The sequence below is a fragment of the Danio rerio genome, chromosome 1, assembly GCF_052040795.2.
Source record: "Danio rerio strain M-AB ecotype USA chromosome 1, GRCz13ab, whole genome shotgun sequence".
In the NCBI taxonomy this organism is placed as follows: domain Eukaryota; kingdom Metazoa; phylum Chordata; class Actinopteri; order Cypriniformes; family Danionidae; genus Danio; species Danio rerio.
Window position 1 is genome coordinate 22176072 of NC_141021.1, and position 143929 is coordinate 22320000.

Sequence of the window (143929 nt, forward strand, 5' to 3'; positions counted from 1 at the left end):
GATGTGCATATGAAAATATACGTTTTCTTCTATGGATATTGTGGTGTTTTCTGAAAAAAAAAGACAATAAAAGAAATGGTCGAACAAGTTTATGATAATCATTTATGGAGGTTGAGGAACCACCTTTATCAGTGTTGTCCAGATGTTGTCATAGAGATAACACTTTTCTTTTGTTGGTTTGTTTGTTTTTTACAGTATCTATATTATTTGCTCAAATAAAGTTACACAGACCAAAACAGTTTTCTTGTTCTCTGTTTCTTTGTATGTATGTGTGTGTGTGTCCTGGTAATACATGCATTATGGCAAAATGTCAATATTGCAAAAGAAATCAAACTGTTAAACATATACTTTTGGAATGCCCTATTTTCAATGTTATCAGACAGCAATTCTTATCTTGAGACACTTTTAAAGGTGCAGTATGTAAGTTTGACACCTAGAGGTTGAACTAGGTATTGCAATCCTGGATTAAAACAAATGCAAGTGCAGGTTGCCAGATGTAGGACCAAGGAGCAAGTCTGACGATCGAGCCTAAAGGCTGATTTAAATTGTTTTCTAAATAAAAGCAATGGCAAGTGATATATTTTCCAAATTTAAAGACGTTTTTGTCCAAACCAACAATTGATATATTAGAAACAGCTCCTATTTCTCACAGGTGAACAACAGAAAACTGACAATGATCACCTCAGGTACACCTCATGTGCTTTATTCAGTGTTAAATGCTTATAATCTGAGTTTAAAAGCCATTTTACATGACATATATTGCCATACTACTGAAAGCAGCAGCAGATAGCTCACCTCAGATCTTAAAAATAAAATAAACTGTTTCAAATGTAACTTTAGAACTATGAGTGATTCAGCGTGTACATTTAACAACGTTAAATAGGTTTAATATGTGTTAATTAGAGTTTAAACCTTACCGTTATGTGGGTGAGTGCATATTCTGTGCTTCTGAATGGCTGTATTTAAATTTCTGTCCCGTTGCGTCTGGTGCAAACAGCCAAATTGATATCACTGAAAATCTCCTCACGTAGCATCTTGTTGGGAAACATGGTTATAATGTAACCTGCTCACCTAATGTTTACGCTCATAATATTTATATTATATACTAATTAATAACCTCATGTGGAACTCTGAATCTGCGTCTCATTTTGGAATATGCCACTGTCCACCAGGGGTCGCATTTCGCCACGGATGCATACTTTGAGAGCCTTTCTGAATGAATGAAATATGCGGTTTTCTAAAAAGGCAACCCGAGGAATAAATATAATTGTCATTGGACAGGTTAAAAAAACCTAAACATCTTTGACTTTAGTATTGTTTTCAGATAAACAAAATGTTCACCTGTTTCGTTAATATCTGCACACATTATGGTGTTTTAGAAGAGTCAAAAACTTACATTTAGCATCTTTAAAGGAAATATTTTATTAATGTGTGAATCCTTCAAAAATGGTAAAAAAAAATTATCAAAAGTAAACTTAAAAAACTTTTAGATTTTTATTGTATTATTTATTGCTGTTGAATGTCTTTTTTTATTGTTATAATTTTATTATAGAAAAATTGTATATTTATGTTATGTTACTCACTGTGATTTTTTTATAAGTTTAAAATTTTTTAAAACAGAGCCTGTTTAATATAATTAAAACAGTAAAATCACTATGTAATTCTAAACCATAGTCACCACAGCCGCATGGTGTCAGTAAACGCTAATATGTGTTTGTGTGTATTGCAAACAGCATTTTTGCGTGACTCATCGTTTCAGAAAGGCTTGAATAAATTGGACCACAAATTCATGAAATAATCTTACTTGGTATTTTTAAGCTGTATTTTAGCTTCATCCCTGTCTGTCTCTATCACTGACTGCTTTTTATCTGATGTAAAGCAAGAAAACAGACATGCACGTGGGAACAGGGACAAGCATCCCATTTGCATTTAAAGGTACATCCTACAAAAACAGCTGCACTGTATTCAGAAACCAAAATGGGCAGTTTCTGGAGGCTATAATAAATTATCTGATGGGTAATGTTGAGTAAACCTTCTAGATTCTTATCTTATATTTGTTATATGCTGTTTAATGTCCTTTTTTCTATTTTTTTATTATAGAAAAGCGATATATTTCTAATATGTTAGTAAATTTGGTTTTGCCATGAAATAGCCAGAGAAGCTGATATGGAAATAAATTCTTAACTCAGTAAATTAAGTTACAAACAAATGACCACTTGTCAATCTCTTTTTCTGCGGGACTCTGGTATGAGTAGGCACACTGATGCGTGTTGTTCTAGTGCCTTTTCCCACAGCTGGTGGAGGAGACGAGAGTTCGGTTGGAGTTCACTGTAGTGCATACATTTTCATTGTTTTTACTGCAAAATCCTCACCGCGTGCGCGGATTTAGGAGACATTTATGCAGAATTCATCTTTGCACCTGAAAACGCCAAACGCAGCACACAGCAACAGATTAATACAGTTATTATGTGAACTTGCTGAAGTAAAAAAGCCCGCAATGCTTGCCCCGCCTTTGTGCTCTTCTTATTGGCTCACTGCTCTAGAACTGAACGCGAATAATTGATTAATTTCAGCTGTCAATCACTTAGTTAATGCCTTCTGCCTTCAGATGATAGGAGCTACAACCGCGAAAATGTGAAGCATTTAGAACTTAGAACTATACACTGTTTCCTGTGAGGGTTGGGTTTAGGGATATGGCAAATCAATATAAAATACAGTTTGTACAAAGTAAAAAAGAGAAAGGTATGTCCCTACTAATCAAAAAAAACTAACCTGTGTGTGTGTGTGTGTGTGTGTGTGTGTGTGTGTGTGTGTGAGAGAGAGAGAAATCGGATGTGTCTGGTCCGGTTAGTGCTGCATAATGTATAAATGCGATTTTAATATTTTATATGCCACAATTTCTCATCTGTATACACACACGCACACCACGTTAACTGGGGCATCTGTGGAGCTGAACACTTGTTTAATCATTAAAACACAATCATGTGTCTGTCAACAGTGTACGTGTTTGCATCTGGATCAAGTTTACACAGTAGTTCTGTTGGATAATTTAATCTCTTGCTGAAATTAAATGTTCATCAAATATTTGGGATGTAACATATTTTACATTGTCCCCAAAGTTTTATCTGACTAAACCAATCATGCCCCAGTTGCACAAAAGAAATGACATTAGCAATTTGACTATTTTTAGTATTTGTTTATGTACACACATACAAAGCGTGAACAGACAGGTGTCGGAAAGCAAAAATATAGTCTTCTTGTGCTGAGATGGATAAATACAGACCTTCTTATTGAAAAAGATTCTTGGTTCATCTTATATTGTCTTAGTTCATGTCATATTGGATCCGTGCTTTAACTTTTAAAGTAACTACAGGTGTTAATAAAACAAAAAAAGATTAAGCTGTTAGGACAGAATTGTTTATAGGTATAGTGTGTCCACTGTCATACTGGAGTGGTATAAACCCAACAAGTCTCTTTTTTTAAATTTCTTAATGTTAAAATAGGACCCAAATCTTAGTGATTTTGAGGCCCACCACATTGTAACATAGAAGTGTGGTTTTCCACACCCTCCAAATTAATTGACAGGCGCCATCTTTCTATGATAACATGTATACACATGTCCAGATTTTTTTGCAACGAAAATTATTAAAATATTTGTTACAACTCTGTGATTTTTATAAATTTAAAGAGCCCCTATTATGCATTAAAAAGGGTCATATTTAGGTTTTGGGGGTCTCCAACAACATTCTAAACCATAAGTATAAGCAGTGACACATTCGTTATTAATCCACACAGTGGCAAAAGCTGAACTATTTTGAAACTCACAACTGCAAGTGTGTAGGAAGAGCTGACGGTGGCCATAGCAACGACAAATGGCAGTGAATCGCGAGCTTACAAACGCATTTAAATCTGTAAGCAAAGGGGCAAGTACAAGAAACAAAACACATTTAAAAACATAAGTTGCAAGCTAGAGAAAACAAGAAGACAACCATTTTAATTTACTTAATTTACTTACACATGTGAAATGAAGGATGAAACAGGTCCATAAACTGTGTACTGTAAAGTTCCTGTCAAGCTTTGACAAAGTCCCATACATGGACAGTCTTTTCAGATTTTTCCTTTAACAAATGGCCAGTGAATGCCCCACTGTAAGCGTGTAGATTGCTGAAGCACTCGTCAGAAAAATGAAAGGAACAACGCACAAGGCTGGGGCTATAATGCTGAGATATTTTTGCTAAAAGAAACTTCATCCTCAGACTCTGCAAAGCCTCATCTTTGGGTAAGGAAAATAACACAAACTTTCCCTCAGACTTCAGAGTACAGCGTCTTCACGACATGATTCAACCGGGATCTGCTACAGTGTTTGTGGGCAGGGCCGGGGGTTTCAATTTTCCCAGGTCTGCATGCTCAACAAATGGGCAGGGTTTGAGTTCCGTATCGACGTCGAACCGACACAGCTAAAGACTAGTTACCTGCATGACTTATTTAAACCACTCTGGGTCAACTCCTTTATAGATGAATCAGTAGTTTTAAACACGGTACACTTTCAGATTTAAGCCTTAGCTGGATATTTCACTTCACTTAGAGCTGTGTTACACACTGCATGAAGGGTCATTATAGGTTCAAAAACCTATAATAGGGGCTCTTTAAATGTTTTTAAAGCAGAGCATGTTTGTAATAGAGTCAAATCGCTATGTAATTCTTAACCGCTATAATTACCACAGCCACATAGTGTCATTAAACGCTAATATGTGTGTGTATTGCAAACGGCACAATACATCAAATAAACTTACTTGGTATTTTTGACTAGTGACCTTATTTCAACTCCATCCGTGTCAGTCTCTATCACTGACTGCTGTTTATCTGAGGTATCGCAGGAAAAGCAGACACACACGTGGGAACGGTGGGTGGGGAGAAGCAGCTCATTTGCATTTAAAGCCACAGGCTACAAAAACAGCTACACTGTATTCAGACATTAAAATGGGCCAATTCTGGAGGCTATATTAAATAATCTGCTGGGTATTATAAGCTGAAATTTTACAAACACATTCTGGAGACACCAAATGTGCATCTTACATCTTGTAAAAGGGGTAAAACAGGTGCACTTTAAATCGAGGCATTTGTTTAATTGGTATTTTTCGTCTGTGTTTTTTACTATTTATACTTTTGATAATTTATTTGTATTTATTATTTATTATTAATTCAGAATTTATATTAGCTAGGATAATTGTTTTAGCTTTGCTATACGTTTTAAGTATGGGAAGCAAAAGTTATGCAGTATTTATCCACTCACTGTCATGTAAATTTAAAAAATGTATCTGAAACTGTAATTGGATGCGAAATTAAATTAAAGCTTAAAGCAAAATAAAACAAGCATTTGCATTTTTAATTTAATTGCAATTTAATTTTTAAACTGCTATGCTGGATCATTTTTGGATATGTGCGAGTTTTGTTTGGTGTGTGTGTGTGTGCGAGTTTTGTTTGGTGTGTGTGTGTGTGTGTGTGTGTGTGTGTGTGTGTGTGTGTGTGTGTGTGTGTGTGTGTGTGTGTGTGTGTGTGTGCGAGAGAGTGTGTGTATTTGTTGGTCCACAGCTCTGCAAAGGAACCAACTGGATAAACAGAAAGTGTTTTCATTCAACAGCTTTTCCTCTTCCTGTCATAGAAAAATCACACAAGTGCAGGCTTTGGATTGAAGTCCCACACACACACACAGGATGCAAACATAGATTTAAATGCAAGGGAGGAGAGCTTTTAAAAAAAAAAATAAAGTAGTATACAGTACAAACACCAGAAGATTGAATTTCTATGAATAGTAATACGATTTGCAAGCAGTTCTTAAAAACAATACACAAACTATTATCACGGTTGATGGTGATCATCAGTTTTATCATGTCAAGATTATCAGATCAGTTTTCCTCATAATCTCACAGAGACGGAGGATTCAGATTGAAATGCTCTTACATAATCTGACAAAATAGAAAGAAATCAGCCTGAAGAAGCTTGAAATAAAACAACAAGATTCAGATGCACATCAGCGTACTGTATATACAGCACTGACCCACAGCCTCTTTAAAAATGAAAAGCAAAGTTTATTCAAGCTTTATGAAAGTTTATTCAAGCTGAATGAAAACCTATTTTAATTTCCCTGGAAACACTGAAGGCCGTGATCTGAATGAATTTTTCATTGCGCTTCTGTTAGATGAGGAGCAACCTAAATTTAGACAACAATAACACTGCATCAAGCCACTGCAGAGCATCTTTAAGACTAGACTAGATATAGGTGTAGTTAAAGATATAGAAAAATATTTTTTGAAAAAAAAATACACCTTTATGTTTTCTCAAAACTTGCATGCTGTTTGCTTTTCTTATGGAACCCATGGTTGGCAGAATTGTTAAAAAAAGTGCAAGTTTAAGCGTTTACAGCTCAACATAATGCATATTTGGTTTACATATTTGAACTTGTTGTACTCATGTTCTTCTCTACTCATATACTATAATGTTAATAGCAGTTAAACTATCACAATATTTTATACTGATAATATTCTGATCATAACTGATAATGTATAGTTATTACTTAGTAAAAATGCTGATTCATCATGTAAATGATGCAGAACTCACATGGTGCATCAGCGATTTTTCTAATTATCAAATATAGATGGTGGACAGGTTGTGAAACAAACAAAATCTCATCATGGGGACATGACATTAAAATAATGCAATAAACATTCATTGGGCAGTACTAATTACAAAAACAATGCAACAAAACACTAATAATAACAAGAATAAGATGAAAGTGGTTCGAGGAAAATATACACAGCAAAAAATGTTTTACTTCCTTAGATTCTTTGCCTTTTTTTAGTTCCAAATATTTAACAATTTTTAAATCAAGAAGAATTTTCTAAAGAAGTAAACAGTCTCATTTAAGAAATATTAGTTTTTCTTGAAACAAGCAAAATAATCTGTCAATATGGTAAGCAAAATATGCTAGAAGGAAAGAGAAGATCATTTTGCTCAACCCATTGGTAGATTGTTTTGCATGTTTTAAGGAAAAACTCGCTTCATTTTTACATATTATTTCTTAAAACAAGATGATCTTTTTACTTGTCTAGAAAATGCTACTTAAATGAAGAATTTTTGAATATTTGGACTAGAAACAAGACAAGAAAATCATTTTTTGCAGTGTTGCCATGTGATGCTGGACACAGAAAGGGTTTTCCACTGTAAAATGTTTAGTAATTATTCATTTTACTCCCACATTTGAGAACATTGCAAAATAACTTTTTTTTTTTTCAGTTTCTTGTTTTCAATTTCGTCATTCAGTTTCTTACAGTATGTATTGTACTGAAGCATTTTTAGTCTTTTTTTAAAAGGCTTGTTCATCTAAAAAAAAAAAAGACATTTAAATGGTTACAAAACAAGAGAAACTAAAATTTGCCAATTAATCAGTTCTCTAATATTATACAATTCTTAAAATATTTCTCGCCCCTCCTCAACGCCTCTTAATCATCTGTGCAAAACTTGAATCAGAAATGATCTGCAAGTACTTTTACTGTAGAAATTTGAAATATCGTAATGACATCTATTATATGCAAAATCCCAGGAATCCAGCAAGAAAGAGAGAAGCCTTGTTTCCAGGGTAATAAAGTGTGTTTTTGGTGTTCTGAGTGCAGACCAAATGCTATTAAATGAACCAGTCGGGTAGAGCGGCTCACAAATGAGCAGCTGAAAGTGAAAAAGGAAGGAGATTTTTTTGGTGCTCAAGTCAACTAAGCCGAAATTAGCTGAATATTGTTAAACTGTTTTAAATGATGTTTTCCACAGTTTCAGTCTATAGTACATCTCATCACAGTAAAGCTGAAAACTTGACAACTTTGCAAATGTATTTTAGAAAAAACTAAAACAATGGCATTGCATGAGCATTCATAACATTTAATAAGGATTTTGAAGTACCTTGGACAACCATTGCAGCCTCAAGTCTTTCTGTGCACTCAAAAAAATATCACTGGACAAAATGAATTTAATTGGACTCAGGATTTCAATTCAATAAATTAGTTTAGTGCCAGCTGAAAAAATGCATTTAACAAAATGAAATACAGTTGAGATTGTGTGTGTGTGTGTGTGTGTGTGTGTGTGTGTGTGTGTGTGTGTGTGTGTGTGTGTGTGTGTGTGTGTGTGTGTGTGCGTGTGTGTGTGTGTGTGTGTGTGTGTGTGTGTGTGTGTGTGTGTATATATATATATACATATATATAAATATATATACATATACCTGTAGTAAATTTTAAACTACAGCTGAACAATTAATTATACATTAAATAAGTAACATTCTAAGTGGATCTCTCTTTTTTTATATGTTGTACTTCTGTATTTATACCACAGAAACTGCTAGTGTTTGCATTGCTCTAGCTTTTCCGCGATTATTGTGAAATCCCAATTAATTACCTGTTTTGTCATCACTTTAGACATTACGGTAGAGAATCATTTAAATACAAGATCTAGACAAGAACTGGCAACAGCTTCTGCTGCTCTGACCTCAGCTGCAGATGTGAATAAGTGGCAGAAGAAAGTAGTTCCTTGTACAAAAGGGTTTTTGAGAGTCTGCGTGTTTGATTATCTTTTTTATACATTAGACAATATTTATCATGCTGCCGAACTATACAGGCCCTGTCAATGGATGTCCATTTTTAGGGTTTTCCAGATGTCTGGCCAATCAGGGATTATTAGTCACTCCTGGATGGTTTTATCTTTGCTTTTTGTTTAGAGGTAATTGTCCTGATGAAAGATGAACTTTCTGCCTAGTCACAGGTTCTAAACATGCAGCATATCTCTGTATTTTGCAGCACTGACTTTTCTTTTATTCTGTATTCACTTCTCCAGTGTAAGGAAAGTATCTACACAGCATGAGAGCTTCACCACCTTGATTCACAATCACTAAGCAATGTTGTGTTTAAAAGGCATCGACTTTAATATGTCCAAACATAGACATCTTGCCTAAAACAAGGCTAAATTTGGGCTGTCCGTGAATATCGAATAACTTCTAAAATAGTCTTAAATAAAAAGAAAAAAATAGACTATCAAAAAGATTAGACAGACTCCACGTTACTCGATTGTTAGACATCTATTAAATTTTCTCTGATAGCCCAAATAAAGCTTTGCTTTAGACGTCTGTGTTTCAGAAGAGAATAATGATGCATTTTGCAGAATGCGATACAGAATTGATTTTTTCAAATGATTTTGCCACAGCTGGATTTTTTTTTTTTTTTTTTTGGCCTTCTGATGATTTGTTAACTTTCAGCAATCTATAGTATTTCAAATGCTTTCTCCCATTCTTATCGATTAGTACAGCCTATTGACAATTTTTGTCTCTCATTGGACATTTATTTAACGTCTTTTATATGCCGAAACATGCTTTCCGGGCATTGGGATAGTATCATTTAGTTAATAATTCTTCTGAGGTTCTTCAGGCCAGAGAATCTTGTTTCTTACAGTCTATTGCTGATGATACACTGAGCAACTTTTAAAGCAATGTTGCTGAGCAACTTTGGGAAATGATGCCATCAAAGTGCAACCGGATCCAGATCCAACTCTGTTGCTTGTTTTCAATAGGAATTTAGCCAGTATTGCTCAGCAACACTGTTCAAAATTCATTTTGCACCATGAATCATCAGCTCAAAAGTACTTTATGCACTTTATTTCCATTTCAAGCATGTTTTTGTGTGTCTTTACTGAGAAGAATTGACTATCTAGCATAACATTCAGATCGCTGGAGTGCTGTGGTGATGTTTATCCTTTTGTAAGTTTCTCCAGTCTTCATAGCTCTCAGCCAGTGTTACCATCAGCTTCTTGGTCACAATTTTAATGTCTTTTCTCCTCCAGTTTTACTAAAAGGTAAGATCTAAGAAAAGGTCTGGCTGTTCCACACTTCATCCATTCAGGATTATGGAGACTACAGGCTTCTGTAAACCTTCAAAGCAGCAGAAATAGTTTTTTAGCCTTCCACAGATCTGTGTCTCAACGTAATCCTGTCTCTCATCTTTTCAGGATGTTCCTTTGAACACTTGGCTTGGTTATTGTGCTGAAGGGCATTTTCAGCTATTAGAATGTATTTGAAGTAAATCACAGATCATGCCCTTGAACTGCAATCACATTGCAAAACAAAAGAAAAACTGGTAAAAGTGAAAATACTTTATCAACTAACGTGCATGCATATGTATGAGGTATTTTTTTTAAATAAAAGGTTTAAAGCTATAAACTCAAACTGTAAAACATTTTAAAATGTTAGATTCTGCTTTTTAAAAAAGAAGCCTCTCCAGCTCAACATGCCTGCATTTATTTGATCCATATAAGTTAATTCATATTAGACAATTTATAAAAAAATATATAAAAAAAAACATTTTACTATTTTAATTAATTATTCATTTATTCATTTTCTTTCTGCTTAGTCCCTTATATATCAGGGGTCACCACAGCGGAATTCCAGCATATGTTTTTAAGCAATTAGCAACCCAGTACTGGGAAACATTATTAGTGGAAAGAGTACTGAAAAATCGGACATCATGTTGACGCCTTGTGCCTGCTGGATGTTTAAGGCCTTTATGGTCATGATACAGTAAACATCTGTTGTCTTCTCATCAGTGACATGTATCTAAACAGTCTCTGAGTTAGTGCGTGTAAAGATTTTGGACATCTTGGACACTTTTAGTGCTTCCAAACACTTTGCTGCAATTATAAATCGGCCATGTCTTGAGGTACTTCATTATGATACAATATGTGCGGCTTGTTTAGACAGGAATCACAAGACTGAATTTTTTGATTCCCACAGACATAAAAAACTAGTAGTGAAGGATAAAGGAAAGTAGTGCAGTTAAAGTACTGATACTGCAATAAAAAATGTACTCAAGGGAAAGTAAAAATACACAATTTAAAAACTACTTAGTAGATTATAATTCTTGAGAAAAACTACTCAATTACTGTAATTTGAGTATTTGTAATTTGTTACTTTACACCACTGGGAAACAACCATACACTCTTACATTCACACATATTCATACACTAAAGCCAATTTAGTTTAATCAATTCACCTATAGCGCATGTCTTTGGACTGAAGGGGGAAACTGGAGGAAACCCACCCGAACACAAGAAGAAAATTAAAACTCCTCACAGAAATGTCAACTGGCCCAGCCCGGACTCAAACTAGCAACCTTCTTGCTGTGAGGCAACTGTGCCAACCACTGAGATTCACCGTGCCATCTTATTCATGCATTCACCCCTTTCTGTACTCGAACCAGCAACCATCTTGCTGTAAGGCGTAAGCGATACCCACAGCACTACAGCGCCACTGTTAATTCTTTAATTTCATTTGAAGTATACGGGGAACTTTAGCAGAAAGGGGCCAATATTCTGACAAACTGCATTAAATAATAGGTGGTAAAAGAGATGCATGAGCAGTATTAATCAAGATATTAGTCTAATATTTAACAAACATAATTGTTGCCAAAGTTCTTTCCTTTTTCTTGATTTTTAATAACGCTTAGCAGTCTGTAGAACTCCAAATGTTTTATTACTACAATTCAGATTGATTAGCGCATCCCAAAACATGACACTTATTGATCTATTTCAGCAGCAGTAATAAGCAAAATAGACAGTTCAGTGCTATTGTTTACGTTCTCTGCCTCTAATATGGCCGATTGTTTATGCATCTCAAAAGCACTCAATTTACATCAAATACTAAAGTAACATGTTGTGTTACCCAGTATAAGCCAGAGTTGTGACTGAGCACTGTTGCTGCTGGACAGTTTATCTTCATCTGTCATTTCCACAGCAGGATTAGAAGAGGAAGGAACATTTCCCCCCCCTCCCCGCACTCTCTGACTCTTTGTCTCTGTCCTTTCCTCCGATTTAATGTGAAAATCATTAGCTTCGATCAATGACTGTTCCACCTCCCTTATCTTGTGTGCAGCAAGCTAGCGGATTTTTTCTGCCCATATCAGCGTTTAAGAAGCCCATTAAAAATGAAGTGGTCACATGGCCAACACAACTCTTCCCCGTTGCTCATCGATTCACAGTTTCATTTACTATTGCGGTATGCAGTTATCAAAATGCTTTTAAAAAGAACTTTTCAGCCCAGTTTTTACTGTAAATGCAAAATACTGTCCCTTGCAGAACCATCCTTAGGGGTCATATTGATCTATTTGTGTGTGTGTGTGTGTGTGTGTGTGTGTTCGTGTCTGCAGCTCCCAGTAGAAAAGTGATGGAGGTGGAATTGCACTGGGTAATAAACTATTTCCAGCATCGCTTAGCAACCAGAGCAAATAGAAGAGCGAGGAGAGTTACAGTTCGCAGCTACTTGATGGCACACTTAAAGCAAATGACACTGTTCAATTCTGAGTCTGTAAAGAGACACGCGTGCCTCACTGATACTACCTGACCTTACCACAAATACCATGTGAACTAGGGCTGCATGATATTGGAAAAAAATAACATTGTGATACCTTTTTTTTCACTGCAATACAAATTGTGATACGGAGTACATTTTCAGATGACTGGAATAGCTCTATTTGGGGAATAAAAATCATAATTTTAGACTGATTGTGATGATTTTATAGTGGAGTACATCTGCATAGAACATAATAAATCAAACACAAGTATTGATAAATACAGTAAAGAAAAAATGCAAGCAATATTACATTTTTTTGCAATATTCCCACGAATTAAATAATCAAATGTGCAGTATAACACAACTGCAATTAATATTTTTTTATAGTTACAACCAATATAATTTCTTGTGCCTGAATGATTTATCTGGCTTGAAATGTTCATCCAGTCACAAGCCCTAAAACAATTGCAAATGACAAACGTTCCAGTAGCTATACAATTTCATGAGTATTTTCAACTGTGGCCCCTGATCAACTAGAATGTCGATTCGACTGCATATCTTGCAATGTGACTATAGCAGATACAATCATTGCAATATCGATGCTGAAATTATGTATTGTGCAGCCCTAATGTGAACATTTGAAGGAAAGGAAGCAGTATTAATCGTTAAACATAATCGGTCTGTCACAGACAATTAAGAAGGCCTTTTAAATGTTATTATTATGAAATTATATAATTTTTTATTAAGTTCGCACACTAGTGTAGTTTCAGTTTTCACACTGAATTATCTATAAACATTTTAAACACATAAATGAGAACACTAAAAATCTGGACTTCAGCTGCTGACAAAATCTCCATTATTTATGAGAAGTTTATTACTCAAAACAATGATCAGGATCCAGAATGATTGGCTTATTTTGTGTGATTGATACTTGATAATGTACTTTGTTTTTCTGTTAACTTCTATTCAGTGGATACTCCAGTTTAAAGAAGCCGCAGGGTGTCGGTGCCAATGGCATAGTGGTACTGTGTGCTGACATATAGCAACGGCGTGCTCACGGCAACCCGAGTTCGATTCCCAGCTTGAGGTCCTTTGCTGATCCTTCTGCTCCCAATGCTTTTCTGTCTGAAATGTCTACTGTACTTACATAATAAAGGTGGAAAAAAAATAACTAAAAATTATTATTTAAAAAATTGACCGCAGGGAACAGGGGGTGGGGGTACTTGAATTGATATATTTCATTATATTGTTTTTCAGCCTGTATGCTCTGTTAACAATAAAAAATAGAATTTTTGCTTCACACTGATTATGACAGAACTTTTGGTAAGAATCGATAAACATCCATTTTAGACAAAATTGTTAGCCCCTATAAATATATGTGTGTGTGTGTGTGTGTGTGTGTGTGTGTGTGTGTGTGTGTGTGTGTGGTATTTCCAGGAACATTAGTTAAAGCAATAAGTTTGTAAACAGTTTTTCTTTTTCATTGATTCATTAAATTTAGATCTTTTTATCAAGCTACTGTTTATTAATTTTATTGACAAAAAATTAATAACCCAACTTCTGGTTTCAATTTATTTAGCACTCTTTAGAAATGCTCATAGACATCTATTCAATTTCATACTAGGCATGGCCCGGTATAAGTTTTTGACAATATGATAACCTTGGATACAAATAAAACAGTTTCACGGTATTGTAATTATTGCTGTAAAATAAATGTTTTTCAATGTCTGGGTAAAAAACAACGACTTTTTTTTCCCAATTAAACACAATATACTGTATTTTATTTTAGGAAACATTTTGTATATTCTTTATTTTTATAGCTATTGGATACAAAAACACAGATTACTTTACAACACGTTAAAAAAACGTTTCATATTCTTTAGGAACGGTATTACAGAAAATTTTGCCGGTTTTAAAACCTTGACTTTTCCAAACCACGGTAAACCTCAAAACCAAAATTTCATGTTGCTATTGATATTTTCAATTAGGACTGCACAATACTGCAAAAATCCGACATTGTAATATTTTGTTTTGTTGCGATATGAATTCAGTTTCACCAGTTGACTTCTTTTTGTGAAAACAAAACAAAGTGTTGATTTGGTAAGGGTGTGAATCATGCATAAAAAAATAAAACAGTCAAACAGTATTTAGCAGTGGTGGAAAGAGTACTGAAAAATCATACTTGGGTAAAAGTACCATTACTTGCCTAAAAATGTAGTGCAAGTAGAGTAAAAGTATCTGTTGTAAATATTACCCAAAGTATGATTGAGCTTGATTAGCTAGCCCAGGTGTGTCTGGTGGGGTTGCAACTTAACTTTGCAGGACACTGGCCCTCCAGGACCATGTTTGGACACCCCTGGTGTAAACGTAACATTCTGTAGTGCATCTAGGTATTGCCAAGCAGGCACACAACATCATAAGATGTTAATATTAGCTTAGATAGCTAATCTATTAGCTAATCTTACAACTGGGATCGACGACAAGACTTTTGTCAGGTAGTGTATTTTTAACAAATGCAAGCCCTCCGGTAATTTCTTTTCCTGTGGTTCTAATTCATGTAAATAATACTGTGTTGTAGACACCTCCAATCCATGTTGGAACCACCAACACATTTGCCTCCTGTATCATTATCTGTAATAATCTCAAACACTCTCATGTATGACAGAGCGGCCCAGAATTTAATTTTTTTGATTATTTAGTGATGATCACAAACACAAACTGACAGGTTTTCCATTTCTGTTTCAAGTCAGACAGACTGATCTATTAATTGAGAGAGTAAACAGAATTAGACATGCAGTAAAATAACATAAGAGCTAAACCTCCGACAAAAGGTGAGTGCAGAGAGTCAGTGTGTGTGTTTCCTGGAATTACTGCGTACGATTGCGAGGGAATAATGGGGCTTTCCAGTTATCTGAGAGGACGGTGATAAAAGGCTTTTACTGGCAGACAAAAAGAGTGTAATCATCATCATGATTAAAAAGAGGAAGGTGTTCAGAGCGGGTGGGGTGGTGAAGGAGGAGCAGAGATAGAGAAAGCAGAGAGCTTGCTTTCCTCTCAAACTGTGTTGCTTATAGAGGTGACTTGCGTGTGTGTGTGTGTGTGTTGCACAGATCAATGCAACTCATCCACTTAAATCTCCTGATCCATTCATCAATACAAACTAATGAAACAACCAGACACAGACCGACACAAATAGAGAGATGGGATAGAAAAGAAAAATAAGGAAAAAAGACTAATGTGAAGATAAGAAATTGTTTCATACTGCCAATTTCATATATTTCAATTTCATTCAGCTTTAGAACAAAGATATGTGGCATTATTTAGAGATACCCCAGCACTGAATGTGAAAAACACCACACTGTTAAAGCGATATCAAATGTAAATTTCTAATAAGAAACAATTCAGAAAGATTACATTTCAGTTGCTATTCAGGTCTGCATCTATATTGTAAACAATTATATATTTATTATATAATTCATAATGTATTTATTAATAATTAGTTTATAAATAAAATAACATATTAATTAATATATTTATTTCATACTTTTGGATTAACCATGCTAACCAATAATTAAACTATCTTAGTATTGTCAACTGTGACTATAGAACAAACACACACCGTGAGACTAAAATAGTCTTTTGGCTCTAATCAAACTATCAAAAGAGACATGTAGAGAGAAACCTTAAATTTACAATGTTGTCTCTGAGCAATCTACAAGAACGACAGTGAAAGAGAAAATAATACTCAAACCTGCGACAACAAACCCAAACAATCAATACAGTTGAAAAAAATAGCATAGCTATGAAAATACACAAGCAAGAAAGCCTAATTCACTTACTTATGATTATTGATCATTTACCTTTTGTGATAGTAAATTAAAATTCCACACTCACCTGATTTTTTTAAGGCACAAAGACGTTTGTTTAGAAAAATCCATCTGTCTTATCAGTCTCATAAAGTACATTTTAGCCACGTGTTAATCTTATTAAAGCGAATGCTTCCATCTGGTGGTTGTTTGTTGATATGAGCGGACATTTTGACAGAGGCCTCGTCTTTTATTTTGTAATGTAGCCAGTGGCGTAGCGGACGGGGGACCTTAACTACGTCGTCTGTGATGAGTGAGTGACACCTTCTTTCGCCATAAGGATCCACTTTAGTTTCTCAATACTTAAAGGGATAGCTTACCAAAAATGAAAATATACTCAATATTTACACATCCTCCTGGTTCCAATCCAAACCTGTTTGACTTTCCCTCTACTGTTAAACACAGATTATATTTCTTGTAATCTTTGATGTAGTATTTGTTTGTCCTACTATGGAAGCTTACAGGTTTTCAGTTTTCTTTAAAGTATCTTCTTAAGCATAAAATTCATTCATTCATTTTCTTTTCGGCATAGTCCCTTTTAATCAGGGGTCGCCACAGTGGAATGAACCACCAACTTATCCAGCATATGTTTTATGTTTTTACCCTTCCAGCCATAATCCAGCACTGGGAAACATCCTTTTACATTCACACACATCTACTATGGCCAATTTAGCTTATTCAATTCACCTATATCGCACGTGTTTGGACTGTGAGGGAAACCGGAGCACCCAAAGGAAACCCACACCAAAGCGGGGAGAACATGCTAACTCCACACAGAAACTCTAACTGACACAGCCGGGGCTTGAACCAGCGACCTTCTTGCTGTGAAGCGATCATACTACCCACTGTGCCTCTGTGCTGCCCCTCTTAAGCATAACAGAAGAAAGCAATTCAAACAGGTAAGGAAAAGAAACCATGAGGGCACTTTTGAGTGAACTATATTGAAGGTTTAATGCTCTTTCACAAACACAAACAAAACTGTATTTATTTATTCAGATTTATTCTTCTTATTATTTACACCTTTAGAATTGGATGGAAAATGGAAATAATTTTTTTTTTCTTGCAAGCCAAACTGTTAGTTCATATCATGAGCCAGATATTGAGATTTTTCAAATAAAATTAAAATTTTTGAAGCTTAAAAATAAAATTGTGACAAACCTAAAATTACTTAATTACACCAAAGTCACGTGACTTCAACAACATGGTCCCTGTTTCTTGGAACAATTTTAAATGTGCAATATATCAATACATGTATTAAATAGTGAGTAGATTAATTTCCCTGTTCAGTATGATACCTTGCACCCAGTTCAAAAACAAATTCTAAATCAGAATCTGAACTGAAAAAGTAAGTGCTGCTGGACAATAACAGACACTTGTTTAAGTTGAATTGTGTCGGGATGTGTATTTTATTATTTCAAATATTTTTAGCTAATCTTCATTAAATTAGATGTCAAATCAAATTGCCAATGGCATTGGGGGGGGGGGGGTGGTTTCCATGTGGCAATTCAATAAAAAAAAACGTACATGAGACATGTTTAAAGGGACAGTGAAGATGGTACAACAGGGTGTAAACTTTTCAATCATACAGTAAAAAACACTCACCAGGCATTCAATAGGTATCTTGATAGAAGCAGATTAGATCCATTTCTTCTGCCTTAATTGTTCATAGCTTTGACTTGTCAATGTGCTCGAAACATTCCTCAGGCATTCTGCTGTACATCATGATGCAAATCCCCAAATCAAGCACGCAATAAAACTCTTGCTCTCCAAGTTTGGCCTGTCTGAACTGTAGCCTGGTAGCTAGTTCTTTCAGTAACTGGCACCTATTGGGTTCTTCTGCTGCTGTAGCTCATCTGCTTCTAGTTTGACATTATGTGGTTAGAGATGTTTGTTTTGACACCTCAATAGTGTTAAAATAGTGGCTATTTGAGTTACAGGTAACATAGTGGCTTAGTGGTTAACACTGTCACCTCACAGCAAGAAGATCGTTGGTTCGAGTGCCAGCTGGGCCAGTTCAAGTGTATCTTTCTGCAGACTGCAAGACGGGGATGTAACATGAAAAGGCGTAAATTGTAGTAAGTTAGAGAGGTGTAACTTGGGAGTTGTCAAGATCCCAATGAACCATGCAAGATGTCACAATGAAATGTTGTTGGTGAGATGGCAGAAATATAACAGAGAACATTTACACCAAATGTTTTCATGAGTTTCCTCCAAATTTATCTACAACCGATTCATTTGATATATTATTATATTCATTCATTTAGCAACTGGCTGACTTCTTCATCCATTTTGTCATGACAGTTGGTCAACTCAGTGTCGCCCCCTGTGGTTGCAAATAATAAGTTGGGGAAAGTAATAATGATGATGGTTGGATTTAGGGTTGGGCAAGGTGTTGACCAGGGGTCACCAACCCTGTTCCTAGAGAGCTACCTTCCTGCAGAATTAAGTCCCAACACTGATCAAACACACCTGAACCAATTAATTGTACCTAAAGCAGCACTTTATAATTACAAACAGGTGTGTTTGGTCAGGGTTACAACTGAAATGTGCAGGAAGGTAGCTCTCCAGGAACAGGGTTGGTGAGCCCTGGTGTAGACATTAATAATAATGATGGTTGGGGAAAATGTAGACATTAATAACGATGATGGTTGGATTTAGGGTTGGGATAGGTGTAGACTTTAATAATGATGATGGTTGGGTTTAGGATTGGGGATGATATACACCAAGGGTCACCAATCTCAGTCCTAGAGGGCCAGTGTTCCTGCAAGGTTTAGCTCCAACTTGCCTTAACACACCTGACTGGATGTTTCAAGCATACCTAGTAAGACCTTGATTAGGGTTGAAACTAAAATCTGCAGGACACCAGCCCTCCAGGAACAAGTTTGATGACCCCTGGTGTAGACGTTAATAACTATGATAGTTGGGTTTAGGCTAGGGGACGATGTAGACGTTAATAACTATGATGGTTGGGTTAAGGGTTGGGGAAGGTGTAGATGTTAATAACCATTATAGTTGGGTTAAGGGTGGGGGAAGGTGTAGACGTTAATAAATGTGATGGTTAGATTAAGGGTTGGGGTAGGTGTAGACATTAACAACTATGATGGTTGGGTTTAGGTTTAGGGAAGGTGTAGACGTTAATGATGATGATGGTTCCCCTTCGGGGGGAACTTCAGCACTATAAGTGGATTTGATTGTAAAATCCACGCATTGGGAGGTTCGGTTCAGAAGCTACTCGTCTGAAAGAGTATTGAACGGGCCAATTAAGAATGAATTGGCAGCGTAAGCCTGTGCAGGTGAGCGGCATAAGCAATCAACTGAGTATATAAGCTCACCTGGCGCCAGCAGACGCTATCCTTTTCGCTTCAGAGACTTTCTGATCGAGTCGATGAGGGTTCCTCCTGCTGTGACCAGCGATTCTGAGCGAACGAGAGCATTCTCCCGGTCCAGAGTGTGTACATGCAGTGGCAGACGGTCGAGCTGGGTTTTTCCCTTGCCTGGCGTTCTTTGGGTCCGGTCCTCCAGAGCGGTGCGTATAAAGTTGCAAACTTCACAGAAAGAGCAACACAGTCGTGCAGCACGTCCTTATCAGGACGGCGCTCCGACTGTGCGTTTCTGGATGCGGTGGTTTCCTGTCCTCGGATGATGGACGCGGGCACTGCGTTGCATGTCTGGGGGTCCAGCATGTTAATGCGCTGCTCGCGGACAGTTCATGTCGTCATTGCGATGCCATGACTGTTGCGCAAGATCGCGGTTAGCCTTTGCAAAAGGGTGAACCACCCCAGTTGTCCCCTGCTCTGCAGCGGGCACTCGGGCAGATCTGAGGGTTTCAGCGAGAGATAATCCGTCGCCCACGGGCCCGCGGACCTCCCGCTCCTCTAAGCGCTCTATCCAAGCTTCGGGCGGGGGAAGCGATCCGTCTAACAGATGGTAGCCCTTACGCCCGATGACACCGGAGACCAGATGTCCACCGCGGCATCGGAGGGTGGGCTTTCATTGTCCGATGATGATCCAGACCCGCTCGCCCCCTTCGGGCTGGTGAGCGCTGTCACTACGGATCCTGAAACAGACATGTTAGCCGTGCTTTCCCGGGCTGCTTCGGCCGTGGGTTGGAGATGGTTTATCCCCCAGCTCCGCGGCCGGACCGACTAGAGGGGCGTTCCCTTCTTCCCGGAGGTGCACAGTAGGCTCACGCGGTCTTGTAAAGCACTTTTTTCTGCTCGTGCTGCGTGTTCCTCCACCCTAACCACTCTTGACGGTGAAACAGCCAGGGGGTATGTGGCGATTCCTCAGGTTGAGTGCGCGATGGCGGTAAATCCGCGCGGCGCCTCTTCTTGGCGGGGTCCGCCTCGTCTCCCATCCAAAGCCTGTAAGTTATCTACCTCCCTCGGAGCTAGAGCTTACATAGCTGCGGGCCAGGCTGCTTCCGCCTTGCATGCGATAGCCACCTACCAGCGCTACCAAGCGCAGGCGCTGGCCGAGCTGCACGAGGGTGGGTCCAACCCAGGCTTACGAGCTTCGCACCGCCGCCGACTTAGCTCTTCGGACTACTGAGTCCGCTGCGTGTGCGTTGGGGAGGACGATGTCCACATTAGTGGTCCAGGAGCGCCACCCCTGGCTGATATGCGCAAAGTCGACAAAGTCCGCTTTCTTGACTTCCCCATATCCCCAGCCAGGTTCGGCGACACTGTCTGTGAATTCACCCAGGAATTCAAGGCGGTGAGAGAGCAGTTGGTGGGTGATGTCTTATCGGCGGTCCGTAGCCCGCTCCGCCCGCCGTGCCATTCATACCTGCTCCTCGCCGAAGGCGCCCGCCTACGAGGGCTGCTCCGCCCCCGCACACGCCTCCGGCGAAGTGAGCGCGTCGGGCACCTCGGAAGCAGGCAGCCCCCCTGCCCAGAACGCCGCTAAGTCCGGCAACGGACCGCGAAGCGCCCCTGGGACAGGCCATCTGGAGAAGAGGGAACTTGCTCTTTCCCCGCTGGAGGGCGGGGCCCCATTTCCAACGGCACCTTTTACTGCCATGAAAACATTATGAAAGGGCACTTTTCACTTCCCCAGATGTGACAGCCCGAAATCTGCCAGTCTGGGACGCTATGCTTTCTAGCTTGCAGATTCGGTGCGTTTCGCCAGTGGCTCACGAGCGCTGGGAGGACGGTCTCCTTTCTCCCACCCCTCAAGCCTCCCCTCCGGAGCTCGGGTTTGGAGTGAGAGCAAATATCTCACCTCCAGCTTTTCCGTGGGACCCGCGAGCTTCCCGGATCAGCACACCCACTCCGCGCTGCCCCACTGCTGGTACGTCAGCGATTGTAGCGATGAGTCCATTAGCGAGAGCTCTGCCTGCCTGGTTAGCGCGGGCCAGCTCTTCGCGGTGGCTCATACGCACAATCAGACTCGGCTATGCGATTCAGTTCGCGAAACGGCCCCCCAAGTCACGGGTGTGTATTCACCAGGGTCAGCCCCCTGTCCGCCCCTGTCTTGCGAGAGGAGATTGCTGTCCTCCTGGCGAAGGATGCAATCGAGCCGCTCCCTCCAGCCGAGATGGAGAGCGGGTTTTACAGCCCACGCTTCATCGTGCCCAAAAAGAGCGGTGGGTCACGGCCAATCCTAGATCTGCGCGTTTTGAACCGCTGCCTGCACAAGCTGCCGTTCAGAATGCTCACGCAGAAGCGCATCCTCCGGTGCGTTCGTCCTCTGGGTTGGTCTGCAGCATTAGACCTGATGGACGCGTATTTCCATGTCTCCACTCTTCCTCGCCACCGACAGTTTCTGCGGTTTGCGTTTGAAGGTCGAGCTTGGCAATACAAAGCCCTCCCCTTCGGGCTCTCTCTGTCTCCGCGGGTCCTCACCAAGCCCGCGGAGGGTGCCTCAGCGCCCCTTCGGCTCGCGGGCATCTGCATACTCAATTTCTTTACGACTGGCTGATTTTGCCCTCTCTCGGAGCAGTTGATTATGCACAGAGACAAAGTGCTCTGGCACTTCCACCTGTGGGGGTTTCAGGTCAACCGAGAAAAGAGCAAACTCGCCCCCGTGCAGAGGATCTCTTCTCTCGGGCTGGAGCTGGACTCGGTCACCATGGCAGCGCGCCTCTCCGGAGAGCGCGCTCAGCTGATGCTGTACTGTCTGAGAGAGCTCGACAGTAAAATAGTGGTCCCACTGAAACTATTTCAGAGGCTCCTGGGGCATATGGCATCCGCAGCCGCTTCATGCCGCTCGGATTATTCTATATGAGACCACTTCAGCACTGGCTTCACGATCGAGTCCCCAGACGCGCATGGCACGCGCGCGCACACCGAGTCTCTGTTACTGCGCTGTGTCGCCGCGCCCTCAGCCCTTGGAGCGACCCCTCGTTCCTACAGGCCTGGGTGTCTCTAGAACAGGCGTCCAGTCTTGTTGTCGTTTCAGCAGACACTTCCAACACGGGCTGGGGGGCTGTGCGTTGCGGGCATGCGGCTGCGGACCTGTGGAAAGGTACCCAGTTGCATTGGCATATCGCCTGGAGCTGTTGGCAGTGTTCCTCGCTCTCCACCGTTTTTTTCCGGTGCTGGAGCGGCAACACGTGCTGGTCAGGACGGACAGTACGGCGGCGGTGGCGTATATCAGCCGTATAGGGGGTATGCGCTCTCGCCGCATGTCTCAGCTCGCCCGCTGTCTGCTCCTCTGGAGTCATCCGCGGCTGAAATCGCTGCACGCCATTCATATTCAGGCAAGCTCAACCGTGCAGCCGATGCGCTCTCACGGCAGCCTTGCGTCCTGGAGAATGGAGACTCCACCCCGAGTCTGTTCAGCTGATATGGGCGCGATTCGGGGAAGCCCAGATCGATCTGTTGCTTCCCCCGAGATCGCTCATTGCCAGTTGTTCTTTCCCTGACCGAGTGCTCTCGGCACGGATGCACTGGCTTACAGCTGGCCTCGGGGCACGCGCAAATACGCGTTTCCCCCAGTGAGCTTGCTCGCGCAGTTACTGTGCAAGGTCAGGGAGGATGAGGAACAGGTTGCTGGTTGCGCCCCTCTGGCTCAACCGGACCTGGATGTCAGAGCTCTCCCTCGCGATAGCCCTCCCCTGGCAGTCCCTTCGAGAGAGCACCTACTCTCTCAGGGACAGGGCACCACCTGGCACCCTCGCCGATCTTTGAAGAGATTTTTAGACGCGAGGAAGACTTAGGTAACCTCCGATTGCGGTGGCTAATACCGTCACTCGGGCTAGAGCCCCCTCCCCGAGCGCGCCTATGCCCTGACGTGGAGTCTATTCACTGAATGGTGTGTCTCTCGCTGAGAAGACCCCCGTAATTTGCCAGATCAGCGTTGTGCTTTCTTTACGCCGAGAGAAGTTGGAGAGCAGGCTGTCGCCCTCCACACTCAAGGTTACGTGGCTGCCATCTCCGCTCTCATAACGCGGTGGCTGGCAGCACCGTGGGAACGCATAACCTCATCATCCGGTTCCTCAGGGGCGTTAAGCGAATTAATCCACCCCGCCCCCTCTCATGCCCTCTTAGGATCTCGCCCTCGCTACACAAGCCGCGTCAGATCCCTTCGATCCTCGACTCAGTATCTTTCTGTCCCTGAAGACAGCTCTGCTGGTCGCGTTGATATCGATTAGAGGGTCGGGGACCCGGAGGCATTTTTCGGTCAGTGACTCGTGCCTGTAATTGGGCTGGCTTCTCTCACGTCCTGAGACCCCGCCCGCGATATGTGCCCAAGGTTCCTACCACTCCGTTTTAATACGAGGTAGTGAGCCTGCAAGCGCTGCCCTCGGAGGAGGCAGACCCAGCCCTTCTTATTGTCCAGTTCGCGTTTTGCGTATTATCCGGACCGCACTCAGAGTTTAGATCATCTGAGCAGCTCTTCGTCTGTTATAGCGGTCGGCAGCAGGGAAGTGCCGTACCGAAATAAGTTCCCACTAGATTGTGGATGCCTTTCTTTCACTATCAGAGCCGAGATGAGCCGCGTCCCCCGAGAGCGCGTGCGCACTCCACTCGGAGCTTCGCATCCTCTCGAGCGCGCGCACGCGGCGCCCCTCTAACAGACATCTGTAGAGCTGCGGGCTGGGTGACACCCAACACATTTGCAAGGTTTTACAATCTGCGAGTGGAGCCGGTTTCCTCAAGGGTATTAGGTAACCCTTGGTGATTGAGGAAACAATTCGGTAGGGTGTTGAAACACGCTTGCTGCGCCATTTTCCCTAACACGGAGATACGTGCGCCTTTTTATCTGTCAGTAAAGTTCCCCGTCAGGTGAGCCCTGCAGATTCCTCCGTGGCCCCCAGCACTGACTCAGCGGAGGAGTCACTTGCTGGCCCACTACGTTGTAGGTCTGCCCGCTGGTCAGCCCGCGTTTTGGGTAAAGGTGCCTGCTATGCGTGATCCCCACTAGGCGATCCCATATGCTTATTCCGCCACGGTTAAGTCCCCCCCTTGGGCGGACCCGTGTCTTCCCTCCCCGCTAACCACTCTTTTGCTATGCGTACTCCCCCTTTTTAGGGCTAGTCCATATGTAAATTCTGCCATCTATCCCCCCTTGGGTAACGGATGGCCTCCGCAGCGTCCTCCCTATCAGGATTGCATGCTTCCCAACGTACTGTCGTATTTTCCTAGAATTATCTAGATGCTCACGACTTCCCAAAATATATATAAATCCGTAAAACTTCTGTTGAAGTAGGATAAATTAGGGCCAGGGACACGTTGGAGGACCGCGCCCCCCATGATGTGAGTGCGTCACGCTTGCTTGACTATCTCCTCATCGGGGGTGTTGGTAAGGTGCAGTCATTATGGCGCTTTCAATGGGCTCCCAATGCGTGGATTTTACAATCAAATCCACTTATAGTGCTGAAGTTCCCCCCGAAGGGGAACGTTCGAGGTTACTAAAGTAACCCTTCGTTCCCCGAGGAGGGGAACGGAAGCACTATACTCCGTCGCCATAATGACTGTCCCTTAGCTGTTGAAAGTCTCTTCAGCTTAAAAAGGATAGCGTCTGCTGGCGCCAGGTGAGCTTATATACTCAGTTGATTGCTTATGCCGCTCACCTGCGCAGGCTTACGCTGCCAATTCATTCTTAATTGGCCCGTTCAATACTCTTTCAGACGAGTAGCTTCTGAACCGAACCTCCCAATGCGTGGATTTTACAATCAAATCCACTTATAGTGCTTCCGTTCCCCTCCTCGGGGAACGAAGGGTTACTTTAGTAACCTCGAACGTTAAGAGTAGTGTAGACCAGGCCTGTCTAGTTTAGCTCCATCTTCCTTTAACACACCTCACTGGACATTTATTGTACCCAGAGGAGCTTGATTAGCTTGTTCAGGTGTGTTTAAATGGGGTTGAAACTAAAATATGCAGGACACCGGCCCTCCAGGACTGAGTTTGGACACCCCTGGTGTAGACAACGAATGTACTGTGCCATCTTGCAGACAAAATATTTTTTTATATGTGGGTCTTCAAGTTACATCTGTAACATACTACAAGTTACACCCCTGTCTTGCAGTCCGCAGATACCATGCTCAGCCAGTTGACATTTCTGTGTGGAGTTTGCATGTTCTCCCCGTGTTCACATGGGTTTCGTCTGGGTGCTCCGGTTTCCTCCACAGTCCAAAGAAATGCTGTATACTAAATTGGGTAAACAAATTGGCCATAGTTCATGAGTGTGAATTTGACAGTGTATGGGTGTTTCCCAATATTAGGATGCGACTGGAATGGCATTCGCTCTGCAAAACATGCCGGAATAGTTGGTGGTTCATTCCCCTGTGGTGACCCCTGATAAATAAGGGACCTCTCTTTGACCTCTGGCATCAACAAGGTTTTTTTCCCCCTACAATATACCTGCTTACTGGATATTTCCTCTTATTTTGGACCATGCTGTGTTAACCTTGAATATGTTAAATTAGCAATTTCTGAAATACTGACACTAAGATGTTCTGTCCCTAATATAACCTTCCTTCCCCATTCTGTTGTTCGGCTTGACCATGTTGCTGTCGTTTGATTGGCAGGTTTAGATATCTGAAACAGAACTGGTGTATCAGGTGTCCAGCAAGTGTCTATTATTGGGCCTTGAGAAAAAAACAAAACATATCCACTCCATAGAAAAGAGCAAAGAAGACAGTAAAGTGTCTAATGAGCAACAAGAAAAAAACGAATGACAGCACATATTTAATTGACCTGCCATGAGTTTAATCACTGTTTGAGAATAAAGAGTCCTTCTTCATCATTGGGATAATGATGAAACAGTTGAATAAATCATGTTTCACATTTTCATACATCATAATTCATCTAGAGTGGAATCAACAGGAGCTTGGCACATACAGAAATACTCAGTCACATGACCTGTGACCAACAGATGCACACATACATCACAGTCTCACTGAATTTAAAGCATTAAAACATATCTGTGTGTGTGTGTGTGTATGTGTGTGTGGCAGAAGGGGACGGTTTCAGGTCGGTCCATTTAAAGTTCTTTTTTCAAACATAAAAGGTTCAAGTTCTTTAAACTTAATATCAAATAAAATATAATAATAATAATTTGAAAACAAAAACATCATTATCTACAGAAACATCACCATGTGCAAGAATGTACATTTTGGTTCTAAGGCAATAATTGTTCCTCCACAACACTAGTGCTGTCAATGCTGTGAGAATGTGTTTGTCAGTGTTTTAGATGAGCGACGTCGTCCTCTCGACGTTGCCTCTCCACTGCACCAACGCATTCACTGAATGGCTGGAGCATTGCTTCATGGGATCTGTTGTTTGCTTCGAGACACCGAATAGCACCGTAGGATTTCCCTTCAACAGCGACTTCTTTCCAAGCTGGGAAAACTCGTCATTGGGAATATAGCAACAATATAGCAACAAAGAACGTTCCCTTGGGATGAGTCTGTATCCATCGTGTTTGTCTGAGCTCTTGTCAGCTTGTCATCCTCGTTGGTATTTGCATGATTGGAGAGCACACAGTCTTTCTGTGTTAAGTGCATATAAAGCGCACAGGGTTAAGGTGGTTGTAGTCACTTGTCACAGCTGTAACAGACATATTACGCAAGGCTTTATGACATCATTTCCTGTTCATTTCTTCATGAGGCTTTACTGGAAAATTGAGAAAACCACTGATTTCTTCAACAGACAAATTAGATCATTTTCTCTGTCACACAAAAACAATTCAAAATCAAGCAAATTCACATGCTTTGTGGAAGTCAGGAACAGGCGCAGATGGAATCTGGGTATTAAATTGTGAAATAGCATTACACTTTTATAGCATGATCAATCTATGCATTCAATTTTTGGTGCCTGATAAGTGTACTCACAAGGTGTTGTGAATGGCAACAGCTTCTAGATTCCCTGTGGGCCTCTTCATGACCGACACACAAGATACTGGGTCTCATTCACTAAAATTCACTTTGCACATTTTTTAATGAAACTTCCAATAAAATGGACTAATTGTGATGTTAATGACTTTGGAGTTCAGACATTTGCATAAGACACCCAAACCATCTTTATATAAAACCATTCAATCAGCCTTTCAAAACTATGAGCAAACAAATGACTCAAGAGAAGCGAGATCTCAGCTCAAACTCCATTAACGCAGACCTAGATTACAGACCTCTCACTAGATAACTGTACAATATATTAGGCCGGTGTTTCTCAACTGGTGAGTCGCAGAGGGTTTTTGTATGTTTTTATTTTGAAAGGTGTTGGTGAAAGCTGTTGATAGCTCCTTTTAGATGGTTTCTATGTGCAAAAAATAAAAAATAAATTCTCCAAAAGGCCATTTGAGACACAAAACAGCAGACGTGAGTGTCTATTTTCAATAGTGTAAATGCAGAAAGTGGCCAGACAAGAGCAGCAACCAGTGCTCGATTGCCAACAGTAAAATCCAGCTGCATACACAAAATTGCCAGGGAAAATGTCAAATATATGGGCTAAGCATAGTGTGTGTAATCCCTGCAGGCACAAGATGTCAACATGACGTCATATTGGCGTTGTACCCCAACGTCATGGGGACATTAGATTTTGTTTGGAAATTAAAATCTGGTTGACATCAGAACCCAACGTCAATGTCCAACCTAAAATCAACCAATTATCAATGTCTAATCATGTTACACCTTGATGTCACCACTATGACATCTATCAGACGTCGGATTTTGGTCATTTTCCAACACAACCTAAAATCAACCAAATATCAAGGTAATTTGACGTCGTTATTGGACGTCAAAATAATGTTGTCCTTAGATGCTGGCTAGATATTAAATTTTGGTCACCTGACGTCATAACCTAAATCTAACCTAATCTTATGATGTTGTGTGCCTGCTGATCTGTCTTACTTGAAAATCTTGTTAGTCGTGTTAATACTAAAAGTAACAGAAGAATAATGTTTTTGTTATTTGTTAAGAAATAAAATATATTCTTATTAGCTGTCTAAGCTGTCAGCTGTTACTGTGTTTACAGTACTCTTTAACAGCATGCAAAATTATAGTAGTTCATCACAAGAGCAAAAATAAAGCCATGTAACTTGCTTTTAAACAACCACTTCTCATTTTGTTGAATCAATAAACACTAGTTTGGGACTACTTGTTAATGTTTCTTCATCAGGAGTATTACTAAGGCTACATTCACACTGCTCAAATGATTTTTTCTGATTTTTATTTTCAGATCAGATTTTTTTGAATAGCTGTTCACACTGTTATTATAAATGTGGCCAATATCATATTTCCAGAGTAAACGAATCATGGTCCTTAACTGACCCGCATGCGCAAAGGTACACCTACCCACAGCACAAAAGGTCTAATTATGCAATGTGTGTACTCTATGAAGTGAATAATGCACGTTGTCAGACTGTGTTTTTTATGAACTATAAATGGTTGGTTTTCTAGTGCTAATGTGCATTTCAAACCTAAAATAGGTGTTTTGTGATTATTTTGATTATTTGTTATTAACCACTGCTGTGTAGTGAATCACTGGTGTGTAGTGAACTCATCAAGGGTTAATGAGCAGCTTCAGATTGAACTGTAAAGGCAGAGCTCAAGTCGGGTGTTAAAAATTATATGGACCCTTTCCACAAGACTGTTATGACGCCTTTAACGGTCATCATAATCTTAAATCCTTGAAAGGTTTTAATATTTTTATTTTAAAAAAAGTTTGAACATTTATATGCATTTATGAATGAATCATCTTTGCATCAAATAAAACAAAAAACAAAAACAAATTTGTGCTCGTGCAAGGCATTTCTAATGCAGCGTCTATGGGGCTGAGAGTAAATTTGATGTTATTCTCTCCTCTAGCTGCTGTCATCAGTCTCACACTATTTTTTTCCCTTTTTCTGAAAGTCTTGATAACACCATTGTGGAGTTTTTCTTTTATTATTTCAGCGAATAAGGTTGAAAAAAAATTATATTTGTTGTACTCTCTGATTCACTGCGCTCTAAGTTTAATCATCTATGATGACTTCCGCTACTGAGAAACCCAGAAATGTGAAAAGGGTCCATTGTTTGGACTTTGCAGAGTCTGATAACCTAGCCTACAGTTGATTCATTTTAATTTGTTATAAACAGCATAGGCTGTATCCGGTACAAACTCATCAAAGTGAAACGGAAACGTATAACGTTTGATAAGGATTTTGTCCTTAACAACAAAAAAGGTTTACAAGTAGCATTAAACTTGTTGCATTTGCTGTTGTTAATGTATTATTAAAGTGAAACAGCCATTTCATGCAGGCCTATGTATTTTATTTCTTTAATCTATGCAATTATGGTGGTATTTTAAATATAACTGAACCATTATTTTTTTGTTACAGATTAATGGGTAATGTTTATTTACAAGCGCCAGTTGTCATTCAATAAATATTCAAAATAAACAACCTTAATTTTTGGTAAAGTATTTGCCCTGTGTGTTATTCCACTAAGCCACTGGGGAGTAGCGTGTTTGCAGCACAAACCAGTACAGAATAATGACACGCGCCGATCGAAATGATTTAAAATTTACATGAATTCTTACACAGCTGTTTACTCTGCGAAATTTCAAAACATCAGATCTGTATCTGATTTAATAGCACATATAAAAGTGGCACAGACAGAATTGAAAAGATTCCATACGGTTTAGGCTGGTCACACTCTCATGACAAATCAAATGGACAAAAAAAAAATTAGATGTGGGCCACTTTGCCTGCAGTGTGAACGTCGCCTAATATTCTTTCAATCTGTGTGTATGTTAATTAAAGTGGGTTTGTGCTTATGTTCATATGGGGGAAAAAATGTGTCATAGTTTAATGAAAAGGGAAACTGATGGGTGTCCCAGAGCCATACCAGTGTCTTAAGCTGTAATGCAGTTTTGCACAGTATGATGAAATATATTTAAGATTTAATACTGATGTATAAGATTTGATCTTACAATCATAAGGCCACCCAGAGCATGTGACTGTTGTGGACGTGTGGTTTCAGTCATTCCTTTTTGGAATTCAGAATAAATTTTAGCACAGAACACAGTACAGGTGACTTGTGAAATTTCCAACATAGACTCATTCTGAAAACGTAGCCTTATATAAATATATATATATATATATATATTTCAAGTGATCAAGAATTATTTAGCCAGAAGTACGTATGACTGCTTTTCATTTTTAAAATTGACCGATACAGGGCGGTTTAATGAGAGTCCGGTGAGGAATTCCAGAAAGCAAATAAGACAAAAACAGAATCCAAAAAATAAAATAAACAAGTAAATAACAGGGGAGAATGTGATAAAATTAAGTAAAAAAAATCAGGAGAGGGCTTTTCTTTTTCTGAATTGCTTTTTAAATTTGTCGGTTGGGTTTAGGGAAGTGGGTGGGCAGGTCAATCTGTGCTTTTTAAAATACTATTGGTTAGGTTTAGGAAAGGAGGAGGGTGGGTCAAGTTGATTGGTCAGCCAGAAAGTCAGTCAACAGCGGGCTCTGGTGGATTTACAAGAGAACAGCAGGTGTGAATGGCAATTGTGAGAGAAATTTAAGATCTCAAAAAGCATACACAGCAGCCTCTGGAGGATTCGCAAAAACAAAAACTGACAAAAACGTAGCTCCTGGGACGTATTTGGCGCTCTCCAGAAATGTATATAAAGGTACATTTTCAGAATGGGTTGGAAATTTCCCTCACCGGTTGATGCATGCAGATACTTAGTGAATGAGACCCTCCAGCTTAATTGTTAGATTCACTGACAAATGATGTCTGTCTCCGCTGACATAAACAATGGGCTACATACATGTAAGGAAGCTTATTGTTAAATAGGGCTACATATTTACTTTTGCACTTTTGATGGAGAGAAAATGGGTTTTGCCGTAAAGCTAACAGAACAATAACAGAAGAATTGTACAACCACAATAAAAAAAAAACATTTGAATGAGTTCAGGCTGGTATTTGAAGGCCTCTCTCTCTCTCTCTTTCTGTTTTTCTCTCAAACACACACATCCAAATACACACACACATTTTTAGCTGAGGTACAGTGTGGTGTGGCGTCAGCAGCCAAACTGTCCATGCTGTCCGGAGCAACACACACACATACACACACACACGTTCAATAGCAGTTACTTAAATGTCTTATTATCAGTGTCTCTTAGTTTCAGTGAGCAACTCTATGTCTGAAGAATGGAGAGCCAACAAGAAAGTTTTGTGTGTGATTGTGTGTGTGTGTTTTCACTGCACTGCTCCAGTCAGAGAGCGCAAGACACCACTCCAGTGGGCGGAGCAATCCCACACATAAGAGCAGCTGATTGGTGTTTAGGGTCAATATGACAGCACTTCCATAGTGGCTGAACATAGAGGCAAATCCAATGCAGGAAACACATAACGGCAGGGTCTTTGATTGAAATGAATCAATTGCAATAGTTTGCTGGAGTCTTTTTCTCCTCATTTTATCCCTGTCTTCAGTCTCTCAAATGTTACTTGCGTGTGTGTAGCGCCTCCTGAAACTTTGTGCTAGTGTAGCGGATGTGAAAGCCTTTCTTACTGATGGTGTCGTCAGAGTGAAAATGGATCAACACAGCATCGCCAGCAGAGTAAAGCTCCTCACGAGGCTAAACAAAGGGAGAGAGAGTCGTCAGTGGGAGAAATACAAGAAGCTATATGACATATGAACATCCTAAATTCACCACAAACACACATGATGAGAGATAATCTTGTTAATTCTAGTTCAGTGGTCAAAAAAGCATTCAATTCTTGCTTATGAATATCTATATGTTTCTAAGACGAGGACAATTTAGGGCTGTTCAATATGATGACTTACACTCACTGGGCACTTTATTAGGTACACCTGTCCAACTGCTCTTTAACACCAATTTCGAATAAGCCAATCACATGGCAGCAACTCAATGCATTTAGGCATGTAGACATGGTCAAGAAAATCTGCTGCAGTTCAAACTGAGCACCAGAAAGGAGAAGAAAAGTGAGTTAAATTACTTTAAACTGATCTACTGGTTTTTTTGTTACACACACAACCATCTCTACGGTTTACAGAGAATGGTCTGAAAAAAAAAGGAAATATCTAGTGAGCGGCAGTTCTGTGGGAACAAATGCCTTGTTGATGCCAGAGGTCAGAGAAAAATGCTGAAAAAAAGCAACAGTAACTCAAATAACCACTCGTTACAACCGAGATATGCAAAAGAGCATCTCTGAACGCACAACACGTCCACCCTTGTGGCGGATAGGTTATAAGAGCAGAAGACCACACCGGGTGCCACTCCAGAACATCAAACTGAGGCTACAATTCACAGAGGCTCACCAAAATTGAACAATAGAAGATTAGAAAAACGTTGGCTGGTCTGATGAGTCTCAATTTCTGCTGTGACATTCGGATGGTTGGGTCAGAATTTGCCATCAACAACATGAAAGCATGGATCCATCTATATTTTCTTGGCACACTTTGGGCACATTAGTACCAATTAACCATCGTGTCAATGCCACAGCCTAACTGACAATTGTTGCTGACCATGTCCATCCCTTTATGACCACAGTGTACCCATCTTCTGATGGCTACTTTCAGAAGGATAACACACCATGTTATAAAGCGTGAATCATCTCAGATTGGTTTCTTGAACATGACAATGAGTTCACTGCATCCAAATGGCCTCCACAGTCACGAGCTCTCAATCCAATAGAGCACCTTTGGGACGTGATGAAACGGGAAATTCGCATCATGGATGTGCAGCTGACAAATCTCTAGGAACTGCATGATGCTACCATGTCAATATAGACCAAAATCTCTGAGGAATATTTCCTGTACCTTGTTGAATCTATGCCACAAATGATTAAGGCAGTTCTGAAGGTAAAAGAGGGTCCAAGAAGGTACTAGTAAGGTGTACCTAATAAAGTGGCCTGTAACTGTATACCGTATGGACAATTAACTCAATCACTTCATTTTTTGCTCTATCAATTATTTTGTGGTGTCACAAAATACATTGTTTATGGTAATAATATTTACTTTAAATATCACACTATTATGGAGATGCAGACAAAATCATAAATAACAGCATCAGGAGAATTTACAATCTTCAAAGTACTTTTTTTTTTACAATGTTTGCATTTTACTTAGCTTTTTTATCTATATGTTGGACCTGTAAGCATTCATTTTTTTGGAAAGTTTTATATTTGAATAATATTTTATATAGTTCTAAATAAAGTGATAAATACAATCAGATTTGATTGATTATATTGTCTGAGTATACACTTAAACACACTAACACTGAAACACACTAACACACATTCACATAATGTTCATACCCCAGATCCACAGAAGCGTCCGATTTTGTGCGCTCCAGTGTCGTAGCCATCGTAAAGTTCGATGTAGTCGTACCCACAGTCTGCCTCTTCTTCTACCTCAAAGGTGGTGAAGGTGAGTTCGATGCCATAACCCGACTCTGCCACTATGAGCCACTCGCAGTCGGTGTGTCCGGGGTAGTTATTATCTCCAAACTGAGCATGAGAATACAGGTTCTTCTGTCGTGCTTCTGCTTTCAGCCTTCCGCCACATTCTACAAACAGACATATATGAGTAATTGACAAATAGTGGTGTTTGAAATAATTGTTTTATGTTGTGTATTTATTTGGTTTGAAGTCTGATATTTGAGAAAATAAAAGGGGTCACAATTCTTTTTACTGAACGGTACTGTACAAATGTCCAATGGTGTGACAGCAAAAATTAGGAAAAACAAGTTTTAATAATATACAAACAGAGTGTGAGAGATTTATCTTAATTTTTGCACACTTAACTTCATATAGTGCTATTTATTTTATATGAAATTATGAGTAATACTTGAATAACTTGTTAAACATTTTTATCATACAAGGATGTTTTCTGTGCAGAAATTGTACCGCATGTCAGAATTTGATAACGCTAAGGTAAAAATATAGCAATAAAAAGCACGTATTACCTGCTCTTCTCGTAATGTGATCTACATGTTAAAATATCTGTGCCAAAAGATATACAGTTGAAGTCAGAATTATTAGCCGCACTTTTAATTTTTTATTCTATTCTTTTTATATTTCCCAAATAATGTTTAACAGAGCAAGGGAATTTCAATTTTCACAGTATGTCTGATAATATTTTTTCTTTATAAGAAATTCTTATTTGTTTTATTTCGGTTAGAATAAAAGCAGTTTTTATTTTTTTATACACCATTTTAAGGATAAAATTATTAGCCCCTTTAAGCTATTTTTTGTAGCTTACTGTTCACAGAATAAACCATGGTAAATAACCTAATTAACCTAGTTGAGCCTTGAAAAATATCTAGTAAAATATTATTTACTGTCATGGCAAAGATAAAATAAACCAGTTATTAGAAATGAATTATTAAAGCTATTATGTTCAGAAATGTGTTGTAAAAATCTGCTCTTCCTTAAACAGAAATTGGAGAAACAAATAAACAGGGGGGCTAAAAGTACTGACTTCAACTGTATATAGGGAAGTCATCACGTCAGTTGAAGTTGCGAATTAGTGAATATAAATCAAGTATTCGATGACAAGATATAACTTCGGCAGTAGCAAGACATTTTATAGATTTCGGACATGACGTTAAACATCTAGAATGTATAGAAATCAAAGAAGTATGAGTCACATAGAGCAAGTTTTCTGAATAAAAGATTATTAAAAAAAGAAGCGTTCTGGATTCAGAAATTAAAATCACTTCCACCAAGAGGAATAAATGAAGAATTATAGCTTTCTGTGTTTCTTTAACGGTTTGTTGTTTAGCTATAATGTTATGAATGATGGATTTTGAAGATGTAATGATACAAAGAATGAGATGAAAATATATTTTCTAATGTTTTGGACTGTCGGATTTTCATTGTATCGATGTAGACACGAATAAGTGAATGATGATAATTGGTATGCTTTTTTCCTGTGAAAAAATGTTTTTGAAGTTGAAGGTAAATATTTTTTGTGTGGTTATTTATGGTATATTGAACTAAAATGAGATTGTTTTTAATCATCGAGTGGCCGTTTAATCATGCAGTGTGATTGATTGTGGTACAAAAAGGGTGGAGTCAAAGGACTGTGTCACACACTGAGAAGGGCATTATGCCAAAACGTTTGTGTTTTGTATCACCCGAAGAATGTAAAATAAAAACTGTACAAAGCAATTATTTAATGAGTGCAAATCTTTTGAACAATGAAAAGAAATGTTAACTATATGGAAAAATCTGAGACAAAAATTTTACAGCTGCACATAATGGGCTTCACACGGGGCTTCGGTCAAATGATTCTGAATGGGGTCCTTCAATAATTGAAAGTTTTTTTATGAAGCTACACAATTTAAATCTAGCATATACCTGTAGTGTCACACCAGAAGACATGGTTTTCAGTGACAAAATGTATCAGGTTCATATGTTTTTAGAAATATATGAATGAAATGAAAATATTGCTATTAACTAAAACTATATGCCTGAAGTCTTTATTAATTATTGAAAAAAATCTGTTTATTATATAAAAGAGTTGTAATTTAATAAACTATGGTTGAGGCAAACGCACCGTCTAAAATGTTCTGAGTTTTAGCTTTAAAATTGTGCAAGATTTAGTGACTGACACTTCAGGCAATCTTTTAGACTGTGATCAACATGCGATGCAGAAAATGTCCACTAGATGGCTCTGTTAAACTGCAAGCATGAATTGAGCTTTACTAGTATGAAGTTGAATCATATCTAATCTAAGTGGATTGCTTGTAAAGAATAATGGAAATTCATTCATTCATTCATTTACTTTTCAGCTTATTCCCTTTATTAATCTGGGGTTGCCACAGCGGGATGAACCACCAACTCATCCAGCATGTTTTTATGCATCGGATACCCTTCCAGCTGCAACCCATCACTGGGAAACACCCATACATTCTCATTCACACACATACACTATGGACAATTTAGCTTACCCAATTCACCTGTACCGCATGTCTTTGGATATGTGGGGCAAACCGGAGCACCCGGAGGAAACCCATGCGAACACGGGGAGAACATGCAAACTCCACACAGAAATGCCAACTGACCCAGAAGAGGCTCAAACCTTTTTGCTGTGAGGCGACAGCACTACCTACTGCGCCACCTTGTCACCCTTAACGGAAATTCAAGTAAATGAAAAACATGTTGGTTACCGGTGGAATGAGTGGCCTGAAAGCCTTTCCGTTGAACTGAGGCATCGGAGATGAAACGCAGATACATCTTGTTGCCAGTGGAAATGAGTGGTTCGGGAATCTTATTGCCACACAGGCGACTCAGTATAGGAGTCTTGTCTGAATCGCCGTCAAAGGCCTCCAGGTGATCATATGCGCATTCCTGGTGCTGCTCAATCTCAAATTCATTAAAAGACTAGAAAGAGAAAAAGGCAGAGAAAAAATAATCAGCAGGTGAGAAATGATCACTCACATAAATTCTAAACAAACAATAAGAAAATATTTCTCTTGTTTAATCTCTTTAGCTGAAAACTCATTCATAAAATACAATCACATGTTTTATAATGGCATTCTGTTTTTCTACTAATTGCTCACGCATGTAAGAAGGACCTCACAGAAAAACTGTTCAACTGATACACAACATCTCAAAAGGGAGCTAAGGAGGAGATTGTATTCAGTAAAGATGCGTTTAAGTGATCAAGTCACAGTAAAGATATACATTTCAAATAAATAATTTTATATTCATCAAACAATTTATCAGAGATTCCACAAAATATTAAGCAGTGCAATTGCTTTCAATAATAAGATCAATAAAATAAAAAAATCAAGCACCATATTAGTATGAATCACATGATCCCAGTGACTGAAATAATGAGAGCTGAAAATTCAACTTTGCATCAATATACAAATACAGTGGGGGAAATAAGTATTAAACACGTCACCATTTTTCTCAGAAAACATATTTCTAAAGGAGCTGTTGACTTTCACCAGATGCTAGTTACAGCCAAGAAAAAAAAAACATATATCAGTGTATACTCAGAGAATAAAATGTAATATCTTTTAAGACCTTTTTTTAAGACTCTTTCCAAACATTTTAAGACCTTATAACCATGTTAGGTTTGCCACTGGTTTTAGTTTACAGTATATTTACTAAATATTAATGTAAGAAACTAATCCAAAACTAAACCACTATTCATTTACTAAATAAAAATATATTAAATCTAGCTAATTCAGCAGGTTGGCGCCTATAGAACTGCAGAAATAATGCTGTTGGCTTGGTTTCTGCAGTAAACAAAGCAGCATAATGTCAAACCTAGCAGGATTTCATCCTAATATTCACAGATTTATTTTAGCCAAACTTTAGCATACAACCATACATTGCATAAGCAAAAATTATATAAAAATTGAATACCTTGCAAAATAGCATTTAAGACTTTTTAATACTTTTTAAGGGCCTTAAATTTCTCTACATTGATTTTTTAACTTTTAATACCTTTTAAGACCCCGCAGACACCCTGATATATGTAAAGAAAACAATATTAAGTAGTTTACAAATTAAGTTATGTGTGAAAAATGAAATTCCACAGGTAAAATGTATTGAACACATAAAGAAAGGGAGATGCAGAAAGGCAGTGAAAGCCCAGACAGCAGCTGATAGCTCTCAGTAGTTATTCAGCAACTCTCTGCCTTTCGTCATTGTAAATTATTAGTCAGCCAATCTACATTATCAGGATGATGAAGATAAAACCAGGGTGGACATTTCAGCAAGACAAGGATTCAAAACTCAGCCAAGGAAACTCTCAACTGGTTTCAGAGAAAGAAAATCAAACTGTAGAACATCTGACTTATAAAAATACAACTTAAAGATCAGATTTGATAGACGAATAAATTTCACTACTTTAGAACTTTGTTCTTGTTTCATTCCGTTGTAATTACACATAACTCGCTTTTCAGATTTGTTTGATAGGTTATAATTTTATGTTTGTATTGTTTGGGTTTTTACCAAAATCTTGCCCAACTCCATGACAGCAGCTCCTTTAGAATATTTTTCCCAGAAAAAAAAAACATGACGTGTTGAATACTCACACTGTATATTACTGTATATACAACTGTTTTACTTTATTTTAATAATTAAATACATGTAATAAAGTTTTTTTTATAAAAACTTTATTACATGTATTTAATTATTATCAATCATTTAATTATTATCAATCATTATCAATCATTATCATATCAATTCAATGAAATATGCATGTCACTAAAATGTAAAAAAAAAAAAAAAAAAAAAGTAAAAAGATTTTGGTTTAAAAATGTCAAGCTGTTTAATTCACAAACATGGGAGGGTGAGGATGTGCTAAAAATAAAAATAGGTGTTTCGATTCTAGAAACAACTGTGGAAGGTACATTGAAAATCAATACTTTGTGGGCCTTGCCAAGACGGCCAGAGTTAGTGAACTGGCTTGCAGCAAAGAAAACTTTAAACTAGGCTGTGTTGGATCGTTCACAAATCCCTGAACCACTGCATGAGCTTCAATTACATGTATTAAACTCATTGTGCTCACAACATCAGCATTACGTAAAAAGCCAGCTGTCACTGAGCGACCGTGCTGATAAAGTTACTCTAAAAATTTATCATGAAAACTTCAAACGTTAATGTCAGAATGATATATTCACTCTAATGGACCTTAAAACAAGCAATCCCCAAAACACTTCCACCTCACTCACTCAAACAAACAATAAAAGTCTCCTTCAGTGACTTCCCTTGCTTTCTGTGAGAAGAAGGCTCATTTAGAATCATTTCACATGTAATCAGATGACTCAGAAGTCAGGTCCAGAAACAGCGGGATAAACTGAAGTCACTCTAAAAAAAACCTGCCTTAACGGTCATGCTTTTATACTAATATGCTAAAATGGTGAAACACTGAATGAGCAAGGGGACACTTGCTCAAGCCTTCATTTATTAGATGTCATGTGGTGCTTTTATCTTATGTGTGTTTGTGGAAGCATTTAAATGTGCATGTAATATAGAGGCGGACAGGTCATGATGCATGTGTGAGTGTTTGTGCATCCACGTGTTTGTCTGAGAGGAGATTATACGTGCACGCCTGTTTATGTGAGTGGGAATGTGTGTGATGTGAGATTATTTGTCTTTAAACGTGAGAGGACCACAATAGGATTACATGTATGTTTATGTGTCTGCTCGGGTCACTGACGCCAGAGGTTTGTGTGCTTGTTTTCTGAGCGTGTCTCATGTAGAGGTTTATTTTACCAAATGCAATTGTACAGCGCAGGTGTATATAAAAACTCACAATTTTGACCCGGTGACCAGGGGTTGCGGTGATGTCCCACGTGCACTCCTTTCTGCTGGGGTATTTGTCAGGCCAGTTTGGACTGCTGATGGTTCCAGTCGTGCTGTGGATTTTGTGCTCACACTCAGCTGATGAACACATATGGAGAAAACAGGGTAAAGATTATTAGTAATGAAGGACAATAACAGCGTGTGAGTAAAAGTACAGATAGTACAAAGTACAGAAGACAGGTTTTCATGTACCTATCTATTTTTTTATCTTACTTTTCCTTCACTGTAAAACACAAAATAAAATAAGTTTGTTTAACTTATCATTTTTAAAAAAGTTACTTTGACTAAATGAAAAGAGTTAAGGTGACTCATAAAATGATTATATGAAGCAGAAATCAAACCGAATGAGTTACGAATTAATTAATTTAAATTATTTTGTGTTAAATGAACTCTAATGCTAGAAGCAATGCCAAACCATTTGAGTAGCTACAGTATATAGTTGTTTGGACTCAATTAATTCTAATAACTGAACTCATACCAGTTTGATAACTGAACTTATAATTTCAATGTTTAATGATATAAACACAAATAATATTTGTGTATATGACTCGATATACACTCACTTTATTAGGTACACCTGTCCAACTGCTCATTAACACAACTCAATACATTTAGGCATGTAGACATGGTCAAGACCATGTGCTGCAGTTCAAACAAACCATCAGAATGGGGGAAAAAAGATTATTTAAGTGACTTTGAACATGGCAAGGTTGCTGGTGCCAGACAGGCGTTCTGAGTATTTCAGAAACTGCTGATCTACTGGGATTTTCATGCACAACCATCTCTAGGGTTTACAGAAAATGGTCCGAAAAAGAGAAAATATCCAGTGAGCGGCAGTTCTGTGGGTGCGAATGTCTTGTTGATGTCAGAGGAGATTGGCCAGACTGGTTTGAGCTTTAAAAATGCAACAGTAACTCAAAAAACTACTCGTTACAACCAAAGTATGCAGAAGAGCATTTCCGAATGCACAACACGTCCAACCTTGATGCAGATGGGCTACAGTAGCAGAAGACCACACCGGGTATCACTCCTGTCAGATAAGATAAGCAAACTGAGGCTAAAATTCACACAGGCTCACCAAAATTGGACCATGTAAAATTGTAAAAACATTGCCTGGTCTGATGAATCTTGATTTCTGCTGCGAAATTTAGATGGTTGGGTCAGAAGTTAGCATCAGCAACATGAAAGCATGGAACCATCCTGCCTTGTATAAACGGTTCAGGCTGGTGGTGGTGTAATGCTGTGGGGAATATTTTCTTGCCACACTTAGTCCAGCTAAGTCCCATTATTACCAATCATTATGTCAATGCCACAGGCTACCTGAATATTGTTGCTAACCATGTTCATTCCTTTATGACCACAGTGTACCCATCTTCTGATTGCTACTTTCAGCAGGATAACGCGCCATGTCATAAAGCACAAATCATCTCAGACTGGTTTCTTAAAGATGACAATGAGTTCACTGTACTCAAATGGCCACCACAGTCACCAGATCTCAATTCAATAGAGCACCTTTGGGATGTGGTGGAATGAGAGATTTGCATCATGGATGTGCAGACCAGTGAGTGTGTATATATACAATATAAGATTACAGTACTTAAACCATATGGTTTCAAAATTTAAATGGTTTGCCGCAATCGGTTTCCACAAACAGTTTTAATTCATTCAACTTATCTGATTTTACAGTGTACACCATTATTCAAAGCATGTCGGATCCTTTTCGCATCTGCAAGCTTTTCAGAAGTGGAAGTCTGGGTAAATGTCTATAGTGGTAAATGGAAACTACAACAATTGTGAGTTTTGCATTCTCATTTTCTCCAACAGCACAGTCAATAATCAACTACCAATGCTTATAGTCTAGAAGTGTTATTTTCAGTATAATGTGAATGTTGGTATCTGATGTCAGACTTAAGAAGTGGCTATACTCTAGGATTTCAATGTCTTTCCAAAACATGAATCATTTTTAAGAGTTTGACTGAACCAGTCAAAAGAGTGAAAAAGACAGATGTGCCATCGCTCTTTTATTATATTAGAAACAGCAACCTTAGCTGGCTTTACTTTCACATGCCAAATATATCATAAAAATACCCTAATCAAAACATAGAACACAGGGTGCTTAATTCTCAGTTTCTCTGGAATTACTGAGTTTATTACTTTTGTGTTTGCATAAAATATTATTATTAAATATTAATATTAATACTTAAAGGTCACATTGAATTAAATATTTACTTTTGTGTTTAGTTTGGGTTCTGCTATGTTTGCTAGATCAGACAAGTTGAAAAAATATGTAGCTATTGTTTATTAACTATCAGAGTGTGTTTATTTGTCATAATTGACCTGTTTTAATTCTGTGCCAATTTAAATGTAACTAGCTAGTTAACTGCTAGATGTAACTGGCATCCTCCGAGCAAACTATGAACTTGTCCCTCTACCCACCCATTTAATTAAATGAATAGCAAAGGTTTCTGTGTTTTGGTTTGTAATTTCATAGGCTCACAAGTTCCCTCACACAGAATACCCGCATCAGAAGCAGCAAAAGTTTAATTTACTGAAAACTTGCTGGTGTGTGCAAAAAAAAAAAATTGCTGGTCTACAAACTCATGCCATATGAAGCTGGACTTAAATAAAAATTGCATATAAAGGATGTACAGTAGCTGTACATAAAATTTGTCTGAAGGATGCAAGTCATTTTTATATTGGTATGTTGTGGTTTCACACTAACTAGCTCAGAGACTGCAACTAAGCATATAGGAGTCTCATTTTTCATTTGTAAATGTTTGTTTGAATTCATTTTACATTCATAATGGAGAGTTGCAATGTCATTCGATACTAAATTGTATGCGGTGTAGACATTTTATGAATCTTATATTTTGTTGTTTGAAGGTAGAAACAGCTTCAAATACTCCATGTCAGTCATACAGACACAAGTCTGCAGAAGCTTGAGACGTGGTTGAGAGATGTGTGTGTGTGTGTTCATTGGTATTCTGTTGCCTACAGATTAATATGAACCTATTGCATTTCTGATGACATTTTTATATAAAACTTACAAGAGATGTCATCAGTAGTTGACAGAATAAATCAGAACTTCAGAAATGTCTCCTTATTTATTCAATAGCTGTACATCAACAGATAAATGTATTATGTTAACAACTGTGAGTCCATTGTAAGTCAAAACAAAGTTATGTCACATATGGATTAGGTCAACTGAGCAGTAGATAAACAAACTTTCAACTCTGCCCTGGTTGGGAGGTGTTCAAATCACAGAAGGACTATTAAAGAATGCTTAACCTTTAGTACTTTTACCTGAGACTAAGCTACAGAAGATCTCTCTTACAAGAAACTAGACTTCTTTAAACTATCCTTATTTACTTGAGAATATTCAACATCCTTTGGCAAAATCCTATGTGTGTAAATGTGGGAATAAGTGTGTATGCACACGGACAAATGATTAAAGCTAGATCCATGCTGTCAGTTTACCTGCTGTGACCCTGAGGAACCAGGTCAGACAAACAGTTTCACCAAAACCCTGCAGAGCGTGCGTTAGAGGGTTTGTGCACCTCCACCTTCACTAAGTGTTTTCTAATGTAAATGACTGAGAAAAATCTCACATACTCTGTCTCCACAAAAAGAGGGGTCTGGAAGTCTAGAGCACTAGTTGAAACGATGAACACGATTTTATTAGATTTAGCACTGTTTCTGTGCTACTTACTACACGCAGTTCAATTTAAGCCTTTTTTTAACATTTGAAAAGCCTTTTTGTTTGCTGTCTTTCATTAACTTTAAAAATGTATTTCAAAGTAAAAAAATTTGGATTACCACAATACATGAAATGTGCTTTATAAATAATCTTGGCTTTTTTACTTCTGCTTCAATTACAGAACCACACAAATTGCAGGAACTTTATAAGTTTGTAAAAAATCTGCTGATATTCGTATTCAACATGATTCAGAAATCTTAAAATCTTGTGCTTAAATGGAAGCCACACATTTTTTAACAACCTTTTGTGCAAATTATTTCACATGACAATAATGACTTTATTTGATTAGTGACCTAGAACGCTTTTTTTATTTCATTTTATATCATAACTGTTCTCACGTTGTATTTTACTTTTTTTTTACTTTATTACTTTTTTACTATCTTTTTTTTCTCATTTACCCTAACCCTATAAATCCAACCATCACTGGAAACCTGTGCCAAATTTTGAATATTAAAAGACCCTGTTAAGCAAGATTTAAAAGGTCACAAAATACCGAAACACATTTTTTGAGATGCTGAGTCATACATCCCACGTTGCTAAAACGTTATTAGGACACATATATTTAGCTAACAAGTGACAATTGGTTGCTTTTGCATTGTTTAGAGTGTAAATTATGTAAATTCCAGCGTAGAGATTGGTTATCTGTACCGGCCTGTACAAAGTGACGTCATTAAGTTTTCAGCACTAATTCATGAGAAAGACTTGGTTCGAACCAATCAGTGTGCTCTATTGTGAACGAGATGCAATTCATTAATATGCATGATATAGCTTAGAAGATTCCTTTAACCTGTTACAGTGTTCAGAGAGACGCCATGTTGTGTTGCCAACCGTAATTCAAACAAGTAGTAGAAGAATTGTTTGGAGACCTGTGGTCGTCAGTGTTGTGTTTATAAATGTGCTGCAATGAAGGTTCTATTTCTATTTCTCCATGATGAGAGCACAGCTTGCAAGTGAACCCACATGTGTGGATTACAGTGGTCTGCTAACATGCGAAAAAAATAATGTTTGTAAGAAACATTTTTTTACCAGAAAGCTCCTAGAATCTGGAAATGGTGAAACCCGGATTGGCCACTCGTGTTCTTTTAAGAAAAGATGCGACTGGAGTTTGTGTTAATTGTCCTGTCTCTACAGATTTGGTAAGTATGTAATCAATGTTGCTTGTTTATGTTTATTCAAATGGAAAAGTTAGTTGATATCGTCAGCGGTACTCTTTCAGTTTAAAAGAAAAACCTTAGTCAAAATGATTTAGTTACTAAATTTACAGTAATATCACGACAATATTATGGACTGAAAATCCTTCTCTTTCACACAGATCCGCTGTAAATGCTGCTCTTCAAGTTACTGTCTATCTCCCCTGCGTCTGTGATTGTGTTGCTGGTATGAAAATCTGCTGTAATGCACATACTGAAACTCCCCTTTTCATGCAAACTCTTCCCTCTTTAGCCACTCGACACTCCCACCTAAACAAAGCTGGACTCACCCAGTTTCCTGACTTTTTTTAAACTAGAGGTGCGAAAACACCCTGCTGAGACAGAGGGGGTTTTATGGCCCTTTAAAAGGACACATGGCTTGTCCTCATAAACCACCTCCATACTGTATTACCTAAGTCATACCAAGACTTACGCGAAATCTGCGCGTGCAGATATCTGCAGATAAATTTATTTTTATTCAGTTTTTAAATTAATTTCACTAATATTATTGTGATATAATAATAGTTATATTAAATGTTTATCCGAGTTATTTACAATACAGTAATATTTTCTGTTTTTTAGTACATATATTATACAAAAGACTTGCTTTGTTTGCCAAATAAGTGGATCTAGTTGGTAATTAAAATTTGTTTTGTTTTTTTGGTTTCATATATTAAGTTTTTAGTTATGATACTCCTAAAATAATTCCGCATAAATCCGCAGATTTTTTTTTTTTTTTACAAAATTCTGCGCAGAAATAGCAAAAAATGTCCTCATATTCCATCTGGCACTAGTCATACCCAAGTCAGTGTACAAACTGTCCTTGTTAACCACATAAACCAGTACAGACACGCACACACAAGAGCACTAAGTCTGGTTAAGCTTCTATTCTTCCCTATCAAATTCAGGTCAGTGTGCATTAGTGAACAAAGTTTTTTCAACATACTGTTGTTCACACACACATGCACACATGCTTTTCAAACACCGATGCATCAGCTTAAAATTATGTTTACTTGCATGTATGCATGTGTATTTGAATGTAAACATACAGTACGGTGAGTTAATCATGTGTGTGTGTTTCTAGGTCATACTCTATATCCTCTAAGTAAGTTATATGAGCCTACAGGCAATCTGTGCAGCGCTGTCTCTCTTAGACTAAACGTGACTTCACAAATAACAAACTTCAACAGACTCATCAGATAGCACAGAGCCCTCTTGACTTTGTTATGCTGATGTTCTTGGGCAAATGCACTAATAAGCAACTAGTAAAGCTTGTACTGAGAGTCTTTTAAAAGATACACATCTTACGGACACACATGCACAAAGGAAAATGAAAACAGAAGCAGAATTAAGACTTTGAAGCTTTGTGAAACTCCAGATGTTTAAAATCAGAGTCAATGAGCAAGCCCTGAAGAGACAGTAAAGACTGAGCGCATGTGTGTGTGTGTGTGTGTGTATCCCAGGATGCCGCTGGTTTAACTTCTTGACCCTGACTCTAGAGCTTAAATGGTAATATCTCTATCCTCCTCTCCTCAGGTCTAGCTGTTTTTCTTTTCAAAGAGACACACACATACACACACATACACACGCTGCTTTAAACGTTCCAAAGCCCACAAAAATGTTAAAAGGCCTGCAGGGCAGAGCTGCAGTGGAAGCTGACAGTGCTCGTATGAAAGGCGAGGTTCAGTGGGAGACACTGTTTGACTATAACAGACCATCTAAATGCTTCAACATGTGCAGAGATCTGGAAGACAACTGTGTCAAAGTTTACTTTAACACTTTCATGTTTCATTCACACAATTGTGTTTATAAAGCGGCTCCAACTATCAATAGCTTAAATACACAGTTTTGCCATAACATCGTTAGATTAAATGGTTTTAAAGATCTGACCCATTTCTGATTCTATAAAAAGGGTTGTTGTGCTTCTGTGCCTTTAAGACCTCATGTGAATGGCCTCTTCACATGAGAATAATCAAGCATGTTTTGTTATTGGCTTCAGAGAATTTTTTATTTACACACGCTTCATTCTTCATAACCACGTTTCTTTAATGCCTCCATTATTATTATTATGACAGGTGGGTAAAACATTTCATTGTGAAATGGAAATTGTCATGGTCAGATTTAAAATTATATCAGATTTCTTCTTCTGTGACAAAAACAAATATATATCTCAGTGAGAGCATTCACAAAATACGTGGATAACTATCACAAATTTGATTATTTCAGAAACTGCTTTTTAAGTGTAATTAGTAAAGCGGCTATGCAAAAAAATAAGTTTTCATGAGATTCTAAAGATTTTTCATGAGATTTTTTTAATTTATTTTTAAAAATCTTTTTTAGGGGGTTTTCACCTTTGATTGGGATAGGATAGTGGAGGTTTCAGACAGGAAAGTACTGGGAGCAGAGAGAAGGGAAGAGTCGGCAAAGGACATCAAGCCAAGAATCGAACTCGGGTCACCGTGAGCACCATGGTGCTATATGTCGATGGACTTAACCTTTAGGCTATTGGCGCAGATGACTTTTTTAGTTTTGACAATTCTGAATCAACTGTATGAACTGACAACATGATTTTGTGCTTTTTTTATGGCGACAATAAACAAATAAGACCAGTTACACACTGGGGCTAAGCAGGGCTGAGCTTGGTCAGTAGCTGGATGGGAGGTCACAGGGGAAAGCTAGATTGCTGTTGAAACTGGTGTTAGTGAGCAGGAGGCGATCAACCTGTGGTCTGTGTGAATCCTAATGCCCCAGTATAGGGAAGGGGACATTATACTGTCAGTGAGCACTGTCTTTCAGATGAGACTCTAAACTGACTCTCTGTGGTCATTAAAAATCCCATGGCACTTCTCGTAAAGAGTAGGGGTGTAACCCAGTGTCCTGGCTAAATTTCCGTCCTTATCCATCCTGGCCTCCCAATCATCTCCATCCACTGAATTGGCTCTATCACTTTCTCTCCACTCCACTGATAGCCATTGATGTTTCCTACTATTACTTCCATGTTTGATGCGTACCTCGCATGCACAATCAGCGATGCACACATAAATAAACCCCTAGAACACTGACAAATGCATTTACATGCAACACGAAGCTGGGCATTGGGCAAAAAACTACCTGTTTTGATCAGATTTTGTTTTTAAAGCTTTAACTAATAAAAGGTAACATGTTTACATGACATTACAGTGTCCCTTGTTAGTCGCAGGAGTTATGTTTTAAAAATGTTTGCGCAATAGGAGAAATCCACAAAGTAGTCAAAAGCTTTACTTTTTACAATTATTATAGATGTTTTAAGGCTGTAAAACCCTTCACTACACTGTTGTCTCACATAGGCATTAACATTTTCACACCTGTCTCCTTCTAGTTAAACACGCGTGTAACTTCTACCTTCCTTTAGCATGTCTACAAGTCCAACAGTTTGAGCGATGGTTAGCATCTTCCTCTGCCTTTTGGGTGCTACCGTGGATGCCCTTGTTGGCGCAGAATGTTTTGTCAACATTATGGGGTTTGTTGGGGTGAAAACTTGCAAACATACAGTACAGCACTTCAGAGTTTGACTGACAATGGCCAATCAGGATGCAGAACACAATGCGCTGTTTAAAAAAAGCATGTCAAATTGCCCTAAAAAAATCAGCAAAACTGCAAGACTGCCAAAGGGGAACCCCATTATGGTGAGGGACCACTGTACACATATCAGCTTATTAAGCAGTAATTGGCTGCAAATGAGCATGTACAGTATGTGTAAATGCATTCACAAGAGCGCCCACACACATCTAACCAGTGTTGGTTCTGGATGTTTTTGTCCCATTCTTTTTTCCATTGGGATTTTGTTAATAGTGTAATTAGCCATGAACCAAAGCAAGCAGTTATATGGAGAATCACAACATTACAGCCATTCAATTAAAGCAAGGATATTTGTAAAAATCTGACAAATAGACAAAGATACAAGACTACGTAAAGGCTTGAATGAGGGAAAGGACTACAATCCAAAAATCATTGTGAATGACACAGTGAATTATTAAAATTACAGGGAAATATAAAACTACATAAAGGTTTAAGACACCCTGGAGTAGTTTGAGATTTTAACAGATCTGTGTGTTTGCGCATTAGTTAAGACACCTGTCAGCTTAAATTGTGGGGAAAACTGGATAATTGTGAGCTTTTGTCAACTAATTTCAGCTTCCGGGTTTAAAATAGTTCTTGTGACAGTATCAAAATTGGCAACGTAGCGCGATGCTGTCAGGCCTGATACAGCAAAGCTGTTTGTGTTTGAGAGCTGTACGAGAATTGGAGAATGGCGGATTTTATCTTTTATCGCCTATACCCGTGCTGCTCTGTTTGCCTTTGTTTAAAATTCTCTAAATAACCAGCAGGGCTAATGGTTGAAATAGACAGGGCAAGAGACCTGCTACACTGCTATCCACTGTTTCTGCATTCAGACCCGGGGATTAAGGAGGAGAGAAGTCCTTCTCATTTAGTGTTTACATAAATATGATTATCTTTATAATGATATAAATTGTGGTTATGTCTATATGAAATTATGAAATACAAATGTAGCACAGCATTAAATTACTGTTTATTTCTTTGCATTTTAACTTTGCAAACTATAAAATCATGCGTCTCACAGTTTGTGTTTACAGTCTTTGAGCCAACTGACAACAGTTATTCGCTACCCTCTTTCTCCCCCTGCCCACTCCTCCCTATGGTCGCATCCATTATTATGCATGTTTTGAAAAAATTCTGAAGTAGACTTAAACTGAAAAAGGGGGGTTTCATGACCCTTTAAGAGTGCACTGTTAAATATCTCTTGCTCAAAGCAAAGCTCTGATTGGTGGAATCACATCATGTATAATATGATTTGAGTTAACTCAGTTATGAGACACAATGGCTTTCAAATTAAACCCTATTTTAAAGAACTTCTGTGCACACAAGTCTTATCTTTAAAGAACCATCAATTATTTTTGTAAAAAAATGTATTAAAAAATTTCATTTCTTTTTCATTTTAAAAACCCTGACTGCTGCACTGTATGGTATTTGTAAAACCAAAACGAAGACAAAAAGAAAGATACCTGGCACAAAAATGACATTACTCTGCATCTTAAATGCTGAGAAGAAAGTCACAGGGTTTTTTCTTCCCGTGTTTGTGCGTTTTTGCTCATCCTCAGCAGAATATGGTATAAATCAACATGCTTACACATGCTATATCCGCCACTGCCAGATGAATACCCCCACTTATCTTGTCCTAGCCACTATTATTCTTTTGCGAATGCCTGTACATACCTTCCTTGCAGTCATGTTTGTTCTCATGTAGGATGAAGCCGTTGCGGCACTGGCACACATAGCTGCCAATAGTGTTGATGCACTCATGCTGGCATCCACCGTTATCCTTTGAACATTCGTCTTTATCTGTAACAGAAAGAGAAGAGTGTGATGAACAGTCAATTCCCGAGGAGGCCAATCTGATCCTTCTGATTTCTTAACTTATTTTTATATCCTTTGAATGAGACGTCTGAGTGAGAGATGATGACCTGTGATTGCTGAGAGAACTATAACAATGTGCTTTTCAGTGTAATAATAATAAATTCTGACATCTGGAAGCTGATTTTGTTATTAAATTGTATTGAAAGAGCAATTACAGTGTGTGATTGAGGTTAAATGCCTATATCACTTTACTAACCATGTAAGATGTCTAAAAACAACAGAGAGAAGACAAAATCAGCATTAGTTGAATGCAAAAAAATGTGTATCACAGACAACTTAATTTAACTGAATTTAACTTGCATTTTATGATAAATTCTATACAAATAAAGCCTATCCATATGTAAATAAGTCTATTAATTCAGCACAATCAGACCATTGTTACATGCAAATTATGTTCATTATAAATGCATATATTTAGGGCTGCAACTACTAATTGATAAAAATAAATAATTATTGAAAATGAATTTCATTGTCAACAACATTATCGATTAGTTGGGCTGCTCACATGACAGAAGGCAGGGAAGAATTTGACATTGAATGCTTCTAAGGGGACTGTAACCTGCCTACTTTACAAAACTGATCTTCATTGTGTCAAAATGGTATAGCTTGAGTGTTTTTTACTTAGAACTGTTTACTAACTTCAAGACATTCTCGCTAGTTCAGTTTAGTTGCGACTCGAGAGCATCACATTGCATACTCACCTCATGAGCTTTTATGATGGTTAATTAAATGGTGCTACTTTTGAAAAGCTTAAACATAGCAAATAGAGAATATAGAGAGACCACATATTTAAAGGGCACCTATTTTAGGCCTTTTTTAACATTTAAAATAAGTATTTTGTGTCTACAGAGTGTGTCTGTAAAGTTTCAGCTCAAAAAAAACAATCAGATTATCTATTATACCTTTTAGAATATTGATTTTCTGCTTTGAAAACTATGTTGCTGTTTTTGTTGTCTGTGCCTTTAATTCTAGTTCTCCCCGCCCACCGTTTTCATATGCCTGTCAAAGTGTGCCTCAATCTCTGGCTGCGTCAGATAAAAAGCACAGTGACAGACATGAATAAAGCAGATCTCACATAACGTTTGTGAGAAATACCACAGTAAAAACTTTCCCAATGATTATTTGATGTATTTGTTGTGGAGTTAATTCAAGCTGAGTTAATTCAACAATGAGTCACACACAATGTCGTTACAAAGTTTGTGCACACACACAGACACACACACACATCATGCGCATCATGTTTAACTTTGCACTGTTTTTGCACGGCAAATGTGACAGGATACACATTATTATCCACTGCTGTGTGGATATCCGTTATGTTAATGTTCAAAATAAAGGTCCACAAACTGGGATTTAATGCCACAAACCGGGATTGAAGCGTCTTCTTTTATAACTGTACTGACATGTGGCTGTGGTGATGAATTACATAGATTTTACCATATTTACTTTATTACAAACATGCACTGTTTAATAAATGTACAAATAAACTTGTAAAACTCATTCACATTTGATGATGATTGATGATCACAGAGAGCTAAACAGATCTTTTAATGCCAGTTGTTTTGCGCTTGTCCTGTCTTGTTAATATGATTATACGTGTTACTGTGGAAATATGTTAATACGTGGCTCCTACGCTCCTACATCACGCTGCGATGGGTCTCAAAATTGGAGGGATTTGGATCCTATTTTAACGTCAGGAAATTTATAAAAAGAGACTTTATACTTTTTATCACTCCAATATGACTGTGGACACACTATACCTGCACACAGTCCTGTCCAAACAACTTAAAAAAGATGATTTTCATTATTGGTGCTCTTTAAAACCAGCAAGCAACAGTAGCAGAAGAAAATTACTATTGGTCAATGTTGTCGTTTACAGCGAATGCTAATTATGTTACATGTGTGCACTGAGAGGTGAAAGTTTACATGTTCTTCTGATTTTTACCTTGGTTTCAAAAACAAATGTTTGTTGTTGATTTATTATTTATTTATTTAAGTTCTGCTTCTTAATGTCTTATTGTCAGCATAAGTATGTCTTAATTTCATAATGTGGATATAATATTAGTACAACAATTGCTTTGTGTTTATTTATATTTTGGATATTCAGCGAAGTTTTAATGTTCAAAAACAAATTAGTTTTTCATTTAAAATGTCAAAAGTAAATATTGTTAAACTCGATATGCGGCTTGTGCATTTTTAAGTATACTTTCATGCATAGATAATACTCAGATTTATGGTTTACATAGTTATAATCAGCAAAACATCAAATTGAAAAAGTATTTTGTTTTTATCTGATTAAATGAAAAAATAATATCATCAAAATAATCTTAGTTGCAACCCTATATATACTATAGGTGTAGCTTAATCAGATTTGCATACTTCTATAGTTAATTGGACAAAAAATAAACAATATACTTGCAAATAATCTGAGATATACTTGGGCGACCCTTTTCCCTGATTAAAAACATGCAGGACAGGAGAGAGTCATACTGTTTTTGCATACTGTATGAGAAAAGTGTAAAGCTATTACGAAAAAGCAATGGCTTATGTAGAATGTGAGTGTTATAAGTGTAAACTAAATGAGCCACTTAATGGTTGCATGTTGTGAAACAGTCAAAATGTCTTTTTCCTTCGATTGCACATCTACACACTCAAGCATCCCTTGAGTCAGAAGCCCCACGAAAACAGTTTTTACCATGGAAGTCGCAGGTTTGGCGAATTATCACACTTCAACCGCTGCTCAAAACCACCAGCATATTCATCATTCAAACCCAAAGCATGACAGAAGGAGAGATAGATAAGAGACCCAAGCCTTTGTGGGTTACCGCACATTTTTCATAATTAATGCTATTTTCAAAGCATGTACTATGTCTTTAATGATTTCCTGCTGTTTTACTGTGTGAGACAGTATTCTTTTAATGTTTGATCAGAAAATACCAGAGCCAAAGACATGAGAGGAATTATGTATTGTACCTTAAAAAAACATTGTACAGGTCCAGCGTATAAGAATTATGCTTTTCTGCGCATTTACAATGAATGAATCATTTCTTTCAGTGTTTCCAGTTCGTTGCTCTCATTTGGCTCAGCAGACACTCATTCAGATTAGGAGTGTGTGGGAGAGCTTTGGGACCTCCCTAAGTCTGTCGGCTCTGAGCCAGCAAAAATCCAACTTCTAAGATTTTGTGCAGTTGGTGGAAGACAAAAGTTAGAAATAGATTGTCACATGTAGCAAGTTAAACTGTATTTCTATGATATAATAATCAGCCTAGTAAATATTTAAAAAAAAAAAACACCAGTGTAGAAGCCATTTGACAAGCAGCGACAAATGTTAAATTAAGTTTAGTTTTTTTCAGTTAAATGATGTAATAATAATAATAATAATCAGAACATCTTTGTCTCTTTGTTCCTTCACCAAACAGTTTGAGTCTTCTGGATCTAATGGGTGTGAGATGATGAAACAGGGATTCTGAACTAGATTCAGAACTATTACACACTACCAACATATACTTATTTGTACTCTGATTTTCTGATAACTGATTTTCTTTGCTATTCTTTCGTTTCACGAGTTCACACTTTTCAAGAGTTTACACATGTTTGGCATGCTGTTCTGGGAGAGAGCCCTGAGCTCATAAGATCCTCTAGCCCAGGGCTCCCTCCCGTTTGCAGGGCGAGAGCGGAGTTTGAGAGCTCCCTTGCTGTAGTAGCTAATGAACAGATAGTTATTGTTCTTAAGAGATAACTACTTTCTAGGAGCATGTCTATGGTGCTGATTTGGATTAGTTAAGTCGAAGGATAATAAATAAATGAATGTTTAGCAAAAAATAAAAAGCATTAACAACAATAGAAGTGTAATATAAAACTATAATGACATTTTTATCATTTATTCATTTTCTTTTTGGCTTGGTCTTTTTATTAATCGGGGGTCGCCACAGCCGAATTAAACATCAACTTATCCAGCATATGTTTTACACAGTGAATGGCCTTCCAGCTGCAACCCATCACTGGGAAACATCCATCCACACTCATTCACACACATACACTACAGACAATTTAGCCTACCCAATTCACCTGTACCGCAAGTCTTTGAACTGTGGGGGAAACTGGAGCACCCGGAGGAAACCCACGCAAACACGGGGAGAACATGCAAACTCCACACAGAAACGCCAACTGACCCAGTCGAGGCTCAAACCAGTGACTTACTTGCTGTGAAAAAAAGTTTTTTAATATATACAGTTGAAGTCAGAATTATTAGCCCCCTTCGATTTTTTTCTTCTTTTTTAAATATTTTCCAAATGATGTTTAACAGAGCAAGGACATTTTCACAGTATGTCTGATAATATTTTTTCTTCTGAAGAAAGTCTTATTTGTTTTATTTTGGCTAGAATAAAAGCAGTTTTGAATTATTTATAAACCATTTTAGGGACAAAATGATTAGACCCTTTAAGCTATATTTTTTTCTCGATAATCTACAGAACAAACCACTGTTAAACAATAACTTGCCTAATTCCCCTAACCTGCCTAGTTAACTTAATTAACCTAGTTAAGCCTTTAAATGTCACTTTAAGCTGTATAGATGTGTCTTTAATAGTAAAATATTATTTACAGACATGATGGTAAAGATAAAATAAATCAGTTATTAAAATTATTATGTTTAGAAATGTGTTGGAAAAATCTTCTCTAGGTTAAACAGAAATTGGGGAAAAAATAAACAAGCGGTCTAATAATTTAGGGGGGCTAATAATTTGACTTCAACTGTATATATTATAATGTTATATTACCTATTTACTTAATAGGTACAGGTACATTAAACATATATTTTTTTTACCTAAATATTTCTGACACTTTGATTTTACCCCAACAGAGACACTACTTAATTTAATATGCTTTATACATGTCTAAAAATCACTTTAGTAAATTAATTGATTGTGAAAGTGACGCATTTCATCTAGGAACCTATTTATTACCTGACTTTTATTTTTTATCAGTTTGTTCCCAGGTAGAACTAAATATAAAAAAGAATGATGCCAAGAGAAAAATATTAATAGTTACCAATAATGTTTCAAAATTTGTTCAAGGTAACAGAAAAGCTTTTTTTCATGCAAAAAGTTCAACAAATGCTGCTGACCCAAAAGCCTGACACATTTGTTGCCTCAAAGACAGAGCCCAGTTTCCAAGAGGATGAATGGATTTTTAAAGGCACCTCAAAAGTGAGGGCAAATCCATTTCCAAAAAAACAGTCAGGGGAGAGAAGGCTGTACCTGAAACACGCCTTGACATGACCTGCTGGCCAATCAAAGCTGGCACATCAATATCAACCTCCTGGCAAGACAAAAATATAAAGAGTCGCTCTTTGCAACGAGCTGGCCTGTCTGTGGAAGAGAACGCCCTGATTCACACACTTTTAAAGTTGCAGTTTACATCTTCAACACACATTAAAATTCCAGATCTTAATTACTCCAAAACATCTATATTTCACTATCAATTATGCATCCAAATGGGTTACAAAACACAATAAAAATTAAGATTCCAGAGTTTGGATTAAGCTGTTCCACAATGTATTCCAACAACCAAAGTTTCAAACCAAACCCACAGAACTTCTTACGGTGCATTATTGTGAGGGAGAGAGGAGAGCCTTGTTCCTTGTTCAGAATTTACATTATAAAATTCATATATACACAAGAGCCAGGGTGGAGGTGTCAAAACACAGCTAAAGCACTTCCAAATCTCCATTTCAAATGAAAAGAACTGACACGGTGGTCTTACCGGAGAAGAAATGAGCTTTGAAGCCTTTCTTGGAGACTGTGTTGTCTGATTTGAACTCGATTCGCATGTTGTTGTACTGGGAGGTGATGACCTCAGGAACTTCCGTACCGCAGTATTTCCCATGAAGTTTTGAGTCAGATGACAAGCCGCTCCGCACCTCGACATAGTCATACTTGCACACCTGCACAGATAAAATATACAAATAATACACTGATAAACATCCATCCATCTTCCTGTCTGACTGTTTGTCTATCTGCCTACGCAAACAATTACCACACTGGCACAAACACACACACACACACACACACACACACAAACACAGTTAGAGGGTGTGTGATCTCACCTCATTTCCCTCCAGCTCAAATGCTTCAAACTGCATGGATATACGGTACTGAGTCGGGGCCACTACTTGCCACACACAGTTTTTGTTGGGAGGGTATTCCTTAGGCCAGCCTGGGGTGGTAATTGTGCCATTCAACTTAGTCAACAAACCGCCACACGCCGCTGAAAGAGAAAAAGAGTGAGAAGAAAGTCTATGAAAACACAGAGAATTAAAGATTCTTTTTCAGTTATTTGCCAGTGTACAGATTAATGCCAGGTTTAGGGGGCGATCATATCGAAAGCTTTTTGCGTTGAGAGGTGCATATTTTAAATGGTTTACTAACGGGTGCAAGCGTTTTGTGCGCTGCTTATGAGCCCTACCTCCCTCGCATTTTAACTGCCTGCTGAACCTATCGTTTTTGCCGTTGCGCACTGTCTGCTTGCAGTTAAAAAATATTCAACTCACATCTTTTTCATTCTCCAATCAAATGAAAGCAAAGGCGGGGTTTCCGTTGAGTTGACAGCAGTGTTTGTGTTGTCAAGATGACTAAGGAGACTTTTAAAAATGGAGGAGAGAATAGTAATCGCTGTTTCAAGTAATCCAGAGCTGTATAACTTTACAAATCCTGCTCCTTCCCCACCCCCTAATGCCCAGCTTTTACAGGAAACTATTTCTGGTCAACACATTGTAGACTTGTTCTTTCTGTATATAAGATTGCACTAGTGTTGTTGTTTTTTTTATTTATTTATCTATTTGATTTTATTATTATTATTTGCTTAAAATACTCTTCAGTGTATTTGCTTATTGTTACATGTTTATGTCTTTGAATATTTTTGTAATGTTTCACAATGTATAAATAAAACATAAAAAAACAAATCTTGAATATCAAAATATTCTTAAATATTACAATTATAACAATATCAACAGCAACAATCGCGCACAATACGCAGCTGATTCAGTTGTTGCCTAGTGACATGAAAAAGCACACTGCGCTTCTTTTTTTCTTGTCTGCTCACAGTTGAACAAAGTCACTTCTTAGCGGAAAAAGTATGTTACGTTAGTCGCGTCTTTTTCTTTCTCCAATCAAATGAAAGCAGAGGTGGGGTTTCCGTTGAGGTAACAGCAGTGTTTGTGTTGTCAAGAGGACTACGGAGATTTTTAATGACGGAGGAGAGAGTGGTAATCGCTATCTCAATTTATCCAGAGCTGTATGACTTTACAAATCTTCAATATCACAATATTACAAAATATTACAATTATAACAATATAAACAGCAACATTTGAGCTCAATACGCATCTAATTCAGTTGTTGCCTAGTGACATGAAAAAGCACACTGCGCTTCTTTTTTTCTTGTCAACAAAAAAGGCGGTTGTGCTGCGCTTCGCGTTTTTGCTGTTGTGAGGTGTCTGCTCACAGTTGAGCAAAGTCACTTCTTAGCGAAAAAAGTATGTTACGTTAGTCGAGTCTTTATCATTCTCCAATCAACTGTAAGCAGAGGTGGGGTTTCCGTTGAGGTAACAGCATTGTTTGTGTTGTCAAGAGAACTACAGAGATTTTTAATGACGGAGGAGAGAATAGTAATCACTATCTCAATTTATCCAGAGCTGTATGACTTTACAAATCTTCAATATCACAATATTATTAAATATTACAATTATAACAATATTAACAGCAACACTCAAGCACAATACGCATCTAATTCAGTTGTTGCCTAGTGACAAAAAAAGCACACTGCACTTCTTTTTCGTGTCAACAAAAAAGGCGGTTGTGGTGCGTCTTGTGTTTTTGCCATTGCGTGCCGTGCGCTCGTAGTTGAAAAAAGTCACGTCTGAGCAAATAAAGCATGTTACTTCAGTCACGTCTTTTTCATTCTTCAAATCAAATGAAAGCAAAGGCAGGGTTTTTGCTGAAGTGACAGCAGTGTCTGTGTTATCAAGACGATTATGGAGACTTTTATAGATGGAGGAGAGGATAGTGGTCGCTGTTTCAAGTTATTTAGAGCTGTATGACTTTACAAATCTTGAATATCACAATATTATTAAATATTACTATTATAACAACATCAACAGCAACACTCGTGCACAATACGCAGCTGAATCAGCCGTTGCTTAATGACATAAAAAAGGCAGTGTGGTGCGCCTCATGATGTGGTGTCAGTTGCTAGTTCTGTCTTCTCAAAGACATTGCACACTTCTTACAAGACAGCAAGCAATAATTAGTGCAATGTGTCATTTGTATGTTTCTTGTCTACACCATGCAGAAGACTAATTCTTTTCCTCTCCATATGTACCAGGCACTTTCTTATGAACACTACATTTTTGAAGGCAAACATATATATGTACAGTATGCACAGAGAGGTGAGTTTGCAGCCCACTCACCTGCGTAGTTTAAATTCAGAATTTGCTCAATGTATGTTTATCTATGTATGAGTATGTATGTACACTTCCTTGACAAAACTCTTGTCGCCTATCTAAGTTTTAGGAACAACAAATAATAACTTAGCTTTGCTTAGACAAAAGTTTTGTCACTTAACAGAAATAATGTACAGTATGGAATATAAAGTCATGGTGCAGTGGACAAAGAATGAATATTGTGTATGACTCCCATGATCTTGGAGGACTGCATCCATAGTCGCATCTCTGCAATGACTCAAATAACTTCAATCAATAAAGTCGTCTGGAATGGCAAAAAGGCGTTCTTGCAAGACTCCCAGAGTTCATCTAGATCTTTGGATTTATCTTCAATACCTCCTCCTTCATCTTACCCCAGACATGGTCAATAATGTTCATATCTGGTACCTGGGCTGGCCAATCCTGGGGCACCTTGACCTTCTTTGCTTTCAGGAACTTTGATGTGGAGGCTGAAGTATGAGAAGATGCGCTATCCTGCTGAAGATTTTGCCCTCTCCTGTGGTTTGTAACGTAATGGGCAGCACAAATGTCTTAATACCTCAGGCTGTTGATGTTGCCATCCACTCTGCAGATCTCTCGCACGCCCCCATACTGAATGTAACCCCAAACCATGATTTTTCCTTCACCAAACTTAACTGACATCTGTAAGAATCTTGGGTCCATGTAGGTTTCAATAGGTCTTCTGCAGTATTTGTAATGATTGGGATGCAGTTCAACAGATGATTCATCAGAAAAATCTGTCTTCTTTTCCAAACGATCAACTAGTTATTATATATATAACTATATTATAGTTAATGATCAAGTTATTATTTGTTGCTCTTAAAACTGGGATTGATGACAAAACTTTTGTCAGGTAGTATATGTATCTGTGTTTGTATGCATTTATAAACTGCTAATCTAGCTTAGACTTATCATAGCATCTATATATTGCTGCACTTTGGGGACTTGAAGTGCTTCTTGTCTCTCATTTGTACTCACTTTGGATAAAAGCCTCTGTTAAATGAATAAATATAAATGAAGGTGCTAAAATCTCATAATCTAAAAAATCATCAATCATAACAGACAAAAATAATGTGTAGCCTGAACCTGCTGTGATTTTTTGTTTGTGTGTTACAACAACACACTGTGTTTTGTTGATGACGTGACAAAACTCCTGTTTTTTCAGAGCATGGTATGGTCCAAGTGCTGTTCTTGTTGTTTTCCTGTTGACTGCGGATGTTTTCCTGAAACATTCAGTTTAGCCTAAGCATCCGCATGTTTGAGTCAGGCAGTCGGATGCACCTGTGTGCACGCACACACACTCTTACCTTCACAGCTCTTCTTGTCAGGAGCCAGTTCATATCCAGGATCACATGCACACTTGAAGCTTCCTAATGTGTTCACACATCTCTGTTCACAGCCTCCATTATCTGGCTTCAGACACTCGTCTTCCTCTGTTTTAATGACACAGACACAGAGTTACATCAGATGAATGGATGAGAGCCAACACATCTGCACAATGTGTGCGTGTGTGTGAGCGTGTACCTTTGAAGAAGTTTGCAGCAAAGCCTGCTTTATTGACAGTCCCATCAGAGACAAATTTCATCCAGAGGTTGTTAGAGGTAGAACGAATATCTTCAGGTTTATCATAGCCGCAGAATCGACCAATCAGAGGGCTGTTCTCTGACAATCCATCTCTAACCTCCAAATAGTCGTATGCACAGCTGTCATGCCTTTCGATCTGCACAAACAAAGGCATAATACACTAAGTGTTAATGGCATTAGCATGTCTTTGGCACCTTAGGTGTCAGTGCTAGGAAACAATCCAAAGAAAACAGGATCTCAGGCGTCTCTTATAGTATAAGGGCCTACTCACACTATGCCATCCGTACCGTGCCCAGGCCCGTTTCCCGGATCGTTTGAGAAGTGTGAGTGCGCTGAATCGGGCTCAAGCACGGTTCACTTGGCCGGCCCTGGCCCGGTTGGAAGAGGTGTGCCTGAGCGCGGTACACTTGGGCTTTGGCGCGGTACGCTTGTGTGTGAGCGCGAAACGCGCCAAAGCCCGAAACCGAAAGCGAGACGTGACTTTTAATGGACTGTTTGATATGGATTTATTAATCATTCTTACTGTTCAGTGATCGAAAACTGCCGTAGTTTATTAAAGACGAGAACTCCTCACAGCACGCCAGCTGCGCGCCTTCAGCAGATCTCCTCATTCTTGCAGCACGAGAGCTTAATGATTGTTTATGAGCGCCAAAAGTGGCGGATCTGTTCGGTAAAATATCTGACTGTGTGTCCCCGCATCCCTAAGGACTGTTTGGCGAAATATTTGACTGCATGTCACTGCATAACAAACGACTGAAACGATATAACTAGAGAAATCTCCACTGTGCTGCTAAATGAGAGCGTATGGCAAGCCGTTTTAACATTTAAACCTTGTTCTGACTATCCATAAATATATTTAGAGATATAATTATATCTTTTGACAAGTCATTATTATAATTCGACTTGTCAGAATTACAATTAGAGATATCTGCAATTACAATTGTACTAGTACGAAATCAGATTGGAGATATCTGCAAATATATTATGACTAGTCATATTCCTCCATTGACTTCCATTGAAAAATATTTGCAGATATCTCTGAGTTTTGACTCGTCAAAAATCCAATTCAAGATATCTACAACTGTAATTCGACTATTAGTAAATTAATTAGAGATATCTTCAAATATATTTGTAAATATCTCTAAATATTACGAATTAAAGACATCTGTATGACTAGTAAAAACTTAGTTAGAGATATCTTTAATTACAATTGTGACGGGTCAAAACTCATTTAGAGATTTCTGCAAATATTTTTCAATGGAAGTCAATGGAGGAATATGACTAGTCATAATATATTTGCAGATATCTCCAATCTGATTTCGTACTAGTACATTTGCAATTGTAGATATCTCTAATTGTTATTCTGACTAGTCGAATTATAATTATGACTAGTCAAAATATAATTAGAGATATCTCTAAATATATTTATGGAGTCAGAACAAAGATTTAAATGCTAAAAAGGCTTGCCATAGAGAGCGCTTCTGAACAGCGCAGCAGCGATGACGTAAGCGTGCCGTGGCCCGGTATGGTGTGAGCGCGGGCCGTCGGGGGAGACGGGAGGGGGGACAAGCGTGCTTTGGCCCGGTTCGAGGCAACTGTACCTAGTGTGAGTACGGCCTAAGCCAGGCTCTTAGGTCTGCTACACGTCCTGCTCTTTATAGATTATATGCGTGCAAAAGAAAGTGTGATTGTGTGTATGCAAAGGCAGAGAGTGTGTTTTCATTTCCTCTGAACAATTCGACACCTTTGACCCACTGACACACACAATGGTGTGCATACATAGTTATGACTTGTAACGACATTCTGACGTTTAAATGTAAATAATCAAACGTGACTGTCTTGTGGTCTCACGTACCTGCAGGCTCATGGAAAATGGGGTTGACATGCATCTATAAGTGTGTATATACCATAAGAATAAACATAAATCTGACTTTAAACAGCACACATGTAAATAGTGACGTCTCGTTTTTGAAAAGGCTATAGTGAAACAGAACATGACAGGTATTATAAAAAGAGTACTCATGCAGAAACTTCACCTCAAAAACCTGAAAGCTTAAGCCCACGCTGTAGCCCTCAGACACTGTGATCCTCCACACACACTCCTTAGATGGGCGATAGTCATCTGGATAGTTTGGAGACTGAATCTGTCCAGAGTCCTTGCTGATCTCCCCTCCACATATTGCTAGAAGATACAAGGAGAAGATAAAACACTTTGTTTTGTTTGATTTTTCATTAGTAAAAAATGGTCTTATTTGTGTATCTAAACATAAAACTATTTGTCAAAATTAGGATGTTAAGATTTTAAATATTTAAACATTTTTTGTTAAGCCCTGCTCATTTCTTCCATGATTTGGTTGTCTAAGACATTTTTGCCAAATCCTAAAATATTCCTTAATTCCTAAGCTAAAATCTATCATCTTTGATAGTTGGTTTGACATGTTTACTAAGTGCTTCTTAATGGCCATTGTGATCAGATTTCAGACACTTTCTGTCACGGTTGTGGATTCATCTGCTCCTTATTTGAAGTGTCTGCGTTGTGTGACAGTTCATTATTATGATACGTGTTTCTAAGTATGTGTGCCTTTCTCTCTCTGTGTTTGTGTGGGTGTCGCGTGGCTGTCAGTGGGTGTTTGTTTTCATGTCATCAGCTGAGCGGTCACATGATCTTTGTTACCGGAACTGTTCAGTGCCTCCAGCCACTCACCAATTTTCTGTCTATTTGTGAGAACTATATTAAAAGACTTTGTTTTTCTTGCAATTGGGTTCCTCCTCTTTTATGTCACGTGACACTTTCAATGTGATTTCAGCTACAAGGAGAATCAAACTAATAACCAATAGAAGCGCTGAAACTGATGACACAATCAGCATGCCAACTTTAGATGGATGAAACCAAACTTCAGGAGAGTTTTTTCTGTCTGTGTTTGGTGCATCTTCATTGTCATTCAATCCAACATTTCTTGCAGTCTGACGTGAAGATCTGTGCAGACTGACAAGCTTCAATCATTTCATCCCTGATTTGGTCATCTAAGACAAATTTGGAAAATCCTAATAAATTTCTGAAATCCTAAGCTAAAATTTGTTATCTTTGATAGTTGGTTTGACATGTTCAAGGACAGCTTCTTAATGGCCTTTCAATATGGTTTCATCTATAAGAAGCATCAAATTAATAACCAATAAAACCGCTGAATCTGATTGCATCAATCAGCATGACAACTTCAGATGGATGATACCAAACTCTGGGTGAGTTTTCTTCAGTCTGTGTTTGGCACACCTTCATTGTTGTCCAGGGGTTTGTTTCCCAAACAATGACATAACTCGCGGCTGAACTATTATAGTAAGATGCAGTGGTTTCACAGATCCATCGTTTGAACCTCGTCAGGTATAAAAAAAAAAAAATCCAATATTAGCTTTGGTAAAAACATGCACTCGTTTTCCACATTAATTTAAATATTTGTAATCGACACATACAGGAGTTATATATGCTTCCTTTACAAATATTGTTGAGTATATTCCATACAAAATCACTTAGCTAACACATATACTAATATCATATATAATTTGTTAATGGTTGTAGGCCTAATTTACAGTAGGCTATTTATTACGAAATGAAAAAAAATCCTACCTAATAATAATATTTTATTATTATTATTATTATTATTATTATTATTATTATTATTAATATTAAGTAGGTTTTTTTTTTTTAAAAGACTACTTTGACACATTTAAACCACTGCAGATGTGTATATATATATGCGTGTATATATTTGTTTGCTTGTTTTCACAAGCTTTGGAGCGGTAACATAGCCTAAATTCCACTTTTAAATAACAGGTCACCTATAGCTTTTATCCTGAGTCACAGCTGTGTTCAAAATGGCATAAATGTTTTCAAAGTGCACTACGAAGGGAGCGCAATTGTCAATATGAAGATCGCTAAAACTTATCTGTAAAAAAATACTTTTCTTTTTTTTTTTGCAAATTACACCTAAGAAAGATGACTTTAATGTTTTTTATTATTATTATTCCAAGTTTAAATGTTGGAACATTCAAAAGGAATAGGACATGGGGGATAACGGGGAATAAAACACAACCAGAAACTATGTTGGTTGGTTAACGAGGGTTTTCGGAAACGCACTTCAGTTTGACATTTCTTACAGTCTGACCTAGGGATTCAATCTGTGCAGTCTGACAAGTTCCAATTATTTAGGATAATTAAAAATTGTACAGTGAAGACTTCCTTTTATATTAGTTTTAAAAAGATCTGAAGTTAAAGTTGTTACTTGTTTTATGGCCAGTAAAATGCACATAATCTGATAGTGTGTCTTGATGCTGATTTCCACCCGTTATTAAAAACAAAAGAAAGAGAAATAGTTTTGGCCAAGTTTTCTGGTTGCGTAGGTAAAAATCTGATGTGAAAACACACACCTTCATAGACTGCTGCAAATCCCTTTCCAACCCAGTTGCTGCTGCTTCGAAACTCAATCCACATCCGACTGTCTGTAGAGACCAGAACTTCTGGAATTTTATCACCGCAGAACCGGCCTGCACAGATATGCACATATGCACATGTACACAATAAAATGTAAATGATTTTGCCCCATAAGCATGCTTTGCACTTGTCATACATGTAATTGCTTAATATATTCCAGCAGTTATATACCCAGCAATGGCGCTTTTCTCCAGTATCCGTCACGAACCTCAATGTAGTCATACCAGCACAGGCTGCTCTTGTAGAGGTCCATAGTGGTGAAGTTTAACACTATCTGAAATAGGCAACACATACACTTCAGAACACACATACTGGATCAGCATTTTTATCATCTACAACCTTGTAGTGAAGACAATTACAGGAAATAATGGGTTGAAGATTGCAGATACAGATGAATGCAGAACGGCTCAGTGCCTCTAGAAATGTAATATTTAATACAGACAGTCTTACCTTCTCCCCAGGTGTGACAGAGATCCTCCATACACAGTGTGTATATGATGGGTATCCATTAGGATATCCTGGAGATGAGAAATTCCCCACTGAGTCCTGTAGTGTTTCGCCACATGCTTGAGAACAAGAGCAAGAGACCAACACAATAACAAGAATAATATGAATAATGAGTGTACATACAAAAAAAAACATTCAAAAATATTAGTAATTCCATTTATAATATAACGACTTCACATGTCAGAAAAAATAAGTAATTTCAGATTCACTTCAGATTCAGTGAATGACTTATTAGTGCAAATTAACTACTTATGATTAGGGCCAGACAGAAACTGCAGACAGCGAATATTGTAGATAATCTGCAGATTTATGCAGAATGATTTTAGGATTATCATAACTAAAACTTAATATTTAAAATAAAAAAATACAATTTTAACTTTTATTTAATGTTCACAAAGCAAATCCAATTAGATCCACTTGTGAGGTAAACAAAGCAAGTCTCTCATATAATATATCTACTAAAAGGCTATAATATTACTGAAATTAATTAAAAAAATAAATAAATATAAATTTAAACACGATTACACAAGTAAACAAATACACTCAATTATGGGCTAAAAATCTGTGGATTTCGTGTCGGCCTACTTATGAATCTTTTGACCAATTGACAAAAATAACAGACATCAAAAGAGGGATCCATTAATGGGACTACAATGTATGTGCTGTATGTTCTTCTTTATCTGTGTAGTCTGAAAGACAGCACAACAGAAAGATGTCACAATTTGGCTATAAGTGCTTGCGCCATAGTACCATGTGCTCAACAATGGCGAAGCTCCACCACTAAATAGCAATGCAAGAAACCGATACACACACACACGCAATAAAGTAACAAAGACCTATTGACTGTCCTAATGAGATCTCAGGAGCAAAACAGTGCAGGATCGGAGAGCATATTCTCTGTTCAAGACAAGCCAAATCTTCTGCTAACATTGGCCAAATGTTCCTCCCAATTAGCAATGTAGCGGTTGGCCAAACATTCGCCTGAGAGGCCTCTGTTTTCAGTCAGAGCTCATTTAACAGTGGTTGCATATGGAAGTGCTTTTGGGTGTCAATTTCTAGGAAATCTGAATATAAAGTCATAAGTCACGCATTAAAGCTGTTACCTTTAGCTTTGATGAAGAAGTAATTGTACAAGTAACTGTACTGTGGTGTTAGTAACTGTAATATGGACAGGGTTTCAGGCGGCCGCTGGGATCAGATACAATATCAAAGACCCGGTGGTGTTACAGATTGTAACAAAAAGCTGAGGACCGGGGGCAGGGTGAAACTATAGGAGTTTTCTAGGATAAATAACAAAACGGGAGGGTGGCGGGACATGGGTCTAAAATACATAAGCCTCCCAGGTAAAACGGGAATGTTGACAGCTATGCTGATAACCTGTATGTAACAGCAGAAATATGAACTTTGGATTTAGAACAGTGTTCACTTTCCTCAAATAAAACAAAAGCAGATTTGAAGTGGAATGTCCTAGCAGCTCTTTTTTCCATAAAAAACGATCAATGAACATTTATAAAGTCAAGAATGAAAAATAATTAAATAAATAAATATAATTAAGAGAACTGGGTAAGATAAATTATGTACATTCATGGGACTTTTATTGTGTTGTTTGTCTTTTTTGTTACCTTTCTCTTCACTTACAATAAAGCAAATAATCTAATATATCTTCTCATTTTGCACATGCCCTTTTTAGTATTGGATAGAAAGTGCCCTTCCAAAATGATAAAAAGTGCCCCCGTGTCACGACACACCCTCCGTCCCGCCCTTCAGTAGGCGCACGACAACACTGCTCTTGAGTACGCGCGCTCAATCCCCCTCCCCCGCTTTACAGTACGCGCGCGACAACACAGCTGATCAGAACGCGCGCGACAACACCGCTCTTCAGTACGCGCGCGAGAACACCCCCCCCCCCCCTCCCGCTCTTCAAAAAGTTTATCCTGTGCGATTAATTGAAATCGAATCGCAATCGAAATTTGAAACATTGAGATTAGTTAATCGCAAGAGGCAGCGACATGAAATATTGTTTCATTTCCCCACCCAGAGCAAATTAGTGACTTTCGTCTTTGTGTGACAGTCTTACTAGCCAATTAAGTGAGCTCATGTTCGTTTTGCCCAATCAGAATTGCACAGCTGAACTATGTGAAACGCCCACAATAAAAAAAAGAAAACAAACAGGAAAGCACAGGCAAGTGGCATAATGGCGTATGCTGCTTCAGAAGCATTAATAGACAAATGAATATCAAAGAAAAACAACATTGGTAATTTGGGAATATTTTGGTTTCAAAGTCAAAGACACCGAACAAAAACAGGTCATTTTTAATAGCTGTTGCAGAATTGTCGTCATTGACAAAAATTAAAATTAAATCGCAAATCAAATCACAATATTTGTCAAAATAATAAGAATAAAATAAATAAATACATTTTTTAAAAATCGCAGTTAGATATTTTCCCCAAATCGCACAGCCCTACTGGACATACTTTCCTGAACAATGAAAGTGGTCATTTAGTTCACCAATTTTGTCACAGACAGTGAATATGGTGGAAAGAGGAGAGCTTTGTCTTTGTATGTGAAGTAGGCCATGCGTCACGCTTTTACACACACACACACACACACACACACACACACACACACACACACACACACAAATATGAGTGCATGAACTCAAAACAATACAACAGTGAAGAAACACACTCATATGCCATTTGCATGGACACACACACAGACACACACACACACACACACACACACACACACACACACACACACACACACACAATCAGTAGAGCAAGAGGGTGCTATCATGCTCTTTGTCCCCAAAATGTCAGGGTGGCCCTCCTCTTTGCAGGGTAAAAAGGACATCCTTACACCCATTTGCCAAATAACTTGTTCTATGTATGGTTGCAATTTAGAGCTTTTAAATGGTGGAGAAAACACCAGAATGGAGAGAAAATAGAAACTCCAACAGAGATTTGAATGGCTCAGCCAGGACATAAACCAGAGAGCTTCTAGCTGTGGTGCAACAGTGTTACCCACAGATCCGCCGCAAAAAAGCACATGTGTATCATAAAACTGACAAAAAGCAAATTATGTCATGCAAGCTAACAGACATGCATGCATAATATTATCAGGAGACACTACTATGCTCATTAAGTGTAGTCTTCCTCCTGTCGTTTGCACCTTTTCTCTGCCTTAAATTAAACTTTCTCCCTCATATAAACACATGCTGTAGGCCTACCTGGGCATCTGTACAGCTTCTTGGCTTGCGATATATCCCCTTTACTGAGCCTGGTTCTCTGACCAATAGCAGGCCTGACGCCATTCTCGTCACGAGAGGGAAGAATCGTGTCCAAAAACATTCCTCTGCGGAAAAGAAAGACAAAAGGGAGCGTGCTTAAAAGAAAGTTCTGAATTAAATTACTGAGTGTGAAATTCCGTGTGTGTGACAGAAGTCTCACCTGGAGAAAGTGTTTCTGGCATAATGCATGATGCTGTCAAAATCATACGGCTCACCAAGAGAGTTGACATCCCCTGGTTCCATCTTGATGAAGTTATACTCCTGACCTGAGCGCACACAGATACACTCGCATTTAAACAGATGGGCTACACTCACAAAGCCAGCGCTTAGGATTGAATTCTGACTCTTGAAAAGTCATTTTTATGCCACAATTGCTTAAATACTGTCTGTGTGAGAAAATAACTGAAGTTAAGTATCTTTTTTATTCTTCTGATAACCATGAATAGTGCCTGAAACCACTGTGACACTAACTAAAATAAATACAGAGGACAGTAATTCCAATAACACTGAAAATTCTTAACATAACTGACACAATGTTATTCATGTCCAAAGCGGAAACTCAAATGTTAATTTCAAGAGTTCACACTTGGATATGCTTGACACTAATAGCAGGTTTGGCATGCTGTCCCGGGAGAGAACCCTAAGCTCGGAGATAATTAAGCCCAAGGCTCCTGCCTGGTCAATAAGCATGTAAAGGAGTCCAAGATCAGGTAGGTCCTGAGAGTCCCTCCTGGTAAAAGGAGTAAAAGGAGGAGATGGGGTGGAAGGAGGGATTATTCCAAAATGATGATAATGTAGTAGGGCGATTTTGGTCTGATTGGATTATTGCTGATTACAGATAAAAGGCCAGCTGCGATCAATCATTTCATGTGCTCCTCTCAAAATTAGATTATAAAACTTCACTTAATGGCATGGTTTGTGCTGGCTTGAGTGGTGAGAAACGACCAGAAATCTTGTTCACTATATTTAATAAACATATGTACATGTATTGATCTATGTGTGAATACAAGCCTATATTACAAACTAAATAGTTTTTATTTTTATTTTAGGTGACTGAATAAACTACTTGATTTATACAGCTCTTTTGAAAAATGTTAATAATTGTAACAGAAACCGATAACAAAAAAATTAAATATTAGAGGAATATGAAATATACTGTAATAAATATAACAGATGTATTTATGAAAATATAAGTTAAATTTCAAAAGTTAATATACTGATGTATTGATGATACTATTGTCAACTGAATGACTCACAGCTGATTTTATATGTGTGTAAAAGTTGTTTATAAATCCTTTGTTTATCCTCTGTAATTAAATTTCCCACAGTTTTTTTTATCAGCAGCAGGGTGTATTATTAATGGACTCCTCACCGGCTTTTGCAAAAAGACAGTCAGACAGTTGCAGCTCATCCAGAACGCTGCTGTCAAGATTCTGACCAAATCCAGGAAATCAGAGCACATTACACCTGTCCTCAGGTCTTTACACTGGCTCCCAGTTACATTCAGAATAGATTTTAAAAGTATTACTACTTGTATATAAATCACTAAATGGACTAGGACCTCAATACATTACAGATATGCTGACTGAATACAACCCTAAGAGATCACTCAGATCACTAGGATCAAGTAAACTAGAAATTGCAAGAGTTCAGTCAAAGCAGGGTGAATCGGCTTTCAGCTACTACGCCCCCTACTGCTGGTATCAGCTTCCAGAAATGATCAGATGTGCTCCAACATTAGGCACTTTCAAGTCAAAACTGTAAACGCATCTGTTTAGCTGTGCCTTTACTGAATGAGCACTGTGCTCTGTCTGACAGATCGCACCATTATGTCTTTTCTTTTTCATTCCTTTTCATTCCAACCCGTTTTTAACACATTTTATTTTGTTTTTATTCCTTGCTGTTTTTATTTTCTTTTATTCCTGTTTACCTAAAGCACTTTGAATTACCATTGTGTATGAAATGTGCTATATAAATAAACTTGCCTTGCCTTGCCTATTCATTTTTTAATACTCCAGGTTCTGCACATTAGTCATTTTTTAGCATCTATTACAAATCTGAGCCCTTACCAATGATGACTGTATGATTTTGGGTTGCATATTTTCACACTGAATACAACTGAGGATCTTGTACAAAACTATTAAAAAGGGTGAAAACATTCACCAATGCTCAAGAAGACAATATAATGCATTAGGAGCCAGGGGAGTATCAACGGAAGCAAATGGTCAGACTTTGACGGAAGACTTTTAGTAGTATGTCCAAATTCATAGAAATTGAAAAACAGTATGTGAGAAGTACCCGGATGCATACTTTAGAAACTTGTCGGAAGTAGTAGGTCATCCGGGTACTTCTCACATACTGTTTTTCAATTTCTATGAATTTGGACACTTCGCTTTCCCATAATGCGTCATGGGAGAATTTATAAATAGGAGTGAATCGACGTAACTGATGCGTGTAGGTCATGTGATGATGACAAAATGGCAGATGTAGTCCATCCGAGTTCCATTCATACTACTGACGTTCATATGATTTCGGACAGCCATGGACTTTAAATTGGTTTAAGCTTAAATAAATTTTTGAGCTACCTGGATTATATAATGTCTTTAACAACAATGAAAATTTTTAATATGAACCAAGACTGGAATCCATGTGAAACACAGCTGTATTTAACTAGAAGCTCCTCTGTAGGATGCAGACTTGAAGACTTCAGTCATGCATTACCTGGCTGGATGTTGTCCCGGATGATGGTCACATGATCGTCACGGTCAGGTCGCGTGTGTTCATGCCAAAAGCCGATCACATGCCCAAGTTCATGAACCACAATGCCAAACTTGTCACAGTTTTTCCCTATAGATATTGCCTGGGGACCATTTCCACGGCGGCCGACATAAGAGCAACACCTGCAAAATCCCAAAAATAAATAAATAAATGAATAAAATAAAAAAGGTTAAATCTCAGGCCTAAAAAGTGATCTCAATGAAAAGTTAACTTTTTTTTTTTTGGTTCCCTCCACTCTCGAATAACTGTGGTTATGTCACAGAAGTGCCGTGATGACTGTCTGTAATAAGGGGGTGATGGGAGGTGAACTGGGCAAATGTTCCGTTGTTTGGGATGTTGTAGTTTACTGCAGGGTGAGCAGCGGATTGAGTGAAATGATGAGAGCTGATTAACGCTGATTAGGGTGAGTTAGGGTTAGCATTCAGATCCTTGCTGTGTTGTTTCCTTAACAACAAATAACCAAGCATTCTTCACCTTTGACCGAGTGCCACAGCAATGAATCGCAGGACAAAGAAAGAGGGAAAAAATGAAAACAGGTGGGTTCAAGATTGAGTTCCAAAAACAGTGTTTTACACCTCAGTGTAATGCTGATTAAATTGTGCTGTACTGTGTGAATGGTGAATAAATTTGGCACATTATGGGGAATTGTTTCCGTTACTGTATTTACATAAGCCTGCAAATCTGATTATTGTTAACAACAATATTGCAAGCAGCCTCACAACCCTGCAAGGTTTGTGCTCTAGCTATGCTTTCATATGTCACCGGTTAATGCAGTTTATTTCATGCTGTAGATTTATTTATAAGCCATATGGGATTGACTGTGCTCAGTGTGGCAATGCGGTAATTGACAATGCTGTAATATGATTTGCCTTCAAGTGAATGTGGAAGAATTGTAATTATGAAATTGTGAAAGGTAGAGTGACACTCTTTTTTTATTATTATAAGAAATTCTGGATGGCGCACGAGTTGGGAGTGTTGAAAAGGGCATGTCTATTTGAAACATGATGAAATCCCTTATTTATAAAACAAACTAGATAGACAGATAGATAGACAGATAGATAAACAGATAGATAGACAGATAGATAGACAGAGATTGACAGAGATTGACAGAGATAGACAGACAGACAGACAGACAGACAGGTAGGTAGGTAGATAGATAGATAGATAGATAGATAGATAGATAGATAGATAGATAGATAGATAGATAGATAGATAGATAGATAGATAGATAGATAGATAGATAGATAGATAGATAGATAGATAGATAGATAGATAGATAGATAGATAGATAGATAGATAGATAGATAGATAGATAGATAGATAGATAGATAGATAGATAGATAGATTAAACATGAAACATTTTAACGACTACTAATTACAATCATACATTTTCAGCCAGCATAGACTTAATCAATCCCTTTTCTGTGCACACTGAAAAAAAATGATTCATTGGATTCATGAGGTAAGTTTTTGTAAACAATTTATACAGGCTGAATTTAAACAAACAAATAAAATTTTGTGATGTTCAACTTGATTTGTTTGTTTAAATTCAGCTTATATAAATTATTTGCAACAATTTGCAATGAAATATTTTATTTCAGTGCGTGAGCCTCAGAACAGACTTGGTTGTGTGACTCACAAGTTGAAAACTACCGATCTAAAGTCCTATTGCAAGCACTATCGTTGAAAAGAATGCCAAGATATAGAGTATGTTTTTGTCAACACTGCTCTATTTAATCCATGCGTGTATTGTATGCATGTGCTGAGTTAAGCAGGTGAGAATATTTGGCACATTAAGTTAAACTGTTTTACTTGCTGTGTTTGTACTAGCCTGCAAATCCGATTATTATTAACAGCAATATTTCCAGCAGCCTCACAACCCCGCTGGCTGTTATTATCAAGCATTATTTGCGATATGTTCATAAAGTTGTCAGCATTAAAATAAAGTGAATGAACACTAATGCAATTTTAATACCAGGTGGAAACATGGCCAAGGAAAGAACAAATGTGCAAAGAATTCGTGGAGTGCAGACTGAATAGTATACAATTAAGCATGTCTCAGACCAGTGTTCATTTCATGCTGAAAAATTTTCGTCAAGATTTGTGATAAACAAGTTTCTATCGATGAAAACAAATTCAAAATTAAGTGATGACGACGATGACTATAATAAAAATATACTGCCATTTTCGTTGACTAATAAAAACAAGACAAGAATGTGATTGAGGGAAAATATCTAAACAGAATTAATATTAGTGTGTGTCGCGTGTGGAAATAGCTGATAAAAACAACAAATCTAAAGCGACATCAGCATGCCAGAAAATCAGGTAAACTCAGATCTTTTTTTTATTTAACCATGTGTGTGCGTTTGGTTAACTGAAACGGTGTAGCCTCTTGCTGACCTTTAGAGAATTTGCTCCCTTAGATTGTATATTAAAAGTTACTACATCGGTCAGTCTTAAATTCATATAAGCATGGCATTCTGGTGAGGAGTTGTTTCCTCGTACTGTATGTTTCATTTTAGCTGCGGCTACAGTTTCAAGAGTTCACACTTAGCTGATGATTAATTATAAGCAAGTTTGGCATGCTGTCCCGGGAGAGAGCCCTGAGCTCGAAGGTTCTTGAGCCCTGGGCTCCCTCCCGTTTGGAGGAAGAGAGGGGAGCCTCGAGCTCAGGTAGATCTCGACAACTCCCCCTTTTATAATAGCTAAAGATTAAGATTGAAGGCTATTAAAAGATATGCTGCATTATTAGATTACCTGTATTGAAATTTAGATTTAACGATTAACTTGTTGTACATGTTTTTGGAATGTGGGAGGAAACCGGAGAACCCGGGGAAAACCCACGCAAGCACGAGAAGAACATGCAAACTACACACAGAAACGACCACCGGCCTGTTAAGGAACTAGAACCGGTGACGTTCTTGCTGTGAGGCGACAGTGCTAGTCACTGAGCGACCGTGCTGCCCTATGGAGGGAAAGGTGAAAAGGTAGGGGTGGAAGGGGGGATTCTTCAAATCGAAGATAACTGTAGTGAGAAAACCCTGGCTCTTTATAGTGGTTAGGAATGGCCTGATTGGTGGATCAAGCATGCTAATGCAGAACCAGCCATGTTCAATCATAATCACGTGCTCCTCTCGAAATTAGTTTATGAATAAACTTCACTTAGCAAACCTCTAACTCGCGCTAGGTTCACGCGCTGTCTGCATCTGCCTCGATTGTCATGACAACAGCTATTTACAGTGTATCTTTACCACAAACAAAAACTGCTTTAGAGAACTGCTTTATCACTTTATTTAAGTGATTATTTCTTTTGTTTGTAAGGATGTAATGATACTGTTGTGCTATAAGCTCTACTTATCAGGGAGTTGCATACAACATACAAGATAACTAAACTGCCTTGAAGTGAAGCACACTTTAATTTTGACGTACATTTTCGCTTTATATTTCTTCTATGTGAGTAAACAGAGCCATGGGACTGAGTGCACATTTTACAACATAACACATTATCATTTGCCAGGCATATGTGAGACCAGACAGAATCTGCAGACATTTTTTGCTATTTCTGCACATAATTTTGTAAAAAAAAAATCTGCAGATTTACATTAATAATGTTTGGGAATATCATAACAAAAAACGTAATTTATGAAATAAAAAACAATATATTTTTACTTTTATTTAATGTTTACAATGCAAATCCAATAAGATCCACTTATTTAGTAAATAAAGCAAGTCTCTCATATATCTACTAAAAGACTGAAAATATTACTTACTTTATTTAAAATACACACTGTATTGTAAATAAATCACATGAACACTTTCATATTAGTCAATAATATTATTGAAATTAATTTGAAAGCTGAACAAACAAATTTACACACATTTACATAAGTAAATGAATAGACTCGATGCTAAAAATCTGTGCAAATCTGCGGATTTCTGCATGTGCAGATTCTGTGTGGGCCTAGTCATATGTCATTATTGTAACACAAACTACGACAGTAAAGCTTGCTATAAACTGACATTGCAAAGAGGACTTTAACTATTTTAAGCCCTTTCAAAGATTTAATGGCTTAAAACTGTTCAACAGATTGGTTAAAAAGACATGTAGTTCACCACATTAAAATAAAAGAGTTTGCTAAATGATTGCACTATTCGGCATGGCTATTGCAGACTTACATGTGAACTTATTGCCAATACATAATTTAACATATTACTTATGATAAAAATAAACAATGCAATTCTAATTTGTGGTCTTCTTTGCTATATTCCATATTTTAATAAAACTGTTTTATTTAATTTTAAGTCATAATATTAAGTTTAAATAAATGTATACAATATTTAATTAAATTACGATAAATTAAACCAAATATATATATTTAGTAAACTAAATCTAGGGTAGATTTAGTCGACTAAAATCTTATGAAATTTAGTTGACTAAAACTAGACTAAAACTAAAAAAAAATGGAAAAATGTATGTATTTTAGTCAAAAGACTAAGACTAAAACTAAATTAAAATTTGCTGTCACAATTAACATGGTCTCAGACACACACTCAATCAAAGCAGTAATCTCTATTCTAGTCAGTCACTATTTATAACTTGGATTAGAACACCTTAATCCCTCATTTCATAGCCATTGATAGTGTGGAGTAGACACACACAGAAAGTGCATAAATAAACCAAAGCAGACTCAAAATAAAACACATTCATTAATCTACATCATAACAGGAGAATTCAATATTTAACCAGAAATACAATTAGAATGTAATTTCTTTTTCTCGAATGCTGATTTGAATGCATTTGTATTGCAAAAAATTGAACTAAATAAAACTGAGTTGAAATCAAATGATCTGAAATTGTCTAACTAGTGTTTTAAATGCAACCAATGCACATAAGCAAATACAAATAGCTAATATAAACATTCCATTTTATGCATAATTGTGTCACATATCCAAGCCTGTCAACACCTTCTCAATGTACAAACATACAGACATATGCTTAAAAAACCACATACAGATATGCAGAAAGTGAGCGCTCGGTGCTAGTGATGGTCTGTCAGCAGATTTTAGCTGAATGACGTCTGCTGATTATAACTGATATGACCGCAGTGAGATGGATAATATTATGTAATGCTCTCATTACCTCTCTCCCCTCTGCTTTAATCTATCCTTGTCCTTCTGCCAGTGGTCGTTCTGTCTATTTCTCTGTAATCTGTCTGGATCTGCCTCATTATTTCATCTCACTTTTCATCAGCATCATTCCCACACAAATTACTGTATATTTCAAATACAGTAGTTGGGTATAATATCATGTTTTACAGCATAAAGATGAGCTGTTTCTGTATAATTTAGCATGTATCAATTTATTGTATAGGCTAACCTTGATTCCAAAATGACTACTAACTATAATCTTAATACAAGATAGAAAAGGGCTAGTCTGAGCTGCGTATTTCCTTTTAGATTTTAACATTTTAAACAATTGTAATGACATAATGTGATCCATTTTTGGGCAGTATAGACTAGAGTAGTTTATTTATCTCCTTTTTAACATTTATAGACTTCTACTTTTGCTTAAAAACCTTCTTATTGGCTGACGTATCAAATTAAATATTTTCCATGTGATCAAATACTCAATTAAAAAAAAAAATTTATACATACAAACGATCACCAACAATATGTTTATCTAGACTTCTGCGATTTCCGTCTTCCCTTCTCTTTCCTTCTCTCTTCCTTGTTAACACACTGTTAGGATTCCATTCCTAAGTGGAACAATGGGTGGTTTGCTCACCATGTAACTGAAAAGGAAGGAAAGCTAGGCCGACCGTAGTCATCTCAGTCGACTCTCACTCTGTCGTTCTCACAAACACACACATACCTTAGTTTCAAACACGCTTTACAGGATACACTCATAACAATGAGTGTGCTGCTTGATGACCCCCAATATGTTTCACTAAACCACTTGTGCACCCAGTCCATGTAAATTACAGAGTAAAAATCTGATTTGTGAACTGCATTTTCTGTACCTACAAAACTGTTAGCCACTCTTGATGCTTCATGCATTTCCACTGAGCACAATGCTAGTCTCTAAAACCTGCTAGTTTCAAATCAGTAACTGTGAAGTTGACATGAATTTACCTAATCTATTTACCAAAATAAAAATCAACCTTAAATCAAAAAACCAAAGTCTTTGCACTACATTTATGTTCGATCATCAGTTTTTTCTTGGATATATGTCACAATATTTACATTTAGTAATTTAACAGACAATTTTATCCAAAGCGACTAACAAATTAAATAAAATAAACGATATGACATATATTTTCTATATAAAAATAATAGAAACAATCTGTTGCTACTTACAATACATAAAAATTCAGGTTATACAACGACTTAGAAAGTTGCAAAAATTCTACAACTGTTAGTTCTTATTAGTGTAAAATCCTATAAGTGTAAAAATTTAGCGATGTCCAGATCCGATAGGAATCGGACGTTACCACCCGATCAGGACTCAAATATACTGTATATGTATATATATATAGTCATTATCTTTTAACACATCTATAGTTATGCGGTGGCAAAGAGTTAGACCTATTGCTTGACTTCACACAGGAATAGCAACGTATGCGGCATGACATCCCTATGTTGCAGAGATGCAATTGGTTAAATGCTGACAAAGTAGACCACGGAAGCAGCTTGAATTGGACAACGGTATTATAAAGTTGATGATGACAACTTTGCCATAGCAAACTGTGAGATATGTAAACTTGGGATTGCCTGCCGGGTATTTTAAGTTGAGGTGTTATTTGTTTTTATTAGTTTTTTTTTGTTTACTGTTGCATTAAAGTCTAAAGGTGAAGAATATTGATGTTAATTATTACTTGATTGCTCAGACTACCTCACAGAAGTGCTCTGTTTGTTATCAGTTGTTGAATATTAAAGGGGTGGTCCAAAATGTAATTTTAAGGCTTGGTTGTGTTTATAAGATGCAGGGCAATGTGTGCTCATGGTTCACTTGAAGGGAATCACGTTATTTTTTAAACCTCACTTTGATTATGTACAGCTACTCAGCTAACATGAAAACAACTGATATATTTCCTAGTTCCTCTGAAAGACCCGGCTTCAAGTGACTCTGATAGGTCATCTGTCATAATGTGCTGCGATTCCCAGATCGGCTCCACGTCACGCCCGTACAAGCATGCGCTTTTCTGCTGTGTAAACAGTACAGTGTAAACCTCATGCCCGCTTTCAAAAATAACATCTGACAACAATCAACAATCTGTAACGAGTAAAAATGGGGTGCAGCTCCTTTAAGAGAGATCGCCATTGTGTGTGTGTGTGTGTGTGTGTGTGTGTGTGTGTGTGTGTGTGTGTGTGTGTATGTGTGTGTGTGTCTGTGTGTGAGAGTGTATGTGTGCGTGAACTGTCTGTAGACGTGTGTAACACGAGAAATGCATGTGTGTGGGACCTACGTTTATTTTTATTTTTCTCTAATGCTCAGACTAAGTTATTATTCTGTAATATATCTAATTATGTAGACAGAAGAATGAAGCACAAGATGTGGGATGTGACCTGTTTGAGTCTTGACTGATTTTTTCTGCTGCTACATGAGTTAGGCAAGCTCTCCTGTATTTTTTTAACTCAACGCATTACACGACGTCTTTTGCATATATTTGGAATATGCATGTGCAAGTAATATGAATCGTTCACATATTTTTTGCGAGTTCATTATCTGAGATGTAAAACGCATGAAAAAGCTGCCTATAGAGAGACACACACGTGCTGGTGAATTGTGTGAGTGTATGTGTGTGTGTGTTTACAGCTGTTTGACTGGTAAATATGAATTTGTAGCTAAATCATTAGTGGTGCCAAACAGCATTTCCTGTTGTTTAAATCTTTGCTACAACATACCGTTAAGGTTAAACACTGTACAAGTCATGATCAATTTTAACAAATAAAAACTTACAGGCTACAGCTTCTGCTTGTTGAAGCTGCTCCTTCTTTGAGGAGATTTTAACTGAATCCAGCACTGAACTGGGAGAGATTCTGGAAGCTGTGTTTTGTCAAATCATGCTTGCTATGTATTTTATAATTCTCTGGAACATAATTAATGTAGAACTGTAAGCACTTCTGTCTTTGTGTTGTGTCATTTAGAAGCCCAAATACAGAAACAGACGAATCTCTGTGGAAATAGCAGTGTTTGGACGGCATTTTAGCTCTCTCTGCTGTAACATTAAAGCGCCTCTGGCCACACTCCTTAGCTGCGCAGTGTGTGCTCGGTAAAAGTACGTTTGTGATCTCACAAGGCCCGGAAGTATATTTTTGTAGTCCCCAAAATGTGCTCATTGTAGGCTTTGCTAAGCTAACTCTGTAAAAACCAAGGTCTCTATTTGCATTGAACTTTGAGCGTCTTACATTTAGAGATGCTTATTATGTTCACACTGCTACATTACACATCAACTAAAGTTTAAAATATGATATCGTAGTGGACCACCCCTTTAAAATAAGGTGAATTAAATAAAAATATGGAGCATACTGGATCTGTTTCTTCACTCTTCTTTATTTTTTCTAATGTATTATAGAAGTATCGGATCGGGTTTCGGTATCGGTAGGTTCTCAAAATCAAATAACTCGGACTCAGACTTGAGGGCAAAAAAACCTGATCGGGACATTCCTAGTCAAATTTATTATGGAGTCTAACCTGACTAGAATCTATAACTCATAATGTGTGTACAATTTATAGAATGTTTACTTGCTCAATCTCTATTCTTCAGCGTAGTTCCTAATATATCAGGGGTTAAATATTAAATGTCATTGGATATAGATTATTCAGAATGTAAAAAGGTTATTCTCGTCCAGTGTGTGTGTTACAATCACCAACGATCTAGCAGTTACAAATCAAGCAGAACTATAAATCTGTCACAGAACTGGACTTCAAATCCTATCATGCACCTCACACACACACACACACACACACACACACATACACACACACACACACACACACACACACACACACACACACACACACACACACACACACACACACACACACACACACACACACAAACACACACACACACCAGTTTCAGTTCTCTCCCTGATTGCTTACACACAGCTATAAACGAATCATAGACTGATTACATGGTCTATATATTCACCTCACACACACACACACTTATTGCTGAGTCTTGTTGTACTGTATGTTTACCTGTAACATTGCAAAGTGTTTTTTGTCAAAACTTATTGTTCCATCAGATATTTGCCTTGTTTCTTTGTTTATCTTGTTTACCACCTGCACCGACCTCTGCCTGTGACCCTTTAATGAGCAATCTGATTGATACTAACAATACAAAACAAAAAGCATCTCAGTTGTTTAATTCCATAATAGTATATCAGACTAATAAAATGTATTTAAGCCATTTAAAATCAGAATTTCTTTTTGCAAAATCTTTAAATGCCTCCAGTAAACAAAGCAAATCATGACGCCAAACCCCTTTTGTGGAAGAAGAACACCATCACCATCACTTATCAGGGTCTTTATACCCTATACCCTATATAAAAGGGTGTTTACCTCACGTTTTACCCTATACAAAACAATGTTTACATCTCAGTCAGACAGCCACTATGATCAATGTCTAGGAGTCTAGGTTGTCTACTATCAAACTGAAGATATGCATACGCAATTAATTTGGCTCTAAAGTCAATGGAAAATGAAAGGTGACACTAGCCAATTATCAACAGAACATCCAGCAAAGTTTTGTGATGTAGAACACAGTTAAAAAAAGTACATTACTATCATGAAGCATAACATAATCATAATAACCAAAGAAACACTAACCCGCAAGGTCTGTACGTGAAGACAATGTAGCTCTCCTCATCAGTCTTCTCAATGAAAGTCACGCACGTCTGTTTCTCCCAGTGTCTCATTGCTTGCTTTAACATGGCCCTCTGACTTCCTGAAAAACACACACACAAATATCATTATGTGTAAATCACACACATTGATGCTGAAAAGGCAAACACTTAGTCCTCTTACCGGTGAAGTTGCCTCCTATGACGTAAGGGATGACTCCTCCAGGCCAGATCTTCTCAGCTCGGGATGTAGCAGCACGTGGGACTCGAGACTTTACATTTCTGGCGCTGTTTACTCTCCTTATTCCAGTCTTTATGCTTGACACATCTTTACTGCTGTTTACTGGCCACGACTCTACAACACAAAGAGAAAAAAAATGGAGATATCTTACATTTACCATCAAAACTTACACGACTGCACTTTTATTTCATTTGCAATTTTTTTTTTCACTCAAACTGCCAATATTACTTATTTCACATCAAATACCCAACCCAGTAATGAGAGATGAGCTACATTTATTACCTGAATATACTGTAAAATTGGCTAAATCAATTAGGGAACATTAAAAAAAGGTGCATACCTGTCAACCCTCACTTTTTGCCAGTATTCTCCAATATTTTACTATTCATTACCATTTAAATATTTTCCTTTATTTTTAAGCTCTCTATGAAAAGTGAAAGTAGCATCAAAACGCCAATGTCTTTAGACCTTATCATACACCTGGCACAATAAGGCGCAAGATGCGTATGGCACAATTTGTTGCTATTTTCAGATCAGCGCAACAATAATTTTTATGTTCTGCGCCACATTGTTTAACTAGCAAATCCATTTGCACCACTATTTGGACTCATGGTGTTTTAGTCTATAAAGGAGGTGTGTTAAGGAGCATTGAAACTAAAATAGGCCGCGCCATTGACCAACTAAAACTAGTCTAAAGTCTAGTGCAGAGTGCGTTAGTTATATGCCTATGCAGTCCAAAATGCGTACACATTGCTTAATACACAAATATCTTTACATATGAAAAAACTTAAAGGATTAAAATGTTACCAAAAATGATTTTCTACATAAATATAGAAAGCATACCACCATGCCTTCTTCATGTTTAGATTTGTCTACCTGTCAGGTTTTGGAGATGTATTTATTAGCTGAATTTAGAAAAAGTTTTGAAACAAATCTTGCGCTTAACAAACAAAATTAAATATGTAGTCTAATGGATGTCTTCATTGGAGTGAGTTTTTACTGTTTCCTTATCCACAAAAGTAAAGGAGTAAAAGTAAAGATTAAATGTAAAGAGGAAGTAAAGAGGCCGACTAGAGGAGGCTCATTCTTTATCCTCGTGCTGCAGATGGTCTGTTCTGTTCTCGCCAGTGAAGCGTTCAGTTTTTCTACATGTCAATAGCAAATGCACCATGTCAAAACGCAACTGACTCTGAAAGGGAATTGGAGACTCTGACTGGTTTAATGCACATTATGCTCGAAACACACCCATAACTCATTAAGAAAATAAGCACAACCCTGTTAGACCATGTGCCGGGGTGCAGAGCGTATTTTTCTATCGTTAAAATGGCTAAAGTGGATTTGGACATGCCCTTAATGCTTTTGCACCATGCGCTTTAGACTTTGCGCCTAGATCATTAAAATAGAGCCTTTTGTGTAAAAAAAAATGCTTAATGGTTTTAATGATTTAATAACAAAAAACAGCTTTCATTTCTACTATAAATATTACCCCGCAATGCTTTCCTCGACTCTGAGTTGTTCTGATTGGTTTACTGCCTTGAAATAGTCAATTAGTGTCAATTAGTGGCAAAATATTTAAGATGTGGTGCTTACTGTGTGGCTCTGCAAAAGACATAAGTTTCATACACATGTCAAGCTTGTATTTACAAATTTGGAAAAACAATGATAAAGTAGCACAAAAGCCTGTTCTATGTGAATGGCCCCTTAGTCTTTCATGATATTTTTGCTCTAAGTCTAAATGTTAAGCATACATGTACAAGCTCTTATTGAAATAAATCCATATACTTTATATCATATGTTATTATATATTCTATTATAGTATATACTATATATTAGTGTAGTTTACTGGATAGAGACAGATGTGAATGTGAGCTAGAAGATTTAAGAAGAAGAGTAAAAAACGATGAGCTCCAAAAATAAATTAAAACAAACTAATTGAATTGATATATGCATCTGTCATAAAACTAAATCAATGAGATGCATTTAATGCACATTATGCTCAAAACACACCCATAACTCATTAAGAAAATAAGCACAACCCTGTTAGACCATGTGCCGGGGTGCAGAGCGTATTTTTCTATCGTTAAAATGGCTAAAGTGGATTTGGACATGCCCTTAATGCTTTTGCACCATGCGCTTTAGACTTTGCGCCTAGATCATTAAAATAGAGCCTTAATAGAGAATACAAGGAATATAATAGAGAATACAAGGTAAAACTTTAGCGCTAATGCTAAAAGTAAAAGATGAGGGCTATGTGAGTTTCTTTCAGATTGTGCTGTGGAGTATGTTAGACATTAAAGTTAAGAAATATTTTCAGCATATGTGTAAAGTGTGAACTTACCAAAACCTAACCGTCGTATTCTGTCTAGCAGCAGATATAAGGAACCCCTCTTCTTAGTGGGCACATGTTCTCCTAGACCTCCTGAAATAAAGCAAGAAAGATGCAAGAAAGTTAAAAGATTACTACACTTTAGTCAACATAATCTAGTCAAATATGCATATAGCTCAACAGATTTGTTACAAGATCAGATGTATGTCTGTTTAGCAGAAGTTTTCACAAATCAGGTAGCTGTCTAATCAGAGAACATACATGAACTTACCACTGGCTCTTTAAATGCACTTTATATAGGCCATTATTATATTATACACTGAATGAACATTGTCAGTGGGCTGAGAAACGTCCATCACAGTCTCTCTGCCATTATCACACTAATTTTAGCCGACTGTCCTCAACTCTCCTCATCCCCAATTGACTTTAACTCCCAGGGTTCTCACTGAACATCTCTATTCACACGTCTCTTACTCTGCTCTCTTCCCTTTGCATTTACTCTCTCTCTCTCTCTCTCTCTCTCTCTCTCTCTCTTTCTCTCTCTGTCTGTCTCTCTGGAATTTCTCTGATGCGGACAGGAAAGTGAGGAACAAACAAAACTCTGAATCCAAGACACAGGAAAAGACTGAGCTTTGGGATCAATGTGAGTACAGTCTCGCATGCACAACACTAGAAGGTATACAAGTGCCTTGCTCTTGTCCTCAAAACAGCGTCCTGAAATTTCTGGAAATATCCAAGGAGGACCTGTCCTGACTGGTTTGAACATGCATCAGTTCTCCTGCTTTTCCTGGTCCTGATGCAGTTTGCCCTTCTGCCCCGGTGGCACATCCTGTAACAACCCCAGTCAGAACGGAAAAGCAAAGTCTTTGTGCTGCCAAAGGCTCAGGCAATGATAAAGGTAAGGTTTGCTGACTATGCCACTACCCAGCAACTACTCTTACTTGACGGATAGTTTGCCAGCAGTCATTCCTAGGCCCAACCGGAATCTGCACACATGAACATCAGCAGATTTCCATAGATTTATTTAGCCATTATTCAAGTCTATTTATTTACTTTTTATATTAATTTCAGTAATATTATTGAATTATATGCAAATGTTTATACAGGGTATATGCAGGAATCCTAAAAGTAATTTCAATACCTTATTAAGACTTTTTAAAGACCTTCTCAGAATATTTTAAGACCTCATCACCACTTCAAGCTCTAATCAGTATCAAACCTTTAACTTAATAAACAGTTGTTAATAAACAGTTGTAGTTAAATAAATTAATGGAGCACAACCATGCAACAGAACCCAGATAAGCTCGGAAGAAATAAAGCTTGATAGAATAAATTACGCGATTGTCTTCAGCGACAGGCTTCAGCCAATGTTTAAACTCGTCTTTCTCCAATGAGGAGTACGCAAACTTACATTTTCCCATTTTACTGTCTGTTTGGTTCTATGGTTTCACTACATGTGGAGCGCGTCAAATCGACTTTCCGCGTTTGTCACAAATTATGTGACATCACCCGCACGGAGGAGCCTGGCCGGATGTGCCCCGGCACGAACGAATCAAATGGATTGAGCACATTGTTATTAATATTCAGAGGAAAATAAATATATTTATGCTTTTTTGGAGTCAAACAATTTGGACAATGCTTGACAAAAATGAAGACCTCGTAAAATGTGATTAAGACTTTTTAATACATTTTAAGGGCCTTCATTTTCTCATAATTAATTTATCAACTTTTAATACGTAAGACCCCGCGGACACCCTGATATACGATTCAAGTGCAACGCAGCTTGTAAAGTAATATTTTCAGTTATTTAACAGATATATTATATGAAAGACTTGTTTTGTTTCCCAAACAAGTTTTGTTTTGTTTCCCAAACAAGTGGATGTACTTGGATTTGCAGTGTAAACATTAATTGCATGGTTTTCGCTACATTCAGTCATTGTTGTTGTTGTTGTTGTTTTTAAAGCGGGTTATAATCGCACCAAAATGCATTAAAGGTAAGTGAATTATAACAGTGCGAACATTTCATTAATCTAAGTAGTGCTGTGCGTTATTTGTTTAACCCTTTAGGGTGACATGCTGGCTGACTGACAGGTGCATGATGCCTGAGGCCAGCAACCATGACATAGCATTCAATTAAGATGAACACAGTTTCCATAATTATACTTTATAGATAAAGGTCTATGGCTCTGCATACAATGACTCTATCTTGCAAGAGTTTATGGCCATTTCACTTTACTTCAGGACGCATTAATGCCACTCTGTAGGTGTATTGGAGAAATTGATAAATATTCCAAGCAAATCTTATATATGTTGGAGACATACTTGTTACATAAACGCACTAAATCGCACTTCAGCAGTGTTTATTTGAGAGCGCACAAGAAGATCTGCAGCATATATTTGAGAGGGCGTGCACAAAGTTTTAGAGATTTGAATGCTCGTATTGCGATTCCGACTTGTAATACTGAGCTCACGAAATTTCTCCATTTGTCATCGAAATAACGCCATTGGTAGTTGGTAAATTTGTGTAAAAGGCCTGCCGCCACAACTGGAAAACACTAAATTGTAAATGTTAAAAAAGTTATTACATATTTTAAGTTTTTATTTACTTTATTAATTTTCTTTTCAGCATAAGGTCCGTTCACACCAGGACGCATTTTTCGGGATGTTTTTCCAGACGCATGTTCCGTCGATGTTTCATGCCTTGTGACTAAATAAAGGGCGCCAATGTGATCGTGCACACCTACACGCAAAACGTCAGGCATAAAAGCATAATTTTTAAAGAAACGCCTCATGCTCGTTTTTTTGTTTTGACGATTCACATTACAAGTGGGTGTCAGACGCTTAAATTTGTGTAGCGCCATCTAACATCAAGAAATAATTTTGCATACTCTTCTGCTCGACGGTAGTGAAAATCGCTTCGGTTTGAATGCAGAAAAATGTCTCAAAAATGCTGATGATAAATGCAAACGAAAAGCATCCAGGTGTGTACAAGAATTTAGTCCAGCTATTAATTTGGGGTCACCACAGAGGAATGAACCGACAACATGTTCAGCATATGTTTTATGCAGCGGATGCCCTTTTAGCTGCAACCCATACACACACTCATTTACACAAATACACTAAGAACAATTTAGCTTACCCAATTCGCCCACACCACATATCTTTAGACTGTGGGGGAAACTGGAGCACCCACGCAAACACAGGGAGAACATGCAAACTCATCACAGAAATGCCAACTCACCGAGCCAGGGGCTTGAACCCACTGCACCACCGTGACGCCAGTTTTTATTTACTAAACTCCCAAAATCATTCCTACAAAATTCTGCTCAGAAATAGCAAAAAAATACCCCCAGATTCTGTCTGGTCCAAGTCACTACACATACCAGTGTTTGTATCCTGTTTAATGCACTGGAAGTTTGCCCTAACAATGTGCTACTGGGAAAGACACATACAAACACACAAGTTTTGAGTTTGGTCAGTTTAGATATCAGCAAGGAAGGATTTTGTTAACAGTGTTTACTCTAACTAGCAAAGAAACAAACATTTGCAAGCACACACACTTTTTCTCTTTTCCCATTACATAAGGAGTAAAAGAAACCTTGTGATGCACACAGACACACACACACACACACAGTTGTTTGCTGATGGTGCAGTGGAGTAGAGACAGGAACATTTATCAAGCCTAATCACCTGAAGCTATAAAGTCCCAATATCCCCACACATTCTTCAGCTTCAATATGACTTTAATAACTTGAAATCCCCCACAGCCCACAACATAATCATGGACATCTATTCTATCCCTATGACAGATCAAACTCATAGAGAGATTATCCTTAATACACAATTCACTGTGGCTAGTGTATGTATCTGTGTGTCAGCATGCAGTTGAAACTGTGCAGATGACAGAGATTCAGAAGTCCTGGAGGAAGATCTGACTTCAAACATGACAACATCAGGACAAGAAAAAAAAAAAACACATGGGCGGCTTCAAGGACAAAGTCAAACAGAAGCTCAATCCCTGAACCTTACTGTAGAAAAAGCCATTGTTTTTCCTGCACCAGAAGCAGCTCACAACCCTCAGCAGCTGTGAGGGTCAGCTTTAACCTCATCTACTGTACATCTGCTGCTGATCTCAGCTAAAAAAAAACATGCACATTAGAATCTCAGGCAAAACTACAGTCCTTTCATGTTTTTCGATTCAGAGTATGACAAATGTGAAAACCTCTAATCGCCCACCTGTCATTCCAAACACATAAAAAAAATCCATTCATCTTCACAACACAATTGAAGGTATTGTTAATACAATTAATTACATGGCTGTCTGGAATACTTGATTCTGATTGGGCAATCACAACATTTAAAGTATGTTATTCCGCATAACTAATAAGGCTCATCTGTTAACTATGAATCATCCAGACATTTGGAGAATATATATATATATATATATATATATATATATATATATGGCCTAAAGTTAACATTCACCAAGCTCCAAATGCAAATAATCTTAGCAATGTAGGGTATTCATAGCAGACTCAGTTGCCAGTTGGTGGGTAAAACTTTTTAATGAAATATATGGGGTTTAGTGAGAAATACAGCTATTTTTTAAGAAATTCGCTTGATGTTGCTGTGCGTTTTATATATATTTGTCAGTCCCCTGTTCTTGATTTTGGTGCCATCATGCAACTGAATATTATTAATAATCAGTCAGGAATGTATAAGCTCAACTGCATCAAACCATTTATTAAGATTTCTTTATTCTTTCTGCAAGCTTTATGTTTATTTTTTACAAAGATAGTAAACTATTACAGCTCAGATCAATGTTTTGTGCCTAATTGTTTACTTTTTTGGCAAGTAGCCACAGAATAAGTGAGATTAATTCCAGCAGGTTGTTTTGGCAGAGTAAAGCATGCCATTCTTATACAGCAGCCCTCCTCTCCATGTCAGGCTGCCGATAAGCTTGTCAGGCTTTATTCTGTGATAACCACTAGCTGAATGTACATTATGCCTTACATGAGAGATTTCTGTTGCTAGATTTAAAGTTTATTCACCAAAAAATCTTAAATGTACTCTTTATAGAGAATTGAATTGACAGGCGATCTGATTAACATAAACTACTTACACTGATATTATATGCCACTGCTCTAAAAGTTAATTATGTCCAACAAACAAACCAAAGCTCATTGCTGGAGTTGAACTTAAAAAATTGTGAAAAGTGATGATAAGGGACTTATAACAACAAGTTAGACTTATGAAACAAACAAGTCATATAAATTTGTTTCAGAAAAAAGCTGTAAACATAAAACTTTTATTCACTATATGACTTGTTAGATGTCAAATTACAGAATAAAGATGCTTTTTCAAATGAGAATATTCTAATTTATTTCCTACAATATTCAACCTATTTTTCAATAGGTTGTTTTGAACACTGATATATATTTAAAATACATATATACATACATATAAAAAGCCCTAGTCAGTCTTATGCTGTTCACACTGCATGATTTTCACAGCAGTTTTCAAACTGCATGACTATCTGGGGTAGCACTGAATTGCTGTACAATTGATCTGCGACTTACACACTTATGGCTTTATTAATTTATTTATTCATTTTCTTTTTGGCTTAGTCCCTTTATTAATCCGGGGTCGCCACAGCGGAATGAACCGCCAACTCATTCAGCACAGGTTTAACGCAGCGGATGCCCTTCCAGCTGCAACCTATCTCTAGGAAACATCCATACACACTCATTCGCACTCATTCATTATGGACAATTTAGCTTACCCAATAAACTTGTACCGCATGTCTTTGGACTGTGGGGGGAAACTGGAGCATGCAGAGGAAACCCAGAGAACATGCAAACTCCACACAGAAACACCAACTGTCCCAGCTGAGGCTTGAACCAGCGATCCTTTTGCTGTGAGGCGACAGCACTACCTACTGCGCCACTACATCGTATTATAAATAATACAAGATTCAAAATTTCCTACATTTCTTGGGTCCAAAAGAGTTCATGTTCATGTTTATAACTCCTACCTAAACACCCCACTGCCTTGTTTCTTGCTCTTTCACAGGCTGCAAGTCATCGCCAATGTATTTTTCAGGCAGTTTTCAACAGTTTTTAGATAGATTTTGAACTGCTGAAAGGTCAAAATAGTTAGCATGTTAAATACACTAGCTGACAAAAGTCTTGTTGCCCATTGAAGTTTTAGGAACAGCAAATAATAACTTGCCTTCTAGTCGATCATTTGGTATCAGAAGTGGCTTATATGAAAGGTAAAGGCCTCTAGATTAGGCCTATTTCACTAAAATAAAATATGATCATGCCTTGATTTTTTATTATTTAATCAAGACAGTAAGGTCTAATAGAATATAAGCCATGGTGCAGTGGAAAAAGAATGAATATTGTGTATGACTCCCATGAGCTTGGACGACTGCATCCATACATCTCTGCAATGACTCAAATAACTTATTAATAAAGTCATCTGGAATGGCAAAGACAGCGTTCTTGCAGGACACCCAGAGTTCATCAAGATTCTTTGGATTCATTTTCAATGCCTCCTCTTTCTTCTTACTCTAGACATGCTCAATAATGTTCTTGTCTGGTGACTGGGCTGGCCAATCCTGGAGGACCTTGACCTTGTTTGCTGTTAGGAACTTTGATGTGGAGGCTGAAGTGTGAGAAGATGCGCTATCCTGCTGAAGAATTTGCCCTCTCCTGTGGTTTGTAATGTAATGGGCAGCACAAATGTCTTGATACATCAGGCTGTTGATGCTGTGTGTCTCACACACCCCATAATGAATGTATTAAATGATTAAACAATGATTTTTCTTTCACCAAACAGGGTCCAATAGAAGTCGAGCTATTATTTGTTGCTCTTACAACTGGGATTGAAGACAAGATTTTTGTCAGGTAGTGTATTTTACAAATATTGGCAATGGTTCTCTCTGAGTGCATTTTCGGTAATTTACACTTTGTTACGGTCACTAATGAATAAGATTTTTAATTTGCCTCTGATTTCGGACATTTGTTTGTGATTTGTCTGTCAGTGACTGAAAATCAGGGCTAAAATCGTACAGTTTGAACTCGGAATTAGTGACTTCTCAGTATGATTAACTAAGGGAATCTGATTTAAACTGCAAGACTACAGGTGAATTTAACAAAACACAAAAAAATACTGGTTCATAAGAGTCTTTCAATTGCTAATTACGGTCAATAGCTGTAATCTGGAGGCCTGTGATATCTGATGCGTCTTACCAGATGTGTGTCCTTGCCTCCCATGTGTTTGTTGCTTAAGGTCTATCGTCCCATCGATGTGAAACATTTTCAAGTCCTCATCATCCAAGGCAATGTCTCCCCAAAATACAGCTGGAAACAGAGAAGCGTATTATTAGAGCACACAAACACACACTTTTCAGCAGCATCACAGATTGATGGTCTAAATGCTGGCAGACGCATCTGAGACTCAAATCAGCGTAGCCTGAACTATTGACTGATGCTAATTTAAGGTTTGCAGCATATGCAATCGATTGACATGTTAACATGGGAGGAAACATCTTTATCTGTCAATTTGCTGACTCTCAAGTGCTAATTAAAAATGAACAAGCAGATATATACATCCGGCTATAATCTCAACCACCCTGTTCACATAATGTCCATATTGGATTTATCACAACATTCAGTTCAATCACTGTGATGACATCATCCATCCTTAAATTAGCATGTCGCCAAGGAGGTCATAGAGATGGCCATGCAAAAGGAGATAACATTGGGAACTTTGCCATTTGTGTGTGCAAGTAGTTTTGGCAGACCATTCAACCTTGATATAAAACAATACACAATGAGGACTGTGCTTTAAACTATCTTGATTGTTCTATATTGAAATAAACTCTGCCCTTGTGCTCGCATGTGTGCGCACGTGTGCATACGTACACGTAATAGTGGACGGCACTTTCAGGCCGCCACTATTGTTTTGAGTGTATATGCACATGTGTATACAACCATCCATCTCTTCCACAATCAATTCCTTAGACATTGTTCAGCCCAAACCTGTGATTGTGCTCTATATCACTTTCATAATAAGCTGGAGTCTCCTGTGGATCACACCCTTCATAAAGAACTAATATTAGCACTGATTTAAAGGGTCACGAAACACTAAAACACATTTTTTTGAGTTGTTGACAGTCGTATATGTGTCCCACACTGCTAAAAACACTATTAGGACACCTATATTTCACTAAAAAGTATAAATTGGTTGTTTTTGCGTTATTTCGAGCAAATTTGTACTTCCAGTTTGAAACGAATTTTTGAAGCTGCGTCACGGCCATGACATAATAGCGTTGTATTCCAGCGTGCAGACTGGGCGTCTGTGCCAGAGTGTGTCTTATTACGTCTTACAGTGTGATGCATTAATGCATGAGTAAGGCTTGGTTTAAACCAATCAGCGCGCTCTATTGTGCAACTTCATTAATATTCATTACTATCACCGTGTTTACACGACAGAGACGCCACGTTGTGTTGGCAAAACAAGCGTGACGTGTTGCTTTTATAGTTTGCTGCAGTTAAGTTTTGTTTTCATTTACTCTCTGTGAGAGCGCAGCTGGAGTCACGTGTGGATTAACAGTGTATGCGACACTCGACAACAATAACTTACGTGTCTAAAGAGGATTATTGTTTACCTGAGAGCTGTTCTCATCTGCAAACGCTGAGATCCGGATTCGCTTTAGTCTCCTCTTAATAAAGACGCGGCTCTAGTTGCTGGTGATTGTCCTGTCTCTACAGATTTGGTAAGTGAGCGACCAGTGCTCTTTGTTTATTCAGTTTGTTCGTATTGAACTAAGTTAACTATTGCACAGAGTGTAAACATGTTAGCACTACAACCAAACTTTAACCTCCTGTAGGATTTTCACCGCATTTAGTAACCGGAATAACACACGCAACTTTCTGACGCTACCTGCCGAGTGCATCTAAGTTTCCGGGAAATGCTGAGTTTTTTTTTCTCTCATTCGCCGTGCGGTATCAAACATTGCATGAAAAATACATGCTTAGAGCAGTTCCTTGAATCAAATATCTCGTTTGTCGCGAGGGACATGAATGAATTCCCTGAATGAAAGAGCCAAACTGCAGTTAAAGTCCACCATTTAATAATTTGGCAAATAATTTGACTACAGATGTCCATGTAAACACAGTCACTTTGTCCCCTCTGTGTGTGTGTGTTTTGACTCTGAAAGTCAGCTCACCCAAATAGACACTCCCACACCATCCCTCTTTTCTTCCTCCGACACTCCCCCCTAAACAAAGCTGGACACGCCCACTTTTCTGACTTTTTCCAAAGTAGAGGTGTGAAAACACCTTGCTGAAACGAGGGGGTTTCATGGCCCTTTAAGCCCACTCCATTTATCTATCTCTATGCTACGTTCACTGTTATACTATTTAACATGGAGTACATTTACATGGACACCAGTACTCTGATTTTAATACAATTAAGACAATACTCTGATTAAGAGTCTACAATGAAAACAGCGATTTTTGTTGAGATTAATCTGACGACTACAGCAAAGTCATAATCGAACTAACAGAAATCGAATTAAGATGTGGAGTATTATTAAAGTCGCATTATTGAAGTGACAGAAAATTGAGGGTGGCTTCAGGCAAGATAGCACATTTTTGGAGCTTGCAAAAAATGATGTCTATGCTGAGAATTCTGGAAGAAATTAAGAGTTTAGATGCAAGAACCGAAAGGATATCTGAAATAGTCTCCTAAAATGAGCATTTTTTTCAGCCTCATATGTTTATGTTCAGTTATTTCACTTTAAAGGCAATGGAAATAACTTATTTGTCACTATAAAAGTAAAATTGCTGAGCCTACACACAGGAGTCTGAGAACGCAAATTTTAGAAAAAAAATATCAAATGGCATTTAGATTAATTTGCATCTAAACTCTTCAAATGGACATTATGAAGTGACTTGACTTATAAGTGAGTTTGTCGCGGAGTCATGAAAGATAAGTTAGTGAACAAAATAAGAGGTAGCCTGCTTAAGAATTTGTATCTGCCGCCATTTGTTTGCACATAGTGTGAGAAAATAACTGTAGTTATGAAGTATGAGTAATTATAAAACAAAACCACATATGGTGCAATGATGAACATGAACTGTTGTTCGTAAATGCCAGTGTAAACTAGCATTTAATGGTGACGCAATGACCCTAATCAAACTATGTGCTACAACATGTAAAAAAGGGACATGAAAGTAACATTCAAAAAGCAACTCATGTAAACACCTTAATCACATTATCCTATGCAGATTAAGGCAAATAATTAGACTACTCCTGTCCATGTAAAAGGAGTCAATTGTACGTAGTATTATCCTATAACAACTATATTAGCATGCTATTACATTCACATATATCATTTTAGGATTACTTTCTTTATTTACTTCATGTTAAAAAATACTTTAAACATACGCTAGCTGACAAAAGTCTTGTCACCAATCCAAGTTTTAGGAACAACAAATAATAACTTGACTTCTAGTTTTATCATTTGGTATCAAAAATGGCTTATATGAAAGGCAAAGGCCTCTAGATTAACCGTATTTTACCAATATAAAATATGATCATGCCTTGATTTTTAATTATTTAATTAGGACAGTAAGATCTGACAAAAGTTTAGTCACTTAACAGAAATAATGTACAGTAAAAGTCAGGGAGCAGTGAAAAAAGAAAGAATATTGTGTATGACTCCCATGAGCTTGAAGGATTGCATCCATACATCTCTGCAATGACTCAAATAACTTATTTATAAAGTCATCTGGAATGACAAATAAAGAGTTCTTGCAGGACACCCAGAGTTCATCAAGATTGTTTGGATTCATCTTAAATGCCTCTTCCATCCTTCCCCAGACACGCTCAATAATGTTCATTTCTGGTTACTGGGCTGGCCAATCCTGGAGCACCTTGTCCTTCTTTGCTTTCAGGAACTTTGATGTGGAGGATGAAGTATGAGTAGCGCTATCCTGCTGAAGAATTTGCCCTCTCCTGTGGTTTGTAATGTAATGGGCAGCACAAATGTCTTAATACCTCAGGCTGTTAATGTTGCCATCCACTCTGCAGATCTCTTGCATGCCCCCATACTGTCTACCATTTTTTTTAACAAATACTAAGATTAGTTCCAAAAAATGTGCAATAATAGCTAGAAACGAAAGTTTATATCAGGGGTGGCCAACCCTGTTCCTGGAGAGCCACCTTCGTGCAGATTTCAGTTGCTACCCATACCAAACACACCTGAACCAATTAATTAGGACCGGAACACCACGTGATAATTACAGGCAGGTGTGTTTGATATAGGTTGCAACTGAAATCTGCAGGAAGGTGGCTCTCCAGGAACAGGGTTGGCCACCCCTGGTTTATATGCTATTAAAGTATACAGGTCTATCCCACAGAGAGCTATGCATATTTTCTGCTGAATTATATTATATCTATAAGCTCCCAGGTCTCTTACAGCCCTCAAAGAGAGACAAGAAGGCATAAACAAGGTAAACAAGGCTGAAAGTGCTTCTGACTTGACCGCAGAGGAAAAGGCTTTGTGTTGAATTTGTCCATTGATTTGGGAAGTCTGGGAGTGAAGCCCAGTAATGCCTCAGCAATCACGAATTCGCTTAACATCAACTTAAGGTCTTTGACTGCATATCTTAACTTAGCAGGAGTCAATAAATTCAGCCGTGATGATCGATACACACAGAGCTGAGGTTGTGCTGAATCAATCATCAACTGTAGGGGGGGAATCAAATAGGCTGGAGACTAATACAGTATGTGACCACTGGAGTGACAAGGAATTGTTAACTTTGTTGTGTCTTATTCTGAATGAAACTCATAGTATAGCAGTTTTACTTTTGTGTAGCTGGAAACAAACAATGGTCTGCAGACAGTGGCATCTGGATGGGAATAAAAATAGTTTGGGCAAATATGAAATGTAATCTCAGCTCCAAGGTTATCGTGGCGTGGTTGGATCTGTGATTTAATCTGAGTGCAGTGATATCTGCAGAGAAACGTGTGTATTAAAATGAGAGATTATCCTGGAGGTCACACAACAGTTCCAAATGAGTCTCTCCATGTTATCCTGATAACATCCAAGGCAACTAAGAGTTGATGTAGGGTTTGGCTGAATTCAACTTGTCTCAGCAAGTACTGTACATAGAGACTCTGGGTAATACTTTTTGCAATGCAAATTTCACTATTCGGTTACCACTTCAGATTCTAGTTTCTCAGATAAAAGCTCTATTCCAAAATCTGCCAAGCATTTTTGAGCATTATAAGCAGTACCTGATTTATGCATAGGCATTCTAGGTATGTTCCAATATGCTTGCATGTCTGGGGATGAAAAGAACTAATGTTCTACAGTCTACCTACAATAGTAAAAGAAACAAACCCCCAGTGACGAAGCAATTAAATATAACACACAACAGAAAAATAATACATTTCCATGTTTTTCCATGTTTTATAGGTGACACGGTGGCTCAGTAGTTAGCACTGTGGCCTCACAGCAAGAAGGTCATTGGTTTGAGTCTAAGCTAGGGACGTTGGCATTTCTCTGATGTTTGCATGTTCTCCTTGTGGTGGCGTGGGTTTCCACGGGGTGCTCCAGAGTGTGTGGGTGTGTGTGTGAATGAGTGTGTATGGGTGTTTCCTAGTTCTAGGTTGCAGTTGGAAGGGCATCCGCTGCGTAAAACATATGCTAAAATAATTGACGGGTCATTCTGCTGTGGCGACCTCTGAAATAGAGATGAAGTCGAAGGAAAATGAATGATGATGTATTATCTGTGAAGTGCATACTTTCTTTTCTGACATAAACACACACATAAACTACAGGCAGGCCCTTGTGCACACACACACACACAGAAATGTGTTGTCAATCCTTAAGGTATAACGTGACTATTCTTGAAGCAGTTAAAGTTGATAGATCAATGGACTCAAATTCAATTCCTAGAGGGCCGCAGCTCTGCATAGTTTAGCACCAACAACCTCCAAATCACACCTGCTTTAAGATCTATAAGAGTCTTGAACACCTTGATTGGTTGAATCAGCTGTGTTTGATTAAAGTTGGAGCAAAACTGTGCAGAGCTGCGGCCCTCCAGGAATCGAGTTTCAGACCTATGTAATAGATGCAAAGACTCAGGAAATTCACTAATACTTCATTTCTCTCTCTCTTATCATTAGACCAGGCATACACTGTGTGATTATAGTCTGATTTTGAGCTGAATTCTGACTCATCTTTCTATTGGGCTGAATTTCAGTTTTCTTCTGCATCATGTGTCATGTGTACAAGGGAAATAAAGAGACTTGATTGGAAGATTTCAGAATTGAAATTTTGGTAAGCCCTCATGACTGCAGCATAACTTTCAACCCAATATTATGGATAAAACCTAAGGAAGGTTGATTATAAATACTTAGGCCTTACATGAAATTGTTTAAAGGGCACCTATGATGAAAATCATCTTTGTAAGCTGTTTGGACAGAACTGTGTGCAGGTATAGTGTTTCCACAGTCATATTATGATGAAACTTATTTTCTGACGTTAAAATAGGATCCAAATCCCTTCCATTTTGAGGCTCACCACAATGTGACATAGGAGTGCAGTTTCCCCACCCACTAAATTGATTGACAGCCACGTATTAACATGTCTCTGTAGTAATTTCTATGAGCAGCTGGTTAAGGATATGTTTAGCTCTCTGTGATCGTCAATCATCATCAAATGTGATCAAGAGTGAGTTTTACAAGTTTTAAACATTTTTAAAACAGAATGTTTGTAATGAATCACAGCGATTTTACCGTCTTCATCACCACAGTCGCATGTCCATACAAGTATAAGAGAAGACGCTTCAATCCCGGTTTGTGGACAATAAATCAGGTTTATCTTATCTGTACATTAACACTACGGATATCCATATAGCAGTGCATATTAACATGTATCTTGTCACATTTGCCTTGCAATAACACTTGTAACGCCCTCACTTTGTGTGTCCACTGTATGTGAGTGTGAACTTTGTAACAACATTGTGTGTGACTCATTGTTGCAGAAAGGCTTGAATTAACTCTACAACAAATACATCAAATAATAATCATTGTGAAAGGTTTTACTCACAAACGTAACGTGAGATCTGCTTCCTTTATATCTGTCACTGTGCTGTGTGAGGCCCTGTTTACACTAATATGTTTTAGTTTTAAATGAGCATTTTAGAATGAAAATGATCCATGTCCACACTGGCGTTTCACCCAGTGTTTCTGAACAACTCTTCATCTGCACTACCCTGCTGAAAACGCACATCACAAGACCACACATACAATCTGGCATGCACTGCAGCAATGAGAGCTGTGCACGTTGGACTGCTCATCGAGGATGTACCGCAGGATCTAATCTCACTATATTTGTGATATTTCATTTATCTTGTCTCTATCTAACGAAATATTCCCCGACTTTGGTCTTTTGAATCCATTACTTGTTCACAGGTAACGTATTTTGGCTGAGTACAAAGATAAGTTAATATATTAATTAAGGTAACTGCATACACTGGTGCTGCACAATTGACTGACTGCTTGCCTTTATTTCCTATATTGTATAAACATATTGTACATTATACTTTTAAAATGGCAATTATTGATTATTAAAACTGATATTCAGCAAAACAGAGGAAATGTTTCATATTTCAAAGAAAATGAAAGGAGGCAGATATGTTATAGGCTCCATTTTGTTATAAATATGCATACAATGAAGATGACGGTCATATAAATATGAAGTTACATGACACCTCAACATTTTTGGTGTCTGTTAAACGGCTAATATCAAAGTGAAAATAGGCACTTCCGTATATCATGTTTTTATTTTATTGTTAAGATAGTGAAACAACATAGCCAAGGTGATGTGAATGAGGTTATAAAGTACACTGTTCCCTTTGAAGATTTACCCGACGTGTCCTCGGGAGTTTGTTTTCTTTATCAAACTTGCCAAGTCTGAACTGTGTGTAGGCTACTTAATATTGAGGAAAAAGACACAAAAGTTACTCTAGACACAAAAGACATCATAAATCTTGAAAAAGGGGTAAAATAGGTGCCCTTTAAACCAATTATTCAATACAAATTATTATCATAGCGACGTGATTAAGTAGCTAAATCATTATTAGCATTAATGCAAAAATGCATCTGTATGAATTTCTCTCTAAAAGAAAGCTGTAAATGATAGTTCATTAGGCTCTGGAACAGAGCTGAAAACTGTACACGTGAATGAAGAGCGACCACTTGATCATGTCGTCTTGTAGTCAACTCCTTTACTTTTACTGACAGACTGTTATAAGTACAGCAGATGTTGTGGAGAATCCTGAAGGGAGTCACTGATCAACACACACACACACAGCAGACTCAGAAAGTCTGACCATATGTTGATGCTTCATTACCGTGATGTCAGTTTAATACCGAGAATCCCTTCCTCATTAAACCCACAGAAAACACGCAGCTGAGTTTGATGAATGACTGTCATGGGAGCTGAAGGATGAGCGGGGTGTTTCTGTTTGTCAGTGACATGCGTAACTAAAGACATCTGCGCCACATGTCAGAGAGACATGACGCAAAGCATTTTGGGTGACAGCCCAAATAACATTCCTGTAAGCTTGATCAGAAGAAGAATCTGGGACAAACAGACACTCAAACAAAAACACAAATATATCTAAACTAAGCTGCTAAAAACTGCTTGATGTCACCTTTGCATCCTGACATTGTTTATAACTGACGCCTTGTTTATTTAGACAGTATTATTTACAGCAGTGAGCATTTCAATGCATAATTGAATGAAAAAGCATTGTTCATAAAGATATTTTCATTGGCCCTGAGATTAAACTAAAACCAAAATGTATCCGTTTCTCACTGCTTCAGGGAGTCAGACTGAGATACAAGCATTATTTCCCCTCACATTAAAATCTGTGTGAATCTATGATGACAATCCCTGGTCAGCTGAGACACACCGCTGTTTACACCTGGAAGCAATGTGTATGTCAAATGTGTCTCCTGTGACCACTTGTGGGAATGGTCTTGGACTATATCAGTGTTGCAGCATGTGTATTATATGCAAAAAAGATATATAAAGCCACAAAATTTCACCCACTTGATACTTTATACATACACAGTCCACAATTTAACAGCAAAAGAAACATCTGTACAAATGCCCCGTTTCCACTAAGTGGTACAGTACGGGTCGGTACGGGTCATCTTTATCAGGCTTGTGTTTCCCACTGCTAAAAGGGTACCAATGGTAATCTTTTGGTGGGCGTAGTGCACGACAAAAAGTTTCAGTCAACGTCATTTTCGCATGAGAAAATGTCTACAGTAAAGCTGTACGGGTCGTTCACATATCATATGACAAGCACTTCTCATAAAACAGATGCTTTATACACATAGGGTGCTTTCACATCTGTAGTTCGCTTCATTTGGTCAGGACCAAGGGTAATAAATGATACATTGTTGCATCTTCTGCCGTCTTTGGGTCGTTTTCACACCACATTGCTGGCTTTGGTCCGAACCAGTTGAAACGAACCAAAATGCAGTCATCTGACAAAATCTACATCTCTCATTGGCCAGATGTTGTTGAACATATTTCCTAAACTGCTTATTGATTGGTCAGAATTCACGTGCGGGAAAATGCCAGTGAACTCCCGCAGGTAAACAAAACCTTTTACTCTGGAGGGACGACTGCACTGGCTGATTGTATCCCTGCTTTAGACAAACTATACATTACGAAAATGAAGCGCGGCTGCGGCTGGAAAACAGTGTTTCATGCATCGCTCGTCACTTCAGGAGCAGACGTGAATTAATTTAGCTAAACTGCGACATGGTCATCTTGCGTAAATATTACCAACAATCCATCAGGTAATGTTTTCCCCTGTCTCTCTCTCTCTGTTGGTAAAGCGCTGTCAACAAATATTTTTCCTCTATATCCCATAATGCACAGCGCATTGGCCTACGGCAGCTGAATTAGTCCAAAACGTGCAGTACTTTTTGCGGTTGGACCTGTTTTAGTACGGATCATATTCTCACCACAAACGAACCGCTCCAGGGTTCGTTTGAAAGCGTACCGAGACCACCTCTTCAAGCAGGTCTGGGTACGCTTATTCGGTGCGCTTTTGGTGCGCACTCGAGTACGATTGCTGCATTCTCACCTGCCCAAACGAACCGTACCAAAAGGGGAAACGAACTCTAGTGCGATTCAATCGAACTAAATAAGGCAGGTGTGAAAGCACCCATAAATACTGGTGTATAAATGTTCATTACTAACTTTTCTGTGAACATAGTTTGATTATAACTGCAGATCAATGACAGTGCGAAATAGCCTACTGTAATGTCTGCAATTACATAAAATAATTAAATGCAAAAAATATGAACACATACTGTACAGACCCTTACAATCTCCGATATGTTACCAATTGCAGATAAACTACACACAGCATACATTTAGTCCTCATTTAGGTTCAAAAACAGCACGAAATATAGCCCACAGTCAGTGCAAACCTTTCATCTGTGTCTTTAATCTTCAGCAGCACATGTAGCTTCTTGTTAGAAAGTATTTTCATCCTTCTGAGTTCATAATAGTCCAAAAAGTGATGATAATAGTTAAAAATTGCAGTTTGGTTACGTTTGCTGAAAAATAATTTGCTCCTTTTTTATTTTTTCCGGCTTCTCCTTTGTTTTTTCGAGCGTCACTCTCACGTTTGTCAGTTTCTGAAAGAACTGCACGTTAATAATCAAGCGCACATTATTATCATCAGCTCAAGAAGTTTGTTATTTCAAATATAGATGTGCACGAAAGCGTGAACAAGACAGTGAAACTGTGAGCGCTTTAGACTGGCTCGTAAAAAACTACAGGGCACAGAAAGAATCTGCTCTCCTTCTTGGCTTTGTGGCTGTTTATGAAGACGACAAGGTTTGTGCTCAGGTCGACCATTGCTCATTATTATATGTATATATTATTATGATGTAATGTCTCGGCTGTGTATATAACATGGCGGTTCCTTTGTTTTCATTCTGGCTTGTTGCGCAAGCGAATGACGTATCTCTGTAAACCAATAGTGTTCAGCTGCACGTCTAGTTCTGCCTCTTTGTACCTTTGGTACCCTTTGCAAAGAGTGACCAAAAGGTGGTAGAATTCGGTTCACTTTTAGGTACCCTTTGACAGTGGAAATGGCCATAAAAAGCGTACCGAACCGTACTGTACAGTACCGTACCACTCAGTGGAAACGTGCCAAAAGAAGTTTGGTGCTTTAAATGTGATGAATTTAAAAATACAAATTCCATGAAGTGCATTATGTCTTTTTCAGTTTCGTTCAGTGAACATATCTGACCTTACCAAAGTGATTATTTAACCATGGCCACCCCTTTTTTAAAGGGTAGATAGATACTCAAAATTCATTCATTCATTTATCATGGGTCACCACAGCAAAATAAACCGCTAGCTTATCCAGCATATGTTTTACAAAGCTGATACCATTCCACCAGCAAGCCAGTACTGGGAAACACCCATACACTCTAACATTCATTAACATATACTCTGACAATTTAGTTTATTCAATGCACCTTTAGTGTTTGTCTTTGGACTGAGGGGGAAACCGGAACACCCGGAAAGAACCCGGCGTGAACATGCAAACTCCACACAGAAATGCCAACTGATACAGCTGGGACTTGAACCAGCAACCTTCTTGCTGTGAGGCGACAGTGCTAACTACTGAGCCACCATGTCACCACACTCATAAAGAGCATAAAGTACTTCAAATGCAGTTAATCGTCATTAATTCATTCATTCATTCATATTCATTCAGCTTAGCTTTATTTATCAGGCGTCGCCACAATGGAAGGAACCATCAACTATTCCAGCATATGTTTTACGCAGTGGATGCCCTTCCAGTCGTAACCCATTTTTGGGAAAAACCCATACACTCTTGCATACACTACATCCATTTTAGTTAATCCAATTCACTCATAGAGCATGAGTTTGGACTGTGGGAAAAACAAGAGCACCCTGAGAAAACAAAAACACAGGGAGAACATGCAAACTCCAACCAGCTGGGAAGGCTGGTAAAATTTGTGTCAGGTTACACTGAAATTCTGAATAAATCTGAAAAAAGTTTCAAGAATGTGAAAAATGTATTATAAATTATAAACAGTGATTAGTTACTTTACTTAAAAAGTGAGTAAATTAATTGTAACTGTTGTAATTGTTAATGTATTTAATTTTAAGGCAACGTTCACTTACTTTTTAAAAGTTAGCAGTGCAAGTAAACTAAGTGCTTTTTACAGTGAAAAAAATGTGCAACAGATGCAATAGGCTCAATTGTGGTTCTAGTTCATTTTAGCTGCATCTATATAGTCTTTGTATTTAATGGAGAAATCACACGAGTAAAAGGAGAAACATAAAAAACAAGCAGCATTTAAATCTATTACTCTCAACTAACTATTATTCTGAATCTGACATTTTGCTGTTATTCGCCTGAATTAATTCATCCATTCATTCATTTTGTTTTCGGCTTAGTCCCTTTATTAATCTGGGGTAGCCGCAGCGGAATGAACCGCCAACTTATCCAGCATATGTTTTACACAGCGGATGCCTTTCCAGCCGCAACCTATAACAGGAAAACACCCATACACACTTATTTACACACACACTAAGGTCAATTTTAGCATCCCCAATTCACCTGTACCACATGGACTGTGGGGGAAACCGGAGCACCAGGAGGAAACCCACACAACACGGGGAGAAGATGCAAACTACACACAGAAATGCCAACTAACCCTGCCGAGGTTCGACCAAGCGACCTTCTTGCTGTGAAGCAAACGTGCTACTCACTGCGCCACCGTGTCACCCCCTGATTTAATTATAAGGTATAAATACTACATTTTAGTGAAATTTTAAGAACAAATTTAAGCTGAAATATTTGGTTGGATGATTATTATGTTGGATTAAATTTCCTACCATTGTCAAATTGCTTACCATACTTTTTTTTACTATTTTAAGTGTTTATTTACAAATGTGCATTTAAACAAAATTTTATATTACAGTTTTATAGATAATGAAACTTTAGAATAAAGAAATATGAAAAGATTAATTTTAAAATACAATTTTATTATTATCTATCATTACATTTTTATTTTTTTTTTAGAAATCTGGTAAAACTTGTTTTAAATAAAAAAAAAACTGGCCAGTACATTCAAGTTTGGCCATTTGAATGATAAGAAAAATTAAAACATAATAATAATAATACAACTTTAGGTTTTTCGAACCACTCGAAGCCCCCGTGGCTACTGGCCTGACTATTTAATTTAACTTATTATATTTTAAGAAGAGAGGATTAATTAACAAAATAAATTTTAGCAGCACATAAATATATGGGGAGGGTTTGGGGTTGAGGTTGTTTGATTCACCCGTCCCCACCAATGTCAAGTGCAAACCTACACCTTTGGTCACTTCCCATACAACCTGATAGAGCTTGAGAGGTAATGCGAAGAGGAATGGGCAAAAATTCACAAAAGACAGGTGTGCCAAGCTAGTGGCATCATATTCAAAAAGACTTGAGATAAACATTTTTCTTTTGGACAATCATTGAAATATTGGAAATTTACTTCAGCAAACAGAATTGCTGAAAATCCATTCACTAGCATGCTTGAATGCCATCATAATTCAATCATAATTCACTTTTCACATAAATGTTATGAATATGCCGAAAACTATTTTATATAGGGTTTTAATAACAAAGGCAGTTAAAGTCTGATTTGAAATGTGTTGAATCACAAAAAAAATTTTTGGCTATCTGGACTGTTAATGTGTTTAAGTTCAAATGATAAAGTTGAAAACTGTCGTTTCACTTCAATTAAAGACTGTTCTGGGACCTCTTAAACAAACAGCACACACACTCATCAGACTCACAGCAACAATCTGAGTGAGAAACAGACAGAAAGACTTCAGTTGGTGCCATTGTCGGAGCATCAAAGTACCTATTCACACGTCAGGATGTGTAAAGCCATAATTGTTTAATTAGCGAAACGCATTCTAGGAGGAAGTGTGCGGATCGCTGACTCATGTTTCTCTGCTCCAAAACAAACAATCCATGGCGTAGCAGAGTGCTGACACTGGAATATTTGGGAAATTTCGGAAGCTGGCTGTCAGGCCCAAGTGCTCCTGGAAAATCCTCTTTTATTAAACACGACTTCAGTGAACATTGCTTTTTTTTCGCACACATACAACACATCTCCTCTGATTAGGACCAGCCAACATCAGAGAAAAGTACAAGCAAACCTAGTCAAAGAGCCAAGAGCCATCTGATGAGCTCTTGAAAGCTTTGAATTTTAATGCGAGTGTGTCTAGACATGTAAAGGCAGGCTGATGTCTTGTGCGATGTGCTTAACATTCAAGTAAATCCGTCAGGATGTAATCAAATTGTCCATTTGTCTGCAAAACTCTCCACATAAACACTGATATAGCAAACACTCACAATATAACTGCAAGTGAAAGTTCTTTTTTTTTCCTTTTCACTCACTCAGTCTGTGTTTTTTGCTGTGTGCACAGTTTTATGACAAAACCCCCCTTTTGTAAAGGGCATGAATGAAGGTGCGTGTGTGTGTGTGTGTGTGTATGTGTGAGAGAGAGAGGCAGAGAGAGAGAGGTTCTTCTCAAGCTAAGTGGCAGGATGCAGGCTACCAGGAAGAGATAAGTGCCTGAATGAAGTGGGCTCCCACATTGGTCACACACACGCGCACATACACACACATAGAGAGGGAAATCAGTGTACAAAGAGATGGAAATGTGTTTAGTGCACTCTAATGGCATGAGATAAGCACACGGCCAAATATTCACATTCTGTTTTCCCAAGAACAACAGTAGCAAGATGATCAACCGCACAGAGTCATTTCCACCGTACATACACACACTGACAAGGTCATAAGCGATATGTAAACAGACGGCCATGGATCTGACATGTGTGTAGAGGTGAATTCCTCATCCAGTTGCAGCATGTAATACGATATAAACAAAATTACCCCAACTCGAAGATGAATAAAAGAGGAGAATTCTGAATAAATAAGATAGAGCAAAGATAAAAGTGAAATAAGATAATGAAGAAATAAAAAAATTTGAAATAAAATATTCAGGTTCAGTAACACGATACGATATTATTATGAAATTTTGCTCCCGATAATGATAGATCACCATGTCAGCGATATATCACAAGAAAGCCATCCATAATATATCACAATATTTATAAACGGAGAGGGAAAATGCATCAAAAGTTGTATTTCTTTTATTAAAAGCACATATATTTCGTAGAATTGCAACACTAGCTAACAGCAAGATGCACATCAATTTTGAAAATGCACATAAAAAACATGCGCATTTCTGAGGAGGATAAACTATTTATGCTATAAGAAAAGATGTGCGTAAGCTACGATGGAAACACTTTTACTGAACAAATTCCAGTATGCGTGTTAAAAAAAGGTCATATGATTTTGTTATGAAAGATCATGTGATAACAAAAATTCATGTGAAAGGATAAAATAGCAGACTGAGCACATTGTAAAACATCTGAAATGTTGTTTTGGTCATTCAAAAACACCTTAACCATTTCTGTATTAGTGTTATTATATTGTTAATGACCTCCAGAATCCTCTGTGCTCCGCGTCTCACGCTTCAAAAGCCGCACCTCGCATTCACTGCGTGTCAGGATTGCCTTCTGCAGGTCATTTATTAAATGAAGAAAATATTTACGCAGCTTCTCTTATCGCAGCAAATTCAGTATTTACTGTTGATATTTGGCGAAAGATAATCAGGAAGTGATGATTTTGTTTGATTTGACTCGTTGGATGAAAACGCTGCTTCATTCGCACATCTTTTATGCGATATTCAAGTTTTGCACAAAGTCAATTCGGATATTTTAATGGAAACATAGCTATTGATATATGTTCGAATATGTAAACAGACGGCCATGGATCTGACATGTATGTAGAGGTGAATTCCTCATCCAGTTGCAGCATGTAATACAATATAAACAAAATTACTCCAACTTAAGTGCAGAATTCCAGCAGATCTAGTATTAAAATGTTTGTATGTAGAGCTTAAAATACAGATAAAAAGTTTGCTTTTTAAAATAAAAATCAGGCTACTCAAAGCACTCAGTAATTTTCATATGGGGCCATTTTTGCATCATCTGCAGTGTAAAAAATATCTGTTAATTAACAGTTCCCGTATTTTGTGATTTACAAGTGTTTTCTGTTTATATATGGTTGTGAATTGCATTATGGGACCTTACAACACAATCTCACGGCAATTCGTAACTTTATGATTCAGTGGCTTAATTCGTATAAATTCTAATGATCTCATTAGTACAATTTAGTACGATTTGCTCATCCCCCAATGACGGTTGGGTTAAGACCACGCCTCCTTTTTAATAACGTACATTTTTGTACTACTGAAATCATACAAATACTAATACGAATTAGCCACTAAACTGACAAAACGTCAAAAAAGTTACATTTCCTCATGAAATTAGGCTGGACCTTGATCTTTGCTCTGTCGACTTTTAATGTTGAAGATTCAACTCTATCATTTAAGAAAGTGACTTTTATTGACATTTTAGTAGCCTTAAATAATATAACGTTGAACAAATAATATATAGAGAAATAAATCTGTAAAATAACAGAACATTTACTGGCAGCCACAACACAGACAATATATCACTCTAAACTATTACATTTGTTAATAAATGTCACTTTTTCAAACGTTTTACGATTAATCTTTGTTGGGAAAAAATATCAAGGTCTCATTATGAATTGCAAAACATAAATAAATGGTGGAAAATAAAAACATGATTAATGGAAAACTGCTAATTTACAGACATTTTTTATGGTGTGGTTTACTTAATTGGTCTTAAAGTCACTTAAAATTAATATTATGTCTTTGCAAATTAAGATATTCTAGGTAAAATCTGGGAGCTTCCTCATCCTCCACAGATATCAGGGTCCAGACACATTCAAAGTCCATTAAAATACCACAAAAAAATCTATTTTTAACAGACCATCTGCCTTCGATGGATCAATCAGAATATTATCAAGCAATAAGAATATTTTCATGCATGTATAAAACAAAAATAATGACTTAATCTACACTCAAAAAAATGACATTTGTTGTTAGTTCAAACTACCTATTTAAAATGAGCTGAGACAACACATATTTTGAGTTTTTTTCTTCATTTCCAACTTAATGTGTCATGTTCAATCCACTTAAATTTGCAAAAACTAAAACCATAATTTCTTTATGTTGTCCTAACACCATTAGAATTATGTGTTTTTTTACAGTGTATGGAGGGTCAGAGAGCTCTTAGATTTCACTTAAATATTTGTGCTCCAAAAGGGGTTGGGAATGACATAAGGGTGAGTAATTAATCACATCATTTTCATTTTTGGAGTGAACTAATTCTTTAACTTTCAGAAAAACATCAACAAGACTACATTAACAGAATTAACATAGATGAGAATTAAGTTTGAACTGAATGAACTAGATAATTGCACTATCATCTTCATTAAAGCGGTAACACTTTACAATAAGGTTCATTAGTTATTGAATTTACTAACATGAACTAATCATGAACAACACATGTACAGCATTTATTAATCATAATTGAACATTTACTAATGCATTATTAACATTTACGTCCATGCTTGTTAACATTAGTTAATGCACCATGAGTTAACATGAACTAACAATGAACTACTGTATTTTCATTAACTAACATTTACTAACATGAATAAATACAGTAGTAAATGTATTGTTCATTGTTCATGTTAGTAAATGCATTCATTAACATTAACTAATGAACCTTATTGTAAAGTGTGAACATTAAAGCTGCTTCATAGTTTAATTAAACTGAATTGAATTTACACTACCGGTCAAAAGTTTGCAGTCAGTATATGTAAAAATCTTTAAGATATTTTTACTTTAGTCGTTATTGCTTTTATTACTATTACCATTAATATTAATAATAATAATTAATATTAGAGTGATTTCTAAAGGATCGTGTGACCGAAGACAGGAGTAATAAAGCTGAAAATATTCTTTAAAATCACTGGAATAAATTATGAAATGAAATGATAAACTACTTTTGAAAATAAATGTTATAGTGCAATAACTTTTCACAATTTTACAATGTGTACTATATTTTTGCTGAAATTAATGCAGCCTTGGTGAGCAGGAAAAGCTTATTTTAAAACATTTAAAAATCCTTCAAAAAGACTCCAAAGTTTTGACCGGTAGTGCATACTTATTTTACTCATATCTATTGATCAATATCTATTGATATTGCTGCCTTTTGTAAATTTGCTTACGTCAATTACTTGTTTTAGTTAAATAATCTGTGCATCTGTCTTTTTATTCTAAACCAACAGTAAATTTCTGACCTGAACCTAATGGTGACATTGTCTTTAGGGATATAAATATCTATAGCAGAACCTGAATAGTTGACATAGTTACATTTCTTTAATTGAGTCTGCCATTTTCCTGATAATATCTTTGGCGATGTCTGTATTGGATAAAGCACTATAAAAATACACAAGACTTGCAAATAAACAAAACGTAATAGATAAATGTGGTCTTCAAAAAATGTGGTCATCAGCTAATGATGAACAAAGAACTGTCAAAACTACTTTGAGTCACTAAACTATTGTATTCAAAGCAAAATTACTTCACCACATTTTTTGTGAGAAGTGCAGCAAAAAATGTGCAAGTACACTATGACTAAACGAATAAATAAAACTGAATGTGCAAGCAATAAATGAGGAAAGTAAGACATTTACTGCAGAAAATATCTGATAGAAACTGCACAAGTGAATAAAAAGAGGAAAAATTAAGTGGTAATAATATAATTTCAGTGTCGTTGAGAGTTGTGCATGTATAACTTTACTGGATGATGTTACTACAACTATATATTTTCCAATATCATATCTTATATGAAATTTCAAACCGAATCAATACTGCTTTTATTATTTTATTTTACCTTTAGATTTCTTTTGTATCTAAAAGTATCTTATTTTTTCTTTACTGTACAGTTTAGCAAAATTTTAAATGCTGATAATCATGCTAATAAAGCTTTGTCGACTCTGAGAAAAATACAAAAACCTGCGTCAGCTATCTTTTCTGCGATTTTGCCCCTATATAAGCAAAGCCTGCCGCATACACTCCCAGTAAACTCCCTCGGGTTTGTTTGTGTTTCTCTTGCCTAAACAAGGAGGCGTGGGTTAAATTTGCATAATCCGAAAAGATTGGTTATTCTGTGGCAACAGTGTCGTTAGATTGACAATGTCTTAAGATAACAGAAACAGATAACATCACTTAATGACTGTATAATGTAACTAGCCCCTTAGTGACCTATTGAAACCAATAGAGCTCCCGGTTTCTGTAAACAAGAACAGAGGTCCTAAACAATGCACTCACCTCATTAATGGAGCTAATAGGCTTCTGTTGTGTCGACCAAAACAAGCCATTAATAGAAGCTCATGAAGGTGGTGGGTCTTCAACATACAGAAGTAAATGTGCATGTGTTTCAGGTTTTGCAAGCTTTGGGGTGAGATTTCGAAAATTGTACAATGGACAACGATATTTATTGAAACCAACTTGCCCCACAAAAGCTCACTGTAGCCTGTAGTTAACAAACTGAGTGAATAATGACCTACTTATATGCTAAAACATGTAATGGTACACTGTAAAACCCAACAGTCAACTTTATCAAATGAAATGAGTGAAGTTAGCTCAAAAATTACTGTTAAGGTAATTCTACTCAATTGAAAAGAGTTTTGAACTCCGTGTTGAAGGTAATGAAGTAATTGAATATCTCATTTCTTCAGCTTAAATGGAGTAAGTTCACAGTACTCATATAGATTAGTTTTTCTAAAATGGTTTTTAACAATCAGTTTCCTCAAACGGTTTGAGTTGCCTTAACTTGTTAGATTTTACAGTAACTAGTTGATTTGAGTTCTTTTCATTTATTGGGTTTTACTGTGCTCAAATTGCTTCGTTTACTCAAATGAAGTTCACAGTACTTATTATGACTGATTTTTGAACTTAAATGGTTTGTTGCAATTGATTCCCTTAAATGGTTTAAGTTATCTTAACTTTTTGGGGTTTACAGTGTATGATAACACTAATCTATAATAATTTAAAAAAAGGTTCTCAAATGTTCTTATTTATTGACAACTTTTCTTTTTTTTTACGTTGTGAGCATTCTGGGACTTTTTATTTAGAACATTTGGTCCCATTGCCACATTCTCAGTACGTCAAAGCCAATCAGAATACTGATAGAACCTTACACTGTAAATGATTTTAGTTAATTACACATCATTTAACTGTAATATGAACTGTGTTTTACAGTAGGACGGATCTGCAGTATGCCAGGCTTCTGTTGTGCCGACCACAACAAGCCATTAATAGGAGCTCATGAAGATAGTGGGTTTTCAACATACAGAATGTGCATGTGTTTCAGGTTTTGCAAGCTTTGGAGTGAGATTTCTAAAAATGGACAATGGACAACTATATTTATTGAAACCAATTTACCCACCAACAGCTCTAGCAGGTCATTAACAAATCGACTGAATAATGACCTGTTTATATGCTAAAGCATGTTATGGTATGATAACACTAATCTACAATAATCAAAAAGGTTTTCACATATTCTTTTTAATGACAACTTTTCTTTTACGTTGTGAGCATTCTAGAACTTTTTATTTAGAAAATGTGATCCCTGTTGACACATTCTCAATATCTCAAAGCCAATCAGAATACAGATAGAACCTTACACTGATCATTATTTTTGTAAATTACACAGCATTTATTGGTAATATGAACTGTATTTTACTGTAAGACAACTGTGCAGTGTCACTGTATGTTTAAATATGCATTGTGAGAATTGCTGTATATTTTACAGTAAAAATATCCAACACTACATATAGAGCAAGATATTTGGTGCTGTAAATGTAAATATAGTATTAGTGCTGTACTTGATTTACAGAAAATAAGAACAGTAAGACAGAAATTCCCAAAGTTCTCAACCCGCAACTTGCGACCCCTACTATCTTCGGAGGTGGTTATAAACATACAAACAATGCACACCACTGTGCACACACACACCAATAAGAACTATATAAACACAAGCATTTTAAAAACACAAAAAAGCGCAACAGTCTACCATATAATTATTCATGTCATTATTCATTTGTTTAATTTTATATTAACTGTTTTTTTGTTTGTATGTTGTTTATTTTGTAACTATCAAACACTATTTGTATCTTCTGTGGGTTATGGATAAAATATGGTAATTTTAATAGTTTAATAACGTACAGTGGTGTAAAGTAACATTACAAATAGTCAAATTACTGTAATTGTTTCTGCTAAGGAATTGTAATTTACGAATTAGTTTTAAAATGTGTACTTTTATTTTTTCTCGAGTACATTTCTAGTGCTGTATCGATAATTTATTTTCTTTCAAACAGCAGCCACTACTTAATTCTATTCTTGTCTATGGGATTGACTAAATGAAAAAATCAGACCTGTGGTTCCAGCCTGATCTCACAAGGAAACGTAAGTATTTTACGTTTTGTGAGTTTAGTGGCTAATTCGTACGAATTCAGTCGTATGAAAATGTACGATTTTTAAAACGAAGGCATGGCACTCAACCCCACCCCTAACCCCAACCGTCATTAGGTGATGAGCAAATTGTACTAAATTGTAAGAATTAGATCGTACGAATTCATACGAATTACCCACTAAATCAAAAAGTTACGAATTGCCGTGAGATTGCTTTGGTGGTTGCCATTCAATCAAATTGCACATAGAAAGTAACAACCTCAATACATGAGCACTTTATAAATGCAGTAAAGTCGTCCAGAAAAAGACGTCCAAATTCTTTATACACACTAACTCAGAGACTGTTTAGACACTGATGAGAAGATGTTTACTGCACTGTAAAAAAAAATCAATTTATTTGCAACAAAATGTACTATAACAGCCGTTAAATTACAGAAATTTACTGTAAAACAACAATTTACAGAAATTACAGAAATGTACCAGAAATTTATATTTAAGGAATTTTCTGTAATTTAATGTTTGTTATTTACGGTAAATTTCTGTTAAACGACCTTAAACGATAACTTAATCCACTATGAAATGGTACGTTTACACATGCACAAATTGCATGTAAACGCATCAGCCATTCGGAGCATAATACTCACTACTTCTGAGTACTTTTAAAAGGGCAACATTTACTCATTCTTTGAGTAATATTAACAACAAATACTTTACTCTACTTTCACTAAATTTTTGGGCAAGTAATTTTAGTTTTACTTGAGTCTGATTTTTCAGTGCTCTTTCCACCACTGCATATTATAAGATTTTCGGAAATTACCAAGCGACCCCTCCTCATTGTCTCGCGACCCCCAATTTGGGAACCACTGCAGTAAGAGAGAGAACTTTTAAGCAAAAGTAAAAGTTTAAACACCTATAACAAAGGTTTAGTACCACTTAAAACAATTAGGCTAAACTTGGATCTATTTATCTGAAAGGCACCGCAGCTCCCACCGTTGACACCTTGCTTTTAATTAGCATGGCTGTTTCTGCTAAAACACCAACACGGTGCAAATATGCAAATGCAAAGCTACACTGCGAGCGAACGCATTGGTAAAACACTCCATCAGCCCAGAGAGTGTCTAACGTTAGCATTAGAGAGAGCTGGATCGAACACGCTCAATAACCTGGACCGTTTTTAGATGATCAGCATTTCACCTATGATGCAAAGATCTTCAAGCTATATCATTACTGTAGCAACTACAGAATTAAAACTGTTACATTAAGAGAAGCATTTAATCTGCCAAATGTAGACTGGTATAGTCAGTTTCGTTATGGCTAGAATATTGTGTAAAATATTCAACATCTTGGGTGTAGACTGCGATTTATAAGTGAGCCATGTACTTGTTAAAGTACAAGCTGTTGATTTGTACTTCAATACAATTATTATGAATTAAGTTCGCATGAGAATATGTGACAGAAACCTGACAGATGTGTGTTTAAAGAGATTAAAACTGCTTGTCTATGTCTATTTATTTATGCATATGCTTAAAGGTTATGTGATGATGTTGTCCACCCTCTCCCAGTTGTACTGCTATCAATGAGCCTGTCAAATTACTAGGCTGAATATTTCACGGTTTAGAGAAACAGAGGTCCTCCCTATAACTGCCAAACAGTCATACTCCTACACGCATACACCCAAACACAGACACACTAATCCAAACACACATACACATACTGTACAAACACTCTTACAGTCGTCTTTTTTTCATTCTCATAAGTAATCAACACAGCTTGTGTGTACAGTGTATGTGCCCTCTGTATGTGTATAAGCATTTGTCTCATGGAGGCTTGGAAACAATGCCAACACAATGCAGCATAGAAACAAATGATCAGATTTATAGTTCCTGTGTAAACATGATATATACACAAAGGAAAGTGAGAGAGAGAGAGAATGTGGAGAGGAAGATGTGTGTAAATCTATGTTAGCACTCTTAAAACAGATTCCAAAAGGTCTGTATTTGTTGTTGTAACAATGCCATCAAAGAATAATTTACAGTATAGTTTCCAAAGAACTTTTCTTACTTTTTAGTAAACAGTTCCAAACATTCACTTAGTTTTTAGAGTGAAGATTTTAATAATTTAAAGAACCTATTTTAATGGATGTTAAAAGTTTTTCATGAAACCATAAATTTAAATATAAAATAAAATAAAAAACAAAAATTTCCCACACAAAACTGTCTTCACACAAAAAAAAACATGATTTTTTTTTTTAGTAACTCTTTATATACGGTTCTATGTAAAGAGTTCCTAAATTTTTTTCGTTTTTTTAGTATGAAGAGGTTTTTCGTGTAGCCTTTGATGGCAATAAGAGCCTTCTATTTTTAAGAGTGTAAAGATCCATCATTTTTGAGTGCATGTGAGAGAGGGAAGAACTGATCAATTTTACAAAATATGACTGCATGTCTAAACATTTGCACTGCCTTTGTACTTATCTGAAGACAGTGTGAAGGAGAAATCATGGGACTGACCTTTTGATTCATGCATGAAGATGTCAAGTTTAAGACACATAAACATGCACCCCTAAAATGAGATACCAAAAGCTTTTTTGAATTGACAACAAAAAACCTAAAAAACCTTTCAGAGAAAGTTCTTAAATAACCAGTTTCACTGGTGTACAACAATTTAATAAGAAGAACAACCCTTGACACCTTGAAGAACCTCAAGTTCTGTATTATTATGTTGAAGGTCCTTCATGAAACAATCTACATCAGTGAAGTACTTTTTAAATCCTCCATATTAAATAAAACATGCAAACATAATAATGCATAACGTAAATGCCTTCAGAAGCCATTGACTGTATTTTGTCCTGGACCAATTTTATTACATAAAAATAAATTAAGTGTATTTTAATAACAAGAGGTCATCCGTTTTGATATTTTGTCTGCCAGCTGTCAGCAGGTGAAATACGGGCTCAGATAAACTGAGTGAACTGAGTTTCACATTGTCTAGATTGATCTAATAATTATTACATAAGAGATCGTAAATCGTGCAGCCGCGCTCTACCTGCACGGACAAACGTGCGCGCGGAAAGCACGGGTTTATGACAGCGTCGCGCACGTGGCCTCGCGAGCCGCGGGATCATCCCGGGAGAAACGGAATTAAAGCGGGCTACATCATTTCAGCCGGGGAGGAGGGGTCGTGCGAGGCTTGCGAGAGATATTTCTACATATATAAATATATATATATACACACAAAAAGGAGGCGTCGCTCTTGCTTGACTCAATAAGTGACCCGCCAAGGAAATAGATAATAAAGTTATATACAAAGAAAGTTAGATGAATAACGCACAATTCACTCATCCGTACTCTACGGTTCTCACTTTGCAGCACAGTGTGAAACGCACATCAGATGTGTATGCTTTCTCCTTTGATCACCACAGGACAACTGAGAGTGTTATAATTTGCACAAAAGCGTCTTACCTGCTTTGCAGGGATCCTTGTAGTCTATCGTCTCTGTTTTCTCCTCCTCGTAATAATCATAACTGTCATCGTAGTCTAAACAGCTGTGCACGGACACTTTGCAACAAAAAGTCAAGCCGGCCAGCAGGAGTGCGATCCAATTCATTTTACTGGTGAGTGCAGAGTAAAGGTAGTCCATCTGAGGTGTGAACGAGCGTGGGTCAGAGAGGAGTGTCTGGTAGGAGTCCGGCAGTGTGGAATTTAGCGCTACACGCGCCGTGTGGACATCATCGCCTTCATTATCATCATTGGTCCGGTTCGACAGACGGGGCAGGACCGTCAGCGTCGCGGCATCTCAGCTGGACGCCAAATGCATCAATATGAACCTACAACTACAGAGGATACCAGCTCACTCTTCCTTTCTCTTGCGCAGTCAGTTTTCCTGAAGAGGCACAGCTGCAATGAAAGTCAGTCTTTAGATGAAACAAATAAAGACACTGGAGGCAGGGGGTGTACATTTAAATTATTATTTAAATGAAGATGTTTAACATATTTAAATGAACTAAGCAGGATCTTTAAAGCATCTGTGTGTAGATAGATAGATAGATAGATAGATAGATAGATAGATAGATAGATAGATAGATAGATAGATAGATAGATAGATAGATAGATAGATAGATAGATAGATAGATATTACACGCACATGTCAGAAACTTTTTTTTTCATTTGCATTATAAACCCAGGAAACTGGTTTACTTTAACAATGGCAAACTATTTCACCCAAAACCAGCCGGTAGCTGTAAAAGTCACACGTTCACTAAAATTTGAGCAATAATCCGGCAAAAGCACTTTTTCCCCGACGCCTTTACAAAACTTCAGGATGTAAAGTAAGTTCCATGTAGGTGAGATCGTATTTAAAAACTGTTATAAATACAATAGTTGCTTTATTAGGAGGTGACAGTAAAAGCGGTTGTGGTGTGACATTTAACAAACCTGTTTAACTCCCCTCATAAAGTAGGTCTCTCTCTCTCTCTCTCTCTCTCTCTCTCAGTGTGTCACACACGTCTCTGAACTAAAAGCAGTTTCTCAGTGTGTAATTTGCTGCGTGAGGCTGCTTTAATTTGGTCAGAGTGGACCTTAAAATAGCTGCAGCCAGCTGAAACAAGAAAGCCGAGAAACACTACTGGCGGATATAAAAGCGCATGTTATATCTGAAGTAGGCTATCATTCCTTCATCCATCCACACATCTCAAGTAGAACGAATGAACTTCTCTAACTTAAGTTACTATCAAATCGCCGAACGAACTCGTGAAGGCGGCTTTGAGCTCGTTTATCCACTGTCAGGTACTAATACAATTTACCGGTGATAACCCGGGCCCGGTCTCCTTTAACGCCTATTTACCTCAGGAGAGTTTACGGCGAAGCTTTTACGGTTTAATCGCCACGGTCAGATCTGACAGAACTGAGCGCGCGAGCTTTCTCGCAGTCTCGCGCGCATGGAGCGTCCAAGTACGCGCGAGGACACTCGAACCCTTGTCGCGCGCTACTTTACAAACACAAATAATAGACGCGCCGCAGTTAAACACCGTGGCGTCAAGCCTTGTTAAAATATGAGAGACGGTGCTTACCTCAGACAGAGAATGCCCTCAGGGTCTAGTGTTTTACAGCCTCAAAGCGCAGGCTCATCCTGAGTACTGCCCTCATATTCCCTCTCTCTCCCTCCCTCTCTCTTCTCTCTCTCTCTGGAAACACTTTTTCTACAGCCACTGGAATATTAGAGTGCGCTAGCTGACTGGTACCGCTTATTCCAAACGTGCCCATTTCCCTAGAGATTAACGCGTCTCTCTCCCTCTCTTTCTCTCTCCTGACACACACACACATACACACAGATTAATCCCCCCTCCTTCACGGCAAGGTAACTGCGTGTTGACGTCACGCCATCAATCCATGAAGCTATGCCTCACTTGGAGAGAACTCATGCTTTGCACGACAGTGTTTGTAAACGCGCTTTAGTTCAAATTATATGAATGACCGCAACATGCATGAATGGCTAGCAGGCCATGTGAGTGTCTCTAGACAATGAGTCAGAGAGAGTTGGAGGTAAGGAAGGCTGTGCAAAGATGTTTTTGTCAGGAGGGGATATCCTTGGATGGGTGGATAAAGAACATGCTCTTAGGTTTTGTGAGGGTAAGAAATCTTAATAGTATGTAAAAAAAAAAATATATATATATATATATATATATATATATATATATATATATAAAACTCGAATTGTAAAATAAAAAAATTCTGAGGACAATGTTTAGAGCTGTGCTAGGAATATATTATATCAGTACAAAATAAATTATGTGCTATACTGGTGGTGATAAAACATATATATATTTTTTTTTACTTTTTTTTGATTACTACAACAATTCTTTTGGTGCTGAGATAAAAGCCTTTTTGTAAGGTTAATTAAATAAATAATGCTTTAAAACGGCATGCTTTGAAAGTGTAGAAGCTAGTGTAAATCTTAAATTCAGGAGCTTCTAGGTCCATCGGTGTATTTTGGTTTAACTGAGCGTCAGCTTCTTTTTTGCTGTCAGTTTGTTGATGTTGAAGTTTAATAGATGACAATATTTAAAATACACAACTGATTTGAGTTGTATCTTGTCTTAAACACAACTGTACACACATGTAAACTGCATGTAAAAGCTTAATTTTGTGTGACTTGATATTTGAAATACATAGAATAATAAAAAAAAAAAAACCTAACATAAGTATACAACAGGGGGTTGGGTGGTGGTGGAGGGTAGGCCAGATTGACCGTCAGGCCACCAGGAGATGTCCCACTGCTCCCGACTAGTCTGCTCCTGGTGTAGGGTCTCCTTGTGCAGCCAATACAACATACAAGCTCTGCACAGTGGCCCGAGGGTTTTTGAGCCATTCTTCTTAGTGGCCAGGACAGTCTGTGATGCTGGTGGAGGAAAAAGTTTTCTGTCTCACTCCTCTAAAACACAAAGGGGCTCAATAATATTTAGATCTGGCAACTGTGCAGGTCATGGAATATGTTCAATACCACTTACATGTTCATCAACCCACTTTGTACACATACTAATACATGGTATCAGCTTCAGGATACAATGTTTAAACCATTGGGTGCACATGATCCTCCAAAATGATTCGGCAGTCCTTGGCAGTGAATTGCCCATCTAGCACAATTATTGGGCCTAGGGAATGCCATGATATTGCAACCCAAATCATCACTGATCCACCTTCATACTTCATGTACGCCAGTCTAGGTGGTAAGCTTCTTTGGGGCTTCTCCCCACCAATACTCTCCCGGATGTGGGAAAGATTTCACTGTTGGTACCACTGAAACTGACGTTTGACATTGGCACAAGTGAAGTGACCTAAGTTCATTACCATGGCTCTGGATGATTTTGATCACAAAGATTTGCTGTCTTGGTCACAGATGCGCCAGTGAGACTTGTACCAACAATTCAGGCCCGGATTGGCTAATCGGGAGGACCGGGAGAATTCCCGGTGGGCCGGTCCGTTTTTGGCCGCGAGGGCCGGTATCCCTAGCTCCAGAATCGGTTGCTTTCAGCAGTCACACTTTTTAAATTTATTTATCTATTCACTTGACCACAGCCTTTTTATCCATTATTTTACCGCAGCGCTACTCTTTTTATCTATTTTCTCGCAGCTCAGTGAGCAAGTTGCAGCCTGCAGGTTAATGATGATATAACTTGGTCATTTTTCACTGAACAGTTGTTGTGGTTCAGTGGATAGCATGTTAGTTTTCGACCCCGCAGACCTGGGTTCGATCCTTGTCTGAGTAATTCTTTTTTTTTTTTTTCATTTTTATTGTTAAGACATATAATACTGTTAGGGTTGTTGAACATTTGAAGTTCTAAAGCAGCTGTTTTCTCAAAAAAAGACGTGATAGTGTCATTAGAAACTGAAGTGGAAATGACCTTATTTTAATATAGTCAGTCGTGAACTGAGGTGGGCCGGTCTGAGGCTTCAAACTCCAGGGCTGAAAAGGAGTGCCACTCCGGCCCTGCAACAATTTGTCCTCTTTTGAACTGTAATATGTCAACCTTAATGTTAAGTACATTGCAATATTTTAAGCAAAACTGTGCTATTACTCTGCTAATTAAACCTTCACACTCTGCTCTCACTGGTGGAATGTGCAATCAATAAAGTTTAAGGCTGGTTAAATATAGCCATAAAACCTCGAAGACTAAACTGGCCACTGTTTCAGAACACAGGGAAAACATGCAAACTCCACACAGAAATGAGCTGCTGAGCCACAGTAGAGCTGCAAATGGACTCACTCTGTTGATGACAGCTCGAATATACTCACCAGATTCCCAAACAACATAATGCAACATATGTGCACATCTTCCTTGTAAGATTCAGATACAGCTGTAAAATTTTAGTTCACCAAAAAAAAAAAAATCAACACCTATTAATCTCTTTGGCAGTGAAGGTGCTAGATGAGCGTCCCCTCTGTGAGGGAATGATCCTGCACACCACCCCAGATATGCAACTAAAAACAGGGGATCTTTACACTGAGAACATGCACTTTTACATTATTATATTACCTCATTCCTCAGTAACTCTTGGAATGGCTTGGCTACAACAGCAAAACCCCTTTATCCCATGGAAAGAGAGTTAGATTATCCAACTCCGACTCCACATGTCATAGCAACTGTCTTAATAACTCTTTAATATCCATTCAGAGTATATAATTAAAGGATGAACCAGCTCCTGGTGTCCTTCTGCCCACTAAATATCCTGATCTGACAGAAGATTTTAGCAAAACCCAAGGCACCAGAATTGCCTCTTCATCATACCAGTGAATGCGCCATTGAACTATTATTTAACACATCACCACTTGAAGATTGAATCTTTCCCTCGTCACAACCTGAGCTTAAGACTTTGAAGAAGTACACTGAGAAAAAACACAATCAAGAAGAATGATTGTGGCCTTTGCCCCCACATTGTTTACAGTGGCCTAAGCAACATTAAAGACCAAATTTTACCTTTGACTGCTGTCTTTAGAACATCTTCAGGCTTCTCTATCAGCACTGGACTCAACAAATACTTGGTTATATCCTTCATCCTGGCCAAAAGTCTTACCATATTTCAGTCCTTCACAATATCTTTTCAGTCATGCTATATTGCTTTGTGCTCTTCATAGATGACATCCTTATTTACTCTAACATATAAGATGATCACATACATCACGAGAAAACAGTATTGTGATTCATTGACCACAAGTTGCTTGCAAAAGCTGCAAAGTCTGAGTTTCACCAAACCACCACATCATTCTTGGGTTACATCATACGTTAGGAGGGAGTCCTCATGCATCAAAAAATGATAGATCCATTCTGGACTGGCTGTAAACAACTACTTTATCTAAACTACAGCAGTTACAAAAATTCTCCCCATCTCAAGTGGTCAACTGCAGCTCAGCAGGTAAGAGCCACTTTTCACATCCACTCCCATTCTCGTTCACCCTGACCCACCCTTAAAACGGAGGAACCCGTCCTACCAGGGTCCTTAATCCTGGCCCCAATTCAGTGGGACATCACAGCGGAACTTTTCATGTGTCATTTCTTACACGTACTTGGGGTCTGAGAGTGAAGAATTAAGAAGTAAAAAGACTGGTGATTGAGGCCTTAATTTTGGTGGACAGTGAGAAAACGTACCAGGTTCAGGACCTACTTGATTCCAGGGGAACACATCTCCAAAACACACCTCCTGGCTTCTGGAACCGTTCTTCACCGTAATCGAGGTAAGCAGTGGTGCGAAAAGGATGTACCTCTGGTTACATATTTCTGCGGTCTCCAGAAATATAGACCTGGGTACGTATCCACAATAACCTGTGTTGTAGAAAATAGAGGTCGGAGCTAATTCAAAATGGGTAGGTCAGCTTTGAATTGGTGGGACTTGAGCTCCAAGTGTGTTGTACAAACCTCCTGAGGCTTTTGATTGGTTTATTTGATGGCACGTGCATAATAATACTGTGTATTAGTTCTATCTTTTATACCCTAAATCTATTAATTACAGTTCAGAGATTGAAAAAAAATATCGTTGATGTACAGCTTCACAAAAATGTCTCTGGGCTGCAGTGATATATACTTGAAAACTCTCTCTTGTGATCTTTTGGAAAACTGATAAATCAGCTAAGTAAAATATTTTGCTATAATTTTGCCTTTGAGATGTTATTCCCCTCTAAAAAAAATGAAACCTTTCTAAAAACATAGTCCTATATACATTTCTGGAGATTGCAAATAATGTAGCCAAAGCCACGTATGGCTGGGTCAATCCGTGCTTTTTAAAACACTATTGGTTGGGTTTAAGGAAGGGGAGAGTGGTCGGTTGGTCAGTCAGTCAACAGCAGCCTCTGGTAGATTAATATGAAAACAGCGGGCGTGAATGGCGCTCGCAAGAGAACTTTGAGATCTGAAAAAGCATAAAGAATGGCCTCACAGTGGTTGGATTCGTGAAAGCAAAAACTACAAAAAAACGTAGCTCCTGGGACGTATATTTCCCATTCCAGAAATGTATATAGGTGTACGTAATCAGAACCATTGTTGGGTTGAATATATCCCATATGTGTATTCGTGAAATTGAATAATTTTATCACTTATATTGCTTTTCAACACTTATGCAAGACAATTTTTGCAACCAATTTAAGAGTAGGACAATCTACCCAGGTTTTTCAAAAGCATGGTACTATCATGCATGCTTTTAGTAATGATCATGTTTCACTAGTTCAAATAAACTACTTATCAGGAAACCAGGTAAAACAGAAAAGAAATATATTAATATGAATTTGCTGATGGCGATGCAGTGGCACAGTAGGTAGGGCTGTCGCCTCACAGTAAGAAGGTCGCTGGGTAGAGCCTCGGCTCAGATGGCATTTCTGTGTGGAGTTTGCATGTTCTCCCTGCATTCGCATGGGTTTCCTTCGGGTGCTCCAGTTTCCCTCACAGTCCAAAGACATGCGGCACAGGTGAATTGGGTGGGCTAAATTGTCCGTAGTATATGAGTGTGTGTGTGTGTGTGTGTGTGTGTGCGTATGTGTGTGTGTGTGTGTGTGTGTGTGTGTGTGTGAATGAATGTGTGTGTGTGTGTGTGTGTGGATGTTTCCCAGAGATGGGTTGCACCTGGAAGGGCATCCACTGCGTAAAAACGTGCCGGATAAGTTGGCGGTTCATTTGGCTGTGGCGACCCTGGATTAATAAAGGGACTAAGCCGACAAGAAAATGAATGAATGAATGAATGAATGAATGAATGAATGAATGAATGAATTTGGCGATGCCACTGCTACCTGTGCTGTGGAGGCAACATTTTCAGGAAAAGTTACTGTCACATACTACTCAGTAATAATAAGCATGGGTTATGAGCTTATAAACCTAAAATATTAAAATGCTGTACTGAGATATACATTTCTGGAGATCACAAATTATGTAGCCAGAGCTACATATGGCTGCATTTCATCTTTAAAAAGAACACTACAGGGTGGTATAACGCCGTTCCTTTTCATGTTTACCAGCTGACCAATTACCTTCCTATGCATGGCTTTTCCGCTGTGACCAGGTTGTCTTGAATCTCGTTGGAGCACAGATTTTGGCTTTTCAGTGAACTCTGAGTGAACTATTGAACATAGCATCAGTGAGAGAACTCATTCTGATTCGCTTTTCAACTTGGCAAACCAGTTAGTAAATAGGTACAATAATTTTACAAACAAACCAGAATACTTTATTCAACAAAGCAGCCGGGCATTTTCACTAAAATATCGCAGGTGAGTCCAAACCGTCCATACACACACACACTAGAGCCCTGCATGGGCCAAAAACTCCATGCCTAACCCAACTCTGGCCCACGAAGCCCTAACTCAGCCAAAGAGAGACATCTACAATATTTCACCACAAAATTGACCTGTAGCCAACATCAATATAACTTTAAGCTATCTGATGCATTTCCATTACAAATTTGCACAAACTCTTTAGCAACATTGTTATGCAACAAAAACTCATCTTCTCAAGATAAGTCATTCCAAAGATCATCGGGATGGATATTAGGTATACTCATGTCACAGTCACACACTATTATTTTTCACTGTAGGCATTTATGTACATTATAAGATTTAATGACAAACCAGACAAGGTTAAACCCCCTATACCCCATCATTGAAAATTACATTAATAAAATATATTAAGCTTAAGGACAAGCCTGGAACACCTCCCTAGGTACCTATACCCCATACTCCCAGAGCATCCCGGTTAAAAGCCATGAGGGACATGTGCAAATGCCATCTCTAAGGCCACAAAGCAAATGTGGACTGGTTGTGCATACTCTCCTGTGAACTCTCAAGCACCCTAATGGTATAGGACTGGTCCAGTGATCCATGGCCAGTACAAAACCGGATTGTTCCTCCTGAATCTGAGGTTCTATTAGGAGCCGGATTCTTCTCTCCAGTACCCTGGCATAGACTTTTCAGAGAAGGCTTAAAAGTGGGATCACCTGTATTTGGAACACACCCTCCAGTCCTCTTTCTTAAAAATGGAAACCCCTACCTCAGTTGCCTAGTCCTGGGGCACTGTCCTCGATATGGATGCAATGTCATAGAGGCATGTCAACCAAGACAGTCTTACCCTAACCAGAAATATGAGGGACATCATCAACCCCCGCAGCCTTGCAACAGTGAAGCATACAGATTACCTAAGGCAGTACTCACACTAGGTACAGTTGCCTCGAACCGGGCCAAAACACGCTTGTCCCCCTTCCCGTCTCCCCCGACGGCCCACACTCGCACCACAAACGGGCCTCGGCACGCTTACGTCATCACTGCTGCGCTGTTCAGTGAGAAGTGCTCTCTCACTCAGCAGCACAATGGAGATTTCTCTAGTCATATCGTTTCAGTCGTTTGATATGCAGTGACATGCAGTCAAATATTTCGCCAAACAGTCCTTAGGGATGCGGTGACACGCAGTCAGATATTTCGCCAAACAGATCCGCCACTTTTGGCTCTCATAAACAATCATAAAGCTCTCGTGCTGCAGGAATGAGGAGGTCTGCTGAAGCCGCGCAGCTTTCGTGCTGTGAGGAGTTCTCGTCTTTAATAAACTACAGCAGTTTGCAATCACTGAACAGTAAGAATGATTAATAAATCCATATGAAACAGCCCCTTAAAAGTCACGTCTCGCTTTCAGTTTCGGGCTTTGGCGCGCTTTGCACTCACACACAAGCGTACCGTGCCAAAGCCCAAGTGAACCGCGTTTAGGCACACCTCTTCCAACCGGGCCAGGGCCGACCAAGTGAACCGTGCTTGAGCCAGATTCAGCACACTCACACTTCTCAAACGATCCGGGAAATGGGCCTGGGCACGGTACGGATGGCATAGTGTGAGTAGGCCCTTAGTGACCTCAACTTGGGTAATGGACAAGTCAACCCCAGTAGCCCCATCTCTCCTTCCTCAAAGAAAGTTTTGATCAGTTGGATTGAGATCAACAACAAAATCCTCAGTTGAGGTCAACAGCTACCCACTATAAAAAGTTTTGGTGAGTGCCTGCTGATATTTTACATTGCATTTATATATATTAAAACTGTACGAATTTACTCTTTAAATTAATATTTTTTTAAAAAGTGTTTTATAGGGTGCTTTCACATTTACCCCCAGGGCTGTTTGATGTCAGAGTTTCATTCATTTGGCAAGTATGAACACAATTTTCTGAACTGTCAAACTTTGACAAACTTTATCCAAGTAAAGCTAAAAAGGTTGACAGGGATATGGGTCATGCAAACTCCTTCATGGTTCACTTCTAATGTAAACGCAATTGTACTAAATCATAAAAGTGAACTGCTATCTACTTCAAACATTGTAAAACTTTTTATGTGTTTTATTGTGCAAAAAAATAAAAATTCAGTAAGGGCCAAACTTTCACATCACTGTACACAACACATCATGTACTATATGGGCAAAAGAAAAGGAGAACAAATAAATGAGTCCAAGTCTTACCCAAGCCTGATCTGTGAAAAAAGCAAGCCATCAGCACTACAAGTAGAGTTCTGCCCAACCTCCTACACCCTTTTCCTCTGTTACTGCCAGTCAGTCCATCATCCTTTTATCCACTGGCTCCTGAAGATACCTCAGCTCACACTGCGATGTCAAACTTGTTTGTCGGTGAGCTTCGGGATCTCCAGTTGCCAGCTACCTTGGGGTTGCAAGATCCCGTCTTTGCCTTCAGCCATTTGATCCATTGTCTCCATACTCCCTCATCTCCACATGGCTCATAAGCCAAATAACTCCCTTGGGCTCCACTGCTCTCCAGATCTATGGTGTCACCCTGGCTATTTATCTCCTCATCTACAACAGAGCTCCAACTCCACTGAGTATGTCCATCAACTGGCCCTCCTAGTGAAGTCTACCACCATTTCCACCATGGCGTCTCCATCCCTCAAAACCACCGTGGGCTGGACTCCTGGGGCCTCAAGTATCTACGCTGCGTACGCACAAAAACTTTGCGTACGCCAGGTTTCGCGCTCAGAATCGCTCACGTTTGGATTTACTAACGATGAACTGAACGTGGGAATGTGCGCAGCTCCACGCCAGCTTTATGGCAGGCGTACGCACATTTTTTGTGCGTGTCTGTTTTATTTCCATTGGTGACTCCTAGAGGCAGTTGTGTTAAATTGCTCTCTACAAAGTGTCTTTAAGCCTTGCAATGGCAGCTGTATGAGACTGGTTCATCTAGCAGGTATATAAGGTTTCCATACCATACAGTTGACCTGCCAAACATTAAAGCGCAAATTGCAGCGGGCGCCTGTTTTCCCAATGTAATCTGAGCTATCTACTGCACACACATTGCTATAAAGACACTATCTGAAGATGAATTTGCATGCGTGAATCAGAAACATTTCCATTCAATAAATGTGCAAATAAAATATGATGCACAAACTTATTAATGATTCCTACTTGTCTTTCTCGTGATAAATAGTTGGCAAAATCTGATATGTAGCGGGGGGGAAAAAGAAGAATGACTTCATCAGACGCTGTATTCGAACCGAGTTCATACTCGAACGTGTCAAAAAATGATGACATGCGTTTTTCGAGCTGCGCCACTGAGACTGTTAAGGATACTGCAACATTTTACACCTATAAATCACACTATTTCTTTTTAATTCACTCCGTGCGATGTTCAGACCCAACTGTGTTAACCACATCAACTAAACTCTCCCACTCTATTTTTTTCTTTTGTTGTCAATTCCGGAGGACAAATTTGCAAATAACACCGCTTTTCTCCGGTCTACCTCCGAAAGCAGCACCTCCAATTCACATTCTGTTCAAAGTTTCTCTTCTTGCTTGCTTTTGCCTTTGCTTTTTCGTTGGGTTTTGACAAAGTAGAGTCATTTGCATATTCATACGGGGGAGAAGGCAGGGAGGGGTTTTGTGCTCGTGCATGTTGTGCTCAGTTTCACGTTCATTCGGATGTACAAAAGAATATGCGTGAGATTCGGCGTACGCAGTGCTTCATACATCTGAATTTTTTTCTGCGTACGCACATTTACAGCTTTGTGCGTACGCAATGTTTTAGTATGATTTCCACGCAAGTCTTCGTTCATGAGGCCCCTGGTCTTTGTCTGTATCCTTCATCTTTTACCACCCTGGCTTCTGGTACCCGGGGTGTACTGTGACATGTCTGCCATGTTTGCTGTTTTTTGCCATGTGTGCTTGTTTTATTCTTTCTTCCTTCCATCTCACTATTTTCATAGATAATTCATTGACACACCTGTCCCCTTGTGTAGTTAATCATTCATACTGTATGTGTATTTAAGTCCCTATGTTACCTTGGTTTGTTACCTGGTCTTGTCTTTGTTGATACATTGAGCTATTTCAGTCTTTGTTCGAATTACTTGTACTTAAAGACTTTGCAAGATTAATCTTCATTCTTGTATGCTTTTACACAGCAGTGAGGACTCCTGGTCGGGAAAGTTTTATCATAGAGACTTGCCCAGTCAGAAATAATGTCCCACTCTCTGACCTGTAGGATACGCCCACCAAGTTCATTTTAGATGGATGTGCTTTGATCTGGTTCACAGAGCCACCATTCCAATGAGTCTCAACACCTCCGGCAATAATTAAGAGACAATTTCCTTTGTTGTTTTTGTTCTCTGTTAATTCCTGCACTGTTGGGCCACCCTTGGCTTGTCAAACATAATCCCCAGATATATTGGGCAGAAGCATCTATTATGTCTTGGAGTCTGTAAGTCTGTCTTGTCACCAATTGACCCTGACACCCAGCCTACCTTCTCCCTGTACGACAAGCTTTCACTTTCAGCCACGGCACTTCCCTATCAATTTCTGCACTCCCCAGGGAAATAGTGAACATTTTTCTGGAAAAATTACATATTGATTTTAGACATTATACATGCGAGGGAAATATTCGGCATATGAGTGTTTAAATTAAAACAAAGCCTACAAGTAGAAACGATAGAAAGTTTGGATGATTTGAATACAACTACAATGCTACAAATTGATTTCCTAATACATAATTCACAAAAACACAAAAACTGTGGCATCTTGAACAAGGCAATAATGCATTTATGAAATTATAAGAGACAGTAAACATTAAGTCATTGTTTATCTGGGTTTCCAGGCTCTAGGGTTTAAGTAAGCTAGTCTTACCTCTCATTTTCTGAGTTCTCAGGCTGTCTGTTGTTACTGTCACATAAAATCTCTATGTACTAAAGTTATGTGGGCTATCCTGGTCCGATTACAAAAAATTTGTTCATTAGTCCTGAGTCCTCGCGTTTGTAGTAATCCGTTAAGCAAGTTAAAGCACAGCTGATTAACAGCTGAGGGTAAAGCCAGCGCTCACACGTATGTACTTCATTCAATTCTCTAGGTATCAGGAAAATATAAAATGTATGCCCAGCCTTGTCTGTTCAGCTTTTAGCAAAAATTGTACATTAAACAAAAGTGTGACCAACCAAAGACATCTAAATAAATCAAAAAGTGTAAATGGTTTTACAAGATAAAATTATAAAAATGACAGAGTGCTCAAACATACCTTGCAGAGGTGGAGATCACACAATTTTACCACTAACAAGCCATATCTAGATGAGCTCTCATGATACTTTCTGATACCTGGCTCATACTGGAAATTCTGATGGATTCCTAATCCTAGGCTAAAGTCTGAGGTCTTTGATCATTGGTTTGACATGTTCACAGACAGCTGATTAATCACCAACAGCAATCAGAATTTCTTAAATCTGAAGATTTCAGAAACTTTGCTGCAGTGTGAATTTTCTTATAATGAATGTCACTTAACCTTGATGATCCAATCAGTGCAACTACTTGGTCTCTGAGGGTTTTATCAAGGCACGCTATGAGTAAAATTAATGCTGCATATTGTTTGTTTAGAAAATGGCATGAAATTATGGTGTCAAAGTCTAGATGAGTCTTGCGTGCGTCTGTGTTTGGTGTCAGTCTGACATCGGGACAGTGTGACATGGGGATCATGTTCGTAACATCTGACAAGCTACAATTGTAAAGGATTATTAAAAATGGAACAGTGTGAGCCGAGCTTTAGAAGATTATCTTGATGTAGGCATTAAGTTACATTTTAAGTTGTCAGATCTAGCAAGTCAAAAACAAGATACGTGGTGGCTCGGTGATTAGCACAACAAGAAGGTCCCTGGTTTGAGTTCCAGTTGGGGTAGGAGGCCTTTCTGTGTGCAGTTGGCAAGTTCATCCTGTGTTTACATGGATTTCCCCCAGGTGTTCTGGTTTCCCCCACAGTCCAAAGACGTATTGTAAAGGTGAATTGGATAAATTGGATATAGTGTGTGTATATGGCAGTGTGTGGGGGTTTCCCAGCACTGAGGGTTACATTAGTAAGTGCACTCTCAGGGTTGGGATGTGGCAGGAAGGGTAAAACATATGCCAGGGGAATTGGCATTATTTTTGTTATGGCAACCCCTGATAAAGAAGGCGGAAGACGAAAGTAAGTATTTGCTCTGTCTCAAAAAAAGTTTATATTTTTGGGTTTTTTTTTTTTTTTAAGTCATAAAAATGACAGTGTGAATGCGGAGGTAAAATGTATAATTTCAATCTGAACAAGGCAAACCAAGAGATCCAAACTACAAGTGTGAAAACACCCATTATGCCATATTTACATGGCCCTCATCCTTTGAGGAAAAGTAAATCCTAATACATTGTGTGTGACTTGGCTAGCTTCATACATATTTAATGAGCTGTTGCAGTGTGTGGCCTACGCTTTGATGTAATGTTTCACAAATTAGCAAGTTAAAAGACTTTAGCAAGAAGAAGACACAGACTGCTTTAGTGCCAGAGGTGAAGTCTGGTACACACTGTACGTGTAAGTGGGGAGTGAGTGACCATGCCCTTTGACCCCATGTGTGACCTCAGTTCTGGAGTGGAGTGGAGTCCTTCTGTGAGTAAACACACATTCGGCCAACGGGAAGAGAGGATTTCCTCTGTTTAAACACTGTGTGTGTGTGTGTGTGCGTGTGTGTGTGTGTGTGTGTGTTCCAGGAGTGAGGAGACAGAAGAGAGTTCAGTGAAAGGGATGTAGTGAGATTTGAACATTTTCACTGTTTTCTTTGCATTCAAATTTCTAACATGATGCATACATTTTCTTATTTCATACAGACCATTTTAATCTGGTCATGTTATTTGCCCATGAACATTTCCTGCTTGTTGTCAAACAAATACATAACTGTAACAAGAGGCAATTCAATCATAACTTAATTTTAAAACAGCTCTCATAACGTTATTTATAAATATGTGGCTCTTTTTGGATAATCAGAAGCTATAGAACTTAAAAATGTATTACTCTCTCTTACAATCATACAAAGAAGGATTCTGTCAGTTGTTCTGACTGCTGCTGCTGCAAAAAAAAAAAAAATTGAAAATATGGCTGGATCCATCTGCTCTAGCTGATCTATCCTGGAGGCTCTATCTACTGGACATTATTAGTTTGTAATGCACCGTAGCCAAAATAAATGGTGCCAGCAAAAAAGATTTAAATTTTGTTCAAATATGAGAGAGACTGTATCAGATATGTTTCAATGCTGATTTTGTACATATTATTACAGTATTACTGTTTTTATTTAAGGTCCTGTTTATCATAGGTCTTTTCAACACAAAGCTCAGGGCTAATTATTAAATTGTTTTTTTTTTTGGAAACAACTGGCAGAAGTTATTAATATTGGTTCCACTTTAAATGTTTATTATTTATTTGTATATCAAATAGTTTGTACTTATGATTATATGCTTTTGTTTATCTAGGCTTTAGACTGTGGGATGTTTTTCAGGTAAAGTGTGCTGCTTGTTTGTTTGCTTGTTTTGTAAGTTGTTTGTTTGTTATGATGTGAAGTACTCAGTTTGATTTATGTACTTCTTAGAGACTTCCTCAAAAATAAGATGGTTCATCTCAAGGGGCTATCCCACTCAATAAGTTCACATTCAAATTTTATTTTACCTTTTTTGTTGTTGTTGCGTGGATCTCGGGCTTTGTTCAAAATCAAAATTTTCAAGAAAAAAAAGAAATTAAAAATGCAAAACATGAAGTAGATTGGGAGCATTGTTTTTGTTTACATCCCTCAAAATGGTCTATAGAATATACAGTATTTTAATTCACTAATTTCAACTTGCGTACAGTACAAGGTGGAATAATAGACAATTAAAACAATAAAATAGAAAAGAAAAGCCCACAAAGTCAAGGATTTACCATGAACACAACATAAACTGTTTCTGTGCATGAGTAAGATAAGGTTAAATAATTCCAAAATTGTTTGTATTTCATATAAGTACATAAAGCAGTGCAATTAAAGGATTTCAAGGCAACAGAACAGCTGCAAAAGAAGAGATAGAAAAAACATTCAACGGTTAAACGTGTGCGCTTGCACAGAAATATACATTTACAATTACACGAGGCACCCAGTCAAGTCATTTCTGAAAGGAGCTGAGCTTTCAGCCTTGTACCAGCACACGGAAATCACCATGCTGTGATTTTCCTTAAGTAAAGAGTGTATGTGTGTGTCAGGAACTGGTGTCTCTTTGAGTCTGTGTCTCTGGCTGTGTGAGATATGTTTCCTCTCCAGAGTGGAAGTGCATTATGATCGGCTTTACAGAGTATATGTGTGTGTGGGGGTTCTGCAAGTAGTTTGTGACAGAATGGATTTATAACCAAACATATATAAACAAAACTTAAAGTGAAATACTGAAGTTAAAATGGTAGGAAGTATAAAAAGACTTAATGAGAGACATTATTAGTGCTATTAGTTTAATGTCATGTTAATGTTTAATGAAACTAATTCTAATGAAATTGGGCTAAATTCACACATTTTACTCATCATACATAGATATTCATTTTACAAGTAGTGTGTATGTATGTTTGCTTGAACTCACAGGTTCATGTGCAGCCTGTTGCTTTTTTTCTCTACCTCCATCACCTCTGTATGAAGGTGTGGACTGCTCCAGATAAGATAAGCAGTATGGTGGACCAAACCACTCGAGCTTTGTGGACAGGGGCAGATTGGACAGCTGAGGTGGCAGCGCCAACAGGAAACGGCCCCCTCTGAAACAGGAAAAGGACGTGAAGAGTGTTTGTCAAAGGATACTGAGAGGATTGTTACATAAACTAAAGGAGCTTCAGTGTGTTTAGGTTGGTGTGTATATTTTTTTGCCTACTTATAAAAGTTTTCCCAATTGCCTTTGCAAATCCAGTGAATACAACAGTAGTAGTTATAGAGACTGATTAATGCCTTATTTCATGCTTTAAGTGCCTATATATGCTAAATACCCCCAGACCAGTGGCGCCTGCAGCCGTATGGTGCTTTTTAAATTTTTTTATTTATTACATAATTTAAATGGATTAATAAACAGTATACACTGTGATATATTGACAAAGCAAGAAAGAATGAGAATAAATTAAGGTGAGCATTTGTGTGTTTTAAAGTGTGTCTCTATGTACTTGCATGGTGGGAGATGAGTAAAGAAATCTATTGGCTTTAGTTTTCCTGGTGGTTTTTCTGCACACTAACAATTACAACTCTGATAGATATTGTTTTAAACAAGGTTTAAAATGAGTAAACTCTCTTTAGAACAGAAAAACTTAATTGAGACATTTGCCAAAAGGCCTAAAACTAATGACACAAATACTGATCCCCACACAGAGTGGACACTGCAGATTCATCAGCACCTGAGCCCGGGGGAAACTGTGTCTTTCATCAGATAGATCAGATCCAGCTGCTGCGCTGCCACCTCGCATGGGACATAACCATTCAAGGTGTTTTAGACAATTTTATTTATGACAGTCTGTCAGATAAGCACTCATCTCCATTCTCACTACAAGTTTCTGAGTTGGGGTTTCTCACCCTTCAAACCGAGTTTGTTCCACCGAGGTAATGTGGGAACAGGTTCAGTGCGGGTGCGAATATTGTAAAGCGCCTTTCCTGCTTATTAAAATTATTTGATTAAATGAATAAATGTGTAATTGAGTGGCGCAACATGTAAAACAGTTTAATATAGGCTTCTCTGAATATTTTACTTTAATTTTATTTTAGGGTAGATTGTTATTTTATTTAACAGTCCAGTTTGTGATTCAGCATTTTTGAAGCATATCAGATCTGTTTTGAAGCACTTTACCTCAAATGTTATTGCTTCTTCTATTTTTATTTAGAAGATAACCGACCAAGAAAAATATTTAAACAAAGAGACAAACTATATAAATAAGGTATTTTTTGCAAGAAAAATATACGATTTATATTTTTGTTTGAGCCCGTACTACTCAACTGTGCGGGTGGATGAATTTTGGTCAGTGGAATGTAAGCATTTAATTAATGCTTTACTAAATGTTTCACAATCTTCTGTCATATATTTGCAAATTTTTTAATATGTCATAATATTAAAGATTAAAGGGGGCGGTGCTGGATTTGTGCATACCTAGGAATAAAATCCTGTAGGCGCCCCTGCCCCAGACCCCACATAGTCTGATGCCTTCTGTATATACATATATATGTTCTGCTTTGTTTTAGAGATAAGACCTGTTCACACAGGCAATAACTGTAAAGATAACTATAACAATAACGAGTTCTAAGCACAAACAACTTTCTGTTATTTGTAAGTGCTTTTAACATCTCGTTCTTTGATTGACTCAAGTTTTGTAAAGCAGGATGGATTCAGATTCTTATGTTATAAAAATTATTCTAAAAATGAGCTTTTTCAATATAGGAGCACTCCACTTTTTGGGAAATAGCCTCATTTTACAAGTCATAGGGTTACACAGTCGAGTTATAATTTTTAAGTCCATTCTATCGATCTGCCAGTGTGGTGGGAGTACTTTTAGCTTAGCTTTTGCCATAAATCTTGGACTCGGATTTGACCATTTGTATCTTGCTAAAAAACGATTAAAGAGTTTTGATCATTTTAAATATGTACTAAAACTGATCAAGGGACCTTGCTGCCACACACACACACACACACACACACACACACACACACACACACACACACACACACACAAACATTCCAATCAGCACTTCATCTCATTAAAAATGTATCTTACATTTCAGGTTAATATTATTTGTTTTATTTTTCAAATAATATACATTTAAGTTCAAAACATAGTTAATTATAAATGCTTTTGCTTAAGAGCTCAACTCTTTTGACCAATGTAAAATTTTAATGTTACTCACACAGGCCAGTGCATGTGTATGAAACACAAACTCAATATGCTTTGTAGTTTCATGGACTTAATAGAATATCGTTTATAGCAAATTATTTATTTTTGATTAACTCAAGTGATACCCAATTTTTTTTTTTTTTATTAAATAAATGAACATTTTATGGGAATTTTTGTTTTGATTAAAGCTATATCTTCTTGTTTAGAACGAAAAGAGAATTTAAATTAATTGCCTTTCTTCAACAAGACAAATCTGCTTTGTACCAGGTTCTTATATTGTTCTCATGGAAATAGAAAATACTGTTTAAAGCAAATTTTTTACTGGGTCAAGTGATAAACTTTAGATGTGAAACATTACCCTAATTATTTTTTAATTGGATGAATGAAAGTTTTTTTCCAATGCATACCATGGCTGCAGCAGACACAATATGACATGCAGTGCTTGAAAATAGTCCCCAGGTAGGTAACTAGCACTGCGAAATATCATTGGGCCTGCTGCAGCCATGGTACGGCAGCAACGTTCCTCAGATCAAAGTTCCTTAAACCAGAATTAGAAGATAGAACATAGCAACTTCTCATTTTCTGTTGGTATTAGTCCACAATGGGTCAAGGTTCAAATAGACAATTATTAAACCAACTTTTTTTGAGGGAGATGCTTATAATCTAATCCAATTCAGTGATTTATGATGAGCTTAGATCAGCTGAATAGATTTAAAAAATGGTAAAACTCAACCTTTTACCTTAACTCACCTTTTACTTTACGACAGATTCTGAAACATTGCTGTATGCATAGGGCAACTATTTAAATTAAATAATTAAATAAAATAAAATGTGAAAATATAGTTTTAAAATGGTGTCAGGTCATGTGTGAGTTTGGCTTTTGTACACATCCATCCAAGCTTATGCTCCATACTGTTGTGAATGTGTTCATGACCAATAATCGAGGATGTGAAATAAAAATAAGAATCTTGTAAATAACGTAAAATTTTTGGCACAAAGAATTAATTTTGGTTCCCAAGACATTAATGCATTGTCAGAAGCCACAGGTATTCGATTAGTAATGCCATTATGTGTTTTTCAATTTAAAAGTGCCAGCAGCCATTGACTTACATTTTATGAATTCAACATAGGCTCATTCTGAAAACGTAGCCCTATATACATTTCTGGAGATCGCAAATTATGTAGCCAGAAGTACGTACGGCTGCATTTCATTTTTAAAACAAACTATACAGGTGGTATGACGCTATTCCTTTTTGGCTTACCAGAAACGAGTCCAGAAAGCAGGTAAGGCAAAAACAGAATCCAAAAAATAAAATAAAGTAAATAACAGGGTAAGAATGTGGTAAAATCTGAAAACGTGGTAAAAATCAGACGAGGGCTTTTATTTTTCTGAATTGCTTTTTAAAACTGTCGGTGGGGTTTAGGGAAGAGGGTGGGCACTGGTCAACTGGTGCTTCTGAAAACACTATTAGTTGGGTTTAGGAAAGGAGGGTGAGTCAGGCGATCGGTCAGTCAGTCATTCAGTCCGTCAGTCGGTAGACAGCGGCCTCTGGTGGATTTACGTGAGAACAGCAAATGTTACTAAAGAGAAAAATTTGGGATCTCAAAAAGCGTACACAGTGGGCTCTGGTGGATTCGCAAAAACAAAATTTGCAAAAAACGTAACTCCCGGGAAGTATTTGGCGGTCTACAGAAATGTACATAAAGGTACGTTTTCAGAATGAGCCCGGGTTGTATGAATCACCAAGGACCACTTTTTGAGAGAGTATAATATATTATTTAATGTTCTACTGAAGAAAAAAGTTCACCTACAGGATTTCTGAGATAGATGACCTGAGGGTGAAAGTAACCCTTTGAACAAAAAAGTGTAGTCATTTTATGGAGGGAGAAGGTCACTGTGATCTTGTTTAAATCTTTAACAATGAGACCAAATGACCAAGTTTTAAAGGAGTCTAGCCGTCATTTCTGTTTTTCATACAGCAATAACTCCGAACAATTCACATTAGTATTGCATGGGTCTAGCACAATTTAGACAGTCAACGTTTGGCTGATCAATATGAACAGGTTATAGCCTCTAATATGATTTGGTCCTGTCTAGCAACATTAAAAGCCTTTCTCCATTTATGGCCATCAAAAAGTAGTCATTCAGATATAAAATGACAAGCAACAAAAATACAGATGTTTCATATAAGAGTTAACATACCTTATTTTATATATCCTCATGCAGTATTTTATACAGTGATCAAATGCAGATGCTGGGAAAGAAACAGTTAGTGTACCATCAGTTACAACAAAACTACTCAATAGCCAAAAAGCATCACTGTATTAGTATTACAGTATATTAATAACTTGTTTATTAACACCCAAGATAATAATTCAACAGAAAAGTCAATTACTTCACTCTTACAATTACCATAATCTTCAGATGTTTTTTTAACACATTTGTCAGCTGTGTGTTGAACAAACTTCTTTAGCATCTCATCCCAAGTATCTGTTCAAACTATTAAAATATAATTTCAGAGTTATGAAGGCTTGAGCTATTGATCAAAGAAAAAAGAAGAGCAAGATTAAATCTAAAATGAAAGTTCCTTATTAGCTCTCTGTGTCTAGCAAATTTGCAAAAAATTGCTTTATTATCAACCCATTATTACCTCACTATCGATCATGTAGCTATTAATTGCAAACTATATTAGATAATAAAGCTGCAGGGCATCACTGGCATAATGTTTTGTTCCTCAACAGATTCACAACTAAAGTAAACCATATTTACATCTGGCCAAAAGCTGTTGCTAATTCCAAAATGTCACATTAGATCTTCATTGCATTATGCAGAGAGTTGTAATCTCTTGGTGATGACAAAACAGAAGGTCTTGCTCATAGATGGCAAACAACATAATCAATAAATTATTTTTGTATTTTTTACTAGAGAATGCTTCCTTGTTGCTCTCTGGCTCAAGCTAATAATGTAAAATTGAAGCCATGTTGTCTCTTCATAGACTGTCTTTAATTTTCAACACTTGATAAGCTGTTATCCAGTGGCACAAACATTTTGCTAGTTTCCAGGTTAAATGACATATTTCCTGGAAATGGTGTGCAAATAGCATTTAAGATAGTGTCAAAAATGTCAGCCCAATCAGCAGCAAAAGGTATATAAATCCAACGGTGTTAAAGTAAATGCTCACAAAGTGGATCCAAGTCTGTTCTGTTTTAATCTGGATGGCAAGGTGCATATTTTGCAGTATTAAACACATATTTCAACCCATGCTCATTCAGAAAACATACTGCTAAATATACTGCTGTTGTGGTCAACTCCTCTCTGCATCTCCAGTCCCCTGATGAATATGATGAGCTACTGGACAAACTGTTAACAGTGGGAAAGCCGTCCATACGGAGGTAAGCGGTCAGCTGGTAAGCGCCCCGTAGCATTCATTTTAAAGCCGAAATGCAGCCATACATCTGGCTACATAATTTGTGATCTACAGAAATGTATATAGGGGGAAGTTTTCAGAAAGAGTCACATATTTATATGATTTGATCATGCTTTGAAAATTCTTCAAAAATAACAACGGATGGCATTCCAAGATAGAGGCAAATCTGGCTTCATTAGAACGCAATGTTCAACTCATCAGCATTTTCTTTAAGAAACAATTTGCAACATTTTGTTTGTGGCCAAACATTGCCCAGTAATTGTGATGACTAATCAGAACAAACTGGGTCATCAATCAATGGACTAATTCCTGCACCATCATGGTAAATTAGGTAGAAATAAATGCATATTATAAGATAATAGCTGAGATCAGACAGCATTCTTGTAATAATGTGCATTTTGGAATATCGAATGAGAAACAAGTGATGTAAATTCCAAATTGTCAATAAGAATCCCTTAATTCGCAAAAAAAGTGAGCTCATTTGAGGTGGATTCAAATTTGTGTGAAAAAAAGATTAATTTGAATATTTCGAGATGGAAACAGTTGCCCATTAAACTCTGATGTAGTAAACATTACATTAACGTGACTCCATTACGCTTGCCTTGTTTACTATTACCAAGTTTTCTACAGGTTTCACCAAGTGAAATTTAGGACTTTTTAAGACCTTTTTAAGATCATTATGAATGAAATTTCTATACACGGCTAAACCCTAAGGATTTTTACTTGTTCCATTTAAAAAAAATCTTATTACATATACAAACCACACATATACTTTTTTTTTTTTCAATAAAACATTTTCTTAAATGTTACTATAAATACATGGAGAACTTACAAATGTTATCGTGAGGAAGCATATAGTAAATAGAGTTGTAAATAAAGTTTTGTTAAAAGTTTTAATGAGCTGTATTGTTAGTGACTGTATGGGTGTTTGTCTAATTGGGTAGCTTTACATGAACATTGGAAAATTAGGACCAGTGTAAAATTATTTAAAACCTACAAGTCAATATTTCAGTGAATTTAAGACTTTTTGAGGCCTAAACTTTTGTTTTTGAGATTTAAGACATTTTAAGACTTTTTAACCCAGCGGACACCCTGATTACAGTAGTTACTAGGTTACCAATACTAAAGTCAGCCACTCTAACAAATATATAGAAATTCACATTTAGGATTTTGTATTGTTTTTTTTCTTTTTTTGGAAACTTTGCATCATTATAGCATAGAAACTTGGCAAATGAAAGGGTTTTTTGACCTTGCATGTCAACTATTCCTGTGGATTCCTAAAACCAATCCATAATGTGGGCAATTCAATCTGTAAATTCATTCATTTTCTTTTTGGCTTTGTCACTTTATTAATCTGGGGTCGCCACAGCGGAATGAACCACCAACTTATCCTGCATATGTTTTATGCAGCGAATGCCCTTCCACCCAACACTGGAAAACACCATACACTCCCATTCAAACACATACACTAGGGCAGGGGTGCTCAATCCTGTTCCTGGAGATCTACCTTCCTGCAGATTTCAGTTGCTACCCATATCAAACACACCTGAACCAATTAATTGGGACCTGAACACCACTTGATAATTACAGGCAGGTGTGTTTGATATGGGTAACAACTGAAATCTGCAGGAGGGTAGATCTCCAGGAACAGGATTGAGCACCCCTGCCCTAGGGTCAAATTTACCATACCCAATTCACCTGTACCACATGTTTTTGGACTGTGGGGGAAACCGGAGCACCCGGAGGAAACCCACACAAACATGTAGAGAACATGCAAACTCCACACAGAAATGCCAATGATCTAGCCGAGACTCGAACCAGTGAGTGAGGCGAACGTGCAACCCACTGCGCCACCACGTCACCTTAATCTGTATATTGAAGGATGTAATGTTTATTTGTGGGTCATCATTACTTTATTTGCTTTTTCAGTGTCTTTTTAGGTTAATTTTTTGTATTATATTTTTATTATCTCATATTTAAATTGCTCACTGTTTACATTTACTTTTGAATCTTTATTTTGTCATTCACTATTTGTTATTCCTGGACCTAAACTCTTATGTTGAGCTAATCTTCGATCTAACCACAGAATGAAAGGGATGGATTGACAGAGGACAAGAAGAAAAGATGTTAGTTTGTCCTTCAACTGTAAGTGTGAAGAGCTGGATCAATAAAGAGGAAGACAACTTGCAGTGCACTTCTTCAGCTTTTTATACTGAAATCAGAGTACACACACAAAAAAAATATTGTGTGTGTGTGTTCCTACACTGTAAAAAATATCAGTTAATTAACAGTTTCTGTGGCGACATGGTGGCTCAGTGGTTAGCGCTCTCGCTTCACATCAAGAAGGTCACAGGTTCATGTGCGTGTTTGCATGTTCTCCCCGTGTTTGCATGGGTTTCCTCCGGGTGCTTTATTTTCCCCTACTGTCCAAAAACATGCGCTATAGGTGAATTGAATAAACTAAATTGTCCGTAATGTATGTGAATGAATGCGAGAGTGTATGATGTTTCACAGAACTGGGGTGAAGCTGGAAGGGCATCCACTGTGTAAAACATATGCTGAATAAGTTGGCGGTTCATTCTGCTGTGGCGACCCCTTATAAATAAAGGGACTAAGCGGAAGAACACTTTCCGTATTTTTGTGTTTTCAATTTATTTTCACCTGTGAGTTTCATTCTAGGACCTTGATCTCTGCTCTGTTGACTTTTGATGTTAAAAATTCAACTAAGTTTAAAAAAGTGACTTTTATTGACATTTTAGTAGTCTGAAATAAGGTTGTACCACAATATACAACAACAACTCATTAACTTAAACTATTAAAAATGTTAATAAAAGTCAACTTTTCCAACATTTCAAGGTTAAAAGTTGTCAGAAGATTTATCAAGGTCTCATAATGCGATTCAAAAGCATAAATAAATGGGGAAAAATAAAAACAAAATACAGAAAACTGCTAATTTACAGATATTTTTTACAGTATACCATTAAGATAATATAGCATTTGGTGAACAGGGTTTGGAACAGATCATTAATGATTTTGTGGACTGTACATTCATATAAACAGAAGAGTGTGAAAATGTGTAAAGCACATGAGCGTGATGGTGTGTGCGCCCGAGGTAGTGAACTATCAGATGCTGTCTCTGATTGGCTGTGGCAGGGCTCGGCCGGGTCTGTGTGAGGTGTCTGTGGAGGTGACTGCTCATCTCTGTGATTGGCTGATCTTCCGCAGCAGCTGTTCTGATATATAAAACTCAAAATCTAATAGTCAACATAAAAATACCTCCAGGGCATCTGTTTGTCAGACACCACCGCAGCCAGTGGGGAAACTGAGGGTCTTACGAACACACACACATGCACACACAAACACACAGAGGTTTGTTTTATGAATTGTGAGGATATTTCACATAGTCGTAATATTTTTTTATGTATACAAACTGTATTTTCTATCAGAAGGTTTTTACATTCGCTCAATGTGGTTTTGGAATTGTGCTTAAAAAGCTTATTGCAAATAATGGTGATGGAAATGAAAAATGCACAAAAATGCAAAGTGCACAACATATATTGAAACAGATTTTAATAGTTTTTTTTTTTCTTCAAAAATGTATTTTACAACCCCTTATGCATACTCTACACCTAAACCTAACCGTCAGCAGGAACGGTGCATTTTTCAACCGAGGCTCATTCTAAAAGCGTACCTCTATATACATTATGGACAGCGTTTAATACATCTCAGGAGCTACGATTTTTGCAGTTTTTGTTTTCACAAATCCTGAGGCCGCATGTATACTTTTTGATATTCTCTCGCAAGTGCCATCCGCTCTTGCTGTTTTCTTATTAATCCACCAGAGGCCACTGTTGACTGACTGTTTGACTGACTGAATGACTGACCGATCTACTGACTCACCCTACTCCTTCCCTAAACCCAACCAATTGTATTGATTGACCCGCCGACCCACTTCCCTAAACCCAACCTACAGTTTTAAAAAGCAATCCAGAAATGTTATTTTACCAAGGATTTTACCATGTTTTCAGGTTTTACCATATTCTCACCCTGTTATTTACTTGTCCATTTTATTTTTTAGCTTCTGTTTTTGTCTTACCTGCTTTCTGCACCCGTTCTTCACCGGACTCAAACCCTGCCATCGTTGTCAACTCCTCTCTGCGTCTCAAGTCCACCAACGTACATGGCGAGCTAATAAGACAAACTGGTAACAACGGGAAAGCTGTCCATATTAAGGTAATTGCATGGTGTCATACCGCCGTGTAGCGTTCGTTTTAACAATGAACTTCTGGCTAAAAAGTTCACAATCTCCAAAAATGTATATAGGGCTACGTTTTCAGAATGAGCTTATGTTGACATTTTTACTTTCTAAAAAACTAATTCTGTACAGTTTTTATGGTTTCTTTTGAAAAAGGGACACGGTGCAATGCTCCTTTAAGTCACCTTCTTCTTGTAATACCTCTATCAAAAGTCATAATACATATAAAGATGTTAAAGATTGGATGACCAACAATTTTCTTCTCTTAAACTCAGACAAAACAGAATTATTACTTATTGGGTCTAAATACTGTACACAGCAGATCTCACAACTCAACCTGCAATTAGAGGGATACAAAGTTAGCATTGGCTCTACTTTAAAAGATCTGGGAGTCATATTAGACAGCATTTTAACTTTTGAAAATCATATCTCCCATGTCACAAAAACTGCCTTCTTTCATCTGAGAAATATTGCTAAGTTACGAAGTATGCTATCCATATCAGATGCAGAAAAGCTAGTCCACTGAAGTCCAGCATTCTCCAACGCCTAGACTGCAGCTCTGCACAAGACGTTTTCCCAGAGGAGAAATGGTCGTGCCCAACTGAGCCTGTTTTCTCTCGAGGTTTTTTAATTCTTCACTTTCGCCAATTAGTGAAGTTTTTTCCTCGCCACTGGCTTGCATGGTTCGGGATCTGTAGAGCTGCGCATCGATGGATTTACTCTTCAGGGCTCTATCATACACCCGGCGCAATGTGGCGCAAGGGGCGGCGAAATACTTGTTTGCTAGTTTCAGCTTGGCACAAGAGTCGTTTTGAGGCGTTGCGCCAAGCTGTTTAAATAGCAAATGCATTAGCGCTCATATGTGCGCCCATAGGTGTTCTGGTCTAACCGCACAAGAGAGCAATAGGCAAATATCTTTACATATGAAAGAATTAAAATATTAAGGATATATATAGGATATAATAAGAATAGATATAGGATATAAATATAAAGGATTAAAATATTACAAAACATATTATTTTCTAGCCTACATAAATATGAAAAATCACTGCTTTTATGTCTTCTTCATCTCGGGAGGCTTTTTCAGTTCATTCATAACAATTTGCTTTTGTATAATGTTATTATTATTAGCAGTATTATTTATTATATCCATATTTATATTTGTTTTATTAAAAACAAGCTTAGATTTGCCCACCTGTCAGGTTTTAGACCATATGGGGCACAGCATGTGTTTTAGGAAAAAACTCTGGTTTTTGAACACACTTCGTTATTGTTGTTCATTTATTCCTTTGCTGGAAATTAGAACTAAATTTAGAAATAGTTTTAAAACGAATATTTGCGCTTAACAAATGCAATTAATTATTTATAGACTAATTGATGTCTGTGCGTAAAGGTTTCCCTATCCAAGAGCGAACGTGAAAATGATCCATTATCTCTCATTCTCACGCAGTAGATGCTCTGTTTAACAGTTTTTTGTTAAAAAAAACTGTTAACT

At 37.7% G+C, this 143929-nt stretch overlaps 3 protein-coding genes across 7 annotated transcripts in view; 1 reads left to right on the forward strand and 2 right to left on the reverse strand.

Moving 5' to 3' along the window:
* Positions 1 to 238, forward strand: part of spock3 (SPARC (osteonectin), cwcv and kazal like domains proteoglycan 3) — a 69638-nt gene extending 69400 nt beyond the window's left edge. For 2 of the 4 annotated variants that reach the window (NM_001327987.1, NM_001327988.1), the window contains 1 exon segment: positions 1 to 237. This exon segment is cut by the window's left edge and continues 1204 nt beyond it. The gene's annotated coding sequence lies outside the window, so the exon portion shown is untranslated. 4 annotated transcript variants of the gene reach the window in all.
* ugt8 (UDP glycosyltransferase 8) overlaps positions 1 to 16403 on the reverse strand; it is a 170511-nt gene extending 154108 nt beyond the window's left edge. Inside the window, exon 1 of the mRNA XM_087235656.1 lies at positions 16268 to 16403. The gene's annotated coding sequence lies outside the window, so the exon portion shown is untranslated. The remainder of the gene's footprint in view (positions 1 to 16267) is intronic.
* A 14616-nt stretch (positions 16404 to 31019) lies between these two features.
* Positions 31020 to 117876, reverse strand: tll1 (tolloid-like 1). Of its 2 annotated transcripts, NM_131010.1 has the most exon segments (22): positions 31020 to 32256; positions 33959 to 34209; positions 36817 to 37030; positions 39924 to 40051; positions 50195 to 50320; positions 56159 to 56339; positions 56502 to 56662; positions 60200 to 60325; positions 60417 to 60612; positions 62513 to 62658; positions 64899 to 65015; positions 65134 to 65236; positions 65413 to 65528; positions 68703 to 68827; positions 68923 to 69028; positions 71484 to 71662; positions 81376 to 81493; positions 81574 to 81744; positions 83969 to 84049; positions 91213 to 91323; positions 116060 to 116494; positions 117667 to 117876. In NM_131010.1, coding segments are annotated over 21 exon segments (3069 nt in total). In that variant the 5' UTR covers positions 116238 to 116494; positions 117667 to 117876; the 3' UTR covers positions 31020 to 32121.
* Positions 117877 to 143929: the final 26053 nt, after the last annotated feature.